The sequence below is a fragment of the Electrophorus electricus genome, chromosome 1 (genome assembly GCF_041902795.1).
Source record: "Electrophorus electricus isolate QZ-2024a chromosome 1, ASM4190279v1, whole genome shotgun sequence".
NCBI lineage: Eukaryota > Metazoa > Chordata > Actinopteri > Gymnotiformes > Gymnotidae > Electrophorus > Electrophorus electricus.
Window position 1 is genome coordinate 28,519,623 of NC_137497.1, and position 144,179 is coordinate 28,663,801.

General features: G+C 36.9%; 4 protein-coding genes across 14 annotated transcripts in view; 1 reads left to right on the plus strand and 3 right to left on the minus strand.

Moving 5' to 3' along the window:
* Positions 1-8,113: 8,113 nt before the first annotated feature.
* ajm1 (apical junction component 1 homolog) lies at positions 8,114-34,470 on the minus strand. Its single transcript, XM_027007954.3, has 2 exons — positions 34,338-34,470; positions 8,114-17,395 (listed from the first exon to the last, which is right to left on the minus strand). Exon 2 carries the CDS (start codon positions 17,339-17,341, stop codon positions 14,066-14,068), a length of 3,276 nt encoding a protein of 1,091 aa, XP_026863755.2. The 5' UTR covers positions 17,342-17,395; positions 34,338-34,470; the 3' UTR covers positions 8,114-14,065.
* A 9,418-nt stretch (positions 34,471-43,888) lies between these two features.
* On the minus strand, positions 43,889-75,848 carry rabl6a (RAB, member RAS oncogene family-like 6a). Of its 5 annotated transcripts, none has more exons than XM_027007963.3 (17): positions 75,711-75,848; positions 74,724-75,077; positions 74,086-74,220; positions 68,186-68,233; positions 67,473-67,502; positions 66,353-66,408; positions 65,684-65,775; positions 65,092-65,232; positions 62,224-62,329; positions 59,430-59,533; positions 55,135-55,505; positions 51,240-51,402; positions 47,894-48,094; positions 47,160-47,391; positions 46,766-46,949; positions 46,618-46,676; positions 43,889-46,386 (listed from the first exon to the last, which is right to left on the minus strand). In XM_027007963.3, exons 2-17 carry the CDS (start codon positions 74,845-74,847, stop codon positions 46,189-46,191), a joined length of 2,244 nt encoding a protein of 747 aa, XP_026863764.2. In that variant the 5' UTR covers positions 74,848-75,077; positions 75,711-75,848; the 3' UTR covers positions 43,889-46,188. The 5 variants fall into 5 exon arrangements, with proteins under 5 accessions (XP_026863764.2, XP_026863762.2, XP_026863765.2 ...); XM_027007961.3 differs by having other exon boundaries at positions 46,766-46,952; XM_027007964.3 differs by lacking the exon at positions 67,473-67,502 and having other exon boundaries at positions 43,890-46,386; positions 46,766-46,952.
* Positions 75,849-76,795: 947 nt separating this feature from the next.
* On the minus strand, positions 76,796-116,628 carry tnca (tenascin Ca). Of its 6 annotated transcripts, XM_081714077.1 has the most exons (31): positions 116,381-116,628; positions 114,781-114,868; positions 107,357-107,468; positions 106,584-107,135; positions 104,687-106,000; positions 104,096-104,359; positions 103,200-103,315; positions 102,610-102,763; positions 98,568-98,837; positions 97,527-97,712; positions 97,271-97,360; positions 96,875-97,138; positions 96,143-96,535; positions 92,290-92,697; positions 90,451-90,729; positions 87,526-87,798; positions 87,060-87,332; positions 86,557-86,829; positions 85,302-85,580; positions 83,709-83,978; positions 82,891-83,013; positions 82,379-82,525; positions 82,090-82,209; positions 81,806-81,949; positions 81,227-81,357; positions 80,127-80,271; positions 79,522-79,673; positions 79,258-79,354; positions 78,787-78,948; positions 78,166-78,329; positions 76,796-78,025 (listed from the first exon to the last, which is right to left on the minus strand). In XM_081714077.1, exons 4-31 carry the CDS (start codon positions 107,056-107,058, stop codon positions 77,927-77,929), a joined length of 7,065 nt encoding a protein of 2,354 aa, XP_081570203.1. In that variant the 5' UTR covers positions 107,059-107,135; positions 107,357-107,468; positions 114,781-114,868; positions 116,381-116,628; the 3' UTR covers positions 76,796-77,926. The 6 variants fall into 6 exon arrangements, with proteins under 6 accessions (XP_081570203.1, XP_026863761.2, XP_081570210.1 ...); XM_027007960.3 differs by lacking the exon at positions 107,357-107,468; XM_081714084.1 differs by lacking the exons at positions 107,357-107,468; positions 114,781-114,868.
* A 27,543-nt stretch (positions 116,629-144,171) lies between these two features.
* LOC113576047 (procathepsin L-like) overlaps positions 144,172-144,179 on the plus strand; it is a 2,448-nt gene continuing 2,440 nt past the window's right edge. For both annotated transcript variants that reach the window (XM_027007943.2, XM_027007942.2), the window contains exon 1: positions 144,172-144,179. This exon is cut by the window's right edge. In XM_027007943.2, coding sequence (XP_026863744.2) covers positions 144,172-144,179 — 8 coding nt within the window.

The following is a 144,179-nucleotide window of genomic DNA, read 5'->3' on the forward strand; positions in this document are numbered from 1 at the left end:
TGCACATACCCTTTGGCCAAAGACAAAATTATGTTGCTATGTTAATTTTCACCACTGCTAGGTTTATTCTCCCTCTTATTATTATTGTGGATGTTGGATTCTGCAGTTATAGCCAAGTATTTTAAGGTAATGCAGTGGAAAGTGTAATATTGCAGTGCGGGCTATAGCACATTTATGGATATTGCTTACATTTAAAAGTGAATTGGAGTTAGCAGAAACTAGGTCCTCATGTTAGGCTTGACCTGTATAGTTTGCTAGGTGTTGCATGATTCAAATTAAAATTACATTCACTTTATCATGTAATTAATACATTAAAAAAAACAAAAAACATTGCTCTAAAACGTATCCTTGCTATAAATAAAATGCAATTCTGGCAAAGGAATCTGTTTGTGACTGTGACCATCCATGGATGATCTATTTGGTAAGTATTCCAGGTTAATAGGCAAAAACCAGCAATTTACCATGGCATTTACACACTTGCCAATATTTATGTGTTTTGTATAGGAGCTCTGCATTTTGACATTGGACTATGTTAGCATGTCTTAGCATTCAAAGATACAGCAAAAGACCAGACTTTTTTCTCCTCTGATAAAATGGCAGATAAGCAATTGAATCTCTCTGAATCTGAAATGACTGACATTAGCTTATTAGTTTTGAATATCTAAAGTGATCTGACAAAGTCTGAATGCCCTCCCCTGTTCGGGATGGCATTTTGCTTCAAGTGTCCTGCCTGATTTGTGCACTGGCCTCCCTCAGTTGTCCAGATAAATAGAGATGTGTTGAGTATAAATATTAAATAAAATGAGGAAACACAAGTAAATGATTAACACTCAATACTATATTAAAATTTTGTCTTAATATTAACATAGCTAAAACACAAGTTGTGAGCATCAACTTAGCACGCAAGTTATCTGTATCTGAAAACGCCATCGTAAAATTAAGGAAGGCATTCTTTGCTTTATTTGCCCTGTAACCTGCTCTCTGCCTTGCTTCCTTGCCCTTTAGATTAGCTGTTTTTTTTTTCATTTTTCTTTTTCTTTTCACAAGCTTGCTTTTCAAGCTACATTGTCTGAGCTTGTTAAATACAAGCTAGAAACAAAACAAAGCCAAAAGAGGACTTTTTTCTTCTGGATTTTTGTACTTTTAAGATGAATGCTACACACACAGGAAAAGGAACATTAGAAATGGCTTCTCAAGTTTCAGAACACATGTTGTCAAAATTGTTAGTCTTCTTCAGAAAACAGCGTTGAGTATAACTTTTTGAAGCTAATTATCGGCATTCAAGAGCTGGCATTTCTTTGCTGTGTGAGGAGTATCAGACTGTGAGCGTTGCCAGCAGACCACTAACTGGGCGGTGTAACAAAGCAGCGGAGACTGAGTTGGGCACGGAAATGTGTGGATGCAGCTGCTATGATGAGTCCAACTGACAGAAATGAGCAATAGGTCTAGGTTGGAGCCATACCCAAAGGCCTATGTACAGCTCTGTAATCTTGTTTTCCACCCCTGCTAGCATCATCTACTGCAAATGCTAAACTGTTGCTCAGAAACTGCTGCACAAAATGAGATCAATTCATTTGCAGAACAAATTTAAACCATTGCAAAGCATCGGTGTGGAACTTAATGAAGATGATGAAAATAACAGAAAGAACAATAAGTGCCAAATGGCCAGAACTCCACAGCAGAGCTACAGGACCCCAGTACAGCAACCCTCATCTTTGGGGATGGCTCTATCAATTAAGTTAATGTCCAGAAACGCATAGTTCAATGTTAGCTCAACATCACAAGCTGAATGAAAATTCCACCAATATTGGCTGAATACACAACAGTGAAGTGGATTGTTGTGCATGTCGACAGGAATAACATTAGAAAGCAGGAGTCTGAGTTATTAAAAAAATTATTAATGTTCACTTTTAACAAGTTAGCAAGTTCAACATGCAATCAGTTATCAGTGGTCCTCTACCTGTATGAAGAACATTTTCTCAAGGATACTTGTGTTAATGTCAAGTAGCCTGGATTTTACTGTCAACCATAACCTATTGTTTTGAAGTGTGAATTTTTTTAGGCAGAGAATGTCTAGGCATAAACAATAGGGGTGTCAAAACTCTGACAGATAACTTAATTATCTCAGTGTGCAACTTATGTACCCCAACTGGTGAAGGCACATCGGTACAAACCTCAAAGGACACACTTCCATCAGTGGATTTTGTCACTTCAGAGCCACATCTTCCCACCAGTTGATCAGCTAAAACACCAGACAACACAACCCCATGAGGACTCTACTCTTCTCCATCTCCTCCTCAGCCCCCCTGAACCTCTCAACAACAATAGAGAAGCTAGTACTGGCTAGGATGAGGCTGTCTCTTTCCCTGTCAACCAGACTTCAGGTAGAGTGTAAAACCAGCTGAGCAATTCCTCTACCTTCATCTACTGCCTTATCCCCACTTTCTTCCCGAAGACCTTCCCCCAAGAAGAGACAAGCTCCTCATCCACCAGAAAGACTTCACCCTCCATCAGCAGAAGTTCTACCCACCAGCATCTGCTCTAATGGAAGAAAATACCCCAGTTTCAATAGTCTGCCACATTGATATTCTTTTGGTACCTGCTGCTAGAATGATGGTCGGCAGTGCATGTTTTCAGAAGAATCTTGGACCAGCGTACCTGTAATCTCTCCCATTCCAGTGCTCATCAGAAACAGAAAAAACAAGGCATTAACAAGGCATTAATGCATTAACCTGTAAATGCATCAAACCTTCAGTATGTACAAAATTAATCACAGCTTTTCAGAAAAGTATACAAGTTAATAATTAGCTTTTCTCAATATTATATCACTAGCTCAAACAAGTTTTGGTTAATTATTTTAATGTTTTTCTAACCAATGGGCTTGATGTTATACAGTTAAATGAAACATGGTTAAGTAAATGTAGTGGCACAACCACATTCATTGAGTCTGCTTTCACCAATCTTCAGCTTCATAAATATCCCTCATGTAGCATGGAGGTACAGCTGCTCTGGTTAACTGTTCTTTCCAACGTAAGCAGTTGTCATTTAGTGAGTTTATATCCTTTGAGTATCAAAGTGCAGTTCGAAGAGGAGTGCCAAGAATATGTAGTGGAAATAGCTTGCCCCTTCTCTCTGGAAAAAAAAAAGTTTAGATCTTCCCCCTCCCTTAGAGGAAACAGTGACCAGAGCCTCCTTGGTGTCAAGATTTGTAACCTCTACATCATAAATAAGGATTAAAGCTCTAGAACAAGCATCTTACTATTTGCAATTGAGTAACAAGTTCAAGTAAAGTAGTTAGCTTAATGTAAACTTTAAACTACTTTATTCTGTTCAAATGTGGTTGAAAACCTATTGCTTCTCCTCTTCCCTTTTCTTTCCATTTATTGGTAACAGCATAATAACAATGTTAACAATTTCTAATTGTGTTTACTAATGGTCCTATATGAACCAGATAGACAAAAATACATTTCATTTTATTCGTTGGTAGATTTCAAATTAAGGTAGGAAATATGTACTTAATTGATGATCAAATGTTCATGTTATAATCTTATAATGCTTCATTTATTGTGTTATATGAACAAGCTTTGAAGACTGGTAGAGAATACTTTTTTCACTCTTTTTTAACTTCCTTTCTTCTTCATGGTGATTTCTCAAATAATGCCTTAATAAGAAACCTGTCCCCTTTGGTTTAAAATAAAAGAAATCCAAATGCGCATGTAGGCCCATGCCTCTGCCCTTGAGACTTACTTATTAAACCCAAGAGCAGTTTAGAAAAGGTTCATAAGAACAATGAGTGATTAGAAAAGATGTTAAGTTTCCAGTGAGAAGTGAAAACCAAAGTCAAGAGCCTCTCGCAAGGAAGGAATCTTTTGAGTTTCCTGTAGTTTCTTTTTCCTTTCCTTTTGTTTATTTGTTGTTAAGTTTGTTGTTTTCTTCTTGCATAATTCACTCACAATATGTGTGCCCGGTAATCTGTTTTCTTCTTTAAGATAATAGAGATGGACATTTTTGTCAGATTAAAGTAAGGCAGAATAACACCAAACATAATGCAAAGTTGATGTTGTTGATTACCTATAATTCTTTTCAGCAGAGGTAGGTTAGGGAATTTCCTAATACCTAAATTTTACTTAGAAATCAGTTTCCATTAATTTGCTCTCATCTTTGTGTCTTGTGTGCCTTGCTCACTGGTTGGTTTAATAAATTGGTTTGTTGTAGCCCCATCTCAAGAGATCACCATCATTCTTGTTTTGTTTTCCCCTTTCTCTCAAATAGTTTAGCGAATTCAAAATATATGGCTCACCTATCCCTATAACTTAACCCATTTACTCAATTATTGTTGTAATAAATACACATTCCATTAAAGTTTGTGGTTCCCTGGTGGTGTCATGCTCACCTGTCCACATGAGGGGCTGGCTATGTGGAGTTTGTTTATTTATTTATTTTTTAGTGCTTCTGTTGTGTCTTTGTGTTGTGTCCCCATTTCCCATGTTACCATGCCACCTTGTTGTTTTCCCTTATCACTTTCACCTGTGCCTAGTTAACCCCGTTATACAGTGTATAAATGCCTCCCCTTAGCCAGCAGTACTTGTTGATTATTGACCTCTTGTTCAAGTGTTCATATCTACTGTGGTTGTCAGTCTTTGTATGTAAATGTCATTTATTTTCTGTTTGTGCTCTTCATGTTTTATTTTACTTTGATTAAACATCTTTTTTGTTTGAACTTGACTCACACTCGCATGCTGCCTTGCCCGTTACAGAATAACAGACCTACAAAGAAGATGCAGGCCCTGCCATGTGAATGCACAGATGTAGGCCCTGCCATGTGAATGCACAGACGTAGGCCCTGTTGTGTGAATGCACAGACTCAGGCCCTACTGCCCTACACACTCAGCTTTCCTGCGGGCACTCCTCCAGATGCAGACCCTGCTACATCCTGTGTGCCCTCCACTCTAGCAGGTGCTCCTCTGGACGCAGTCCCTGCTGTGTCTTGTGCGCATGCTCACAGGAGGATGGTAACCTAGAGATGCTATGTTCACGGGAGGCCTCTCCTCCACTGTGCCCTGCACCTAGGACTCCTCTTCACCCATCTCCCAGGACTCTGCCTTACCCAGCTCCCCGGATGGCTCTGCCCTCACCTAAACCTGAAATAGCATACTTGACTGGTGCCACCTTTCAGCATACCACTGGACCTGTGCCCCTCTTCCCAACATGCCTCTGGCCCCATTCCCCGCAGAGCCCATCACGCTGTCCTGCCCAGTCCAGTCCCTGACCTGTCCCTCAGGAGGAACCATGATTCCTATCCGGTCCTGTCCAGCCCACTGTTCTTTTCATGATGGCGGCACTGGTCCAGCTCCTCCTCCCAACTCCGTAGGGAGTCTCCTCCCCCATCTTTCCCTGGCCAGGCCCCAGATCCTGCCATGTAGCACTGGCCTAGAATCTGTGGCCTATAATGGGTGGGGGGAGGCACTGGCATGCTCCCTGACATTTTAGCTTTCCTGAGTTTAATTTTCCCAGAATAAGGGTGATGCCCCTAATTATTTTTAACTAGTGCAAAAAAATTTTTATATGTAATCCTGCTACAAATATTGCTAACTGTAGTTAGTAACTGTCTACTGGGCTCAAAAGTACAATGCAGATTTTTTTTATTGTGACCACTTGTAATTGCTGGTGGTTTTAAAATACATATCAACAGTCCCATGGAAAATTGTGCCAAGGATCTCTGTGCCACATTTGACTCTGTTGGTCTTTCTCTCTCTACTTAGAGCACACGCACTGTCATGGTCACTACATTTGGTTATCTCAAAAGGTCTCAACATATCAGCCTCTGTTAAGGATGTATCTTTGTTGCAAAGTATTGTGTGTTCTTTGAGGGACTCACTAGAACTCAAGAACAGATGCATCCGTTTTCAGAAGAGGGTTATGAATGACAACACAGATACACTTTTCATGGGAAAAAATGTGCACAGCACCAAGCAAACCATCCAAGTGTCCTGGTGCACTGCTAGATAGCTTCAACTCCAAAATTGCTCCAGTAAAAGTTAAAACCATTTTATGCCTACAGAAAGCACCTGGAGAAATGCTACCGAAGTTCAATACTCACTGTATCTGCGAGTCCTGATGATGCATATGCACTGAACAAAACCGATGACTGTTTAATGTAAATAAAAAACTCAATGGCAACTAACTTTCTCCTTTTGAATTAAGATAAAACTGCTATCGCTTGGACCCAAGGCTGCAAGAGGCAAATTGTCCAATAATCTACTAATAATCAATAATTAATAATCATGATGGCTTTTCAGTAACACCAAAAACATTTGTAAAAGATGTATGCACTATTATTGACTCTGATCAATCATTTGACACTCACATATGTAATGTTACAAAAACATTTTCTTCCATTAACATAATATTGCTAAACTAAGATATATACTTTCCTCATCAGTCGCAGAGAAATTGGTCCACTTTTATTTAATCAAGATTGTTGTTTTTTTTGTAATGGTTTCTTGAGTCTTGGTCCTCCTAAGGTTTCTTCCTCAATTCTACCAAAGGAGTTTTTCCTTACCACTCTCGCCACTGGTTTGCTCATTAGGCATCTGGAGCCAAACATTTGTAGTGCTGCTTTGTGTGTTGCAAAATGTATGGTAAAAAGTACTATATAAATACATTTGACTTTCTAGTGCATAGCACAATGTATAATACTTTTTCAGTATATTTTCTTGGAGTGCCTTTTACAATACAAATAAAAATGGTAGCTAATTCCATACTTTTTCTGGATGATAAACATTTATATTGTGTTAATTCACTTACATTAGTTTGCACTGGCCATTCCTTAATGGCATAGTGGCCATGTTTTGTTTGCTTTAAATCTCATGGCGTACCTTGAAGATTTATGGAGTTTTCTTATTTCAAGTTACACAACAAACAATGAACGCAGAATTTCCCAAACCAAAAGTAATCAATGTGCCAGTACCTGCACACAAAAGTGCCTAGTGCTCTGTGTCCATGGCAAAATGTTTTGAATGAGGAAAAAATTACAATATGGAATGAGTATGTTGTAATATTTTACATGGAAGACTACCTACCCTTACATAACATCTGATTTTTCTAGTCCCCTTTTTTTCATCAGAATATCATTCTATATATTTTTAATGTGAAATATCATTTTGTATTGATTTAAATGCCCATCACAAAAATTACATGGTGATGGCCTTTCAGTGTCACAGGGTTGAGAATAAACAGTAAAAAATGCCTTGGGATGACATGAGTAATCAGAAGTCAGAAGTATGTCATACAGGTTTCAGGAAAAATACTTGAATCTTTAATTTAATCATAGCCAGTCAAATATGAAATTGCACTTGCTCCCAAATTCCCAAATGATACAATGTCATTCTGGCAGTCTTCCTTGCAACCCATCTTATCGTATAGAATCACTCACAGGATTTTGTTGAGTAATTTCATTAACAAAGATTGTCTGAAAATGTTATATTGGCATAACCAATGATTTTCTGGAAAGTGTAAAGTATGAGGTGCATTTTGCCTGACTCTAAGTCTAGTAGTAGAACCATCAACACCACAAAGCAGCCATCTACTGCCAAAAAAATAATAAATCTACTAAAGAGAGCCACCTAATGGTTGTTGTCTTGCATGGTTTGGCAGTACTGACAAATAGTGACAGTTGTGTGTGCACATTAGTAGCATTTTGTGTAGCTCACACATTAAACAGTGGAGGAGAAGTTCCATCACTGTTGATCTATACTTTATGTATGAATTCATAAATATGCATCTATTTGTACAAATTGTACATATATTTACACAGTAATTTATAAGGAAAAACTTTTGTGAGGTATGTGGTGGCAAAACATTTGTGATGCCTCTTATTGTCAAATCATGATTCATATATCATGCTGAAACTAATATCTAAGCTAATATTTTTTTATTAGGGTCCCAAGTATAATTTTTATTGTTTTCACATGAAGATATGTAGAAACACATATTTGTGGGTAAATGTTATTAACAGCATGCTATGTGATTAAATGTTATTAACAGCATGCTATGTGATCTCATTCTTGATCAGTTTACTATGGTTAAGAAATCACACAAGTCTGAAAAGAAATTGCTGTAAATGTATCTTCATTTCACTCTTCTTGATCAGTTTATTATGTTTAACAAATCACAGTTTGAAAAAAAAATACAGTTTTTATGTTTTAACATGTGGCATACACTCATTTGTTCTGACTACTTCTTGATGCATGACTTTAAAATCTTTCTCTCATACATATGTATTTATAATTGCATGTGTATATCATATCTTTATATCATACACATCACTCAAAAAGTATTCAGTTACATGTTCAATCTCTTTATATTAAAAATATGAATAGGAGGCACAGAATATCACACTTTATTTCTGGGTATTTTGGGCATATGCTTTATTGTTTTAGAGCTGTGTTTCAATTTCAGGTGAACATATGTAGGTTATTGAAATAGCATATGTCTTAAAACAGCATTTTATTTGGTTAGATGCTTCAATTGTGGGCACATAATAGAGCACTGGAGATGTGGGTTTTTTTAGCCTTTCCTCTGGTCTTTGGCATCTGGCTTTGAAGTCAGTAAACAGGGAGATTCCATAACTGTGATCTGTAAATAGTAATCATCATCCATAAACAAAGATGAGATTCTGTATTTTTGCCTCATTCATATTTTTGCTTTTAATCCAAAACTCTTTGATTTTGCTATTCCAGTGTTTTTGGTGAGTGGTTTTGTATTACCAGTATATTTTCAAATATCAAATAATCAAACAAGTTACCATAATCATTTTTGAATAAAAAACAAAACAAAATCACATGCAGTCATTTCTGTCTTCATATCCTTTTTCTCCATTTAGACCATGTACTTTAATAGTTTAACAGTGATTTTCATTGAGATGTTAAAGGAGTAGTACAACCAAAAATTTAAATCGCAAACTTTCCCCATTGTTCCAGGTGTGGTTAATAAACTAAGATAGAAATTTGGTTCTGTTTTGGTGCACAGATACCTGGATTAATGATACAATGTTATAGGAGCTGATACTCAATAGTATTAAATATCCATAACTGGACTTAAAAATGTCCAATACCCATAACTGGACTAAAAATAAACCATATTTGTTGTATTTAAATAGTAGTTTAACTTACAGTCTCTCCCTACCCACTGTATGCTCCCAATAAGCACAATCACAACAAACAGTATAACTGAAACCAACAAGCAGGTATATACCACTGTATGATATGCTTGAAAGGAGGATGGGCCCCATTTTGAGCCTTTGTTCCTCTCAAGGTTCCTTTTTCATGCTCTAGGGAGTTTTACCTTACCATTATTGCCCTTGGCCTGCTCACTGAGGGCTTGGACATGGACATTTGTAAAGTTGCTTTGTGACAACTGTTGTAAAAAGTACTTTATAAATAAATTTGACTTGACTTGACTTAAGCATGGCCTGGATTGACTGTAAGAAAGCATTTAACACAATGCTACACACATGCATACTTGAATGCCTAGCCCTGTATAAAGTCAATAAGGGCCTTCATCCAGAGCTCAGTAGGACACTGGAGGACTACACTTCAGGCCAGAAAAATTTGGTCAGCTGATAGTAAAAATAGGTACTCTGATTAGGACAGAGGGTATTGATCCACCACAAGGCCATTTAACAGAACTGGAGGACAGCTACAAATACTTGTGGATTCTCTTCTCACGCAGGAACCATGAGGCAGAAATGGACATGTGGACAGCAGCATATTGTAAGGCAGGTCCTCAAGAGCCAGTTGAATGAGAATAATAAAATCAAAGCCATAAACACATATTCCCTGCCAATCATCAGAGATCCAGCATGCACAATAAGCTGGCATGACCAGAAAACTCAAAATGCATGTGGCACGCCACCCAAGATCCAACATCTAAGACTCTATACCTGTCATAAGGAGCTTGGATGGGACCTACAAAGTGTAAGAGCCACTGTCCTGAGTGAGATTCAAAATATCCATGAATAGATCCAAGAAATGGCGGTTCAATTATGAGCTCACGTGGAAAATCTTCAAACAGATGGGGGACATGATCACCACTGAAACAGAGGAGGTCACATGGCAAGATGAAACCATCCATGGAATGTACCATCAGGAGATAGCAGAGGTGGCTGAGACGACAAATCTACCAATGGCTGGAAAAAGGACAGCACAGAGATACTAATTGCAGAAAAAAGATCAAGCACTATGCACTAGATCAATCCAAATCGGATGCCTCACACAAAACAAGATGCAAATTGTAAAAAGGAACCTCTGAGACAATTCAGCACCTAATATCCAGGTGAAAGATGTTGGCAGGGAAAGCATACACTGAGTGAGTGAACCACCTATCTGGGATCATAATAATAGTAAAAATTCCTGAGTCTATGTAAAGTAAAGAGTTCTGTGATGTTTTTTGACATGCAGTTTCAACATGCTAAAAGTTAAATTTATTGGCCATAACTTGCAATATACACTTCTAGTGAACACAAAACCTAGATTTGCTTAGCCACGCTCTGTGATTAAAAATCCACAGTAATTTTAATGACATTCATGCATGCACAAAAGTTGTTTTAAGATACCCAAATATTTTTCTCTATAATTGTTTTGACACAATCTATTAAAGTAGTTCTTTACCACATTTTTAAAGCATGTCAGTGGTGTTCCTGGCATGCAAGTTCATCATGCTAATTTGGGTTTAATTGTCATCACAAATTGTTTGAAATCTATACCTCTAGTGAACTCAAAAAACTCTGATAGTTTATTGACCACACACTTGGTAAAATTGTGTTAATTTTCAGATGAAATATTCATTTATGTGCAGGAGTTGTACTAAGACATTGTTTCAAACTGGCAATATATGCATACATACACTACTCAACAACAAAACTGTTAGACAACTTTACAAAGCAATAAATTATCAAAATTGAATTGGTGATTAATGCAAATATTCCATATTCCAAACCTAAAAAGGTAACACAAAGTAATTTAAAACAGTTAAAGAGACATATTCACCTAAAGGCTATACACTAAACGTAAATTTAGTATCAATGATGAAGGGGCTATTAGTGAATTATCTTAATACATATGAAATGTTTCTAAATTGGGAAGAATATTTGAATATACTTCCTATTTTTGGTTTTGTGCCATATATCACTATCCAGCTATCCCGAGCCATTTCGAAAATTAAGGCTGTACTTATGGAAATGTGGGCATTTTGAAGTTGATCAGGTGCATACCTATGCATAAGACCTACCCTACAAAGAGTTATAGTTTAAAAGAAAGGCTTTTTGAATGGAAGTAGGTACATACTGATGAAAACAGAGTTCAGAGATTACTTAATAAAAATGTTGTTCTAGGAACAAGTGGATGTTTATCCAGTGTGTATATTGTATCTGTTCGATGTTTATCCAGTGTGTATATCCTGTTCACTATATAGCAAGTGATGCAAAGAAAAATGTAGTCATCATGTATCTTTAAAGGTGCATTAGTTGATTTCCCCCCTTTTCTTAATAATTTCAATAAACTGTGAAATATGTAGAACATAATAATATACTTGGCTAAATCTGGAAAGCACCCTGCATTCCCAGGTCCTCGAACTGTTGACAAAAAACACACTGTGCTGCAAAAAAATTCATGACAAGAAATAATATTGGAAGTGCTTTTCAGAATATTACATTTGAAAGGGATGAAATTGGACCCAGAATTAGTGATGTTCCTTTTGGAGAGGTATGTAAACAAGATCTGTATAATGCATTGAACTATTTGAGTGCCACACTTTGCATGAATAACCAAGTAGATAAAGCTTTATCACTTATAGAGCTAAATAAAGTAATACCTTGGGTGAACCACCTTCAGAGATATGCAATGAAGGTCAACTGCATTAAAGTCCCTTGCAGCTAAAGAGGCTAACAAACTAACACATGTAGTGAGTGATAAACTCACTAGTGGTACTCTCACACCACAAAATCATTATGAGCCAAATTCTATGGCCAAATTCTAATAATTTAAAAAGCTAAATTTCATAGTGGGCAACACAACATTTCAGTAATTGAACTCCGTTGGCCACTGTAGATCTTAGACGTGTGCTTTGTGTTAAAGGCAGGAATAGAAGACAGATACAAAGAGTGAAAAAAAAAAAATCATCCCCGAGTTGATATCTAGTGTCTAGTGGTGGCATTTCTTGAATGTTGACTAATGCACCTTTAACTGCAGAGTAGCTACAAAACCAGTGTGAAGTTGTATTCCTAATCTTATGGCTATAACTTGGACTAATCTTGAAAATGACATTTCAAATGACAGTTAACAGGATCCAGGACATAAACTGCAAGTCTGAGTGGTTTAAATGTTGCCTTAAGCCAGCCGTACATCTCAAGATTTTAAAAAGTCAGAAGTCAGAGCTCCTTTTACATTTTATGAGTCTTTATGACAGGATCACCTTTATATCATAGAGGTATACACACCAGATAGTTTAGTAAGGATGTTAGATTGCATATTTTGTCCATTACACAAACCCTTTTAGTTTACATCATTATGAATCTTAATCTCTTATAAATCTTTCAAGCAACTAAGCATCACATTATACAAGTTTCACTCACTGATTAAGCTAAAGAGGTGAAGATTCTTTTTGATATAGACCAAATAATATATCTTTAGATCCCAAAATAAAAAAGTGGTGTAGTGCTAGGTTATCAATAAACTATGAAAAAAGATTTCATTTTAGATTATAACAGTGTCAACAATAGAAGACCATATTTCTTTTGAAGTTGGGCTCACACTAATCTGTTAATGTGTAAGGGTAGAAAATATATAAAAACATTGTTTTCCGAGTGAAAATAATATATAGCTACCAAGATGCACTTGGATCACATAACTCTACTAACAAAATTACAGCAGCTGTTCAAAACATGCCCATCATAATCATAATATATTTCTATTTCTAGTGGTTGATTACAAGGGCATTATATTAAAGCAGAAGAGATTCTGTTCACAGTGTTTTAAATGTAATAGCACAGGTCAATCCCTAATGACCTAATAACACCTGTAATACCATGTCAAATGTTTCCAATTTAAATATGTCTAAGTTCATTATTGCTTAAGGTATTCATAGTTATTCTACCAAGCATATATAAAACCACCAATGACTGAATTTGATGGCAACATGCATTATGTAAACCATTACTTGTAATCAGTCCGAGTCTTGTGTACTTAATGTACCTTTTTAGTGTCTTTGTTTGTGTGTGTGTGTTTCATGGTTACATGTGGCTCATCTTAGGAAACGTTTTATTTTACCCTTTTTTGTTTAATCAGGTGTGTTACAGAAGGATGAACTGCCCAAATTTTTTTTTGCAGGAGTGGGACTGAATTGATCCTTAATAAAATTAACTGAAGTTACTGCATTAAATTTAGAATTTCCCATTCACCTCAAAGCAGATGAAAATAGTACATTCTTCACTTTCTGATAATAGCTTTTTCATACAGCACTTTTTGTTATGCATTAAAATTCTAAGGTTGTTTGTGTATTTTGTCATTAAGTTGCATCATGATTTTTTCTACACTCATAAATATCCATATTCTCAATATAATATAATATAATATAATATAATATAATATAATATAATATATAATATACATTGTTTTTTTACACAAAACATTTTTAGTGGGAGGATGTTGGTAGTGCTTGCATAGAACAAAATATTCTTTGAAGTAAATGAAATATTTATAATTTATCATTACATTTTTTTCTGAGAATAATAAAATAAAGTGATGTCAACGAGGAGAGCTGGCAGAACTTGGCAAATGCAATAAAAGCAAAACAAACCCATTCAGTTATTACCAAAATGTTAATAAATACATTTTGTGGTTTCTAACAATACTGAACTTAGAGACATGATTTTTTTTTTCAATAACAAAATACATACCTATAAATGTTTATCATAAATAAGCTTGGTATAGAGATATGTACTGTATAACAATATATATGTATATTTATATATCTATACATATATATGTACATCAAAAGGTGCACTTATCTAAATAATATCATCTAGAAGATGCGGTGTAGCTACCCAGTCTAAAGTCCTTGGCTCAGAGGCTGCCATTATCATGCACATGAACTGCTTGCCAGTTCTCTTGTCAATAGGATAAATTGTGGTGGGGGTGAACCTCCTGTTGCTCTCCACAAATTCGCAGAGTTTCTGGTACACTTGAGGGTACTCATGACGAAGAAACACCCCACGAATCCTTAGCTCCCGTTGAATGTTAATGAAACAAATCTCCCTGGCTTTTCTCCCTTCCTCACCATCTTTGTCAATGTCAGCTGTACCTGGTGGTGGAGTGAGGATTAGTGTCTCCATGTCACTTTCTTTACTGTGAACTTTCCTCTCTGGGCTGTACGAAGCTAAAGCAACCTTGGCGTACTTCCTGACGGTTGGGGCTTGGACCCTTGGAGATGGTCCGTCAGGCACTTGTTCACCAACAGCAATTGATACATTCAAGAGAAAACATTCATTAGGGTCATACTCCTTACCTGCCTCTTGAAGCTCTTTACAGTATTCCCCAAGATTATCTCTAAAGCCATCTAGTTCACGTAGAGACAGGTATGTTGGAGACATGAGGAGGCTTTCTAAACCAAACTGAAGGAAATTTGTTGATGATCCTGGGTTTGGAAATCCCAAAAATAGAACACCTCTTCCTCGAGACAGGTATCCCACTTTTGCTATACGTGAAAAAGCTTTGTGGACCTCACCAGTTTCTCGACAGTACTTGATAATGTGGCGACACACACTGCCCATTCGTCCATAGAGACAGCTCTCCTTGTGAACATCCCAGTCTTCTCTTCGGCAGTTGCGAGAACAGTAGTATGTGTAGCAGCTGTGGCAGGATTTAAAATAGAGGCAAGCATTAAACAATGTCTCTGTCCGACGGCATTTATTGTTAGAGCAAATCATCGTGTCATCCTCATCTGGGCTTTGGTCCGGGGAGCACTCGTCAGTACTGCGAAGTCCATCAAAACTCCCCTCTGTCTCAGGATCTATTTTTATAGAGGTGGGTTGTTTATCAAGAGGCATACTACTCTCAGAATCTGCCTTTGAATCCTTTCTTCTTGAAGATGCTGCCTCTTCTTCATCGATAAGCTTTCTGAGTTGATCTAGCAGGTCTTCACTGGGCTTTCGGCTAGCAGGAGGCTTGTAATCAATAACTAGGTCAGCTAAGAGCTCATCAAGTTGTTCCAAGCTTTGTTTGAGGGAAACACTTTGATGTGTCTTTTCTTTAACTGATCCCCAGGCCATTGTCTCTTGGTGAGAGCAATCTTCATCTCGGGAGCTTTTAGAATCCAGCACATCCCAACTCGCAGACCGTGCCTCTGTTTTACTACCCTTGCTAGATTTTATATCATTGTCTGTAATGGTGATCTCAGGGGTGATAAACCATTGTTTGCTTGAGGTGCTCCTAGCATCAGTTGGGCTTTTATCAGTGAGGGAATTTTCAGACAAGGATAATGCTGCGTAGCGTCTAGGTGAACTTGAAAGGTTAACAACAACTGGTTTTGGTCTATCTTTTGCTGAAAAAGCTTGTTTTCCCTGACAGAGAATATTCTCATCACTTTTCCCACGAGAAACAGGCTGTTCCCTCTCTACATGGGTATTGAGAATGTTATCCCAAGACCTTGAGTAAGGTCTTGGGTCAGTTACTGCTTTTGTTGACTCCATACATGGGTTGGTGTACCAAGGTGTAAGCACTGGCTCTTCTTTAACTCTTGTTGGTGTGACCTGAGAGGTGTATGAAGAAGGATAGTGTGTGGAATAGCCAGACACATCTGAGCTATAACAGTCATCTGATGGTGGTTGAACCACATGAGCACGGTGTCTACCTTCTGTGTAGTTTGCCCGTGCTGGAATGTGATGTTCTAGTGGTGGCACATAGGGATCACCCATGTAGAAAATTGTAGGAGGAACTGCTTGAATCTGATATGTCCTGGGGTCATCACTATAGAAAGTCCGTGCTGGGGGTGTCTGTATTATGTATGGCCCCGGTTCATTTGCAGCATATGATTTTGGATATACAGGTGCAGGATATTTGTAAGTGTCTATTTCTGTTAAATATTGCCTAGCAGGAATTGTATGGACCACAGAAGTCCTTGGATCTTCAAAATAGTGTACATTGGGAGAGTAAGTTTGGCTAGGAATACTGAAGCATTCATCCTGATAGTAGGTTCTTGCTGGAGCTGAAGATCCATGCTTTCCCAAATCTTCTGCATAGAAGAATTTAGTGGGCACATTGGGGCTTGAGTGAGCCCTTCGTTCCCTTCCATAGTGCTCCCTTGATTCTCGTGTAGAAGGCATCCTTTGTACTGGGGTCTCTACTGGCAACATGTAACTGTTTGGCATACTTTGGGAATACTGGTATGCAGGCCTGTACTCATCTGTGAAGAATTCAGTGGATGGTGTTGTTTTAGACATGCAGGAATGGCGAGGTACAGTAAGACTCCTACTGCTACTACTATGATACCTCTGCCAAGGTATGTCCACTTTTGGAGTGGAAGGCTTCTGTACATGCTGCTGCAAAGCTGTCTCATCAGGTTTAATATCCATGCGACACCGAACATGAGGACTAATGGCAAGTTTATCAGGCCCTCCCTCATCCAAACTTTCAGTCACATACACAGGAGAGTACCTGCTGGTATCAGTCTTCTGTGGTTGCAGTTTAATTGGATGTACCTCATTTACTAGTGCCCGAGTAATTGCATGGGAGGACGCTCTTCTTGGAGACCCCTCTGGCCTCCACTGAGGATGCCTTGATCTATGAACTTCCCTTCCTCTTCTTGCCACTGGAGGAGAACTATCAGTTCTTACAGGCGTGAGGTTCGTCTGGACCCGTGGAGCACTTCTTGATCTCGCTCTTCTCTTAAGTTCGGTCACAGCAACTTCACCAGCTATTTCAGCAGTCAAATGCTGAGGGGTCAGTTGGAAGTTATATAGGTCTGGGGAAGAAAAGCGGTGGAATCCTTGCCCATGTTGGTGGGCTAAGGCATTCCAGACAACTTCTGGATTGGCTGTATATCTGTCACACCTTCTATTTGAGTAGTCCATTTTGATTGTATTATATTTGGGCTTGTCTGGAATTTCCGTATTAAAGATATGGCAGTGCCTTTTTTTGTTGTTCTGGGTATCCTTTGGTGTTTGGATGTAAGCAGAATAACATTGTTTAGAAGAATAGCATGACTTTGTGTGGGTTGAGAAAGAACTCACTTTAACAGCTTGATACACAGTAGATTCCAGTATGTTGGGTGGATCTGTGCGTGTCATCTTAATAGAACTCCTTTAGATTCCTCCATGAAATCATTTTTAAGTTTCCATACCCTGCATAAGGAAAACAAAAGACAAAAAATAGAACTGTTTTAAACTTGTGATGAGTGCATCTTCTAAGGTAATAATAATAATAATAATACAAATAAAAGCACAGCAAATTCAGTCTTTATCACATACTGAACACCAACATAAAGAAGACGAAGAAAAATAAGCATATCAGTGTTTTCTATTCATAAGATAGCTTTCTATTTTCAGAACTTAATCTCCAGAGATACAATACCTGTTATAAAAACAGTTGTCATCTAGAGCTGCTTGGGGCAATGCTAGCCTCTGAAACAGCAATATTTACTTCTAGGAGCAAGGTATTCAAATCCCTTGATGTACTCACTGTAATCACTGTACTCACCACATCAAAGCCCTTGATGTACACAGTGTAATTCTGTTCTGGATTTTGTTGGATTAGGAGTATTTATGATCTCATACCCTTTTCTGTTGTTTAAGGAGTCTGTGTTGCATTATTTATCCAAATGTCCTTTCAAAACAGGAAGCAATAGTGTTTTGAGATAGCAAGACAGCAAAGTACTATAGTCAGGTACTATTTACTCGTACCGTGGTGTACTGTGACTTTTTTTTTTTATACAGCACTTCGTACAAGCTTCCATACTCTTCTCTTCTCTCTCCATATCAGGTTCCTAGTTGGAATTCATTAGGGTTAGAACTGTATGAGTGTTTTGAGGAGTTTAAAGAAATCAAATATTTGACTCAGACATATAAAATGTCTCACAACTTTAAATCACACTACATCCAAGCTTGTTTTTTTAAACTGAGGTTCTAACTATTTCTGAATATTTCCTACTTCTAGACCTCATCACTGCATTTGATCACTAAGTATGTACTTATGCTGAGTTGCATCTCATTTATAAATTTCAATTCAATTCAGTATTACTATCATTCACAATATGCAAACACGTGTAAATGAAAACATGGTATGGCTTCACTAAGACACAAGTGGAATAAAAATTACACAGGCAGCATAAAATGAAAGAAATATAAAGAATATATAAAATACACATTCAATATACAATGAAATATTGACTTGTGCAGACTGTGCAAACTGCAATTGGATTGTAAGATGTGCAAATGACAAATGTAAACATCAATATTTGGATGTGCAAAAAGAGTTATGCATTTTACAAGGATAAGATACTGTCAAAATGAGAGATGTCAGTAGTTTATAGTTAGGTTTGTAGTCAGGACAGTTAGTGGTGAGTAGCCAGGTTTAGATGTATATGAGCTTGGGTGGGGTGGGGGCTGTTTTTGATCCTGGGTGTCCAGGATTGGAGATTCCTATAGTTTCTCCCATGGGGCAGGAGGGAGGACAAGCCGTGGTTGGGATGAGTGGGATCTCTGCTGAAACCGAGACCTTTGCATAGACACTGTTTATGATAAATGTCTTTAATGGCAGGTACCAATGATATTCTGGGCTTCCATGAAGATCCTCAATAGGGCTTTCTGATTTGAGATGCATCTGGTTAGGATGCTCTCAATGATACAGTGGTAGGAACTAGTGAGTAGTTTCTGTGATAGGTGTGCATTTCTCAGCCTCCTCAGGAAATGCACGTGCTGTTGGGTTTTCTTTACTAGGTAGTGGATGTGTGGGGGCCATGAAAAGGTCCAAGACATTTTAAAACAAGAAACACACTCCACTTCAGCCCCATTGATAAAGCTGGGTGAGTGATTAATTTTACATTTCATGAAATACATAATATGTAGCTGCAATTAATTGATCAAATTGGTACCAGTATCACTTTCAGAGTCATATCACTGAAACGCTATCATAGTTTGTCTGATCTTGACAAAAATGGAAACATTTATTCACAATACCAATCTGAGGAAAACTGCAAAGTTTGAGGAAAATCAGTTGTCGGGAGGCTCTACAGTGCAGAATTACCTATTTTATAATCGTAAGCCTTGTGTTTTTCAGATGTAAATGGGCAGAATTAAGGAAATGTAGTTCCCCTCAACAGAAATTTACAGACATACATGTAATGACAGAATGATGTTGACTGCTAAGTTAGAGTATGATCTGCTATCAGAAGGCAATACATTGTACAGCTAACTACTTTGCATACTTTGTTGTTATTGAGGTGTGCAAAGTGTACATGCAATAATAGATGTTGTCTGTTTATAAAAATAAAGCATATGTTTAATCGTGCCCCTTCTCTGCATCCTGAGTGCCTCATCACATCACAGTGCCCAACTTCTACCAAGAAAATGCCAGTAATTTATGTATATTACTGCATACCATCCCCCATGTTCCTACTGAGTGTTTGCAAGAATTTTCAGACTTCTTATCATGCATAGTACTATCAATTGATAAGGTAGTCATCATTGGTGATGTCAATATTCATTGAAAATACACACGATTCTTTTACAAAGAACTTTCAATCAATTATGATTCTGTGGGTATCACTTAGAATGTGGTGGGGCCTATGCAGAATCATAACCATACTTTAGACCTAATCCTATCTCTTGGTATTGGCAGAGAGAGTTTAACAGTACTCCCTCAAAGTGAGGCAGTATCTGACCATTTCCCAGTAACGTATGAAGTGTGTTTGAATTGATATTCGTCATATTCGCTGCATTTATTAATACTTTAACAGATTTAACAAACATTGATCTACGTGTGGGTGTGAACCACTGTCACTCAAAGAAAATAGTTCTTTATGGCCCAACAGCCATGACAGAATCTAAATGTGCTGGGTGTTAGGGGTCTATTCAGGAACATTCACTATGTGAGCAACATGCATTTTGTGGTAACTAAAGGCTTGTGTATTTTGTGTTAGGTTACGAAGCACAGGAACACGTGTTTTTGTACAAAGACGTGAGCAAGCAAATAAAGAACTTTACTAGCATTCTATATACTTTAATGACGTCACGCAGTTGCTTTGATGGTAATTGAATTTTCTGTAACAAAATCTGAAGTAAGGTGCAGTAATCAGTTAATTTTTACCCTCTTTCTTTATTAGTTTACTAATTTCTTATTGTTAGTCTGTAGTCAGGTAGGAATTTGCTAATCATGCCTTATATTGAGGAAACGTTTCTGGATGGGCTAATTAACAATGGAGTTCCATTGTACTGACAGTAACGAATCCAAACTCCTGCTTCAGCAAGACCTGTTCACAAAGGCCTATTGCTCTCCATCTGACCCAGCTCCATTACCTTGGTCCAAGTACCCTGTTCTTTTTACCATCATTTTCACCAAAAATGGACTGTTTGGACGCTCTCTTTTTCCAGACTGCTTTGTGGGCATGCACGCTCCCCGCCATGGTCTACATGATTGAGCACCAGCAAGTCATAAGAACCAGCATTTCCCTTTACATTAACAGTTGATAACTGTACAGGGCATAATGGGTGGTTAAATTCTTTTGACTACTCATTCTTCCTGAGATTAAATTATTCAGTAAAATAGCACTTTAAATGTTGATTTTCTAAAGGGAGGAAACCATTGGAAGAATAACAAAAACATGAATGATGTAATCCAAATTTTCACTAGAAAGATGGATAAATCTGCAAAGAAAAAAATATGTTCTTCTGCTAGCCAGCTAAATATTACCTGGCAGTTATGTTAAACAGAAGATTATCTATAGAGGAAGGTAAGTATACTCGAAGCAGCACCCAGCAAAAATAATTGCCAAATGAAAACAATATGTCAGGATTTTGAACAGAGATGGAGTTGAATGCAGTAAAAATATACAGTTTAATAGGAGCAATCCAAAGAGAAGTCAAATACTGGCAATGATCAATAAAATTACAGGCACAGAGCAAATAGATCCAAAGGGAATAGGCAAAAGAGTATCCAAAAACAGGCAGGTAATCCAATAGTACAAAACAGCAAGCAAGATAAACTATAGCTCAGTAACTTAATGCTGGCAAACAAGACTTTGCAACAACAAGTAGTGACAAGAGGGTATATATAGTGAACACATTAAGGAGAACGAGACAGAGGTGAGGTTAGAACTCAGATGACTGGGAACCTACAGGAGGTTAATGGGATGTGTAGTCCACAGTAGACCGAGTTGCAGCAGAGAGTATTTTTAATGACAACATTTATCAAATTATCTATCAGTTTTATAACTTAATGTCTTGTCCAAAGTACCTAGGAACAATGAGATAATACATTGAACCAGAAGGACTGCTTTGTTCAAGTACACCTAGAGGGTAAGACAGTGTTCAAGAGCTAATCATGGTGGCACAAGAACAAACCATTGGTAAAAATGAGTATCATATCAGAGAAGACCTAAGGAGCCACAGAGTCCACAAAATAATCCAGCACCTAGTAGTAGGGAACAGGTGGAAGGAATAGATCTACAGAAACATGTGTAGCATATGAGCTAGACACCCACACCAGACAGACATAAGGGGCTCCCTGGGATATCAGCACCCCAATAGGTGGTAAATATAGTGACTTGTTTTGAGAAGAACATATGCTACTCTTTTTAAGATGTTATTTGAATGATGTCATATGCTTGTTTATGGTTTTTAGCATGTAGATTTGCCACAACTGCACACACCTCCTGTTTATAATTATGATTGCTTTTTTAGTTCACCTAGTGACTGCTGTGACTAGGGCAGGTGACAAAACAGGGGTAGGGCCTTGTGGAGCTTGAAAAGAGAGCTGATAAGGGGGAACAGACCCTAGTGGGGATGTTATGGGTTAGAAACTTATATTCAACCCTTCAAAGCAAGGAGGCAGATAAATGTGATACTCCAGGAGTCTGCGAGAGCAGGGGTGGAGGATGACTCACAGGATTACATGGCTATGGACTTTGGAATGGTTTTTACTACAAGAAAGGAGATAAACATAGGAGTAACCAAGATGGTATTATTTCTATTATTTAAATTTATATAGTGCCTTTCTCATACTCAAGGACACTTTACAGATTTATATTAGCTTTTTACAATCACTCACACACCGATGAGAAGCGGCAGCCAATTTGTGCACATTGTCTAATCCAGAAACCACAGCCCCCTAGGGGACTGCATAAGGTGCAGGGGAAAGGGAGGAGGTTAAGACCAGGATAGAGCCTCAACCATCACTGGACATAAAGTTGTGGCCAAAGGTTTTGAGACTAGCACAAATTTTGGTTTTCATAAAGTTGCTGCTTCAGTTTTTATGCGGCAGTTTGCAATAACTCGAGATTGTGAAGAGTGATCAGATGAGTTGCAATTAATTGCAAAGTCATTCCTTCCCATGAAAATTAACTTAATCCCAAAAATTACTACATTCCAGCCACTGCATTTCAGCCCTGCCACAAAATGGCCTGCTAACATAATTTCAGTGATTGTCTCAATAGCTCAGGAGTGTTAACGAGGGCAAGGCAGCTGACAGTTCACTCTGTCATGCTGATAAGAAGAGCAGACTGGTTGCTTTCAAAGGGTGGTGGTGCTTGAAGTTGTCTTCTGTTAACCATGGTTACCTCCAAGGGAACATGTGCAGTCATCATTGCATTGCATCAAAAGGACTTCAGAGGCAAGGACATTGCTGCTTGTAAGATAGCACCTAAATCAACCATTTATCAAATCAAGAACTTCAAGGACAGGGGTTCAATTGCAGTGAAGAAGGCTTCAGGGCTCCCAAGAAAGTCAAGCAAGCACCAGGAATGTCTCCTAAAGAGGATGCAGCTACAGGATCTGCACCACCAGTGCAGAGCTTGCTCAGGAATGGCAGAAGGCAGGTGTGAGTGCTTTTGCATGCACAATGAGGCAAAGGCTTTTGGAGGATGGCTTGGGAAAGATGGGCAGCAAAGAAGCCACTTCTCTCCAAGAAAAACATCAAGGACAGATTAACATTCTTCAGGAAGTATAGGGATTGGATTTGAGTAAAATTATTTTCTCTGATGAAGCCCCCTTCAGACTGTTTTGGACATCTGGTCAAATGATTGCCCAGAGAAGAAAAGGTGAGCACTACCATGAGTCCTGTGTTATGCAGTGAGGCATCCTGAGACCATTCATGTGTCGATCCAGAAGCAATTTGGTGATGACCAATGCTTTTTCCAGCATGATGGAGCACCATGTCCCAAGGCAAAAGTGATGACCAAGTGGCTCAGTGATCAAAACATTGAAATTTTGGGTCCATGGCCAGGAAACTCCCCAGATAGCAGTTCCATTGAGAACCTGTGGTCAAATCCCCAAAAAGTGGTTGGACCAAAAAAAAAAAAAAACAAAAAAAAAAAACACCATCACACAGAAACTGTGATCAACTCTGAGTGAAGAAAACCCCCCATTAGGCAAGAATGGGTTGTCATCAGTCAAGAAGCTAATATCCAGCATGCCAAGGCAAATTGCAGAAGTCTTAAAATAGAATGATAAACACTGTAAATATCAAGTCTTTGCTTAAACTAGATGTGTCAATAAAAGGTTAAACTTATGAAATGCTTATAATTGTACTTCACTATACTGTATAAACATCTGACAAAAGGCTCTAAAAAAAAAAGAAAGAGGCAGTAAACTTTGTGAAAACCAAAATTTGTGTCTGTCTTGTACATGTGCACTGTGGGAGGAAACCAGAGACCCTGCAGGAAACCCACAAAAGCACAGGGAGAACATGGAAACTCCATGGTAGGAAAAAGATTATAGGTGTGTGTGTAAAAATGTGACATTAATGAGAGGACTGAGGATTCATCAAGGAAACAGGAGTTTCCTTGATGTTTATCCCACCTTGCTAGTAGAAGGGGTGGTGCTAATATTGGGAAATAATTTGGCAGTTGGAGACATGAGTCGGGATGTTCCTCCTCCTTCTTTGGTTCGCGTGTCACCAGTGTGTTCTTAGTCTGATGGTAGTACTCACGAATTTCCAAAAGTTTTTACAGCTTGCGCAATAAGTTGAGTTATGAGTTCCGAAACTGAATGTTAATTCTGCATTTCTTAATTTAACTGAAGTCAAGTCTGCATTTTGGTCACTTGAACTTCATTGGTCTTTATATCGTAGTGACCTAATTTCAGCACAATTGGAATGTGGGCCTGGGTGGCATCCACCATGGTATGGTCAGGGAAAGAAGTGGATAGAGTGGCATATTGTTACTTTATACAGGATGATGTGTTGGTTTATAAGAGGGCCTCATCATGATTGTTCTGGAGGGGACCCTCTGTTTCAGGTTGTTGCAGCTGTTAAGTTTTGGCATCTGGTTTTGCAGACAGCAAGCAGGGAGATGGCAAGTAACTTGGGGGTTAGGAAGACGTATGAGAGTCAGGCATAATTTTTATTGCCCTTGCTTGAAGGATATATTTCATATTGTCATACATGTCAGTTAACTGGTAAACCAAATAAGACTATTCAGCCTGTTCCTTTGTATCCTGTTAATGCAGCAAGTAACCTATTTGAACCTTTCATTATAGTCTGTGTTGTTCATCTCCTGTAATCAAAATCAGGATCTGTTTATTTATTAACAGTGATGTCAGGTCACTTGTTATTTTGCTGCTTATCCTTAGCATTCTCTAATGACCAAATCCATGGTTAAAGTATTGTATGTATAGTTTATTTGTATGAATTAAATTGACTTCACATGTATTCAGATATGTTGCATCAGCACAAAGTCAGTGGGCACTAGAACATTGGAGGATGAGAAGCTTCCTGATGTTGTATTGCAGCCTTGATTTAGAAATACTTAGGAAACTTTTTGGGTTCATTTGTTAGAGGAAAGGGGTATATAGTTATAATATAGGGATATTATTTTACTTATTGTTTTGTTACATGATGTACAAATCATGTTATATCATGCGCTCATTAAATTGAGCATGATATTGACATGAGGGATGCATCAGTGTTTTTACTGGTTTTTCCTCAGATTGACATTTAGAGGATATTTGTGTTATTATACAATAAAGGATTGGTTAAAACAATATTTTTCTAGTAGGGCATCACCATGCTTTCACATTATGTCTGTGATGTGAATAATGTAGCAACAGTTTCTTTTCCACTTCTCAGTAGGAAAGGCTTCCAACTTTGTTGGTTCTGTAAATTTGTCCTAATAAAGGATTATCAGCATAACATGGGCTTGAACCCTGGTCAGATAGGTGATAATACCAACAGCTTACTGGGTGAGCAACCACACTCTATAGAGCTGGTAAAACAAGAAACAAATACCAAAGGTGGGGAGTGAACCCCAGCCACATTTTCACAAGAGGAACAAATACCCACTAGACTGTGGCAGCTATAAAACTACCTGTGCGTATATCGCCCTTCAAAGGAATGGAGGATGACAAAACTAGAGGGAAAAAACTAAAACACCACACTGAGCATGGGAAAAGGGAGAACCAAGGATGCAACAGGAAGAATGGAAGCCCCGATGCCCTGGGGAAAACAAGACTAAAACTTCCCAAACAAAACCAGAAAACAGGGAGGAACTGTAATGGCTAAGGAGAGCCTTGGGAGAGAGACAGATTTGAGGGGGAAATCTGGAGAGAGGAGGGGACGTGTAAAAACACAAACAACCTCGCAGCGCAGAAGTAAGGTGTAGCACAAGGAGGAAAACTGGAGAGGGAAGGAGACATGTAAAAACACAAACAACCTCGCAGTGCAGAAGTGAGGTGTAGCACAAGGGCCTACAGACCTCAATACCCAAAGTTACCAGCTAAGCGCTTTGCTCAGAACTTTGGCAAAGACCCAGCACTGAGTGACTGGGTTACTGGGCTTATATAGGTCCAGCCCAGCTGTTGGGCATTAAGCCTGATTAGTAGCGTGCCTGACTCGAGGTCTCCCTCTGGTGGCCGAAGGGGGCCTCGGCCTGGCACCAACCCTTACAATCGGTGCCATAGTCAGCTCACACTCAAAACATTTCTGCATTTATTACAACGTCTGGTTTATTCTCAACCTTCCAACAATCAATGACTATGTTATTTCTAGGTCAGTGGTCTGCACAGTGTATATGGATGATGTGGTAAATTTTAGTGACACTTGAACATGGGCATTGACTATGAGCTTTATTCCCATGTTCCCAAGAGCCTAAATTCTCTCTTACCTTGGCAAAATGTGAGTTTGCTAAAGCCATAGTAGTTTTTGGGGGGAAATCAGTAGGGCAGGGTAAAGTATAACTCATACATACTAAGGTGCATGCTATTGGTGATTTTTCTTTTCCTACAACAGAGTTGATGCATTTCTTGGGAGTAACTTTTCTTCTAAGTTTCTAATTTTTCTGCAGTGGTTTGTTCATTAATACATCTTCTAAAAGCTAAAACCAAATTTTATTGGTCTCCTAAGTGCCAACCTACTTTTGAAGATCCAGAGTTACTATTGTGTACCAGTGTTAAGTGCTCCGTGTTGGTTGCTCTGTATTTGGATCAACCCTTTTTGTTGCAGGTGGATGCTAGCTAATTGGGCACAGGAGCAAACCTTTTGCAAAAGGATGAGGAAGAGCTAGATCATGCTGTGAGTTCCTAAGTTCAATAAACATATGTTGACCTATTCAACAACTGAGAAGGAAGTGCTCACATTTAGGTGTTATAGCATTTTGATTTGTATGTGGGTTGTGGTGCATCTCCTGTAATTGTATATTCTGATCATATGTTTTTTTTTTTGCTTGTTTGTTTATTTTTTATCCCTTTCCAAATGCTTTCCAAATGCTATCTCTTGCCCATTGTGAGTAACATCGGTAAAAGAGTGAGCCTATGCTTTGCTTATGGTGTTTTATTTTCTCTCTCTCTCTCTCTCTCTCTCTCTCTCTCTCTCTTTGCCTTGCAGGTGTGAGAACTAAGTGAAAAGTGTACTTTATACTGAGCATATGGTGGGTTATATTGATTTTTTTAAATATTGAGAACTGTGTTTACTGTAATTGATCATGTTATAGGGAACAGAAGCCAGGTAGTAGTAGGGATTCTATCTGTTAGGAGGGAGTTGTTGAAGCCCTGCCTGGGTCTGGTCTGTGTATGTTCTCTGTCTCCAGAATGCTGGATTCAGAATAGATGCTGCTGATTTCTCAGATCTTCCAGTATTGTAGAGACATGATTTTAAAGCTAAAGAATGCTCTATTTGTTTAATCTTTAAACATGTGCAGTCTCTCTGTTAGCTCATCAAGAGCCAGGTGGGTGTAACACTTCTAAACAGTCGAATTGAACTCACTTTATTTAAGGACTAGAGAAAATAGACAATCCTGTCATTACTTAATGGCCAAATAAAATACACTGAAATATGTCATCTGTCATACAGGGTAAAAACGGTCACTTCAGTAAAATCTGTTACACATCAGTTTTTCATGCCAATGTTTTAAGAGTACAGGAAATACTACAGCATCTTTTTTAAAGTTCTTAATTTTGTTAAATAGTGGGAAATGACAACTTTGTGTTCATGCTTGTTCACAAATGTTTCTACTATAAAAGGCTCATTTGTATATTCACTATAAAATATTTATTATTGAATATTGTACATATATTAGAATTAGAATCAATGTCCTGCTGGAGGACTCCTACCAGGCAAACCTAAAATCTAATTTTTGGAGTTATGAACCAACATATTATAGATCCACATTGGGAATCTGGAAGAAAAACAGCCTCTTTAAACAGTCACAGTGGGGGTTAGGCTATTCTACATTATCTTGACTTTTTATCTCAAACCTACCTCATCAAGAAAAATTATTGAGTAGACTTTTGACTCCAGAACACAATGTTCTCTCCATCCAAAGTACATGTGTTCTAGCCCACCCCCCCAAAAAAACAAACATTTTAGCTCCACTGTGAAATCCAGGAGGATTCCTGAAAAAAGAAAATCACATAGGAACTAATGGTTAGCAATTAGCATTCTATACCAGTTTCAACCATGAGGGGCCAATTCAGTTCAATGGTGTCAACAAGCAGAAGCAATGAAAAACAAAAGCTGGCCATTGTTAAAGGTGAGTCAAATTATTATTATTTTTTTTAATTAAAAAATTTATAACAGGTGATGTTATGCACGAAGTAGTTAGCTTGTTAAATTTAGAGAACTGTGGAGAACCCTGACCACAGAGCAGAGTTTTACCTTTCAGGGCTTCTATATAAATGTGATGGTCATCCCATGGACCTATCCACTAATTTTGGTTCTCCATAATTTTTGTCTAATTCCACTATTTTGTCGAATATGACAATGGTGATCTTGAGAAAGCCACTGGATAAAGCCACTGGATAAATTGAGTATATAAAACTCCTGTGAGTTCTCTTGAAGGACCATCTGCTCAGGCTGATCTGGCAGTACCCCCCTTCCTACACCTGTCTGCAAATGCAGTAATGTTTATCCAGCCATTTTCAATTTTTTAACTGATTTGTAAAATAGAACAGAGACAGACAGAGTAATCACCCATCACAACCTTGATATAATATAAATTGTTTTGCATATACATAAGCTTAGTGTATCTCACATTATCATGGAACATGCATCTTACTTTACATTTATGGCATTTAGCTGATGCTTTTATCCAAAGCAACTTACAAATTATGACTGAGTACAACTTGAGCAATTGAGGGTTAAGGGTCTTGCTCAGCAGTCCAACAATGGCAACTTGGCAGTGGTGGAACCAACAACCTTCCAATTACAAGTCAAGTACCTTAACCACTGAGCTACCACTGCTAGTTTACCAAAACTAACTGCCCAAGAGGTGCAGCGGAAAGCATGTGACATGCATGCTTTCAATTTTGAACTTTTGATGCTTTTTGCTTATTGGATGGCTTACTTGAATACATTCAGTGGTATACAAAGCTTTGCTGGAGTTATGAGGATTTCTTTATTCCTTACACAATTTTGGATTGTTGTTTTAGATTTACAGATACAATAAATTCTTTCAAATGATCTAAATGCCTATATAGTTCCAATTTGCTACGTGACCAGACATACATAGAAAACAGGTAGTGTTTTTGGACAATTATTTTAAAAGTATACTGAAATGTAATAAATGGAATTAAAAGAGTAATTAAATTACCAACACTCAACATTTAACAAACCAATAGGCTACTAAATAATTAGTAGGATTGGTATTAGATGCTGTAGAATTTAACTTGAAGTCTATGGGACTGCTGTGTGCATCAGAACTGATGCAAAATGACACCTTTGGTGTGGGTGTATACTGACACCAAAGAGTTCTGCCTGAGTGTCAACAATGGGTGTCAGCAAAAAAATGTAAGCATCTTATAAAATTGTGGTACACATTTAATTGATACTGCTACAACTATACACAGAGCAAGCCCAATGCATAAGCAAACTGAGCCAATATGGTTATACTGTGGCCCATGGACTGCTTTAAAATGCTCCTTTACTTTGCCATGCAATGCCCCTTTTGCTCTAAAATGCCTCTTTACTTTGCCATGCCATGGAATACCCCCTTTACATCAACATGTCCTTTTCTCTGTGGTAAAGCATAGCTACTCACTTTCAAGCACATTTAAACATTACCTTTTGTACTTTGTAACAATAAAGACATTGTTACAATAACAATGTAACAATATTTGTAACAATATTTCATATTATCCCTATTTGTAATTGTACTAGATAAACTATTAACTCTAATTGGGCCAAGCAGAATTAATGTTCATGTTCATGTGCACACTGTAAAAGATGTTAACTGGATTCGCTAGCACAGTCAGTCAGATTAATGTAAGGTTACAGTGTTCTCTTCTGTGTTGATGGAAAAAGCAACAAAAAAGTAATGCCACAAAGAAGGACATATACTTCTGGAGCAGAGCATACAATGAACAAGAAAACAAGATAAGAAAAACAGCAAGATATTTTGCATGATTAAAGGCTGGTCATGCAAAATAGATGCATCAAATGAACATTCAGTTCAGTCAAGGTACATTCAGCTAATGTTTGCTATCATTTTAATTTAACATTAGGTCACAAAATATTACCTGTTATACTCGAAATGTCTCTAGCTAGCTAGTTGAAATAAATTGTTTCTGAGTACTGTCACGGTAGGCCGGTCATCTAGCAGGAGGGACACACCCACTCCTGCTCAGAATTGCACCGCACACCTGCCACGATCCCAAATACAGGCCTATTAACCCTAATCACCTGTTCTTTATTTTCCCTCTTATTATTTAAGAGCACAGGTTCCTGAAATCAGCGTTGCACATTAGCAGACCGAAGAGGACCACACTTCACCCCAGCTCTGCGCTAATCAAAGCCAAATGCCTCTTTTCTTTTCCTTTGCCACTACCAGCCTTGTTTCATTATGATGGATATTAAAGAAGCCTTTATTTCAGCCTCGCCTCTCGCTCCCTCTGTGCTGCCACCGTCACAAATGTTATTCGGCCTTATATTTTATTCTTGAATCATTATTTTGATTTTGTTACAGGTTCTTCTTATGATTTTTCTCATTATTTAAGTATTTAATTGATTTAATATTCCCTGTTTTTTATATTTGCATTTTTTTTTAAATATAAGATGGAAACTGAGGGAGGTAATGTTTATTTGATTTTACTTGTAGTTGAGTATAGTTCTTCACTTTTGCACATTACAAATTGTTTTAAAATAAAAGCAAGTAAACTTGTTTACCATGAATAGAACAAAAGCAGAATTATGTAGCATTTGCAGCATGTTTAAGCAATGTAAGATATTTTTGTCTCTAAAACTTATCCAGAGCATGTTGTGTTTTGGGGCATTTTGGAGCCAGATAAAGGCAGAAATTACAACTGAGAAAAAATATTTGTGCTTGAAACTTGTTCTTGAGGCAGTAGACAAAAGAAGGCTAAATGTGCAAAGTAAATGCCTTGGGTGACTGACAGCCATTACAATGAAAATGATGCATTTAGTTAAACATATCAGATTGATACTTTGCTCATTTTCCTATGTTCTTTGAGTTTATTAATTTGTAACATTTATAATTATCTAGTCACATTTAAATTCATAACACCTTTCCTAGGCGCATTGATGGTGATCCAGATGCATGTCGTATTAAAGTGGTATTAAATGGTCTCTGAACATCTTCATTGCCTCTGAACCTCTTCAAAAAAAAAAAAAAGAGTAAACCTTTACTCATTGTGCCTAACAGTATGATTACATAATTAATCTGTGAGGTAAAACCGTAATTTTATAATATAACTGAATTGATACCACAACTTTGGGGGTATGCATTACATTTCCAATTCAAAAACCACAAGCAGAGCTTTTCTGCCAGCTGACAGTTATAAACTCTAATTTCTTTCTAACAGCCACTTTCTTAGTCTTCTGTCATTCTTTGTCCTCTCTGGTCTTCTATTCTAATTTTACAGGCTTAAAATGTCCAGTGTGTTCTTCACACTTTATACACTTGCCAGTGTCTGTTCTGGCATTCATATGCTGCAAACTCCATCTCTAATTTCTATAATACCTAAACATGATGGGAGATCATCTAAAACAGAAGGAATCATGCCAGACCAAAAGCATACTGAATACTAGCATACTAAATACTAAAAGTGGTGTTTGTATGAATCTTTTAGCTTTCAAGTGTTGAGAAAACATCGTATAATAAGTAGTGAAGGCTACACAGACAAAAATGCATTTATAGTGCAACTACAACCACTAATTTCTGCTTGACTTCAAGTAAAAAACTACACTGTGTGCACAATTAGGCAAGAGAGTATTTTGACCATCTCATAATTTGTATGCATATTTTCCAACTCCACGTGTTGAAAAAAAGACACAAATTAACTGCCAAAGATCTGAGAGAAATCAAACGTGAAGTGACCAGGAACCCGTTATCCTCCATTGCTGTCACATTCCAGACCTGGAACCTACCTGGAGTGACCATAAGTACAAGGTGTTCAGTACTCAGAGACATGGCCAAGGTAAGGAAAGCTGAAACCCGACCACCACCGAACAAGACACATAAGGTGAAAAGTCAAGACTGGGCCACAAAATATCTAAAGATAGATTTTTCAAAGGTTTTATGGACTGATGAGATGAGAGTGCCTCTTGACAGACCATATGGATAGGACCATGGCTGGATCAATCACAGAGCTCCACTTCGACTTGGACGCCAGCAAGGTGGAGGTGGGGTACTTCTATGGGCTGGTATTATTAAAGATGAACCAGTTGGTACCTTTTCAAGTTGAAGATTGACTCAAAATCAACTCCCAAACCTACCGCCAGTTTTTAGAAGACACTTTTTTCAAACAGTGGTCCAAGAAAAAGTCTGCATATTTAAAAAAGACCATGATTTTTATGCAGGACAATGCTCTATCACATGCATTGAAGTACTCCACTGCGTGGCTAGCCAGTAAAGGCCCCCTGCCTCACCTGACATAAACCCTATTGAGAACTTGTGGGCCCTTCTTAAATGGGAGATTTACAGTGAAGGAAAACAGTACCTTTCTCTGAACAGCGCTGAGAGACTATGGTTGGTGCTACACAAAATGTTGATCATCAACAGATTAAGAATCTGACACACTCCATGAAGGGAAGGCTTATGACTGTTATTGAAAAGGGTGGCTATATTGATCACTGATTTTTTTTTTAAATGTCAGAAATGTTTATTTGTAAATTTTGAGTTGTTAAATATTATTATTTATTATTCACTTTCACAGAGGGAAATTTTCCAATCTCATTTATTTTCATTTTTCATTTAGTTGTGTAATAATTCTGCTCACTAATAGTTTAATAATAATAATTGCGCACACATACATATTCTCCTAAGAAAGCCAAATCCTCACTTTTACTTGCTTAAATATTCAGGTTTGAGGTTTATTAACATTTTGGATGGACCGAGAGTTTTTCAATAATAAAATAATTCCTCAAAAATACAACTCGGCCTAATAATTGTGCACACAGTGTACAACAGCATGCTTGGCAAAACCCATAACCACAAGACCCTTCCAATTAAACAATGTGATTGAATTATGCTTTGTTGGAGCTCCCTCACCCATATCAATGCCAAGAGGAAAACAGCAGTGTCAGATTCGTGTGGGCTCAACTCTGCCACCAGAAAAAGTGCATACAGTATACAAATAACCAATATTGTAATTTTTACAGTGACACACAGGCCTAATTCTCTAAACGTTTTGTAACCCCTGAAAAGTGTTGTACATGACCATCTGCATAATGGGTACCTCTGCATGGGAGGTGAGGCAAAGTAGTGAAGTGAAAATGAGACAGAGGAAGACAGACCTGAGCTGAACTAAGTATACTGTGTGTGTGTATGCACGTGAGAGAGAGAGCGAGAGAGAGAGAGAGAGAGAGAGAGAGAAAGTGAGAGTACGTCAATATTATTTCCTATATTCATTTCAGACAAACACTGCAAGCCACTAAATTGTAAACAACCACAGTAATGAAACTACAGGATTTTCTACTACAGTGTATTCTTCGATGTGCTTTGCAAACGACTGCAGCATGTAAAATCTGTACATTACAGGCGCTCGTCAGGCACTACAGTCGTGTTCTCTTATCATATGACGACAGCGCCACAGCATCCTATACCACGTGACACAAGTGAACAGTTTCATCACGCATCATTAAAGGTTAGTCCAGTTTCACTAGTAGGATGTCCCTGCCTTTGGGCAGCCTCGAAATTTCTATGAATTCCAACATAATTAAAAAAAACAACACCCCCCCCCCCCCCCAAACCTTTAAAATAAATTCTGTGTATGTTAATAGTTATTAATCGAGAACCTACATACGTTATGATTTATAAATACGGTAAAGGTAACCAATGTAAACATAATCTAAATTAAACACAATTTTTTGAGTGGCAGGCATATGTAAGATCATATAAGCAACGAACATGCACACAGGCACCTTTTCGCGAGGATAGGTATGCAGCTACATGCATTATTTCATTAAAAAAATATATATCTATATATATATAGATATATATATCTCACGTCTTATGTTAACTTGAACTGATATAAAATGATTCTCCCAGAATGCTTATGTCTAAAACTGAAACATGTTAGAGGACAGTACAGCGGAAGTAAAATCGTTATTCCCTCGTCATATTAAGGATCTGTACTGATGAAGCGACCGACAGCGCAACACAGCGATGTAGGACGATGCTCTTACCGTTTTAATCCCACCACCAACAGCATAATTATCCATTTCCCCCCCAAAATATGTAGATAGGCTACAATGCTGAGTAATTTGACGATAGCCGGATTTTAATGTAAGTAAAAATGACATTTATCCGTCTTATCGGTCAATCATGTCGTCCTCCACGCCTTGGCGTACTGCTGTGCGTATGGTTAGCACTGCATACGTCGCGTTACTACTAGCTCTTCTCTCAGTAGGATACCCGGCGTTTCCAATGCGTCTAATACGCTTTTTAAAGGGGCGTGCCAAATGCCAGTTTGTGTAAGCCTATTTGAGCGCGGGTTTATGTAGGCTATAGTCATTCGTTTCAGATGTGAAGTGAGAACTGTTACCCGAAAATGGATTTTGAATTTAAGTAAGTTTGTTTTGATATGACGTCACGGTGCTTGTGAATACACTGAAAACAAATACCATGACGGTGCTTAAGTTTCCATTAAAATGTTCCACTGGAAATTACAATTGTTTTTAGTGTACAATTGCTCTGTGATAGATCTTATGTTTCCTAATACATTTAATTGCAGGACGTCTCTATATAAAATGTTGCGTGAACGTTTTTTTTAACTTTTGCATAATTGTCAGCAGGGAGAAACAAGCATTACAATCAAATTTATCCTCGCATCTGGTAAAACTTGGCTTTAACATATCATGTGCAAGAATATGTAAAGAAATGGAGGAACACATATGATTTGCTCAACACTGAGTGATGAAACAATGGTCAGCAGCCTCATTGAAAACAAATAATCGCGTAATCAGTAAATAGCCACTCAGGTTTCAAATATGAGGCAAGTCAATTCTGTCTGGCCAGAGCGAATATAGAATGTAATATGTTTGTACTTAAATAAAATATAAATAAGTAAAAATGTGTCTGGTTGACTTTTTTTAAAGAAAGAAAATAAAACATGGAGTGTATTTAGTCTGAATATCAAGTGTTGTTCCCAACTTGCCAAAAGAGAATAAAAGTCCTTGACAAACTTTCAGACTCAAGAGGTTTTGACTGAAAACAGTGTGCGAGTACTTTGATAGGAGATTCCCTTATATAGGGAAATAAACAAGCGAAAACTCGACACAGGCGTTACTAATGAATGAACAAGAGGTTTATGGGTAATGTAGTCCATAGAGTGTGTTTTTGTGGAAGACATGACAAGGATGAAGCACTGGCCAACATGATATAACTAGTCAACATAACTAACTGAACTAACTGAATAAACATCACTAAGGTACATTTTTTTTCTGATTGACTTTTGTCATGATGTATTGGCTACAGAGCTCAGGTTTTTGTGGCCTTTGTGGGGAAAAGAAGATAGCTAGTTATTTAATTGGTCTGCATTTGCTACCATTACAGCCTACACCTAATGAGTAAGCTGATCTAATATACTAGTGATAGCTTGCTAGCTAGCTAGAGAACAACCAGTTAATGAAAGAAAGAACTGTGCTAATTGTCACATAAATGAAGACTTTTCAGCATACAGCAATGTTAACTATAGTGTTCCACAAGGATCTGTTCTAGGGCATCTGCTTTTTTCTTTATATATAACAGCACTAGGTAACATTGTATGTAAACAATATACTAGTTTCCAATGCTATTCCACTGTTATATGGCTCATCCAAACCAGACATATATTATCTTAATATTATTGAGGAATGCGTAAAGGATGTCAGACACTGGATGTTGAGAAACTTTCACTTAATCCTGACAAAACAGAAATGCTTCTATTAGGCCCACAGCTAGGACATTGCTCTCTAATTACATATTGAACCTCAATGTTCTCCCAATTACATCTTCTTCAACAGTTAAATATCTCTGAGTTATTATGGATCCAAGTCTCTCATTCGAAGCTCATGTAAATAATATTTCTAGGACTGCCTTTCTCCACCTCAGGAACATTGCAAAGATTAGGAACATACTCTCTTCACATGATGCAGGAAAGATAGTCCATGCATTTATCAATCCAGATTGGACTACTGTAATACTTTACTATCTGGCTGTACCACTAAGTGCTTAAAACAAGCTCCAGCTAAAATTCAAAATGCAGCAGCCAGAGTTCATACTAGAACTAGAAAGTTTGATCACATTACTCCTATCTTAGATACCTTACACTGGCTCTCAGTAAAATTTTTGTTTTGATTATAAAATACTTCTAAGGACCTACAAAGCATTGAATGGTCTTGCCCTACAGTACCTCAGTGAACTCCTAGTGCATTACGACCCTCCACATCTGCTTAGATCAAAAGGTGCTCTTTACTAGTACCAAGAATAAGAAAATCGTCCACAGGGGCAAAGCCTTTCCCTATAAACCTCCCATACTATGGAATAACCTTCCTGTAAATGTTCGAGACTTAGACAGTCTCAATACTTAAGTCTAGGTTGAAAATCTATCTGTTACAGTCAAGCAATTTATTAAGCAGATAGATAAAGTCGTAGATCTCGGGGTCCATGGGCATTGAGAGTTATGGTAAACTGGGATGTTATGATGCTGCACCTTCACCTCTTTTTTTGTCACTCAAGTTTGTTGACTGAAAGCAGCAGAGTGCTGATGTTCCTGGGAGCACTCATACCTGTTTACTTCTGGCTCTATCCTTTTATCTGCCGGAGTTCATCTTTGCGCTTTACAGTTCTGTCATTTACACACTTTTATACCTGGACATGCCTAATAATCTATTCTCTCCAAGCTACATCTACTCCTGATGTCATGTTGTTACTGAGCCTCAACCTGTCTCAGCTGCCATGGCTCCTCCCACTACCCTCTGATGCCCCCCTGCTGTATTCCACCATACCTCCAGATGTTGTCATACAGACGTTCTCATGCAAGATGGGTTTCTGACACACAGAGACCACTGAAACCAGACTAGGACTTCTAGAAAACCAGAATAGAAATTCATTGCTTGTTTCTTTATTTTTATTTTTTTTCTCTCATAACATATTCTGCTCATTATTTTGTATATTGTTGCTATTGTAGTGTCTGTCGGTCAGAGGAGAATGGGCCCCCACTTTTGAGTCTTGGTTCCTTTCAAGGTTTCTTCCTCATGCTCTAGGGAGTTTTTCTTTTCCATTATCACCCTTGGCTTGCTCAGTGGGGGCTTGGACTCAGACCTGCTTTATGACAATGGCTGTTGTAAAAAGTGGTATATAAATACATTTTGACTAAATATAGACTCTATGATGTAAATCATCTTATCCAAAAATTTATGCTTTTATTTGGTAAAAATAGAGCATAGAGCATTAAAATGTGCCCATGTTATGTATGCCCAGGAGTAGAATTAGAAAAGGCTAAAGTAGTGGGTGTATCACCTGATTCAACTATAGAAAGCTGCTATGGAACATAATGATAATTGGTCAATTTCAGAGGTGTTGCACAGCTGTTAGTGGAAAGGCTGTGGTCACCCTTTTGATGCAAGATTGGCCATCTCTGGGGTGAGTATGAGGGTATTGATTTTATTCTATGTAATGGCACATTTATGCATGCAGACAGAATGTATCAAATTAAGAATCCTTAAAATGTCAATTACATAGACTAAAACTGACAGCTCACAAACAAAAATATAAGTTGTTTAAGCTGTATCACTACAGATGGCCAAGTGCTTACGGGTTCACTCAGATAATTTACACACTACAATTGCTAAATTTAAAAATGTGACATACACCACATTCTCAATTTGTCACATTAAATATTCTATAATAAATATTAAACCAATACAATATTCATTGATTACACAGTTTACTCACCAAGCCAGCTGCACTGGCTCTATTAACAGCAGCTCATCTACAATGCTCCACATGTCCTTTTCCTGCTAACTCAAAATGTTAACAAAATTACATCTACAGTTGTGGCCAAAAGTTTAGAGACCGACTAAAATTTTGGCTTTCACAAAGTTTACTGCCTCAGTTTTTCAGTTTTTTAGATCCTTTTGTCATATATATATATATATATATATATATATATATGTTATAGTGAAATACAATAATAAGCATTTCATAAGTTTTTATTGACAAATACATCCAGTTTAAGCACTGTAATATTTACATTGTTGACCCTTCTTTTTTAAGACTTCTGAAATTCACCTTGGTATGCTGGATATCAGCTTCTGGGCAAAATCTTGACTGATGGCAACCCATTCTTGCCTAATCAATGCTTGGAGTTGATCACAGTTTCTGTGTTTTTGTTTGTCCGTGTGTTTTTGTTTCCTGGCCATGGAACCAAAATTTCAATGTTTTTTCACTGATGAGAAGCAACCCCACACATGAATGGTCTCAAGATGCCTCACTGTTGGCATGACACAGGACTCATGTTAGCACTCATCTTTTCTTCTCTGGACAATCATTTGACCAGATGTCCCAAACAGTCTGAAGGTGACTTCATCAGAGAAAATAGCTTTACTTCAGTCCTCTGCAATCCAGTCCCTATACTTTCTGCAGAATATCAGTCTGTCCTTGATGTGTTTCTTGGAGAGAAGTGGCTTCTTTGCTGCCCTTCTTGACACCAAGTCATCCTCCAAAAGCCTTCGTCTCACTGTGCATGCAGATGCACTAACACCTGCCTTCTACCAGTCCTGAGCAAGCTCTCATCCAAGGGAGTGGCATTCCTAAAAATTCTGCCTAAGAACACTGCCATGAATAAGGAAGGGTCAACACTGTAAATACTAAGTCTTTGCTTAAACTGGATGTATTTGTCAATAAGAAGTTACACAACCTATGAAATGCTTATAATTGTACTTCACTATTCCACATAAACATCTGACAAAAAACAGAGGCAGTAAACTTTAAACCAAAATTTGTGTCAGTCTGAAAACCTTTGGCTATGACTGTACATTAATGTTCCGGAGCTAAATATAAATATAAATAAATATTAAATATAAAATACTTAAATATTAATTTCATTTCATGACTGCTGATCAGTTTTTACAATTGAGTAAAATGGAATGTTTGAGTAATGTATACAAAATGTGTAAATGGTGACTCTTATACTAAGAAACATAATATTGCCTACTAGTGCCTATTGGTTTAAAGCCAAATATTACAAAAATACTATCACAGTGATAATTTTCTCTATTTAATAATGCTCCCTTTGTTTGAAATACATGGGTAAAATCCAATTAATCAATTATAATTGTTCACCATCATGTTCACAATCCATAAGGTCACAAGATTCAGCACATCAGTAAAAAACAAAACAACAATTAGGAAATCTCAATGAGCTATGTGATTGCATTAATCTACTTCATTAATAATTATTAGCATCCTTAGCCCGGACCTGACCTTACCAACACCTGGCTGCTATTAAGGACAACAGTCCTTGTTATTCTTTTTAATTGTCCACTTGGGTTTATTTTCTTTGAATAGTATTTTAATATTTCCCTGATTCTTGGCCATATGGCTGTGATTTCTTGCAAAATGGATAGGCTTTGTAGGGGACAATTTATTTTGGCACTGCACCCCAGACACACCTTTTTGGTACTTCCTGGCATTTCTGAGCAGAAGGAAATTACTTCAACATAATAGTGAAAATAAGTAATTTGACTGTTACAGTTGTCCAAAATGAAATCTCATTAACAAGACAGTGAAAATACCATTTGTCTTGCCAGCAGAGGAACCTTGATGATTGTACATGCCAGCAGAGGAACCTTGATGATTTATGAGCAGATGCTTATGTAACCTTACTTAAAAAGCAAACTAAAAATGACTTCTGAATTATACAATGCAACATTTAGGGCAGGTGTTAAGTTTTAAGTTCTGCAATTAGCCCACCTATTCTTAAATCTATAGTGATGTCAGTATCGTGACTAAAGAGTATTGTTCTTAATTCAACTCATTTGCCAGGCTGCAGCTCTCCTTTTTTGACACAGGAACACACATATGCACTAAAAATGTCACATGCATGTAAGCATTAAGTAGAACGGAATTTTACTATTAGACAAAGGAGTCAGACTTGGACATGTATTCATCAGCTCTTATTCAGGATCTCATATTATCTCCATTATTTTACATAAAAAGTGGTTGCTCCAACATACTTTCCAATGCACATAACAAGTAATAAAGGTTATAATTATGGTTATAATTTGTAGGTAATGTACATTATACTGCATTTATATATATATATATATATATATATATATATATATATATATATATATATATATATATATATATATATATATATTATAATACAGTGTGAAAATGTAATAGTTATGTAGTGGTTCAAGGAGTCTAATTTCATGGTTGCCACGTTTTACAAATTTCTAAATTAGGGTGCACGTACCTTTATTGCCGTTTAAAAATTTGGTGAACCAAAATAATTTCACCTGTGACAAGGTGGGTGGACTGCTGCCACAGGGGCTGTGGCATTTAAAATTTGCTGGTAAAACTATATTTTCCGACCCATTTTGGCTTAAAAAGCTCTACAGCCAGACATGCAGCACAGTATTTTGCTCACTTCATGTGAAAGGTGTCCAGTTTCTCACAATGGGATATTGTGGACACCATAGAAAATATATTTAGTTTACTAACTAAATACAGCTAATTAAATTATTTTTTTCATAAGAAAAAAAAATTCTATTGTGACTATTAAATGTGAATCAGACATTTGGCATTTCATTACATAATTATATAATTAAAAATATTTGTCACATCGCAATTAGTTTAAATTATTCTCATAATATATGCATCATATTTTTTTATACATAACACTGATGCATATGTATAAATTTGTAGAAGATAGAAAGTAAAATAAAAAGACAAAAAATGTCCGTTTTTCTCAGCTAACATTGCACATCAGAATGTATCCTTCTGTGGCATAAAAATGCATTTAGTGTAACTTATTTTCATCCCTGTTATGTTTGGACTCCAATCAGTAATGGGCTCTACTGTCATTGAGACAGAGTGAGTCATCAGGTACATGTAATCATTGTGGTCATTACATATGGTGGGTACACTGGCAAGCCAGCCAGCTATGACATCATAAAGACCCAGACTGACACTACCATCTGCTCCCAGCTCATTCTACAGCACCCCCCCCCCCCCCCCCACCCACAAAAACACACACAAACACCCTTGTGACCTAAAAAAATAGTAGGATTTTCAATAATGAGTGAGCTGCAATCAATATTCTTGGTAGTCAAATTTTCAGTACTATTTTCTGCACACCTCCTTTTCGTGTAAAGTTTCAGCAGAAAAGAATAATAAAGTATTTAGGCATTATCTTACATTTAGTCATTGCATATTGCATTATGCAGATGGGCTTTGCATCAATACAGCTGGGCATTATGGACTGAGCACTCAAAGATGATTTATACAATATATAAGTATATATAAGTTTCCAGAAGTAGATAAATCCCCACATAAATATACACAGTGATTCAAGATCCAGGCTCTGCCCATGCTCTGAATAATGTTGGCAGCAGCCCTGACATTCCAAACTCCTCAGAAAAGAAGATCCTTTTGTTGCCAATCTTTATACTATACACCAATTGTGTACATTGAATTAATGTCATATGTTTTACTCCTTTCCAGTAATTTGTAGAATAGGCCATTGTGCTAAACTGTCACAACAGCTTTTTTGAAGTCTATGAGACATGCAAATATTTTGTTTTTGTTAACATGTAAGTCAATTAGAGAGTGTAGGGTAAATATAATCAGATGTGTGTTGATTTGGTATGAATCCAATCTTACATTTACATTTACGGCAGATGCTCTTATCCAGAGAGACTTACAAAAGTGCTTTGTCATTTACTCCTGGCCAGTACAGTAGGAGGGAGTCCAAGATACCATTGAACTAGAATGCTGTTGAAATATGGATCAGTGCTGATGCCTAGAAGTACAAAACAGATTAGCTCTAAAACAGACAATAAGTGCGTTAAATAATACCCTACAACAAGTAATAGTCTAGCTTTGAAATTAGAAGAGACTGCACAAACACCTGGGCATCTTCCTGTGAGAGAAAGACTTACTACAGACTTGATGTCAGAGAAGTAACTTACACTCAGAGTTAGGCTGAATAGTTTGAGGATGACCTATTGGAATTTTATACTTATGTGCTTAATCATTTCCTTTAAAATGCCATCAGGCCCACTTATTTTTTTAGGTTTTAGAGTGGATATTTTATTATCTGTTCATTAATGGGCAAGTCCAGAAGGTTCTGGAAGACTTTTATTGTCAGTTCTAATATATTATATTTTTCAGTTATATTCTTTTGTCCAGGTATTGTACTGGTGGATAATTGATTATAGAATTATTTAAAAGGTGTACATTTAAAATCAATGTCTCTACTTTGAAAAGCCAATTCTTCTCTATGTTTTTTGATTTAATAACTCTTTTAATTATTTCCTAATTTTTTGTCATTTTTTGTCATTCTATGTCAAAGCACTTATCTCTTATCTCTTAAGGTTTGTTCCTTAATTGCTTTAGTTTACATATTTTGCAGATGTAGTAAATGCGGCATGACATATTCTTGACTGAAAGATTGATGCCTTCATTACTGCTCTCCAGTAAGGTCTCTAAAAGTATTTTATTTCGTGAGTGCCATTTTGGCCAATCTGTATGAATACCTTTTTACACTCTCAGAGGTCCACCTAGTGCTCAGTAAGGTGCAATTCCAAATCATTAGTGTATAACAGAATGATATTCTTTAATACACTTCCTTAAATTAGCCAAAGAAGATAGTAAACTAATTGCAATTAAAAATAAGTAAGTAGGGGAATCTTGAATAATAAATATTTAATATTTTACATATTTGTGTGTCAAACACTACCTGACAAAAAAAAAAAAAACCCCAAAAAACAAAACACCCTGCTGTTACAGTCAACCCTGAGGCTTCTGCAGAAGTGTGTGAGGATTTTATAAGTTTTTTTTTATTGCTCTGGTAAAAGATCTGCTGGGAAAACTTGCATTCACATGGTCCTGGCATTCACATGGATGTCTTTGATGTACTAACCACCTAAATATTGTTGCAGACCAAATACACTCCTTCATGGAGATGGTAATCCCTAATGGCAATTCTCTCTTTCATCATCCTAACTCTTGTATCATCCTGACACTACAAAGGTTGTTCAGGATTGGTTTGAGAAACATGACAGAGTTCAAGTTATTTATTTGGCCTCCCTTCCCCAAATCTCAATCTGAGGATCTGTGGAATGTTCTGGAAAAACAAGCCTGATCCATGGAGACCCCAACTTGTAACTTTAAAGGCTCTGATGCTAATGTCTTGGTGCCAGATACCACAGGACACTTTCAGAGGTCATGAGGAGTCCATGCCTCAACAGGTCCGAGCACAAGGTGGACCTACACAATATTAGTCAGGTGGTTTTATTGTTTTGGTTGATCGGTGTACACGCTCAATGTCTACATATAATTATACCATAATCAGATTTTTGGTCTTGATTCATGTTTTTCTATCAAAGAGACTAATTTAAAGTGTAAGGGTACAATCCTATACAGAATTTATTATTTGATTAAAAGTCACATTCTATGAGGAGTGAAATGCATATTGATGAGAAAAAAAATGTATACACTAATTTTAAGCAAATAAATGTAGACTATTCTCCAACAAAAACTTTGCAATATATAACCAATATCGAAAGATATGAAATTAATATCCTTTGCATACAAAAAACTAAGCGCTATGAAGCGTGTAGAGTGATAATTATAGAGATAGGCATACAGACATAAAAGTCATGACTCAATCTACCAAATCCTTTTCTGCTAGTGGGTGAACTTAATACTGGTTAAACTATTATGCTAATCTTTGGTGAAAAGAGGAAAACAAAAGGGGGCAGGTAGGTGATTAGTGTTTCTTTGTGTGTCCAAATTAAAATCACAGATGTTCTGTTACTACATTATGTCCTTTTGCAACGCCTTTATTTGGACCCCACTGTCTGAGTTCCAACATGAAATAAATATCTTTGCATGAGTTAAAAAGATTCTGCTTTATGGTGTCTTTAGTATTCAAGGATTATCGGTACATGGATATCTTGGACATGCCAAAATCACCACAACCAAAAAGTGACTCAAATTCACTCAGGGGATGGACAAAGTTAACATACGTGGTAAAAATGACTGAGCAAGCCACAAATAGCTGAGCAAACAATTTGTTTCATGAATATATTAATGTATACTGTGTACAATGTACAAAAACTAATTTCTGACTAATTTGATTCAATATATGAAAAAGTATAAAGATATTAAAAATAATTTACACAGCAGTATTGGAGAGCAAGTTCAACAATATTCCTTATGACCAGATAATTTAGAGACCAATCTTTCTACAAAGTTGCACTTGAGCATGAAATGATCTACCAATGAGTACATTTTTGATTCACACCTTTAATTTAGTAGAAATAAAGGGATGACACGCATAACAAATAAAAAAGAAAGACACAAGCATATACTGAACAATACACAATTAAAAGATGGTAATCAAATATCCTTTTACAATTTATATTGATTTGAAGGACTCAAACAAGAATTATGTAAACCACAAACACTAACTCAATGGTTTGATGGCATGTTTCCTTCCTAATGTTAATGAATAGTGAATGGATTCAACAAGGATTGAAATGAAAAACTTTGCTTTGTTTATACTGTTCCTAAAACAATGGGGCAAAAGCCAGCACCCTCATGCTATTTTGGTTTACGATAGGGGTAAGACCTTTGTAATGAATGGGGAGTATCAGTTCATACCTCAAATGTTATGTAAACAGCAATGAGTTTATAAAGGGGTTTTCATTTGTCCGATTCTGACTTTCATCTTTTCTCGGAAACTGGGTCCAGAACAAAAAGGAAATACATACATTATATAGGCTCTTTCTTGGTGAGCTCCATTCTAATTATTTTGATACTTTACAATGTAAAGTGAGACTTACCACAGAATTGTTTTGCATACATTTGTACATTACATTTTCAGCTCGTCAAACCCTCCTGAAATACCGTAACCCTTCTGTCAAACCCTCCTTAAATACTGTATCCACACATGCAACACATACTTCCAATATAATAGGGATAATTTCAATCATATTACACTTGTGCCATTATTTTTATTTCCTTGCTGCATTTATGCTGGGTTATATAATATGCATGGTGCATCTCTGACAGTTTTGTGGTGAGTAGGCAGCATTAATGATCGAGTAAACATGGAAATGCTATTTGATACTTTATCTTCCATATTTAATGTAAATATGCACTACCAATTAAGGCGTTAATATAAAAATATTAAGTAGCACACAATTTTTCAGAGTAAATGTAATTATGTGGCAATTGGGGCGCTTTTGTCTGGTTTGTCTGGACACACAAATTCACACATTTACAATTTGAAACCGGAAGACACTGAATGTAAGCATGGAAAATAAATTATAGTGTTGACAATTTTATCTGTGTGGAATGTTCTACACAGTCATGAAACACATACAAATATATACTCACGCAAAAAGACAAGCTAATGCGAGTAGTATCAAACTGTACTGAGTTCTTGGGTAATATCTTGATATTTGTTTCAACATTACTTAATTGTGAAATTTGTTGGTAAATAAAATAGAAATAAAACCAGCAGAACATCTTCACTCTCCAAAACCATGGAAAACCACTGGTAATTCATTCAGAAGTAAACAGAAATTCATAAATTTAATTAAAATAAATTCATAAATTAAATAAATAGCTGACACAGAATATGCACTGGAAATAAAGTCAGATAAAAGAAAACAAACAAAAAAAGTAAATAAGCAAAAACACATGCACAGCAAAATTGGGTAAGGTGGAATGACAGTCAACAACCCAGCCATGAATGGATCTGACTGTGACAATCAGAAATCAGGAAAGTGGCCTGGTAGGACTGTTCAAGTGTTATTGTTCTTTATAGTATTTTTTCTCACTCCTCCCTATCCCCTCCTCTCCTGCAAGGAAGGCCTCCAGATCATCCAAAGTTCCAGATTTCTTGCTCTTTGATGATGACTTCTTTTTTTTGTCCTCATCTCCTGTTCCTGATTCCTCTTTCTCTTTTTTCTTATGTTTGTGTCGTTTCTTAGTGCTCTTCTCATCCTCCTATGTGAAACATTTGTTGGATCTTCAGATTTGACATCTAAGTTTCTATGTTTTCCAAACTGACAATTTTAACATTTACTCCAGTACATAATTCATCCATGATTAATTCATTTTCAAGAAGACACATCAAGTTTAAATACATTAATTGCAACAATAAATATTACCATAATGGTTACAATACCTGTACATTTATACATACTGGCATGCTAAGCTTTTAGCCCTCAATTTTACCTCTTTATTTTTCTTTTTCTTTTTCTTCTTGTCCTTTGTTAATTGCCTGCTTTCAGTGTCTGCAAGGCACAATACTGCCTCAGAACTATGAAATCCCAAAATGTACAAATGCTATTTCACTACAGAGAATGAAACAGGAGTGCTCTACCTTCCTGATCCTCACTGCTGTCTTTGTCCTGAGGAATACTCTCTTCAAATGCCAGATTAAACAGGTCAATGTCACGTATCAGGCTCTTGGAAGAGGGGGTAGTAATTTTTGTGGGCTCTGTGAGGCTAGCTAACACAAACCCGTCATCTGACTTGTCAGATATGTCATCTGTTGCTGTAAAAGACTGCTTTACAAAGCAGTATCCAAGTGATGACAATATAGAGTGAAATGTTAAAAAGGACAATTACCTTATCAGTGAAAAAAATAAAGCCATATTGTGGAAAAAATACTCCAAAGAAAGGTAGAAAGACAACAGCATGATACAGTAATACACTTGTCATATATATACACAAATTGGTCTAATGATTACAATGGAATAAAAAATGTGTATTACCTTCTTTTTAGCAAGTCCAGGTTTTTTGCTCTCAAAATCTGGGTAATCCATGACAAAAGAAAGCACATGCTGAACCATAGGACCCTCATGATCAGAATCAGATGATTTTGCTTCCACCGTGCTCCTTGACTTGTTCTTTTGCATAGGAATGGTGAATGCAGTTTTCAAGCCCTGAGGTCTTTCAACTGGTTTGGACTTAAGTGACTGTTGCTTGATTGAACTGAACATGAGTCTGAAAATGTACAGGTTATGTACTGGTTAGTTTAGATTAAAAATAAATAAATAAATAAAACAACCTACTGGTGTTTTACTTTGCACAGTATGACAATGGTAAAGTAAAGTGATGCTAGAGAGCATTCTCCATTAGAAGGCATTAATGCTAATACAAATTAATTTTTGAAGATAATTGTGGACACATTGAAAATTACTGCAGTTTGGTTAAGCCTACTAATTTAATTGAGAAGGTGCTTTGTTCATAAGAACATATTTTAATCTGTTTCACATATACACATATTTATACCATTAAAATTGGAGAAACCTCCTTACAAAATGTTGAAATATCAATTATAGACTTTCAGTTTGGAAAGTCATCAGTGTCAAGGCCAGAGCACATCAAGCCAAAGTTCTACACCATTGTCAACATAACACCATTGTCAACAAAAGACTGTTGGCATTTCTTTGAGAATGCTGGCTCAGTGTGCTCTGGGCTTTGCTTACTGTCATACAAAAGTTACCCTTTTGTGTTGAAGCTAGTGCTGAGCTTCTTGTTCTGAATCCCAGGAGGCATAGGTTGGCTCTCATCTTCTTCATCGCTGGTTAGGGTGATGCCTAAGCTTGGGGCTGCTGCTTTAGGCTGGGCTGGCTCTTGGTCATCTGGGTCCAAATCATCCTGGAAACCAGACACTAGTGGATTCCCTCCTCTTCCCTCACCATCACTACATTTCACAGAAGTAGGAAAGAAATTACCCACATTATTTGTGAAAATGTGTGCAAAACACCTAACTAGTCATAAACCTGTAAAGTATAAGAGGTTACTGCTCATGGCAACATCTAGTATTTTGTGCTGCATATGTTTTCTGACCTTCATGTGTTTTTATATTAGTTTGAGTCTTTGCTTATTGCTGTTTATATTTGTATATAAAGTGCTAAATTGTCAGGCCCCACTTGGATGCTATAACCTGCCTTGCCTACTGTGTTCTCAAAATGCAGGGTTCCTATAGTCAGGGGAAGAGCGTTCTCTATGAAGGCCCTGAGATATAGAACAGACTTCCAGCTTTAATCCAGGACAAAGACACACTCCAATTTTTTAAAATCTACGTTAAAGATTTACTTATTCTTATTTATTGTGTCAGAACGTAATATAATTCACCTTCAAACATGTACAGTGATCAGTCATAACATGAAATCCGCCTGCCTAACATTGTGTAGATACATATATACATATATTTTAGACCAGGCTAGGTCTAACAATAAGGTTTTCAGAGACACAGGGTGGCACTATGGGTCCATGGAAGAAAACATGGACCTTGAAATGGTAGGGTCTATCTGGAAAAGAACAGCACTAGAGGTAGTGCAGTGGTCTCTATCTATACTGCTGCAGCTTGAGCCATCATGGCTAGATCTGTTTTCTTGCACATTTGAAGCATTCATTAACTTCTTGTGCGCACCCATAATGGTTCATCTCAACCTTGAGATGCCCTTTGTGGTTGAATACCTCTGATGTGGGAGAAGGGATGTGTTATCCCAACAGAAGAACCCAAGAAACTGTCCAGCTGAGTTCTCTAACAAGAGTCCTGCAGAGTGCAACTATAATTGTACTTCTATTTCAGGTATTCTGGCACCATGGGATACTTCACTGACAAATAGCTGGTCCCATGGTGAATACACTGTGTGTATTTGATTTATTTCCAAAATGATTACGTCTGTCCTTTTAAATGCTTCCAAGATAACTTCAGATTTTGTCATAGAAAATTCAATTACCAAGAAAGCAACTGCGTGACATGTTGAAATAGTACATAGAATGTAAGGTTCTTTATTTGGTTGCTCACATCTTTATACAAAAGCATGTGTTTATTTCCTTCACAACCTTACACAAAAAATGCAAGCCTTTAGTTACCACAAAATGCATGTTAGTCATTTAGGAGTGTTTTTGAATAAAAAGCTAAAACCCTGTTCTCGTAGATTCTGTGGTTGCTGTTAGGCCATAAAGAGCTGTTTTCTTTGGTATGAAGGAGCGATACTCGTTCACACCTAGAACTACCAAGGTACTGGCAGAGGGAATATCAAATTACTTCACAAGTGTTGACCAGATGCAACTGGCATGAGTAGCAGCTGTTTCAGCAAATGCTGCATTCTGAAAACGTAGACACCTCATTTGCCTACTGAATGAGGGAGGGCAATGCACACAGCAAAAGTTGAAGTTTATGTGGAGCTGTTTGGGTGCAGATATAAGCTGGAAGCTGAGAGTGACGGTTCAATGGCTTCTAGCATGAACTACGAAAGAAAGTATTTGTGCTTTTGTGATGGGAACAAGGTAAGAAAGTTTACAAAATTAATGTTTTGTAAGACTAAATGAATGTTTGTGCATATGAGAATGCATACTATTTATTTAAAGTATTACAGTAATACTGTACTTTAGCCTGTTAGCAATTAAGTTAATATCATTTAGCCGTATTCAACGAAACCATTAACAATTAAGCTAATATTGTCTTTTAGTAAGTTGTGGAACACTGATGTTTTAGCAAAAAAAATCTTGCACACTCGATGTTTTCTGACTGACAACTTTTTATGCATTTGACAGGTTTTTGGGCACTATGGAGATGTCCTGGACACCTAGTGGAAAATGCTGTGTAGCTACGGAGTAAACATGTATATACTCAAAATTGTTCACTATACCTGACAAGACCCTGATGAGTCAGGAAATGTAGAGCATGACTAAAAATTGATATCCACCATCCAAATACACATTATAAACCCCAAAAATAAAAGGCCCTTGTTTTTTTCAACATTTTCTCTTGTATTAGATGAGCTCAAACTGAACCTAAATGACAGAAAAAAGCCTGGATGTGAATTAATATCTTGGCCCAAGTGTCTACTTCAACTTGAATCCTGAATAATCACTTTGTTACATGTACAATTTCAGATATCTAGTGTTAAAGTGTAGAAGTACAAATCATTTTTTTTTTAAAAAGCTTAAAATTGTACTTAGGGGAGGTGTACTTAGGGGTAAACATCATGTGCACACCCATAATGGTTAATCTTGACCTTGAGAGGCTTTTTGTGGTTGGATGCCTCTGATGTGGGAGCAGGGGCTGTGTTATCCCAATGGCATGGATGGATAACCCCATCTTCCATTTAATACAGTATACTTGTGCTGCAAAGTTGTTTTTGTTGTACTATGAGCTAAAGCCTAATAGCAACATTATGTTGACTGCCTTGTTCTGCAGTAACAAAAAGCAGCAAAGATATACTGACAATGTTCTAAATAAGGTTTGGCCTAATGTTAAAATAATAATGGATACCTCATTAACAAACACTGTTAAAGATAAGAATTACCAGCGCATCCATACATCAAGTACACAAAAATACAAATAAAAGGACACTGCATTACTGCAGAAAGTATTCATATATAATTATTTTTATGCAACAAATCAAATGTCAATATATGCACAGAAACATTCAGAAAGTCTAAGAAATGAACAATTTCTTCATTTAAATATAAGGTTTTTGCTTGGCAAACAGCAACAACTTTAAATATGTAAAGTATGACCAGTAAAAAAAAAAAATTGTGATATTTGTGTTTTTGACTAATCATTAGCTATTAAGATTTCATCTTATTAATTTATTTATTACACTTTTCTTTGGTGTGTTTTGTTTGGTGTATAGTGTGCAGCCATAGAACCATACATCCCTCAGTACCACGGCTGTTATAAATTTTACAATCAATATAAGATAAAAGAAATGTACAATATTAGATAAAAAAGATCCTTGTTTCAATCTTACAGTAAGCTTGTGTCTTTCAAAGGTGAACAGTTGTTTAGGCAAATAGGACTATAAAAATTATATAAGTATATAGCTTGCCTGTCACTTCCCTGCGCAGAAGCCACTGCTTGAGTTTTGTTCTTGGGTTTGGTTGTTGCTCCACTGTCCTCCAGACATTTCTGGTCCTGCTCCACTTCTGGCCCAGAGTAATTCACATTCTGTGCCATCCCAGAGGACTTAGAAGCCTCATAAGATGCTACTTCTATAGAACAGGGGAGATAGACATAGTCTACAAATACTTTCATAAAATGTCTATTGCAGACTAATTCATTAACAAAAAAAACAAAAAACAAAATACAAATATTAATGTAAATTACATGAATATATCTTGCCTGGTAAAATAAAACCACATGCTGAAAATCGTTTAAGCACCAAGAAGGAATTGTGTGCACCAGTTATTGTTGCTATGGGAGTTTATTAAATTGTCAGCAAAAATGCTTACATGTGTTGACTTACTCAAAAAAAAAAAAAAAAAAAAAAAAACCTGGTCAGTCTTCATTAGTGATTGAGCATATAATGTGTGATAGTTAAGGTAGGTAGAGACTGCACAGGAATGCTTCAGTTTCTTCCGGTTAGGCTATCTGAAGTATAGAGATTGAAATAAAAAGTCCTAAAAATGGACCTGATTGATCTTATCTGAGGTGTCTGAGAGTGCGGTTATTATTGACTTCTCTGTTTGCAGTTTCAACTGATTTACAAAAAATATTCCAGTTTTGTTTCCAAATTGCTGTTATCTAAGTCTAAGCATGGTATATTCAGTCTTCTTATGCAATATCATTAGGTTTGAATTTTGTTTTAAGTTTTTGAAAACTGAAAAATTGAGCCAGTAGGTGTCTGAGAGGCCAGTAGGTACAATCTCTTCACCTCGTCTTGCATCTTTTATTCTTTTGATATCTTCCTTTTTAAAAAAATTAATTTTTTTAGAAAAGTATAAAATAATTTTCCCTCTCATCACCATTTTGCTGTTTCCCCAAGTGTGCATGCTGTAATGTTCATGTTCAATGTGGGATGGCAGGTTGATGTACTAGATGTACTAGAAAGGTAATGGTTATTGGTACATGATCTCATATAACAATACTATTGATATCTGAATTTGTGGTACTGTGGTACCTCATGACCTTTATATCTGTAGGACCATATACAAACAATGAATTGCATAACATTACTAATGAAAAGGGAAAAATACAATAAAATATAAAAGTTAGTGTCTCTATAAGGGGGTGGCAAGGAATAATTGCATGGGCATTAAAAAAAATACATACCCACACACTAACTATGTATTGGAATGGTTAGCTACCCTTGGAACTCCATGGCAACACCAAAGCAACCACTAAACAATAGTATAGCCACCACAGGAGAACTGCTTAAGATGTGCAAATCACTCTGCATTTTGTTTAGGAAATGCATTTCTAGTTCTTATTTTTCTGACATATTTTTGATGGATATCAACACAGAACCAACTCCAAAATGTTCACTTTTATCTTTCTTATCACTCATCCCAGCAGAGCCTCTACTTACTAAGAAGGCTGAGAAATTTTGGCATACCAACCTAACTTCTCAACACCTTCTACAGAAGTACTATTGAAAGTGTTCTTACCAGTGCCATTGCAGTCTGGTATGGAAACTGTACTGCTCAAGACAGAAAGGTGAGTGATTAAAACTGCACAGCTTATTTCCCTGCACTATAGGACATTTACCACACCAGAGTCATCGGGAGAGCTAAGATCATCATCAGGGACAGCACAAATAATTAGGCTGGTGAACAAGTCAACAACTCACTCATACATGCTGGCCCTTCTCACCACTCTGAACTGTTGAACTCATTTTGAGGCTCATACACTATTCAGTGTACTCTTAACTACTCATATACATACTCATTGAACTCTCAACTCTTCACACACCACAACATTCATGGTTTCTAGAGATGTGTTAAAATATTTGTATTGATGGGTTGATTGGTTGATGGTTAATAGTCTGCAATCAAATTGCGAAGCTCAGCGCTCAAACGAACAACTCAACTATCATCCCGGGCTATCAATATTTCAACAACACATCTCCAGAAACTATGAATGCTGTGGTGTGTGAAGAGTTAGGAGTTCAACGAGTATGTATATGTGCAATGCTCAATGGCGCTCATCGCTGGGAGAAATGCGCCTGCAGAGAAATCTCCACGCATGAGCAACTATTATTTCTGCATAAATGTTTGTGATGAAACATACTCCATCGAAGCATCAGTTACATACCACCACTCAACCACCCATCTGCATGGGCAATAGCAAGATCAGATGCCCATAATCGCTTGAAAAAGTACAATAACTGCCTAATGGAACTGATACATGATTTGAATTTAGCAATCGAGCGTAGAGTAGCTAACACACAAGAGAAGAAAAACACTGCGCTGCAGAATAAGTCGTCATGATTAGTAGTTAACAACTGCCGCATCAATGAACAAGCATAGATCCACCGAATCAGCCAAACAACTCCAAATTAGACCTCCACACAAGAAATTTGAACAAACAACATTAATGCTGGATTACATCACCCAAACTCTAAAGGCGGACACTCGGAATGACCAACACAATTCAATCCGCACCGATGATGTCTTCTATTTCACTCTGTACAGGTGCCTTAATTTTTACATTTATTAATAGGTTGTTGTCTATATAGTTTGTTAGTTCTATATAGTTAGCAGGATACAGTCAATTCTTTTTTAAATTAAAAATATTAGAAAATAGTTTCATTTTATTCATGTATTTGCACTACTTACAAATAACTCAAATCAACTCAAACTGGTTTCTTGAACATGACAATGGTTTCAGTGTACTCAAAATTTTGTATTTTGGAGCATGTTTTTAATTTTTCTTTTTTTTTTAATGAAAAATAACTAATGGTCAAAATAACAAAACAGTTACAACAACTTCAGACCACAAATAATGCAAAGAAAACAAGTTCAAATTAATTTATAAACAACACAGTACTAATATATTAACTTAGGATAAGTCAAAAAATCAATATTTGTGTCTGTGAAGGAATTCAATAAACACTTGAATGGAATGGCTGCTGTGCATGTGGACATGCTGATTTAAGAAAAAATCGGAGTGGTTTCTTATTTTTTACGGAGCTGTATATACATATATACAGATACATATACAGCCATCAGACACCAAAGATAGCGTTGAAAGCATTCACAGGAGTGCACCAGGCTCAGTAGTGTTGAATTTTGTTACACACATCAATACCCCTTATCTATCAAATTTGGGTAGAAATGAGTGCAGATTCAGGTAACCAGAATGATGTACACAAATCCATGTCTGATAACTAATGCTCCATATCTGATAACTTGGACTTTTCCTGGTGTTATACACTTTAATGTTATTGCCTAAAACCACATTTAGTAACTTTAAAGTCAAATTAATGCTGATGAGTAGGAACTGCCTGCAGAAGAGCTCTGGCCATTGAGAGAATGAGCCAGCAGCACTCATCTTAAAATGTGGCTTAAATATTTGGCATTGTGTTTAGGTATGGACAAGAAGTCTTCTGACTCATCCTCACCAATCCTGACCTTTCCTGACACAAACCAGGTTTTGCTATGTATTATAATTCCCCCAATAACATATCCACAACAGTTTTAATGACATTCAGCATTCATATAACACCCTCAAATCCTTAACTTACAGTGCAATCAGAAAGTGTTTTTGTGCTTTTTCCCTAAATTCTGCTGTTATATGTTTGTTTCTCAGACATCAATGGCAAGGCTCCCAATGTCTCAAAACACATATGCTCTCTGCTATTAATGTACCACTACATAAAATTATCCTAACATTAACATGCATCCCAGGTATTAATTTTCTACATGAGTATGTTTAAGAATTATGGGACCAAATGTGAGCAACATAAAGTTCTTTCAAAGCATTACAAAAAGACTGAAACTTGCCTGGTTTTTCTGGAGACATCTCTGATGTTGAGGAACCAAACAGACGGGATATAAAGCCTCGTTTCTGAGCAGATGGAGCTATATTGGCTGGGGCGGACACAAGGGTATATGGGGCAACAACAGGTGATTTCAACATTTGTGAGGGAGGCTGAGGCATTATAGGTGCTGAGGACTGAAGTGAGGAATTTATGGGATGCATGCCTGGAACAAGGTGGGGCTGGGGTGGAACAGGGACCTGAGGAGTGCTGGGGTTGGAATTACTCGGGGAGGCAGCACCAGGAAAAATGAGAGGGAAATGGGACCCTGAGGAAGGGCTCTGGCCATTAGATGGTGAGCCATAGGCTTTGTGTGATTCCATCATTTCCATGAATCTGAAACAGAACAGTGCATAATACAGATGTTAAAACTGTGTATGGGGTTGTGCAAATCTATTACTTGTTCCAAGTGCATTTTAAAGTCTAAAATTTCCCATACATGACCCTTATTTATCCAAGTTGCCTAGAGGTGCAAATCCAAGCAACCATATTGAAGTATAAAGTACTGTGATTTAAGGACTGTGATGAAAGCAGTTTTAGTCCAGTGGAAACAAGCCTGCACATACAACATTAAATATATGCATTTAGGGTCTTATTGATATATAAAGCACTGATAGCGTCTTTTTAAATGCTGCACAAGAACACCACAATTAGCATGTCATGCTTTTCTTGCTATCTGACAACTGTTTTAAAAAGTGCTATATAAATAAATTTGACTTTAAAATAAATTTGACTCTTTTGAACAAAATTATCCAATACTTTGAAACACTGGGGGGCGGGGTGTGTGTGTGTGTGTTTCAGGCTAACTTGCTCAGAATATATTCATAGCTCAAACTTAACAGTGATATGTGATGCTCAATTTGTAAAATATATAGCGTTGCACCTTTATCAACTGATGTTACTCAATGCTAACTTTAAATCATGACTCAGATACCTCTTCTCATACAGTAGCCTTGGAAAGGAAGTGCAAGGCAGAATCAGCAAAGAATGTCATGGCTAATGCTACTGAAGTTATGCAGTCACAGTATGACCAACAAATGATGGGGCTTCTCAAATTCACCTGCTTTACAACAAAAACTGCGATGGCCAATTCAAAATTTGGTCATCTTGTTAAAGTCATGAAAGAGATGGTGTCCTTCTTTCAAAAAGCTATGAAAGTTACTTTAAATGTGAAATGTGGATCAGAAATGCACCAAGCTTTTGTAAGGACACCTGCGGGAGGCTGTGGTAAAAAGTCCTGTATTTTCTTTTCTTAGTAGAGAGGATGAGTGCACTGACATAACAGGAAGTGACATATTACATATGCAAGATACACAGATCACAACAAGATTAAAACAAAACTGTTCAGGAACTCTAAAAACTTCAGATGGAAGAGCATACACCATTTTGAGGATATGAAGCAACTGGTGAAAGAGAAGAATTAAACTCAGAGAAATTAAACTCAGAATAGGTAGGGATGTATTGCACAGGTTACTGTCTTACTGCTAGTTAAAGCCAGTCTGTGCAACAGGTGATAAAGTTTCAGCAGGATTTGAGGTCAATCTTTGTATTTTCAGTAATTCTGATTTCAGAGTAATATGCTACATGAATTGCAGAAACAGTCTGATAAGCCCCAACTGAAGTTTCCCTAGCTACAAACAGTGAGTTTGTTGTCAATTCATAGTGCTGCATCAGTGGTGTGTAGATCGATGAACGGCCTGAGAGACGTGCTAGAGCACATGGCTGCCTCCAACACTCAGGACTCTGGCAAAGCCAAGGGTCTAGTGACAGCGGTCAGACATTTCAACTTTGTTGCCCTCTGTCACATGGTGAAGTAAGTACATAGGCATGTGGTCCATCTCTCAAAACATTTTCAGAGAGACTATCTGGACTTCTCCACAGTCCAACCAGTGGCTAAAGGTACCAAAGAGGCCCTGTGAGAAAAAAAATAGTCCACCCTGTTTCTGCAGAAAAGGAATTTTTCAGCTCTCTTCATGGTAGCATAGTTAAAGGAAACATGATTTTTTAACTTTAATACTCAACAATGATTATTCTTTTTGACTTCAAAATTCACAAAAACTGAATTTATTGCTGGATGTCACACTATTTTAGCTTTCATGTTAACATTACCATTTGTGCTAATGCTAGGTTTCATGCTAGTGATTCATGTACATTTGTAAAGCCTGATATTCTCATTCAGTTACATGTTTGATACAACACAGTCTGTCAGATGTCTCCGAAATGCATCATACATCCCATCGGTTCCATTACATGCAAACAAAAACAGAAATACAACATGTGTCTAACTAATCTGTTGTCTTGATTAACAAAGAGAGTTCATTGTTTGTATTCTATTATTTCTATCTCACACATATCAAATTTTTCTATTTATAGGTGACTGGAAAAAAACATGATCTAGGGTTGGTTTCAAAAGACAATATTGGCTTTTCAGATTGTATCGTCTTTCAGCAGACTGTGAGCCATGGCTCAATTATACTAAAACATGCAAACGCATCCAACTTATGTGCCCACTTGAGGAAGCAATTATGAAGAGTCTATGGCCAATACTCAGGGAAAGCAAGCCAATGCAGCAACTTACTCTGCAGCAAATGTTTAACAAGACAACCAAGTGGTCACCAAATGATCCAAAAGCTCAGGGGTAGTGGTAACTCTGTAATAAAATCACATCACTGCCAAGTTGCCACTGAGTAAAGTCCATATTCCTCAACTGCTTGAATTGTATTTAGTCATAACTGAAAGTTGACCTGGATAAAAGCATTTGCTAAATGCTGTAAATGTACAATGTGACAAAACAATCAAGGAAATGACAGCTATATATATATTCTGCCATACTGTTAAAAATGATGGATTATTGAGAAAAGCAAAACACAGAAATAAGGTGAAGACAGACAGGTTGTCTTGTCTTGTTTTGCTAGACTCGATTTACATAAAAGTGAGAGGAAAAGTCTATAACCTTTTGGCCACTAAAAACTTTGGAAGTATTTCCGTCACTACAGACTGCTGGTCAGAATCCACAGAAGCACTCATGATCTTAACAGCTCATTTAGTTGATAAAAACTAAGAGGACACAGTTGATGATGAATGTGAAAGCCATGTCCAAGCACATACTGCAGGTTCTTCAAGACAATCATTCTAATGTTAAAGGGAATGCGGCTGGTTGATGTGCCAGATCTGAGCTGCTTTGCATAGCTTATGTAGATGGTGATTCGTGATGGAACTGAATCAAATAGTAGTCAAGTACATACTGGTTAAACTTTAAAAAAAATTGTTGTCCCACACCACCTTGCAGCACTAACACAATGAGCCCATTTGAGCAGATTAGTTAAGAAGTCAGCAAGGCAGATACATCTCTGTCATGCATCCTACCCAAGTTGTATTACTGACATCTCCTTCAATCAGATGGGTCACACACCAGGAGGATCCAAACAATGAGAAGATTATACACATTGAGAGTTTATACATTTCTATACTACTTTACTTATACACTACTTTTGTGAACCAAACACTTTGGTAAACTAATTTCAAACACCAAAAAGAGTTGACTTGCATGACTAAAGGTATGATTTCACATTAGATATGATAACCTAAATTTCTAAATATGTACATCATATTTTCTGATTTAGGGCCATATTATTTCTTCTTCCTCTTCAGCAAGAAAACCAAGATTGTCCTGAACATTTTGATATGAAATATATGATTATCATGCTATAAAGTAAGAACCTTTAAAGTGAATTTTAAATAAATATGTAAATACAGAGAAAATTTACATTGCACATTGTACATTATTAATCAATATTTCAAAGACATCGATGAAAAGGTAAACAGCCAGTAAAATTTACTTTTCTTTTACAACCACATTTGAGAATATGCAAATCTGATAAATAAAAGCTGCAGTTTAATATTTTGAATATGTATTAACATTATCATTGCTATTCTTAGTTTGGTCCTACATTTGTATTAAAGACATTTAAAACAAAACAAAAAAAATCAGATTACTTGATCCTCTAGAACATTCTGTGACAATATATAAAAATTTGAATGTCAGTTAAAAAGAGCATACATCAGATTCTGACCCTTAGGGCTCCAGTTTCATGGCTGTGATGGGGTGTTAAAGTCACCTGCATATCACCAAATTTGTAGGGTGCACATGCATTTATCATTATTTGATAATTTGATGGACAGCAATAAATGCACCTGTGACAAAGTGGGTGGAATGGCACAAGAATATTATAATCTGTGATGTGTGTTTATGTATCTTACATGTCATAGTTCTGTTCTTCTGTCTCCTGTTGAACATTAAGCTCCTCAAATGTTGCATCAATGTCAAGTTCATTCGTCTCCAGCTGCCGTAACAGTGTCTCCCTCTGAATAAACAAATACACAAACACTCAGACATTTTGACACTAGGGCTACCAACCCCCACTATTCATCATGAATATCTCCACTGGATTTTATAATTACTAGTGACTAAAATGCTTTTGCCAAATGTATCCTGTACAACCTTTTTTCATGTTACACTGCTCATGCTTTTATGCTTTTTTTTTAATGATTTTTATCTGTTTATATTTTTATCCTGTGTAAGCCCAATATTACAACCTTTTTCATTTTACATCGTTTACCGCTTAATATGATTTTGACATGGGTTTACATGGTTTTGATGAATTAATAAATCTTTTTTTCTGGGTTTCTGTTAAGTCTCAATTTTGATTGAATGAATGATCTTAACCAGAACTACCCTCAATTTAGTTTCACTTTCATTCTCTAAATTGTTTTGTACCACCAATCTTTGTAAAACCTTTTTCATAGTTCAAAGGCATCATCCATAGTGTTAAATAAACCAAGAATAGGTTAGAGGGAGTGGAGGCCAAGAGAGATGTACTTGAATTGAGTCATGCAAGAGCAGCAGTTCAGTTTATGCTGAAAACTGACAAGAAGTGCATATGACATACAGGATGACTGTAGGCCAGGGGATCCTCCAATGCAGAGTTTAGCAGATTAAAGCAGAAATGAGAGTTGGAATGAAGCATCTCAATCTCAGAACAGATGTGTTCAGGGGTCTATTCACATGGTTACATTTCTTATTACTTGAATTTATTCTATCCTTTACATTTAGTGTTTCTAGGGACCTCAACCCTTGGCCTCTGATTAACAGCACTTTAACATTTTACCTTTGGAGTTTCTAGTCAAGTTGGTTAAGCATGTTGATGTGCACAGGCTTTTGATCATGTCTTGCCCACTTACTTTAGCAAGGGTCATTTCAGACAAGGAAAAAGGTGAATCTGTTGATCAAAGAAACTCTTTGCTGGATGTTTTGATGATGACATTAACTGAGAGAAAATTAGAGGTTACAAAACCAGAGTTTACACATGTAGATCCCAGAGTCAAAATCAGCCCTTACTGGCCAAAGTGAGATTCACTGGCAATGCACTGGCAATGCGTGCAACACATTTGTCTGTTTATAAGATACCCATCAAAATTACTCAGTTTTACAGCAGTAATGCTTATTGCAAGAAGCCTACTTCTGCAGCAATCAATGTCCTATCACAATGTTGTCAAGAAAAGTGTTTCCTGGAAGAATAAGGGTAAGACAGCAAAAGAAAATGGGAAGGCCACCACCTTACACTATCGATGGGGTCACTGTGTTTTTCGTGTAACCATGAGGGACACATTCTAGACAGCATAAATCTATTTTGAAACAGGCACCTATAAAATCATCCTTGTATTCAGAATTGTACAAAACATTTAGTGATATGCAGGCTGTTGGAAGCATGCCAATAAAGATAACACACTTTTACTCCTATCCAAGAGCCTGAACTAACAATGAACAAGAGTTAGTACTCTAGTGGGTGCCGGCTTGGTGGGCCTTGGAAGCTGGCTCTGGTCAGAGAGCAGGGCTCGGAGAGATATTTAGCCGACTGTAGGTTTATTGGTCGATTCAGCATTTAACTGCTGCCCACACACTGAAGTAACTGAACCGTTAGTAAATTTAATAAACTCAGCCTTGGCAACATACCTAAACATTCAAATTAGTAGTAATCAGACCACTCTCTCTCCATATCTGCTCTCAACCCGTATCTCAACCCAAGATCCTAGAGTTAAGCTCGTACAGGAATCAGAACCAGATACATTAAGTCTTTCAGTCAGGGTTTAGGCCTCATCATAGTATGGAGACAGTGCTAACTAAAGTAGTTAATGACCTGTTGTTTGCTTCCAACCAAGGTTATGTCTCTTTGCTTATATTGTTTGATCTCAATGCAGTATTTGACACCACAGATCTCAAACTTATACTATATCGACTCAAAAATGCTTTTGGTGTAAGTGGAATAGCCCCACTTATTTAGCCAATCATTACCAGTTTATCAACATAAATCAAGACTTTTCAGCATACACCAAGGTTAATTACGGTATCCCACAACAATCTGTTCCAGGAACCGTTTTTTCTTTATATATGCTACCTCTAGGTGGATATCAGGATATCAGGAAGGACCATAAGAGCTATTGCTGTGGGGCCAGAACATGTAATCAACTTAAAGGAATTTTGAGAGTGAGTGATCAACAACCATCATAGCCAAAGGGAGCTGGCCTAGACATGAAGGCGTCAGAACTGCATTTCCATTGAGCCAACATAGATACAACTGGTATTGTCATTGTGACTGCACTAACATTGGTCACACACAGTTGATACCATCATTAACAGGAGGAGCTTAGTCATGTGGGATGTGGCATTTTAAAATGTATGTTTTTTTTTATTTCTATTTGCTCAGTCCAGCTTTGCTGATGCCATAGTACATTTGTGTATTTCACTACTGCTTTCAATGAAAAATATTAAATCTATATTACATCAAATTTAGAGACCATCCAAAATGACCACAATAAAGTGTTAGGGGACTGTACGAACAATGTTAAAGAGGATTATTCCAGTGGTTTCTGGGTAGTTCCTAATATATAATTTTTAAAATGTTTTATAATTTTGCTCTTTTCACTATTTACACACACACACACACACTACATTACTGTGTACATTATAGAAAGTATCAAATGAGTCTTCTCTGACCTGCAACTGTAGGAATGGAATATTGAAGAAGCGGTGCAAGTATTTCAGACCAAAGCCATTCTTCATAGAGGACTCTGCATAATGGATGTAGGAGGAGCCTGGAGGTCTGCAAGTTGAGAGGATGATAGATTCAGCAAGGGGGTAAAGATTCTGCATATTTATCTGTGCTGATGAAAACAGAAAAGGTCAAAAATGGGCAATGTGAAAAATGTCAATGCATCAGGTGTTGCTGTTAACTATAACTATAAACCATAAATCCTCAACAGCGCCTTATTAACTCATTAAAAAAGGAAATAGCTGGATATTATGTCTGTTTAAAAGAGATTATTAAAAAGCAAATTGGCAGGAAGAATGACCAAGAATATCAAACAAAATCTTTTTAAAGATATACAATTAAAAAAAATTACTTTAAATGTCAAGCAAAAGGAAGCAAACCTAGATTTATCAATTTGTACAGTTTGTCAAGCTACTGTAATTGCTCTTATTTTGCTTTTCCAGACCAGGTGAAACTGAAAAGGGATGAGATCAGACAACTAGATTTGTTTTATTTTTTCACTACTTTCTTATCTTTTAATTGATGCAAAGTTGTCATGATAAAGTAGTTCTTCTTATGGAAACTGTTGGACATTCCAGCACATGTTAAAGAAAGCATGTTTATTACAAGATATTTAGGGTGTTTGTGTGTACCAGAAATAGAATGTTTTATTTCAAAAGATTGGCTTGAATGTCTAATCAATACAATCTTTTTTTAAATACAAGTAATAGTTAATACCATTAACTTGTATTAACAAGTTAATAATACAAGTATAGCTCCAGAAGGCAGCTCTCTAATTCAAATCACTTTTATTTTCTTTGTATATGCTACCATTTGGTCAAATCATCGTGAGAAGATATAAAGGGTAAAATTTATATCTATAGAACTATACATATTTGCAGTGCCTGAAGACACCAGGGCTTTGAAACAACTGGTAAACTATGTACTATTGTCAAAGTGATGATCAGTTTTTTAAGTGTGTTTTCACACTTGTCCTGAATACTTGAGTCCGCACCAGGACAAATTCTGGGCTCATTTGAGAAAGGGGCTCATTACCACTGGTTTGCTTTCACACACATTATCCGATCCGTGGTTCGATTACGCAATTCCTTATTTCCTTATATTGTCTATGTGTAGGTTCACAAAATGGTAAGGAGAAGCTTCATCCATTTGCTGTTTATTATTTTGCATGTATACAAATACTCAGGCAGCGAGGAACAGTGCTTTGGGGATACATGGAATTTCACCATGCAGGAGCACCTGAAAACAATGAGCCGTTCTTGTATGAGATTGTGAAGGTGTTGGGTGGGGGGTGGGGGGGTTTAGGGATGGGGGAGGTAACAAATTACTTCACAAGTATTTTCCAGGCACCAGCGGCATATGACTGGCAGCTGTTTCAACAAACAGAGGATGCTTAGATGAAAACATAGGTGCCTCATTTGCCTTATTTGTTTACCTAGTACGTGAACTATAGCCATGAGCACAGCAAAACATTGTTTGTGCATTGTAATCAGATAAACTGTAGCACATGCGTATGACACAAGTGAAAATGATTCAGTCATGGATATTGTGAGTAATTTGATCGCCGATACTTTTCGACATCAAGGAAAGGTAGAGGCTTATTTTAGCTGAAGTTTATGTGGAGTTGTTTGGGTGCAATTGTGAGCTGGAAGCTGAGAGACTTCTAGAATGGACTATGATGTTTTGCAAATCACTGGATGTTTCCATTCAATGCTGGAAAAATTTGTAATCCTTCTACAAATTGCAAGTACAAATGAGAACGCATATTATTTCTTTACAGTATTACAGCATTTTCCCCAGCATACCATTTTAGCCTAATAGCAATGAAGCTAATATTGTTTAGCTATAATGAAGGCAATATTGTCTTTATTTATTAAGTTGTTAAACATTGTTGTGACGTTTTAGCCAAAAAATCTTGCAAACTCAATAAATGGAGACTGATGATTTTGTATGCATTTGGAGGCGTTTACCTGCACTTTTGAGGACACCTAGTGAATACTGTCTAGCTCCTAAATAATTTAATGTGTATACTCAAAATTGTTCACTTTTATTTCTGAAGACCCTGGTGAATCAGGAAATGTAGCGCATGACTGAAAATGAATCTGCAGCATCCAAATTTCCCTTTATAAACCCCAAAAATAAAACTTTTTTTTTTTTTTTTTTTTTTCTTCTGTATTAGATGAGCTCAAATGGAACCTAAATAATGGAAAAAATAAGCCTGGATGTGAATTATGTCTTGGCCCAAGTGTCTACTTCAATTTGAATCCAGAATGAGCATTGTGCTATGTGTACAATTTCAGATAACTGTTAAAAGTACAAATCATTAAAAAATTAGCTTAAAACTGGAGGTGCACATAGGGTTACTAAGACTGTGATCGCACGTGTGTGTGTGTGTGTGTGTGTGTGTGTATATGTTCACTACTATTTTCTTTCTTTTGGAGCTGTAGGGGTGGGTGTGCCATTTTCTTTCACCCTTTTTCCCTGTTTTGATGTTAAGGAGTTAGGGAAGTTATGTTATACTTTTCTTTTGTTTTTCTTTTTAGTGTTTCTTTTGTTATGTTGGCTTCCGCCCATACTGACATTATGCTCCTGATTTTTCTGAGTGTGTGACTAAAAATCTACTGATAATAAAGTGGTTAAATTGCACATCTTGCATCTCTGTGTTTTCCTTTATGTTGCATCCTTTTTGGCCTTAGACCATCGAGCCAGTACATAAGGCTCACAACAGCAGCATGTAGATTGTAGGAAAATTACATGTTTTTATGAAAATTGTAGAAACCACCTGTTCAGAAGAATTTTTTAGCAGTGCTTACCTATTGAGGGAGTTAACAAAGTCACTGATGTCATCAGGTAAAATGACCCGGTGTTCACCCATGTCCCGCTGGTTACCCAGAACACACACAGGCACATGGATGGGCACTTTGGGCAACTCCTTCATGATGTAGTTGAATGTCCTTCAATCAAAGGAGAAGCAAAGACTTCAACAAGAGAATACAGTGAAGTCAGATACAGGACATAAACAATAGTCTAAGAATTTTTTGTATTGCCTCGCTTCCAGCAAATTTTCAAATTTAATTCTACTCCCTTTTTCCCCCCACCAATAACAGTCTGCAGCTTTACTGAGATAGTAAGATGAAGTGTTCCAGTGACACTTGCTGCAACCAAATACCTAAATTTGGTATTTGATCCTTACCACAAACAAGTAAGCACAAAGACATGGACAGAAAAGAGAGATAAATAAAAGAGAGAGGGGACAGAGCATGTGATAAAAGATCTGGGAAGAAACATGTATAAAAATAGTTATAGAAAATAGTCTTGGCAAAGAGAGCAAGAGGAGTGACAGATGATAGGAGTCAAATAGGTAAGTGGAGAAATACAAGAGTAAGCGGACCAAAGTATACTTACCACTGCTTGGTAATGTCAAACATCATGACCACTCCATTGCAGTTCTTATAAACATCTAGAAATTCAGCATCTAGAGCCATCTCCGTTTCTGACTGCATACAGAATTTATAACATAATTTTGTCTTTTTTTCCCCACACAGTCAACCACTAAAAAAACTTATCAATTAAGTCTGTTCAAGAAGCAGCTGTAAGGCACATAAGTAACATAAGTAGTTCTGTGCCTTCTGTTTTCTCTTCCTACTTTGTCTTCATTTTACTGCAGAGATCATGCCAACACTGGATTAAACTTGCTCATCAATGACAAAGAATCTAAGATGATGCCAGAAAATGTCCCAGTACTACCAACAGATTTCTATATTCATCCATCCACTCCATTTACTCAAATGGAACATCTGCAGAAACAGCTCACCCACCCTTTTCCCACTGGAAAAGCTGACACCTATACGTAACTACCTACATGGCCTATATAAGCATGGACTGGAAATAAAATGGACTGCCAAGGAGTACATTTGTAAAGTTGGTTTATGACAACATGTTGCAAAAAGTGCTATATAAGTAAATGTGACTATTTGATCCTTTTGAAATTTTATTAAGACATTTTTTACTCTCATGAGACTACATTTGACATGTAAAGATAATGACCAATAAATGAAACATAAAAAAAATTACCTCTTGCAATTCGTCGTTTTCCAGTTTCAAGTTCTCTCCATGTCTTTTACCTTTCCCTGCAGTATGTTGAAAAAGCAGATTACACAGCAATGTTAAAACTTTCACTGTGTTTCTGTATTGAGAAATAAAATGAGAAATAATACTCATGTATTGTATAATGCAGTTCATGTTCAATGAACTACTGCTCTAAACATTTAATGCAATATATATATATATATATATATATATATATATATATATATATATATATATATATATATATATATATATATATATAAAAAATTTTTTTGCATTGTAATTAGCTGTAAAAACACAAATTAACAAACTGGGCAACGACTAATTTTACAACATATCTTAGAAAAATAAATATATCCTTTATGTTAAAATATGACAGCATTCTGAATGATTAGAAGGGTGTTCACACGTTTCATTAATATCAAAGCCATACACATTAAGCGTTTGCTGCAGGAGAACAATTGAGAAATTAAGTAAACACTTAAGTCCTGATTGATTATTAAATAATATTTGCCTGCACATCATTTGCTTAACTGGCAACAGGGAAAATCTCTTTATATAGCAAGCATCAAATAAGTCATGTGAATAGCACCATTTATGGCTTCACTGGACACTTTGCACACTCTGTCACACACCAGTTAACTCCTGTCAGTATGAAGCCATTTGAAGATTTGCTGTATGACAGAAAACTAAAGAAAATTGTTCAACAATTTTGGAATGATTCTCATATTTAAATGGAAATTACAAAGTGAAATCTGCATGAATAGTAAATATATAGAAAACAACAAAATTCCAATATCAAATATTTTTAGGGTAGGAATGTGTTGAATAAGGACATTTTTAATAAGGAATTTTAATATTTTTTGAATAGTTTTTTCTTTGAATAATCAAATTGTTAAAGTAAATACATAGAACATTTATTCAAACACTTCACGGTGTGTATTTCACACTGCAAACTTTCACTTTCTTTGCTTATGGAAATGCAAAGCAGTCAAAGAACAGCATTGTTTACTAAAGTTAATATTGAGCCTCATCGCAGCTCAATGAGACAAAGGAGAAGGAGGCACTGCAAACACCAGATAGCTACTGGTCAACCTTTGCTCACCTATACTTTCTGGCAGTGGAATCTTTTGGCCTAAGATTATTGCAGAATAGGGATAAGACAGAAAAAGCATTTTACCCCAAAGTAAACAGAAGATTAAATTACTATTCTACTATATAAAAATATAGCTAAGAAACCACAGATTTATCTAGTAGCCTTGGGTGATAATTATACTGAAAAATGATATTATTGTGCTGCAAATTGAAGTAGCACCCCATGTGAGCATTACTCAGCCTTTCAACCCTTCAGCCACTTGACCCTTTTTTTTAATAGCCAATACGTAAATGAACTGCTGCATTTCAGTTTGAGAGTGATGGAGAATTAAAAGATAAATATTGGGGAGGGGGCCAATGTTACACTAATATTAATATATTTTGCAGCCAAAAATTAATGATTTCTTTCTATTGTATACATTTGTAATATGTAACCATAGATTGTTTGTACAACTTGAATGATTAGAAAAAGGGTAAACCATTAAAAAACTGATGTAGTTTTGGTATGGTATATGACAAGAAGCAACAGAAGAATTAATTGCTTAACATTGTAAAGTTGCAAATTATTGCAATACTCAGTGTTGTCTAATCAGCCCAAGGCTATTATGTATGATTTATAAATGTGGAGATTTACACAAATTATTTAATTTATAAACTACAGTAACACAGTTAATGATGCTATTTATAAAGGCATTAGACTCAAAAGATTCACTTAAAGCTTACCTTTATCCACAACATCCCAGACTTCCACTTTCACCACATCATCTGTCACTAGGGATAAAGTAGAAAATAATGTCATGGTAGTCATGAGTCACAGTCCAGACAGAAACTGGACTATGCAGCATTCGAGGTCGAAGCATTCCAGGTAGAATTCACTTGTACATACTAGGAACAAATTGTTGGTCAATAATTAACATATAACATAATATCATGACAAGCCTGCTTTCAAAATTTGGATTTTGGCCAATTTAAAGGAAAACTGAAATGGAGAGTCTAATATATATAGTGCATTAACTTCACCACCCTGTCAGGATTCTGTCAGTTGCATTCCAGTTAGCTATCCGCACTTCCAGAAGTATGAAAAGCTGCTTGGATATGCATATACGCAGAAGTCCCAATTCCCTCTGTCTTAATCTCTTGTCCTCTTTTTACCATCAGCAAACCACACTTCTCATTCATTCCTGTGTCCTAGTCAGATGGATCAGTGAGTCAATGTCCATTTCCACCTTGGTATACAGCTTGATGTCATTCATGTACAGGAGGTAGCTGATGGTAGTCCCACTCATAAAACCCATATGTGCCATGGCTTTGGGACTATTATAATAGTTCATTCGATTTTTTAGCCGTAGCTTCATACAATTCTGAAATGAATTACACTATTTACAAAACATCAGATTTTTGGAACACTTTCTGTGGATATACTCCAATCAGCTGACAGCAATCCGCTATGCAGAAGAGACATTAAACCGACATCAGGTCACGACAAAACCTTCAAAAAACTACTTAAAAATGTAACATTTAAACACGGCTGCTTCTGTTGTTCTTTGGTGTGAAGAATGCAATGTTTACCTATTCTTCATTCATCGTTAGCAATAGTTTTATCTGTGAGAAGTGTAGTTACTGAAGGAGAAGATTCTTGCACTAGAGGTGCACATAGAGATGTTAGAATGGGTGAATTGGTGATGTCACTGTGAAATAGCTAAGCTTCAGTTTGTCCACGATAGCACCATGACCGTTCCCATTCATGCTTGGATCTAAAATAAGGATTACCAAATATTAGACTCCTAACATCTTATGCCCTTATATGATCTGATCATAGATTTAATGCACTCTTTCAAACAGAAACTTGGACCAAGCCAAATGAGTTGTTACGGAAAGATGGATGTGTGTATGTGTTTCAGGTTCACTGTCAGGATTTCCCCCATTTGAAACTCCGCCAGGTTTTCAAGCCAACTGCTCCTGCTATTTAGTGGCCCCTCCCACAAGAGAGAAAGAGGAACAGAAGAGAGAAGGGAGACAGTTTTGTGGGATTGCATTTGTTGGTTTGTTTGGCTTGTGGTTGAAATTTTGTATGACTTTTGTGCATGACCTTGTTTTCCCCATTTTTGGACTTCGTTCTTTGGCTTCACCCCTCCTGCTTTGGTAGCTGTTGTATATATATTGTATAGTACAGAGTGTGTAAATATTGTTTTGTTTGGTACTTTGGTGTTGGATACTGGTGGTAGGGAGTGACTGCCATTTTTGTTGGGTGTGGGTTTTGCCTCTGTTTGTGTCAGGTAGTTGGGAATGTATGTTTCTTTTGTTGTTAGAATTATTTAGTGTGTATTTTTCTTTCATTAGTATGAGTTTTGTTTATTGCTTTGGCCTGGGTTACTCCTGAAGACATTGCACCAGTAAGATTGTATGTCAATAATATCCTTTGTAAAATACACCAAAAAAAGAAACTTCCTTTTTTGTGCTTCTCCTTGTTTTGTTACTGTTAATTTTTTACAACTTACATTCTCTTAGCTATCTACATTTCTTTTTCCTTGTTACGGCCTCACAGCCTAGACGGCATCTTAACAGAGTACTTAATCTTCCAAATGAGTGTTTAAGAGTCCTTCTGCGAACAGCCATGTACACTGCTTTCATAGCTGGCGTTGGAGGAAGCGTTGCAGTTATTTACAATGACATATTAGGCATAAACCAGAAAGGTAGTTATGATTTCAAATCCTTTAAAATTATTTTTATTAACATTATATCCAGAGAAAAGAAGACTACTCAGCCTTTTTCAATAACTTGTATCTACAGGCCACCAGGACCTTAGTCAGAATTTATTAACGAGTTCGCAGATTTCATCTCTTCTCAACTAGTCGCTTTGGGAGTAGTCTTTGGGAGAAAGAGCTATTATTGCTGGTGATACCAATATTCACTTCATCTGGTTCTAAACTAGAATCTACCGGTTTAATTCAAAGTATATCTGACTGGGATACCCTCAAGCTCTACAGAACTAATGTTACACCACTTAAGAACAACAAAAAAAAAAAATAGAGAAAACATGAGTACCATGGTATAATGACCATGTTAGCAGTTTAAAATGGAATACTGAATAAAAGGCAAATAGTGCCATACTAAACTTGTAGTCTTTCAGCTCATGTGGACCGAGAGACTTGTTAACTACAGATACGCACTTATAACCACTCAAACAGCTTCTCTCTCTAATAAAAATGTCACATTTTTAATTTAGTAAAATTACATGACCAACTAGGATTAAAACTGACATCAAAACTCAGATTACACTGCATAGTAATAACGACTTCATGCATTTTTTTAATGAGACAATTAATCACATTAGATATAACATTCAAAGTATTAATGTGGCATCTGGAAGTTATATAGAGATCAAGACAACCATGTCAATAAAGGCATTAGAGTCCTTTACTCCTAACCATGACCCTGAACTAACATCAATGATCTCATATTCAAAATCTTCCATCTGCTCTCTAGATTCTGTGACCACACATTTTCTTAAAGTAATTCTACCTGAAGTATTCAAACCTCTAATAAATATATTTAACTCTGCCATGAACATTTTCTAACATTGGCTACACATCACTGATGATGGTAATGAACTCAATCCTGCAATAGGCATTCCATGAATGCAATATTATGGTAATAGCCTTACTACAAACATGGGAAGCAAAAGGCAGAAAGACAGCCATAGGTATCTCAACAGAGTAAGACAAGCATTATAGAGGTAACTAAAAGAAGATAAGATTAAACCCATAAAAATGTACACCTTGCCAGTCACTACTCAGCAAGCACAATAAGATGGAAGCTGCCCATTATCAACAGCAGAAAACTCCTAACAATGCACCTAGCCCTCCAAACAAAACCCAACTTCCATCTACAAGCATGAGAGAGAAAGCTAAAAAGATAGACTGAGACACACCACCAAATGAAATGAATCATATACATAAACATATGCAAGGGATATGAACAAGAAACCCCCACATCAAAATGGGAAGAAGCACCTGTCAAAATATAGTCAGAAGCATTATTCAGTTTCCATGCAGCCCTCACCAATAAATCATACCATCATAGCAATCACAATATCAATATGTGCGATAAACACATCACAAAAGACGAATTAAAAAAAATAATTGATTTGCATGTGCCATGCATTTCGGTGCATCAGATGGACAGGACCTAGATGTACCTGAATCAGCAAACCTGGCATTACAGCCTTTGCAAGAATTTATTGGTGGTCTTGCCAGGGAAAGCTATCCAAGTGTTTTATAGGTAAAACCAGTAAAATCCTGGATTACAAAATACAAAAGTATGACAACTCAGCAACTCAAGAACTTCTGGATGCTGCGTCCATTATTGACTCTAGGTTAGATACATCAGCAGGGGAAAAGGTCAAGACAACAAAACCAGGGTGAGGTCAGAAATGAAAGTAATAGCACCAAAGGTAATAATATTATACATTTAAATAACAGAAGCACTAGGGGGACACAAGATGTAGATGTACTGTAGTCAAATGCATTATCTGCATGTCTATGGAACAGGTCTTTTTCTATGTATTCTTAACTGTCTCTTTGTTTTAGAAAGGAACACTTTCTGATAACCTTCTGATAGAGGCCCAAAGCATGGATCCAACCAGCAACAAGAAGGAAAAGAGATCAATGGGCAGTTTGCATGTTTGAAACCTAGCAAAGTTAACATGCTGGTTTTCTTGGCCAAGAACATTATATTTTTTTCTGATTTTATCCAATTTTCTCCCTTTCAATTTCCCCCTTATTCTCTAGATCTTTACACCTTTGTTGGGGCAGACCCAAGGTCCTTCATTCTAACAGTAACCATAAAAATTCTAAAGTACCATGTTTAATTTACATTCATTTAAGTTGTTCTTGAATCCTCCAGATTTTCTTTCCCATTTTTTATTTTTTTTTGCTGACTTTAGAAGAAATAATTTTAAAGGGAGCAGAGGATAATAAACTTTAATTTCTTATAGTTATTTCTTATTGAAATTCATGTTGGTTTTTAAATATTTGGGTATTCATGTACAATTTGAAATGGTTTGGAATTAAGTTTATGTCACAAGCACACATTTCTCACATGTGCACTGTGAAAGATGCAAAGTACATCTTTGTCTGAATAAAGATCTGAATTGCTTTTATGCTTACCACCAGGCTAAATAAGTAGGGAAACATGGTTGTGCAGATCAGCATAAAGATACTGCTTTTTTTGTATATGAAATGTGAAAAGATCTGAGAGAAAAACTAAATATTCATGGTTCATAAATAGGTAAAGGTTTACTAGAGCAGTCATTCTCCTCAGCTCCATGTCATGTTCCCTGATTTATTCTGAAGGACAGAGGCACTCATTTGACATTCAGTGCTCATTTGAAATCAGTCATAATTTAATAAAATTCGTGAAATCATCTGATTTTATTAAGAACAGCTACGTTTTATCTGATGTCATGAACTAAATGAAAGAAATGACAAATAGATTTTTAGAATGTGCTACTGTAATCTGTACATAAACACAAATACCTATTGTATCAAATTTCATACATTCAGGAAATATACAAAAATAAAAATTCAACAAAATTGTGATTTTTTTTAAGTTAAAGGTCCAATAAAATGTGTGATTTTTAAAAAAAATAATTGTTAATTGTTAATTGTATTATTTCATGTTCCAGAATTTAAAACCCCATATTGGTCAACCTCTACCTCAGAATCAGCAAACAAGTGATGGTGAAACAATGATTACAAAGTACAATTACAAAGTAATCATTGTTAAGAAACATTAATTAGTAGTGGTAACAGATTTGACAATCCCAAGGAAATAATATGAGAAGTTAAATCGACACTAAGGACTGAAAGAGGAAACAGAGAATGTAGAAGGTTAACGCCAATCAATTCAATACAATAACATCAGTTAGTTTATAAGTCATGCCAATAATAGTGTTTTTGAGAAAAGCAATTATCTTTCTACACAAAGATATTTTATTTTTTGAATAATTGTCTTCACAAATTACATTAGTTTTTTCCAATGTAATACCATGCATGGCTTTTTTTGTCTGAAGGCAGAGGGCAGCAACCACACCTGGGCTTGAAACTGTCTTCTATGTGGTTCTCTGACAGCCTAGCAGCCAGAACACACCTTTTCCCTCCTGAGCAACAAGCTTTCTTTGCACTCCCTCGCTTATAGAAGTGATGGTGTCTGGCACACTGCCCTCTGGCACACTGTTTTAGATATTCCATGCGTACCTTGTACATCCACCCCTCATTCAGAGTCTCACCAACAGCCTATTATCACACTATCACATTATTCACACTGGTTTTCACAACATCCCCCTCACAGCAAGGGTGTATACTCTGATGATGGGAATGTCCTCAATGGTCTTACTCTACCTTTTCACTTCTAGCAAATGCAGATGGCAGTGATGACACCTGACCTTGAATCTGGGTCTTCAAGTGGCAAACGTGCTCTGACCACCAGACCAAAGAACACCTCTCCATTACACTGCACTACACTTTAGAGGGTGATGGTCTCTGTCAGCACAATATTAATCTAATTCCCTACACTGTGGCTCCTTAACCAGTACGTTTTTTAATTTAAAGATCCTTACTAACTTTTGTAGTTCCACTGAATGCTGGTGACCTGGATCTCCTGTGTCGGGATGTACTCCTCTGTAAACTTCTTCCCCTGTAGACGATGCCACAGAGCACTCTTACCAGTGTTCCTGTCACCGCGGATGACTATTTTCACTGTTTGGGCAAAACAAAGCAGTGATATTTAGACCAAATATTAATCTTGTATTATTAAACACAGAAGCATAATGCGAAGGCAAAAGCATCATAATTTAAATCTTACATGCAAAACCTTAAGGATCATTATATAATGCTATTCTGACAAGTAAAACACACCGCATATTAGATTTGGACTAGTGAAATAAAGAATGCTGCAAGAATGCGTTATCTATCTGGGAGCGTTTAGGTTGTTGAAAGCACAAAAAGGTAGAAACCACAATGGGTGGAAAAACAGGCCAGTAGGCCTGATCATGTGTCATTCATGCATTTTTCATATAACCACACAGAACCAACAGCACTGTGCATGCCCATTTCAAACAATCCATGAAACAATGCTGACTGACCTATAGATCTGCAGAAGCATGACACAATACTCAACACTTTGAGCCAATTTGTGAGAAAATAATTTTTTAAAAATTAAATCAGAACTAAATTGAATACAGAATTATTGTAATACTTACTGTTATATTGCACACCCTTGGCAAAACGTCTCTGTAGACTCTGGTTCATGGATTGCAGGCCAGCAGGTATGTTTCTATCTTGTCCTGCTTCAGAGCCTACAAGCTTCTTTAGTGCAGTGAACATCTTGGCCAAAAGTCACCCAACAATATCTTTGGGGAGCTTAAAGTATTCTCCTTTTATACAATTGCTGCAACCACACTGACAAAGTTTTAGGTTCTTATCTCATAGTGACAGCCAGTATGTTTTTTTAGGGTTATTCATAAAGTCAGCAAAGTTGTTGAGCCAGATGTATTTTAGCCAATCATATCAGCCATTTTTTTTCCTATTGAAAACAGGGAAACTGCTGGTTTCATCTGGAAGGACAAAGTACAAAACGAGGACATTTAGACAACTTACAGTCTTACCTAGTGAATGTGCACCAAGATACTGTAAATATATTAAATATAAGATACGGTGCCTTGTAGACATTAAAAAAAAGTACAGGTGAAACACAGCGTTAAAGCCAGTTGTGCCAGGTTTTTTTAAAAATGGATACAACGCGCAGCAAGTTAGTAACTGCGTTAGTAACTTAACCTGCTGCATCCACACCTTTGTTCTATTTCAACATGCAAACGGTAATTAGCTATTATTTCTTGCAAGCTATTCGTTTATAAAACCATTACAAGTTAATAAACTACATCCCCATCAATGATAGTTATATCCCAAATAGTTATCTAGTAATATATACATCCATTTAACTTTACCTCTTTAATTTATTATATAGCTGCAGTATAGCTAGCTACGTAGGTTAATCTATTTTGGACATCAGCTAGTAAATGATCTGAAGGTAAGATTTGCTAACCTAACTTAGCTGCGATTAGCTGGTTCAAACTGTTTGGCTTTAGGCTAGTGAGTTAGCTAACTACGTGTGAAGGTTTTAAGACCAAATGGACAATTCTGACAACCCGAACAATCCTTCAGTACATGTGCACCTTTTCGAAATTTACCTTACAGCTCGTCTTCATATCATCCATTACATTCGCTCTTAACCCGAACGTTTATAACATTCATTACTCTCCACTTGACAAACATTTCTATAATGCAAGCACTCCGAGTCCCAAGCGGTAGGTTAGCTAAAATACAACGATGAGAGAACACTTCGTCCCATGTTTAGGGAATCCACGTGCTATGGTGCCTCTAGTGCCAAGGGGATGAAATTACTGTACCGTTAAATCACCATAATATGGCTTAACGGAGACTCGCAGCCAAGGACTGCATTTGGATAAAAAAAATCTAGTCTTCCATGCAAGCTGTCTTTTAACTTTGACTGTCTTTTTACTTTCACTTTAAACCATCGAAGGAGTCAAGGAAAAGCCCAAAGAAGCACAACTGACATTAAATCTTGCATCTTGCATATTAAAGCAAAAAGTGATTGAAACAGAATCAGTGGATTCAGTCTGAAGGAGTCCTCCCAACTAAACAAGGTAATAAAGTCCAGGAAGACCAGTGTGCAACACGCTCAATGCAAGTGCTCCTCAAGATACAGTGGGAAAAGCTTCTCCTCTTCAAGGATATTCTGAATGAGCAAGCAGAGGACCACCAAATTTGTTTACTCCTGTCATCTAAAAAGATTTGGATTGTTTTTCACTAATTTATTTTTCTGGATTTACCTTGGGAATACTTATTGTGACAATGGCTGTCATAATTGATAACCCCTAGTTATTGTCTAATCTTCTAACCTTATGGCTTATGACACATTTAGATAGATAGAAAATTAGTAGTGAAACCTTAATGTCTACTTACATTTGTGTAATAATCAAACAAAATGCAAATGCTCCTCAATAAACAACAAAAATGATAATAAACACAAACATGCATTGTCCAAAATAGGTTCAGATTTATTTAAATGTTGATCTGCCTTTGAATAATTTTCTTTATAACAGTATGCTTATGAACATCACCTAACATACTGTCAGTCAATTTGAGACTTACCATTTTGAATTTCCTTATGCATTAAAGTGCTGTTTAGACAAATGTAAGGTGCTAAACAGGATGCCCACAAATGACACCTCAAATGATACACACTGTGCAATAGTACAGAAATTGAAATTTAATGGTGTTACAGACAGTTTATGTAGTCTGCCCAAATTGCTCATACATATGAATGAGTCTCCAGTAGGTTCTGACAATTAATTTACTGACATTGCAAAGGGGATGAACATCTAAAATCAGACTTTTATATTTATATACACAAGATCATTGGATACAAGTACTTAATACTGTGGATCATGAGACAAATATGACAGTGTGCCAAATTTATTTACTCACTCAAACTTTTATTTTACTTTCATGCTTTTGCAAGGGCATCTGGATTATTTTCTTTTTTTAATGGATCCTGATTTTTCACTGATTTTTGATTTCATCATTATTTCAATAGAAGCTTTGATTATTATGTAAAGATGTTAGATTCAAAGAGTTGTAGTTAATACCATGGCCTCAATCTTTTATAAACTAAACAAATACATTGTTTTACATGTTCAGTCTTTCAAATTTCAAAAGTCATAAAACATTTAAGAAATATAAGAGGATACCATACATTTCGTTCTATTCAAAGGAATTATAGGACCTCTTTTTAAATTTTCAAAACAGTAATAAAAAAGCAGTACAGATTTCTGATTTCATTGGACCATGTCATTATAATAGAAAAATTACAAACATTTTTATTATTTAATTCAAAAACAGAGTGGTGATAGTGATAGATATTTTTCTTTTGTGCTGGATGCATGGTGGGCATGCAATAAAAAAAATTAAAACATGGATCCTCAAGGCTCCAGATTTTATGTATTACTAGTATTGACAACATTTTCATCAGTCAATTATGTTTCTTTGATTTAATAGCAAAACAATCACAAAAATAACATTGTCTTTGTAATAGTATAGAAGACATTTGTAACAAGAAAAACAAAACAAATTCTTGAATATTCATTTGTAAAATAAAACTGCAAATAAAAGAATCTGCTAGGCCAAGATAAGTTTTATTTCAAATAATTTTGACAGACAAAGCCATATAAGAAGTTAAAGGGCAGCACTCCTATAGAGCTAGAATGATCTAGAATAATCTGTGTTGGCCAAATACTTTTTATAGTATTGGTATTAATTATATCTGTTTAAATATGGTCTGACTTTCATGACACCCGACTTTCATGACAAAGTATGACAATTTTCATCTATCTTCCAAGTTTCTAAAGTTGACTGGTCGAATCTTCATTTCAACAAACGGAATTGAATGTTCATGGCCTTTCCAGTGGAACCAGTTTATGCCCTGTATAATTTAAAACAGACAAAATTAAACATTTTCAACAAACCAAACCAACACTGCTTTTCTGCAACATTTTATCTAATAGAAAACTATTTTGCCAAGAGAACAGAATAATATGTAATATGCAATGAACAAGTTCCCACCTTGCTGTGGCTGTTATCTCCATATCGTCCCATAAGGTTCACATGATGGCAGTTTTTGTACCAGAATGCACCCTTATAGGATAGAGCGCAGTTTGTAATGGCAAGGTCATTGTCATTGTCATAGGTGGAGAAAGGTCTATTCTGATGATATATCAAAGAGTCACCTTGGAAAAGAGTGAATGGGGGAAAAGAGGAAATAAATAGTTAAAATGCTTGAATATCAAAAGTGAATATCAAAACCACTTTGTTTGTTGGTTTATGCAATGTTTTTGTATGTTTTTATTGCAAGACTAAAGAGGGAATACTATGGCAAATATAAGAATATTTAGAGGTATTGCTAAATATTTCTGGAATGGAATTATGAAGCCTGGGTAGTCTGAGATTTTCTTTGGTCAGGGTCATCAAGAACTATGGCCATGTTTGTTAAATGTGGTTTAATATAAGCTTTCAATATTCATACCCTTTAAGGGTAGCCTTTATGTCCACTGTGGACATTTTATTGATGTCTCTCAGAATGTTTTAATTTAATCTAAATATTAAATATTAGAATAAATTATAATAAATAGAATAAATTATTATTATTATTGTGTTTTTGCAAGCATACATTTTTTTATGTTTTACCTGCAGTGCCACTGTAGGCACCAGTCTGCAGTTTGTATCGACTGCGAGGTTCCCCAACATATAATCTGTCATACTGAGCATAGGCTGACTCCTGGCCATCCCTCAGGTCCACTCGGAGCTCATACTGGCTGGATGCTGTGATTGTGTGAAGGTTGCTAAGACCTAGCAGAGGCAAATGGATGAGTGACTTTCTGAGTGAATCTTTTTATTAACAAGCTATAACAAATGCCGCAAAGCTTTCATTGTTTATGTGTTTAATCCCAATATTTTTCTGTTCTTTTTTAAATACAGGGAAACATGAAAATAATTCACTGTGGTAATTATTAAAATTATTGACTGTAATCAACCATATGTTACAAATGGTGTTAAAAGAGATTAGGTTGAAAATTGGAAAAAAATCTAGTTCAACGTAAGAGTTATCTTGAGACTGTAACATTTTGAAAGACTTCTCTTTAATAATATGAACTTTACCTAGCCAGAACTCATTATTCACATCACCAAATCCACTGGTGTAATTCTTCCAGTTCCTGTAGAAATCAAGATTTCCATTCTGACGCCTCAAGACTACCTACCGGTGTTCAAGTAGGACATAAATAAAATGTTATCAAAATCTTATCAAAATAATTTGCACATTTTATTTTAGTTAAATTAGACTTATTTCATGCATAAATGACTCAGCCAGTGAACATTACATAAACATTTCCTCTTTTAGACCATCCACCATAACAGACTCACCAGCCAGCCACCTCCATCAGTGGTCATGTCACAGTACACCAGCACTGGTAGTTTATCATATCCACCAGGGTAAATGGTGTATAGTCCTGAGGTAGTCTCTCCATTTAGTAGCGTTTGTGAGCAGTCCTTGGGATTCTTGTAGAGCAGTCCAACTATTGACATAATTTGGGGTAAAAGTGTATAGCATTTTTTCAGAATCCATTCTTGAATTCCATGTACCCACATACTACCAAGAATACACACTTGCATACTCTCATGAGCAAGTAGAATAAGGATACATGCTAAGGCAACTGCAAGTATGCATTCATATTAGACTGCAAGTATGCAATTTGATCAATGGCTTATAATCATTTGTGTGATGGTGCCCACATACCCCCCCACCCCCCAGTAACCTCCATCAGATGGCAGGTGGCTTTGCCCATGTTTATGTTCGGTCTTTTGTTACACTTCTCTGTTTTGGTTTGCTGCCACACCCCATTCAGATGGTACATGCTCACCTCATTCACCACACCACCTGTGTTCCATTATGTCATTATGTTTGATAGGTAGGATATATAAGTTTAGGTCCACGCAATGATTGTACAAGAAGTGATGCATGAACTCACCAGTGGTAAATTTTGTGCTGACTATCTGGCTCTGGTGCAGATTGCTATCAGGTCCAAAAACAGCATTTAGCTTGACAGTATACTGAGTGGATTCATTTAGCTTCAGCAGCCTGTGTGAAGTCGCTGAAGGGTCCAGAATCAGTTCCTGATTTGATAGACACAATTTCCCAAAGCTTCAAATCATACAGCAGTTTTGTAGTCTTTTCATATTGTATTTTCTTGGATCTACTGGTACTATACAGGCATAATTAAATACAGTACACACTGACAGCATTGGTTTAAACTGAGTGACACATCTCTATGTTTTTAAATGCTTGAAAATATTGAAACTCCACATTAAATATTATGTTTGTGTTGATATATATATATATAATTTATTTATTTTCCTTACACCTTTAGTTATTCAGCCAATTCCCACCCAACTAGCTAGTTCTACCCTATTAGACATCAAATGCCAAATGAGGTGCAGTGATCATGTGCTTCCTCTGAGACATGTGAAGCTAAGCACCACATCTTTTTGAGCTACTGCTCTTGGGCAGTTCAACTTGGAGGAAAGCACTAATTCCTCACATCAGCAAACATGAGCAAACAGACATCCACAAATGGCTATTGATTGACAGGGTACAGAGTAATGCATCACTCCCACCCCAATAGCAGTGCTTATTTTACTGTAATTTGTTCAGCTGGGGGTCTTGGTCCCCGATGATGAATGGCTATGGAATCATCATGGCTTGAACCAGAAAACCCATGATGACAGGGTGAGCACTTATGATTATATTAATAAATAAAAGTATGCGTAACAAGTTAAAAACAGCTCTTAAGTGGTCAGTGCTCTTAAACAACTTACTAAAATGCAGGCAGCAGAAATTTCATGTATTAATCTCTGCTAATAAAATTTAGCCTTTCGAAAGACTAAGGTGATGCCCACTGACATGTAAAAAGTGAAATGACAAATTTATTTACTTATAGCAGAGGGAATGGCAGAAATATTATGTCATATCTTTTCTGGCATTCACGCACAAATTAGCCCAAACTAAAATATACCGTAATACATACTATAAAATGTTAGATACTTGGCTAAGACAGCAAAAGCCATTTACCCTGATAATGCCATCAGATGATTCAAAGGATAGCACATAGCTTTCGATGGGTGTGCGAGGTGGTTTCCAGGTGAGAACAGCACTATCAGTTTGAATATTACTGGCCACAAGATCCCAGGGAGCATCCACATCTATAGAATACAGATATTCATTGATTTGTGAGTGCTTGTGTCAGATTGAATAAATAATTGATTAAGTATGGTGCCTGCTCATCTGGCATGCAACACATTGAGGACAGCATGCCTAAATTACTCACACCATGGAATCTGGGTGCAACAGTGAAATTGCTATACATTATGCCAAAACAGTCACTTTTCATCCACAGTTGAAAACTGATAATTTCATAGGATATTCATAGCCTAGCATTTATAATGATAATACATTTGAACGAATGTTTAATCTCATTACTTTTATGAAATTATTTAGAATTAAAATCTGATAAAATATGATAAAATATAATATTTTCATATAACTTATTATCTCAATTTACTTAGAGCCTCCTGTATTTTCCTACAATATTGCAGTGAGTTGTAATACACTAGTAGTGGATGGACAGTATGGACAGTGTGCTTGACTTACCTGTAGTAAAGTTAGTGTTGGCAGGGGCACTTTTCTGGCTATCTGTTGTGGCATATATGCTTACTGTGTATTGAGTGGCTGGATGCAAAGAATTAATCTCAAACTCTACAGTGTTGCCAGATACCCATTTCATCACTGGTTCCACTATAAAGAAAACATATTTTCTTAACAATGATTTGAGAAAGCTTAAAAAAGTGTGGTGTATTGGACAAAACATATTTAGAACTCTATAAGGTACTCAGAAGAGATCAGTGAGGATATTAAATATGAAGGACAGACTTTACCTGTGTCTGCAAGGTATGTAATTACATATCCGTCCACTTTGGCAACAGGTGGTTGCCACTGCAGCAGAGCTTCTATATCTGTAATACTGACAGCTGTCAGATTCTGTGGCATGTCCACATCTAAAAATATAGACCAAACAAAATATGTGAAAAGCACAAATTAATGATTTATGTAGTATGTAGAGTACTCATACCTCTGATGTTCTAGTTCTTGGTTTTACAAAAACAGACAAAAAGCATAGGTGTTATCTAAATGTATATATGTATTACAATCAGTTGCAGAACCTACTTGTAGTGAGAATGTCTGACACTGGGTCACTCTCTTCCAGGCCCTTCATTGCAATGGCTGTTACTTGATATGTCTCACCAGGGATCAGGTTTGTAAGCTGAGTCTGTGACTGTGAACCATCCACTTCTGTCACTATTGCAGGGTCCCCTGTAGCAAAGCATTGTATAAAAGTTAAACACTAGACTCAATCATACAACTTTTATTTTTATACCTTGTCAAAACATGAGCCCATGAATATGTGACATGCCTTTTTACATACAGTGTTTAATGTTCATTTTCTAAAGAACATTCTAGATTTAACATTCATTTTCTAAGCCTAACCATAACAAAGTCCTAACTTTAAACTCACTAACATGTAGCATGTGAAACATGAAATATGTACCTTTTTCTGGTATTAAAACCTCTATTTTCTTCTGATTGTCCAGGATAATCGCATACATGTGTGCATGCAAAGCATACCAAGTACACACAGTCTGTAATACTAGGGTTATAGACTAGGCAAGAGCACTTACCTCCTTGTAGTGGTACATAAGTGATGCGGAAAGTATCAGTCATCTCACGAGGCATATTCCAGTGAACAATGGCAGAGGTGTCTGTGACCTCAGAGAAGTGAATGCCCTGTGGAGCCCCAAGGCCTGGTACAAAGGAACAGTTTTGTTAGGAATAGTGAGAACAACAAAGAGGAATAGGTAAATCCACATTGAAGCCATGTGCATGGACGTAGATTGAATGAAATCGTAATTTCCAGGGGAAAAAGTCAAACCTGCACCATAGAAAAGAAAACCTAGAAAGAACAATCATTAGGCACAAAATAACTTTATGAAGAAAGCCAGTGGAGAGTTTGAATCTACCATGACAGACATGGTCATGCAAGTCTATTTGTGGCATTAAAGAAAACAACCTGCAATACTATAACTAAAAGTGTTTTGAAAGTTAGTGTATAGATAGACTTATGAACAACCATTAGTTTGCATGCTGAAAAAAGGCTCAAAAAGGATCCTTATATGCTTTTTTATGGTTTAGTAGTCAAAGGGATACAAATAAAGCTATCCCTGTTTTCATCAACATTCTCCAACATAGACAATTCCTTGATGAGCATACTAGCATGCAATGTTAAACCCCAGGCTGAAATGCAATTTAAGAGATACATTTCCAGTCATCAAAGTAAGTATCAACTTTCACATCCACAAACCTGTTTAGGACAAAAATAAAGCATACTGCTTAGAAACATTCCAGACAAAATGCTCTGTTCAAATCCAGAAAGGGTGCAGATGATAAGTACATTCTAGTTTTGAATGGACTTACAGCAGAGGATAATTTAAAAGAATACCTGTTCTGGCCACAGCTGTAAGGGGCTGAGAGCGATGTTCCAAAGTGACACCATATATCTCAATTTCATACTCAGTCCCCCCAGTAAGCTTTGTTAGAACTTTGGTTCTCTCATCCCCAGGGACATTGAACTCTTGTGGATGGATGAGCTTTTTGGAATCCCTAACTTTAATCACAAATCGATCAAAGATGTCTTCTGCTGTCCAGGCCAGACGGAAGCTCTCCGGAGTGACATCCGACACGAAAAGGTGCTCAATCTCAGGTTCAGCTTCTGGTTTGACAAGGGAAAATGTATCTTTTTTCTTTCCCTCTTAATTCACATCTCATGGCCTTTTCTTCAGTTGACCATGTCTTAAAATGTAAGCACCACTGCCCATGTTGTCAACTCACAAAGGAGCAACTTGGCATTCCTTCATTTGGAGATACATGCAATCATTAGTTTTCAAAATTTGTCCATAGATACATAAAATGAATCTGTGTGTCTGTGCAAAGTGTGTCCGAAATTGAAAGAACTCAGACCATGACATTTACTGATGCATTTTCTAGGGGTTAGTGTGTATTTTAGGTTTCACAGATTCATAGTCTCCTAATTTATCATCCACTGAACCTAACAGAGTATGTGATAAAATATACTAGAGTAGTATAATATGATAGACATAATATCATATAATATTATAGATATAATAGAGCATGTGTTTTCAGACCCTGATATCATGTGAATCTGAAAGCTTCTTTGAAGTCACTGATTTTCACTGTTTTCTAGAATCTCATTCTAGGAAATTTTTTAAGATGCCTGATTTGTTGCAGACAATGGTCTTTTTTACCTTAACACCTATTTGATCTGGATTAGTGTTGCCCTTTGGGATGGATTATAATTAAAGTAATTACTAAAAAGAAGTGTGTTTTGATTTGATTCCTTCTGTTTTACCCAACTGAGATGACTCAGTAAAAGCAGTCCTTTATAAATTTACAACCATACAACAAGGATCAACTGCCACCAAAATGTAATGCGCTTATGCAGAGACCCTATTTTATCCTGTACCTTTAATTTTATTTGTCAGAAATGCTGCAGTGAATAAAACTTGATGAATTATTAATTTTTAAATTCATTTTGTATTTTATCTATTTCTGTGTGGTTTTTCTCTAAAACATTTTGTTCTCAAGAACCATATGGATATTGGTTCTTATTAAGAATATCATTACAGAATACCATTAGTAATTCAGAAATAAATTTCCCATAACTTCCTTAGTTAAGATAAAATGTTAGTCATCTTAATATTTTATGTTTTCTTTATAAATAGCTTTTGATATGGTATGCAAATGTAGCAAATACAAATGTTAGCATTCAAGCAAACTGGGGAGCCCACATAAATATGCAGAGCTGCCCACAAGGGTAGGTAGGATGAGTTCTAAATTGTTTTGCATTGAGGACTATTACGAGCCGTGTAAACCATTAACACAGAAAATGATTTCTAAGCACTGTCTCTTAACCAATGGCTCTGCTTTAAAAGACCTAGATTTATTTGTCAGAAACCTTTGAGTAAAAAGCCCCTGCATCCCCTCCAGAGCAAATAAGTAAAGCAGAGATTAGTACCTGTCACAGCTTCTGTGGTCACTGACCGGGATTGCAGCCCTGACTGCGAAACCCCAGTCAGATTGATCTCATAGCCAATGCCAGTAATCAAGCCCCAGATTTCCAGTGAGTTCTGGTTGCCTGGGATCAGGAACTCCTGTGGTTCCAGCAGTTGACCAAAATCTGACACCTTTAGTTGAAAATGGCTGAAACCCTCACTTGATTGTGCTGTCCAGGACACTCGGAAACCAAATGGAGTAATATCTGAAACTGTGACGTTTTCCACTTTGGGCAACGAGGCTGAGGTGATTCAAAACAGTTTCATTTGGTTTCCAAATATGAAAAAGTATCAGAGTGGAAGGAAAAGTAGTCAGATGCAATGTTGATTCTGTAATTACTGAAAAGTTTAAAATAGTTTGTCCTATAAATCATGACACTGCACTAAATACATTGTATTATTATATTATATTATAATAATATTAACTATATTTTACAAGAAGTAATACATAATACATGTATAATACTTTAACTCCTGCTCTACATTTCTAGTACATTAACAACATAGTGCAGATGAGTGTGTCAGTTTAAAAACTTACTGTACTATTTTATCACAAAAATCATACCAGTGCCTTAACTGTAGCTGAAAAGATGTTCTGTGTTATGTATTATGGCATCAAGAAAAGAAATATAGAAAGTTTTATAGAAAGTTTTAGCCCAGCAAGAAGCTGCAAAGGAGCAGTAGGATTTTCCAGTGCTAATGTTAAGGGCAGGATTGTGCTATAGCTTGATAAATACTAAATAAATATTGGATAACAGCAATGTAGCTATCCTATCTTGCAATCAGCCTTTCAGATTGCTGTGGTGAATGCCTCGGGTTTTTTTTTTAAAAAAGATTTTTTTTTTCATTCAATTTTTTCCCATGTCCATTCACTTTAATTTTCTGTGCTGAAATGTAACTTTACTCTTTTCACTTAATTACAACTTTAAATAAATGTAACTTAATTTCTTTCCCCTAATTTCAATATAGCATAGATTCTGGAGTGCTTCTTTTAGGTTATTTAATTAAGCTACTTAAAATACCTGATGCAGTGTTAAGATAACATGCACGTAAAAAAAAGAAAAGGAAAATTTACTTTTTCACCAAAGGCTGAGCATAATTATTTAATTAGTTACAAATGTAAATAAGTTTGAAAAAAACAAACAAACAAAAAAAACACTGTTGATAAAGACTATATTATTACTTGTGAAAGCATGATCAAGTAATAAAAAGCTGTACCTGTAGTGGTATGAAGGGAAACTGTAGGGGTTCTGCCACCATGAGAAATGCCATAAAGCAGTACATCATAGACTGTGGAGTCCACAAGACCAGATACAGTAACATTTCTGGCTACACCTGAAGGTTTCAACTCGACTATATCATGCAATTGCTCTTGGTCACTGACACGAATAACAAAGCCATCGAAGTGGCCTTTCATTGTACTCCAGGACAGGGTGAAGTTATTTGGGTATATATCAGACACCATTATAGCGCCCAGCTGGGCCTTGGGTTCTGAATGAAAGAGAAGATGTGGATACTAAGTCAGTATATAAATTGACTGCCATTTTAGGTTTGCATTTAGGTTAACTCATCAGAATTATGACCTTCAATATGAGAAATAACAGCTACATAATTTCTTTATAAAGATGTGTATACTTATTATGGCAACTCTAAATATACCCTTTACTTAGATATTTCTTCATAACATACTACTGTTTAATATAAACCATGCAATGTAGTACCTGTGGTGACCACAGTAGTCAGAGGAGCTGAATTGTGGTTGCCAGAGGTAGCATACAGCTTGATGTGGTATTGTGTGTCTCCTTTAAGCCCACTCAGCACTGTGGAGCGTGCCCCAATGGGCAGAGAACGCCCCATAGCCTGCGAGGGCAAAGCAGACTCTCTCACCTCGACTATAAAGTTATCATACATCTTTTCTCCCATCCGCCAGGAGAGTGACAGTCTGTCTGAGGTAATGTTAGAAACAACTAGCCCAGACAAATCTGGCTCTGCCGCTATAGAGGGAAGAAAAGCCAGCAGTAACATTTCATTGAAACTTTTTTTACACCACTGTGTTTTTCTTTAGTGACCCATGATACCAAAGTTGGTATTGAGATCAACAAAAGTACTTGAGGCTTGCTAGGCCTCCTTAGTTCCAGCACATGTAAATTGGGAAAAATTAGAAGGAAAGAAATGATTTCCAATTACCTGTGGAAGCAAAAGCACTGACGGTGTGTATTCTTGTTCCCTTCACAACTCCACTGAGGTAGGCTATATAGTCAGTGCTTGGCATCAAGCCAGTGATATTATAGGATACTGCATTGCATGATAGGTTATATTCATCTGGCTCTCTCAATGAACTTGAGTCTATTATCTCCAGGATAAAACCATCAAAACTTCCTTTTGTGCCATTCCAGGCAATGGAGAAGCTTTCTGAGGTCACATTAGACACATACAGATTTCCAACCGCTGGCATACTCACTAAAGGAAGAAACAGTTATTGGAATTATAGGTTCAAAAGCTAAATGACATACATATTTGAAAATATTTACATAATATTATATGAACAGCTTAAAATAGTTCTCCGTTTGGGGCTTAAGTATATATATTGACTCTTCCACAGATGGAATATCATAAAAGGAAAGGGCTGGTGGACAGAAAACAAACAAACAAACAAACAAAAAGCCATACTAGCAAAGCAAACTCATGTATTGTAAATGAGTAGTCCTAAAGGTGATATTTCATCTTTTCAAAAAATTCATTCATCATTGCATGTGAGCCCTTGCTGACTGGAAGATTTCCTGATATTTTATGCATGTAAGCATTCTAGAACATTTCTAAGACATTTCTGCTAAAACCACACAAACAGTTCAGAGAATCTGTCTCATTGTGTTTCAGTCCATTTTACAATAAACAGCAAGAAAACCCACTGAAAGAGTGAAAGAAATGCATCTCACTGCTAAGTAAAACTGGAATAGCTTACTGTTTTGCTTTACAATGACATTTATCTAAGAGAAGGTAAAATATTTATATACTTATATTGGTTATAAATTAAATATTTATATTAACTACCATTTACAGTATCTTGTAAAGGTATTTATACTAAAAACAGGGCTGTGCATGTTAGCATATCTCTGTTTTACATTGTAGTGTAAAGGCAGGAAAGGATGTCAGTAGTAAAACAGCCCAAATAAAATAAGCATTGAATTATGATTTAATCTAAAACATTCGTGCCATGGAGGCATAGAGCAGGTGAGTAGAGCATTTTGCTAGTAGAAATGATAAAGAGTACAAACAAAACATGGTTAAAGATACTAAATAATTAAATAACTTAAAATAAATAATAAAACCAACAGCAATTCAACATTCCTTATTGTCAGACTGCCACTACGCACTGGCTAGAAGAGGTGGCTCACAACACAAGTTAGCAGCCACCAGAGGGAGGCCACAAACCACCCTGACAGCCTTGCCCCTTCACACTAGCTAATCACCATTAAACATCACCTGTTTCTCATCAGACAATGATTAGCTTCTGTCTAGCCTAGTCTATAATTAGGTCCCATTGTATGATTTGTTATTATTTTCATGTATGGATGTGGATGACCTAGTCCTATTTCTGCAGGACACAAATCAATCCTCTGATGCACACACTGAGGCTAGGTCTTCTGGGATAGTACAATGAAATTTCTTTTTCATACCATCTAAAGGAGACCATTCGTTTGCTCTTTAGGGATATAGACTACAAATCTAGAAATCTCGGAAGTTCTGCAAAACTGCTTTGTGACACTAACTACATCTCATATACAGCTCTTATAAATGTCTTAATGCAGTCCAGTCAGTTTCCTAGCCTGACTAAGAGGTAAGTAGAACTGTTGAGTTTGAAAAAATGCAGCGCTTCAGGCCCTACTTTTACAAAGCAAAAATACATTTACAGCTTTTACAACAGTTTCAATGTAAATACGCATAAATAATCCTGTGATTATGCACAGATGGAAATAATGGGTTACCCTAACTGTCCCTGTCTGGTACTCACAGCAGCAGATGAGACACCCATTAACTGACTGACTCTGAGGACAATCTGACCATGTCCTGTTTCACTCTTCACTATGAATCTGCAGCCAACCTGTTTTTCCCTTCACTCAGGAGCATTTTTTTGTGTGTGATTTTGAGTGTTTCTGGAATACTATCCTAGAAGTAGTGTTACTCTCTGTATTGTACCTGAACCTGCATGTTTCTGTTATAGAGAACATTTTAAGGTTATTACCAAATCAAGTACGCTCATGATGGTTCACACTATTGTGTCATAGTTTCCATGTCTACCTCGCCTGGTCAGTCGTTCCTGATCTACTGCAGCACATGAACCATGCCCATCTTAACCCCAATAAGATTCTGCTCCAGTGCTTGACTGGCTTACATGGTATGCTCCATACTCAGCTCTTGATGACAGTTCACAATAAGTACATTGTTGAGTGTGGTGTGGTGTCTTGGACAGTGAAATCCTGTATCCTATGCTTAAGAGGGACTTTCATCAACACTTGCCAGCTCATCTTGCTCCTGAGCCTGGGGCCAGCCTCATGAAATGCAGTATCCAGCAGTTGGAGCACAGTGTCCTCTTACTCTGCATGGGCTTATGAGTGTTCATCATTGCTCAAGTTTTTAGTATAGACTTTTACTGTCGGTGGCCTGGAAAAGATTATTATGGAAAACTGGCAGTTGTATGACAATAAGGATAGCCGATGAGTGAATAAAATAAGTTAGAAAGGAAGTAAAAACTAGCAGATAAAACATAATGCAGCATATCAAGTATATCAACTCACAATGCAGGACATATGAGGAGAGGATGAGAGCCATGTAACATGGGCTATGGAATGAGAGTACTGGATGTAATGAGAGAGTGGTATAGTGGTTATGGTAAGATGGAAAAAAAGTATGAATTAACTTATTAAACAAGTTGATGAAAAGACAGGAATGCATTTAAAATTTGCTCTGTTAAAAGATGTCTGTTCTGTCAACAATCAAGAAACTGTTAGTGCTCATTTTAGTCCATGTTGAAAAAAACAAAAAAAACAAACAGTGACACAAATGAACCAAACAGATGAAAAATGACACTCATATTAAATGAGATGCGAGTACCTGTGATAGCTTCAGTGTGGAGAGGTTCAAAAAGGTACCCCTGATATACTCCATACAAAGCAATTGTGTATGAGGTGTTGGGGCTAAGGCCAGTAATGCGCAGACTCTGAGAATCTCCAGACAATGAGAAGTTCTGCCTTTTTTGGCCACCCTCTGATTCTGCCACCTCAATCACAAAGTTTTCAAAGGCAGAACCCTTTTCAGTGCTCCAGGATACATTGAAACTGCCCCATGACACATCAGACACAGTGACACTTTCAATCAAGGGCTTCTTTTGCTCTGATGAACAAAAAGACCAAACTGGAGTTAAACCTTATATGTACTACATTGCTTATCAATATTAAAACGTAATAAACTGAATCTGTATATTCAGTAATAATACTTTTCTGTAAAGTAGCTGATGAATGAGATGGAATGACTGAGGGATGTGGAAAAATGCTCAGAATAGGCAGTATTGCCTATTGTAGATGCGATTACCTGACACCTGAATAATAGGAATACTACAAATATGCAAAATACATGTAGCATGCATCTTTTCCTATTTTACATAGATTAGGTTAGAACTGATTAGTATAGGTTGCAAATATATGCCTTTCTACTGTTGTCTTCAAGAAAGACTTCAAAATGGCAAAATGGTGGGTCTACAACCACCAGTGCACCAGAGACCTTATTTATTTTTAGTTTTTAATCCATTTTGTTATTCTTTTTTTTTTAAAAAAAGGGACATTTATCTTATTAGGTATTTGATTATTTTGTGGGGGTATTTAAAGCTTGAGGCACTGCCTTGTATTATATATAAAAAGTTATTATTGTTTTTTGTACAGGTGATGATTGTATTTTGTATATACGATGGGTCCTTTTATAAATTTGGCCCATTTTATATTTAAGGGTTATCGTTATGGTTGAACCACTTTAGATGAGACCAATTCCAGACCAAGCCTTGACCAATCGAATATGATTCAAGACCAAGACTAGTGGTGGTCAAGTCTGAGATGACAACTTTTACACATCTGCTCAAGTTGTTCATGAGTTTGCAGAGATAAAATACAGCAGCCTGTGGGGCCTAGTTGGTGTCAGTACTAATTGGTACTGTAGGGGAACAGTGATTTGCTAGTTGGGTGAAAAAGTAACAAAAAGTAACAAAGTAATCAGATTGTTGCTGTAATATAGTAATCCTTTGGATTAGATACATTTAACTAAGCAATATGTAATATGTAACAGAATGCAATTTATTTTTTGGGGGGGCTATATTTTGACTCATTTTGGCTACTACTTTGTAAGTATTCTAGGTCCTCCTTCTAGTAGATCATCTTCCCTCACAGCAATACTATTGGATATGCACTACTTTTCTAGTTATATCAGTTTATATACTTGAAAATCTATTTTATTTACCTAATGCCAGTTTACAGTTGAAAGTAAAAGTAATCTTATCTAAAACTGAATATATGTAAAAACCTATAACTGTGTCTATAGTCAACATAGGTTTGCTATATTTGCATTTTTATCACATGATTATCCTTTTCAGTATTTTCTGCAGTTTCATAACTGTTGGGTTAATAAAGGCTGCCTTATTTTGAAGGATTTTGAATATTATCACTTCATTCAAGGATGGACCTGGGGGTCTTTTTCATAGAAATATATTTCCATACCTTCAATCATCCACAAATATTTGTGCTTTTGAAACATTTGAAAAATATGGTGCTATAGCCTTTTTTTGTGTAACTACTGCTGATTCGTAATTGTTAGTATGGATTATGAGAGAATGTTATCATGAATATACTTTGTAGGATGCGCTACAAGTGCCAGTGATGGATCAGAGAACAAGGCAATTCCATGTACCTGTCTTGGCATGAGCATTGACTAGTTGAATCTTCTTTCCTTCCCAAAGACCATAGAAATTAATATTGTACAGCATTCCAGGGACCAAGTGAAGTATTTGGACATCCCTGGCTCCACCAGATATGTTTGTTACATTAACTTTTGACATATCTGACACTGATACCAGCTCAACCAGGAAGCTATCAAAGGCCTCTTCTGGCTCTGACCAAGACAGCTTCAGACTTGTTTGGGTTACATCAGAAACCTTTAAATTAGGTAGAGTTGAACCTTCAGGTTTTACAACTGAGCCTATAACATTTGCCTCTTCAGTTACCGGAGTATAGACAGGATCTGTTTGAGAAGTTGGCTGCTTTGTTGGGGAACTTATGAGGTTCAAAGCAACAACATCTGGAGAGGTAGACTGTGGTGCTAAACAAAAAACATATTCAAAAAATGTTAGAGCACATAGTAAATAGACATTTCAGCTTGTATGCAAAATATGACAGATCTATTAATTGGAATATGAATAGTGAAACCTAAGTATAATATATTTTTACATTTATTTTGGGCTTGTCTTGCTGACATTTTCAACACTTATTATACCTATAAATAAACCTGTATATTTTAGAAAGCCAATAATGAAGAGGTTCCACAAGACTGCATTGCTTCTCCTTGTGAAACAGAACTCGATTATGATATTTTGGCTGTTTTTTGTTTGTTTGTTTGTTTGTAAGCAGCTAGGGTTATGTAAAATGTCACCCTTGTTTAAAAAAAAATGTTTTCCCAGTTGGAGCAGTGTTGTTTCAGTCATGCACATCTAGGCAGAAGAAAATACACCTACCCAAGTGCTGATGTGACATGCTTTTGATTGTGAGACTGCTGGGAGTTAAAAACGCAAGTAATTATACGATTCGCTAATATAAAAATGTGCCTCATTACTTAAATGTTATGTGGAGCTGGAAGGTGGTAAGCTTTTGTAGAAAAGCTAATATAGGAGCACTGTACATGATTATTAAAATTTTTTACCTCATTGTAAAGACTGGGTGAAATGAATGTCAGTAAATTACTTCTTTTTATGGTTCTTCATCTGTCTGCTGCAGTATAGGCTTACGTTTATTGAGCCATCTTAATCAATTAATAAAATTTAAAAAGGCTATTTTTATACAAAGAATAATGTGAATTATAACAAGAACTATATTATTTTTGTACTTCTTATAAGAATATGCCTTTTAATAGTGCCAGTATCTGCTAGGTGCAAATGCTGTTGTGTATTCAACCGATACCAATGTAAGCCAGTAAGTATTAGCATACTTTTAAGAGATACATTTAGAGATAGATGTTCCTAGATATTTTCCACAGCAAAAGATTCCTGGGGCATGTGATTGTTTGGGATTCTGAGGTCTGAGAATACTCAGGCATTAATGGACAAATATGACAGGCCATTAATCATTGAAGTTTCCAAGTACTCAGCCAGAAGGGGAAGAAGAAAATGCACTTCAGACTGATAAAGCCAAGCTATGATAACGTTACAGCACATGCAATAGGGAATTGGCTATAGAGTAATTGTAGTGTTCTTAATTTATCATTGACAGTTATGCAGGGTTTTTAACTACTCTTAAATTGTAATACAGATTATGCAAAGTATCCTAAATATGATTCTGACCGTAAATGACACTAAATATCTTACTTTACAAGTATGAATAATGTTAAAATAGATTCATCAGCACAATTTCACATTAATAGCTTTATAGTTGCGAGACTGGTATAATTTCTTCCTGACTGTCATTTGCATAATTCTTGTACTCATCTGTAAGATATGCTGCAGTAGAGGTCGACTGCAAATTCACATGTGATGTGTATTATTGTCATGGTATGCCCCCCCCCGAAAAAATGTCTCCTTGTGTGTGTGTGTGTGTGTGTGTGTGTGGTGTGTGTGTTTGTCAATGTGGCCATGCCCTCCTTGTGTCTCACACCTGCTCCTTATTGTGTCGTTATCATATGTGTAAAGGTCTGTCATTTACGTGTTTGTGTTGTCATTTTTTGACTCTGTTAGTGTGGGTGTCTGAGTGTTAAGTAAACGTATGTTGGTGTTTCATGCTACTCGTCTCCGCATCCTGCCTAAAACCTCCAATGTTACAGAAAAACTGACCGATGAAGGATGCCTGCGAGGGGAAGCAAGAAAAGGAAGGGGAAGAAAGGAGGTAAACACCCTTCCACAGCCCACGCAGTGAGACCCTCCATCATCCTGGCCTCACTCCACACTTCTACCATGAGGGAGGAGGCCACTGAACAATTTTGGGGGGGGGCCCCCCGAGTATGGTCCGGGGTCAGACTCTGCAGAGTCCTACAGTCCTCAGCCAGACTATGAGGATCGGCACACGGAGGTGGACTCCGCTGGGTCCTATGACCACTACACGGACTTCCACGAGGGTCTCGCAGATTATGGGGAATACGGGGAGTGCAGCAACGTTAGTATGCGCTCGGACTTGGGGCTCGACTATGGGGAGGACCCATCTATGGAGGTGGAGGAAGTCATCTATGGGGATCCCCCCTCAACGGCAGCAATGAGGTCCCGGCATTTCAGATACTGCCCAAGGCTCCGCCTAGGAGGTGGCGCTCGGGAGCAAGCAAACCATCCCGAGCGGCACACAAAGAGGTGACCGCGCTCAAGGACACTCTTCCCACTGGGGCGTACAGCCCTGGAACTCGTGCCCCAGTACCTAAGCCTCGTAGGGGCAAGGGGGAGACGTCACCAGTGCTCACCCCAGAGACAGGCAAAGCAACTTGTGTGCCTCCTGTAATGGGTGTGCGGATGTCACCGCCCACCGAATCGGTGAGAGGCGATCCCCCACAGATGGGTGGGACTCCAGCCCAGGCGACAACTGGGGGACAGGCCAGGGTTCCTGCCGCCCCCCCGTACTCTTCACTAATACTTTGTGTAATTTTGTACCCACCCCTGTCATTGTATCTGTTCCCATCACGTTGTCTGTGCCAGTCGCTTTGTCCCCCCTTGTATCTGTGCTGTTGCCTGTCTTGGTGTCCGTCACTGTGTCTGTCGTTGTCCTGATCCCTCTCCTTCCCCCGCTGTCCTGCTCGCGCTGGCCTGTGTCAGGTCGTTTGGTCCCCTGGCCTCATCGTTTGGCGTTGGTTTCGGGGCCGCATCCCTTGGGGGGGGGGGGGGGGGGGCTGTCACAGTACCCCCCCCCCCCCAAACGTCTCCTCATATGTGTGTGTGTGTGTGTGTGTGTGTGTTTGTCAATGTGGCCACGCCCTCCTTGTGTCTCACACCTACTTCTTATTGTGTCATTATCATATGTATAAAGGTCTGTCATTTATGCGTTTGTGTTGTTGGTTTTTGACTCTGTTAGTGTGGGTGTTTGAGTGTTAAATAAACGTATGTTGGTTTCATGCTACCCGTCTCCGCATCCTGCCTAAAACCACCAATGTTACAGTTATTAAAAGAAATGGTTTCACCTTTAGTGCCAAATTGGATGCCTCCTTAGACAAAGGGTACCCTGGGTAATCTGACAAATCACATGAAACTTGGTCAGCTTGGTGAGCTCCCTGGCATGCATTGCAATGCAAGTCTTGCTCATGGCATCAGCTTTGAAAGATATTTGTTTAATTTCCTAAGCGAAGTAAGATATTGGACAAAATGGGATGAAGCTATTGACAGCAATGATTTTCTGCAATTATGCAATCATGCAATTGTTTGTGCTCCACCCTAACACCCATTTTGTTATGCAGCATCTGTTATTCCACTTTTAGAACTCCTAAACAGTCATACTTCCAGACATATACTGATTTTATGTCAGTGTAATTGGAGGGAATAGACAGGTCTGACAGTCGTGCAATTCAAAAGAAAATTTTGTACCTGTAATTGCCACTGCTTCTAATGGTGAAGATCTCTGGCTATTCGATATTCCATAAAGCCTTATTTGGTACTTTGTGGAAGCATGTAAGTCATGGATTCTACTGCTTGCTGCTTGCCCGTGAAGATGAACCTCATGGTTGAATTTCCCTGAGAAATCTTGGATTTCTACAATGTAACTGTCAAATAAAATGTGGGGCTTTGGCACCCATGAAATATCAAATCCATCTGATGTGATGTTGGACACAGTCAAGGTGCCTGGTAAGTCCTCATGTCCAGTCCCAGTTCTCTGGGACTCAGATATCTCTAGAGATGTAAAGCTAATGAAATTGTCATCTGAATCCTTGGTAGTATTGAGCTCAGGGAATGAGTTGGCTAAATAAAAAGTGAAAGATGCTACAAAAAGACATACACATTAATATGAAAGAATGCTATATTGAACACAGTTTCATTAAATATGGCTGGTTTAATATGTTAATGCTGAAATTCTGGAAATATTCTTTCATCTAGGCTCAGGTTTAATCTGGGTCTGAGCGACCGCCCCATATTGACCAGACATGTCTATATTTCACATGCATATATGTTGTAGCCATATTTTGTTTAGGAAATCAGGTGTTTTGCTGTGTAGTGTGGATCTTTTTTTTTTTTAAATCACACACACTCATTAAAAAAAAAACAACATTCATTAAAAAACAACTTTCTGAAGATATAATGTAATTCACATTCCGTGCTTACCTGTGGATGCAGTAAGGGTAGCGGGGGCACTCTTCCTCTGACCATGTTCTGCCACCAAGGTGATGTTATAGTGCTTCCCAGGCACCAGGTGTTTTTGGGTATAGGTGGTAGCATCAGCAGGAAGACTCAGCTCCTCCCACTGGCCATCAGTGAAAACAAATACCAGCCTGTAGTTTGTGATATTGGCTCTGGGCTTTTTCCAGAGCAAGACCATTGTGGTTTCTGTGACTTCAATTGCCTCCAGATCTCGTGGAGCATCAAGACCTTTTTTGGAGTTTACAAACAGTTACAAACAAAATCATTCAGTTCTAGCATGAAATAACATATGAAATTCTGTCTTAGAAAATAAGCAGGTAATTATAAACAGACATATCCACACATTCATAATGATCTCACCTGTCACTGCACTGGCAGTGGCTGGCTGGCTCTCCTTTTCATTTTTAACTGCTGTAACTCCAATAACATATTCTGTCCCAGGCTTCAGGTCTATAGCATACATCAGCATTTAGTAAAGTCAGCATAATTATTCTCTTTAATAAGTTTTGTTATTCAATGTATTGTTTTCAAGTAAAATACATAGAAAAACTGATAAAAACTGTATACAACTATAGACTATGCACTGGATTTCATCTAACTGAAGCCTGATAGTCACCAGTAAAGGTAGCGTGTGTTGTGTCTCCTAGTCCTTTGGGGACCATATCTTCCCTAAGGGTGTCTCCAGTAACAGGACCGTATTTGACATGATAGCCATCCACAAATGCACGACTATTTTTCCATTTTACAGTGATGCTGTCATCAGTCTGACCCACAATCTGGAGGTCTTGAGGAGCATCCAGGCCTGCAGCAGAATGAGAAGGTTGCATCTGGATTGGAATATGTGCCTAAACATTTTGAAATCCACATTAAAATAATTATTTGCCAGCAGTTGCCTACCTGTAAATTAAAATATTATTTTCAACCTTTATACTGTAGCAAGCAAGGTTTTTGAGCGTGGTATATCACCAGTAGACCTGCTTTCCACCAACAGACTCTGTCTTATATGCTCATTGGTTCTTGGGTTTGATACTGCCAAGCAGTTGCCAGCCTTTCACTTGCCACTGCCCTGTACTAGAAGCATCAGCATTCAAGCTGAGATGTTAGCACACAAAGCAAATGCTTTAAAATAGGCTATTCATTAGTCAAAACGTTTTACCTTAAGTCAGACTGTTCAGTTTGTTAATGATCTGCTGTCATTGGTTGCATATTCTAAACATTAACGAAGGTAACTAGAGATAAGGTAACTAGAGAGTGTTCATGCCTCAAGATTGTGTAGCAAAACTGTCAGAGGAAAGATACATCTAATGTTTTGTGTAAGAGATTAAACAGTATTTACAAAAAAAGGAGGCAAGCAAAATAAATTTCAACAACACTATTTGATCAGCAATCACCCAGCCATCATTGTTTCTTGATGGACGAAAACGACTTCATATGCAGTGAGTAAACCAACCCTAAAAAATGATAGCTGGCAGACTGGCAAATCACCATGGTGTATTGGATATGAACTACTAGAAGTTGGCAACATTTTTTTAAATCATTGGGGGGTTTAGCTCAAATTGAGGTCAAACCTTGAAGTGACTTTCTGAGCCAAACATTATATATATTTAAATACATGTGGCCAAATTATTTTACATCTTCAGTTTTAGAGATATGTTACCTGTGGTGAAGCTCTCATAAATGGGTTCACTAGCGATGTCTCCCTTCTTTGAACTGATAGAGACCTGATAGTCAGTGTCTGGCTCTAGTCCCTCCAGAATATGTTGCATGATTGTGGCATGTACATCCATGTCATGCCAGGCTGATGAGACTTTGGCCGGGCCATAAGATACAATAAATTTGTCCACCTCTGCCACGGGCCTGGACCAAGAGACCATGGCTGATGTGTCTGTCACGTCTCGGACTTCAACCTCATCTGGAGCATCAATTCCTGTAGAAAGCAAAAGCACAACAGAAAGAAAAAAAGATAATAGTGCTTACTTTCAGGTGAATATGAATAATCCTCTTAATTTTGTATACAGTACATACACTGATGAGCCATTTCTGACAACTGCAAAATAAAGACTGAAATCAAAATGTACTTTTTACCTTATGGTCTTTTTTTTTAGCAATGCTCTTCCATTTTTATTCACTGTTATAAAATCAAACTAATATTCTTCATGTATGTATTGATCATCTAATACTGCATAATGGTAAAGAGCATAACCATGGATTCACTATCCTCCAAGATAGTGCAGGTGTTGTGCCAGATTCCGACTCCCAGGCACAATATTATTATTGCTCTTATGACACCTTGCAAAATTCTATTCCCCCTATTATTATCCCTCATGATAAACTTGTAGAAAAATGCTTACTATGGTATAACTGAAACTCCAAGATTACCAAAATACATATGAATAAATCTTTGCAATTCCAGAGATACTAGAGGGAGTATAATGTTGGCAGGTGTCAAAACAGCACTGACAAAATTATACTGCACCTAATATCCCTCCTGATGAACTAAGAGAAAAAACATCTTTCTATGGTATAACCTACACACCATGCTAAGTCACCAGAACACATCAGATTTGAATCAAAACGTTTAGAATCTTTGCAGTTTAGAGATATGAGGCATGGGGTGTAATTTGGGCCAGTGGCAGCTAGTGAAAAATATTCTAAATGTTGGTGACCTAGTCAGTTTTAGCAACCAACTTAACACAAACTATTAGTGCTCTGTGAAATAGCCAGTAATTATTTATTTGACATTAAAAATAAACAGTATCATATGTTAATAAGCATTTGTCTCCATCGAGCAAGTCTGTACGTCCTGCTCCTTGCCCAGCGGAACTTGGGCCATTACAGTAATTTGCATGGGATTAGCTCTACATGGTTAGGTGGAGTAATGTAATTTTACTACAGGACTTCTATAAAAAACGATTTGTACAAGATAAGATTTCTCTGTATAAATGACTGGGATGGGAGTGGCTACTTGACTTTGCACAACCATGACCTCCAAAAAATGTACATAACAAGTGTCTTCTGCTGTTCACAAACCAGTGTGCTTTGGTTTGTCTCGTTGGATTATCATCTGGTTGGTTAAGGTAGGCTCTGAGTTCACTTATTTCTGCCTTAGATTTTGTGAAATTCAAGACTTGTTGTCTAAACCTAGTTGCTTGTTAGCTGTAATTACTCCCTACCATTGTAGTTTCGCTACATAGTTAAATTAGGACGACTCTGCTACAGATGTAATCAATATCTGGAGAAGGTTTGGTGGTGCTCTCAATTGGTTCATCTACATCTCACCTACAGGACTTCACAAACTCACCTAAGTATCTTCTCATATTATCTCAATCTTTTATCTCACACATCCACAAATCAAGCATCTGAAATGTGTTTCACAATTCCTGTCCACATATCCCACAAATCTCCTCGACGCTATCATAGATGTCACAATCTCAGCAACCTCACTTACTCACAATGCTCGGCACCATCACATGGTCGTGGTGGCAGGAGGGCTCTGGAACTGCCAATCTGCTGTCCAGAAGGCTGACTTCATCTTAGCCTTAGCATTAGCATCCCTCCACTTCCTACATTTCCTGGCTCTAACAGAAACATGGATCACTCCTGAGAACTCGGCGACTACGGGTGCCCTGTGCTCTGCCTTTTCATTTATCCATTTGCCGAGGCGTCTTGGCAGGGGCAGTGCCACAGGTTTACTATTGTCTCAAGAGTGGCATTTCACTCCACTTTCCTTCTCTACTCTTTCCATCTCCTCTTTTGAATTTCATGCCATTACAGTGTCTTTCCCCAGCAAACGTCTTATCATTGTCATCTATCGCCCTCCAGGTTCCCTAGATCACTTCATTGATGAGTTCAACATCCTCCTGAGTCAATTCCCCATTGAAGGAAATCCACACAACTAGTTGTCATTCTCAACTCATGTTTCTAATCTAACCCAGTCTTGGAGAGCCCTCCTTTGTAACATATGAAGGATTTGAACCTTTCTCTCCCTGGAAGCTACCCAGGTGCTTGTGCAGTCTCTTGTGATTTCAAAGCTAGACTACTGCAACTCGCTACTTGCTGGTGTTCCTCTAAGAGCCTGTAGCTGCCCGCATCAGATTAAAAACCTTGATGCTTGCCTACAAAGCCAAAAATGGACCAGCCCCTTCATACATGAGGTCAATGGTCAAAGCCCAATCCATACGTTGAGTACTTCGAACCTCAAGTATGGCTCAGCTTGAAATACCGTGCTTCAGGTTTCATGGAAGACAAGCATCGAGACTATTCTGTCCTGGTTCCAAGATGGTGGAACGAACTCCCACTTGCTGTTTGGACAGCAGAGTCCAAGGCAGTCTTCAAACGCAGACTGAAGACCCATCTATTTGCAATATAATTAAAGGACAACTAACAATGCTCCCATATTGACTGACTAAATGAATACTTCTTGTAGGGTTTTGTTTATTGTTTGTTTCGCAAACTCTAACATTTATTGTTTATAGCACTTATCATTGTTTAAGATAGACCTTATGTATTTTGTACTTCTAGGTATAGTACCAGTATGTTTGATTCTAACCTACTGTACTGTACTAGGATATATTCTATGAGTAAATGACAAGGCACTCTTGTAAGTCACTCTGGATAAGACCGTCTGCTAAATGTCGTAAATGTAAATGTTCACAAGTATAAAACGCTGCATATGGCATCCTACAATTCAGGTTCCAGCCATAGACATTAAAATTGTCTTCCAGAAAAAATACTGCAGTATACAATACTCGACATGCCCATGTAAAACTAATCTAAATAGGGCAGTTTGTCAGTTTTCGGATTGTTATTTTCCCGGTTTTACTGTGAGCTGGAATATAATTACAGTTACACTAGATAACACCACTATTCATTCCATAATTTCAAAGTAATGTATAAAAGCACAATTTGATCGATTTGTTGCCTTTTTGTGAAGATATAGCAGTGTATGGTAAATCTAAGTTACAGGATCTACTGGAATCATACAACAGAAAAAAAACTTCCGGTAAGATTGGAGCCAGAGTGGAGAGTGGAGCCAGAGGACCAGGAAGGAGCCCACACGGCCACACATTCCACTCCCCAAGGGCAATGCCAACAGTGCAGACAGAGAGGTGGGGGTGAAACAAGGTCAGATAGAGGTCAGGCATGCCAAGAATAGCACAATAGACGACAGGCAGTAACCAGACATGAGTTAAAGGGCCACACTGGCAGCAGACAGGGATCCAAGCAGAGGAAATAGCAGCACCAGAGATTTGAGGGTCTGGTAAAGTTCACTGGGGCCAAGTCAGAGAGAAAAAAAACTAGGGAGAGAGTTGATCTAGAGAGCTGAGGAACATATGTAACTAAAGCAGCAGAGGACAAGGTTGGATGCACCAAAAGTTTAGTCTTAGCTTTTCAATTGTCTCAGAGACCCCATAGGCAAATCCAATGCAAAGAACAACATGGAAATAATACTAGGTCTTATCAAGAAGAACAGCAGACAAATTCAGAGTGTGCCAGATCCTCCATAACATTTTGATCAGTCATTTACAGGTCTGTAAACTGTGGGTTGTATTCATATAGAATTTCAACTAATTCATATACATTAAACTTCTATACCATCAGAAATGTTTTTTTTTTTTTTTTTTTGACTAGCTCGTTCTGTTTATTATAATGACATTATGTGTTACGTGTGAAGATGGAATGCTGGAATGATATATTACTTGTCACTATAGTTCTACTCAGTGGGATCCCTTTGATGTTGTTCTTGATGATGCTGACAGAGACTTCATATTGCTGTCCTGGCCCAAGCCCTGACTGCTCAAAATGCGTTTGGGAAGGAGGTAAAGTGTTCACTATTTTCCCATTCTCTTCTTTCTGGAAATAAAAACACACAGAAAGAAAAACAACCACCTCTCACTCATTGTTGTGCATGTACAGGTCTTAAAATAATCAAGATTGTTCAAGACTTTATTTTAAAGATGATTGAATTGAGGAACTTTTAAGGCACACCTGAGGAATTAATAAATACAGCTTTGTGAGTGCTGGGTGCAGAGATTAGATTTTATTTAATGCTTGAGGATGAGAAAAATGTTATAATTAAATAGTCCAGAGACATTGGACTTAAACATGTGACTTTCTAGTGAAGATGGGTAGCAGTTTTGGTAGAAAAAAATATGTACAGTGTTGATTTTTTTGGTTTGTTTTATATGACTTAGGGGCTCCTAACCAGACAAAATCCCTAAGAGCTTCTCTCCACTTTATAAATCTTTGGGTTCGTTTCCATAGTGACTGAGTAAATAGAGAGACTAACCGTGTTGCGGAAGGTGAGCACCCAGCCATCTAATGGAATGTCCAGCTGTTCCCAAAACACCTCTACAGATGTTTCTCCAATGGATTTAAACTTCAGGCCCTCAGGCTGTGGCAGATCTAATGGCAAATGGCCAAGAGGATTGTGAGCTATTTTAAATTTTCCATTCATACACCGCCATTTTCCCAAGGTTTTCCCTTCTTTCATTTACTACTACAGTAAATTTAGCACCTTAAGTATCATACAGGTTATGGTTACAGTATCATACAGGTTATGCCATTCTCTCTCTCTCTCTCTCTCTCTCTCTCTATATATATATATATATATATATATATATATATATATATATATATATATATATATATATATATATATAAAAAACAGTGCTGTGGAGTTTCCCAAAGCTGTACAGTTTTAAATATTTTTGTCTCTGTAGTGAATGATTTTAAAAGCCCTACTCACACAAAGGGTTTAAACTGGTGTCACTCAAAAATAAAATATAAGCCAAAATGCTGGAGCACTGCAAACTCACTCACACTATTTACAATACACAGGTTAATAATGATCACATAAGTAATGCTTTACTGTATACTCAAAATTCAGGAACGGGTGGTAAAAGTAGAGGATATAATTTTATATGGTTCTCAGTTTTGCAGTTTCTACTGATAAGATCATAGTTTGATTGAGGGACCTACGTCTATGATCAGGTCATCTACTGTATGTGACATTTACACTTAATTTTGAACTAAACACTCAGAACATGTCACATAAAACATCCATAGACCTACCATTTCATAACAGTTAATACCGATATGCTTCTTAATAATTAAGAAATATCCATTTATTTGATAGTAATAGATGTGTAATAATGTCATTCATTATCATGATGATGGGCTTACTTGTGGCCACTCTGGTACCAACTGGAATACTTTTCTTATTATCGAGGATGGCATAAACGTGGATGGAGTATTCAATGCCAGGCTCAATTTCAGTTATGGTTGCAGTTGTGAGGTCCCCAGGCACACGAACATCCAGCTGCAAGCCATCTGATGATGTGGGAATGTAGGTGATCAAGTATTCTTTCACCAGCATCTCATTGGTCCAGGTCAGGTTCACAGTCTTTGGGGTTATCTCACTGATACTCAGGTCTTTTGGTGGAGATACTAGGAAAGAGAAGATTGTAGGAAAGAAGAAAGAGCATGTATATAGTACATTTTTAGAGCACATTTTAGTGAACGTTTATTGTTAATTTTCCACTGTTCACTATTCATAGCTACTGATTGTATACATGTACAAAAACAATCTTGTTTTATGGACGTATTTCCTATTAGTAAAATAATAAGATTCCTTACTGCAAATATCATTGAGTATTCTGTTTAACATGCAATGTGCAACGTGAACATAATTTTTGGATATTTAGCATATACCTAGCATTTTAGAAATGTTATTTTAAACATTGTTATGGATATTTATATAGAACTTTGCCATACCTTCTGAACAGTCCTCACCAATGTAGCCTTCATTACAGACACATTGTCCATCCACGCACTGGCCCAGTCCATGGCAGTGCTTTGGACATTTTCTTTCACTACAGTCATTGCCCCCAAAATCTTCATCACAGAGACATACACCTTTGATGCAATGCCCATGGTTGTTGCAGTTTGCAGGGCAGGTTGTAATAGAGCAATCCTCACCTGTGTAGCCCTCCATACATATACAGTGGCCATCCACACAGTGTCCATGTCCTAGGCAGTCATTCACACATTTTAACTGACTACAATCCTCCCCAGTGAAGCCTTCATCACAGATGCACTGGCCTCCTACACAGTGGCCATGGTGCAGACAATTGTTTGGACAGCTCAGCTCACTGCAGTCCTCACCCCAAAAACCTGCAAAGCACACACACGTCCCATCCACACACTGACCCTGGCCACTGCAGTCAGATGAGCAGGTTTTAACACTACAATCCTCAGCTCCAACTCCTTCCACACACACACACTGTCCTTTAACACAGCGACCCTGGTTGTTACAGTTGTTGGGGCAGGAGAGTTCTGAACAGTCGTCTCCCTGAAAACCAGCATTGCATTCACACTTGCCATTGACACATTGTCCTCTGTTAAAGCAATTGTTCAGGCAGGAAAGAACACCGCAGTCTTCACCCTGGTAGCCATTGTTGCAAATGCAAATCCCATTAAAACAGTGACCTCTTTCATTACAGTTGTTTGGGCAGGTCAGTGTTGCACAGTCTTCACCTGTATACCCGGGATTACAAATACACTTGCCATCCACACAGCGGCCATGCCCCGTGCAGTTTTTGGTGCAAACTCGTTCTCCACAATCTTCGCCTCTGAAGCCTTTGTCACAAAGGCAGGTACCATTGACACAAAGTCCACGGTCATAGCAGTCATTGGGGCATATAAGCTCTGAACAGTCAAAACCAGTCCAGGGGTCATAACACACACAATCTCCATCCACACAGTGGCCACGGCCTAGGCAATTGTTGAGGCAAGCTGTCTTTGAGCAGTCGTCCCCAGAGAAAGACTCAGCACAGACACAGATTCCATTGATGCACTGCCCATTGCTACCACAGTCAACAATGCAGATTTGCATACTGCAATCCTTGCCCGAATAGCCATCAAAGCATTTACATTTCCCATCAACACAATGGCCCTGGTTGCTGCAGTCATTTGGACAATCAGACAGCGTGCAGTTGGGGCCCTTCCAGCCCTTGTCACAGATGCATGCACATATTTCAGTGCTGTAGTTTCCATGACCACTGCAGTAAGGCTTGGTTCCTACCTCTCCTAAACAAAAATGATAAACATTTGAACATTATAATTAGTATTTAGTCTTTACAGTAACTTTTCCCATAGGTTTTTCCAATAACCTTCAAAACAGCCTTAGATAACGCAAAACAGGTGTTCAGAAGAGATCATCTTATTTCACTTAGAAAAATAGCAGTATTCAGACAGTTCCCCAACACTACAGTTGATTCACCAAGTTCACTACTCATGTAGAGCTACAATTAATCACCAAGTTCACTACTCATGCAGAGCTACAATTAATACGTGCATAGCTACAATTAATACTACACCAAGTGACATTTCTTTGCTGGAAATTATGGTGGCTGTACTACCAGTTACAAAAGGCATGTTCCACTTTTTAAAATACAAATTAGCAATGTCTTCCCAAAGACATACAATTACTTTGCTAAACAGCTTTAGCACTGTTTTCACATTACACAGTGAGGAATACAAAAAGCAGCTTTATGCCTGTTTTCTGTTTACTGTTTTAAATCTGCATGAGTTAGGTCACGCTCTGATACACAGGTTATACAATGTCTTCATTTTAAACAGATTACTAAGTGCTTGGTAATTTGAATAATACCTGTGACCTGTGCTCCACAGCAGGTAGAATGCCCTCCGCATCGCTCTCTAAGAGTAGATACTTCATCCTCTAACATTTCCAGCCGGTTCAGAAGCTCTCTCAGTTCAGGATGGCCATCTGTACAGCCACATGCCTGCTTGGGAATGTTAATGCGGTGGGTGAAGACAATCTCATTCTGTCTATTAAAGGCGTAGTCCGTGGCCTGTGATTCTACTGTTGCATCTCTTGGCTCAAGCTCTGTAAGACCTGGAGAATCTAGGTCCACAGAGCAGAAGGAGCTGGCTGGAACATTAATATTATAGACATGGCTGTAGATGAATGACTTTTCAGGGCTGGGCTGGGTGACATTTTGTGTACTTGGGACTGTCATCTCTTGCCTTTGGTGCTGTAGAACCTTCTTTACCAAGCCAGATTGATTCAAAGTCATTAGAGTGGCAAAGAGCAAACATCTCAGAAGCAGGTCTTGTGTTCCCATGTTACCGGAGGTTCAGAATTGCCTCAAGTGAAGCCTTTTTGTGGATAAAATTGGTAAACTGGATAAACTGGAACTGTCTGTTATAAACCAAATAAACATGAGTATAATAAGATGAAGAAAACTAATATTCTTCTGAGGTTCTATGGAATAATATTAAATATAGACATTTGCAGCTTCAAGAGGCATTATTGCAGATCATTGCATTATGACAATAGATAAATACAAGTATAATTTGAATACGCTAATTTACATTTACATTTACAGAAATTGGCAGATGCTCTTATTCAGAGTGACTTACAAAAGTGCTTTGTCATTTACTCATAGAATACATCCTAGCCAGTACAGTACATTAGAGTCCAAGATACCAATGAACTTGAGTGGTGTTGAAATACAGGGATCAATGCTGATGCCTAGAAGTGCAAAATACATAAGCTCTATCTCAGACAGCAATCAGTGCAAAAAACAATAAGTACTAAAGTTTCTGTTATTCAACAAAGGACCAGTCAACATCAGTGCAATAAGTAATAATAATTTTAATGAAGTTTCAGTTAGTCAATATAGGACTAACTGAAGCTCTAGTACTTATTGTAGGGTATTGTTTATTGCACTGATGGTTAGTGCTCCTTTCTTGATTTTGGCACACTGTCGACTTGAGTGCTCTGTTGTACTATGACAGCGCATAAGTGAATAAACATCTGTGTGTCTTAGAGAGCAAGAGAAGAGAGAGAAAGAGAGAGAAACTGAACAAATGTTAGGCAATACACACAGGCAACATAAAATGAGGCTAACATAAAAATCGAAAGTGTTCCTTTTTGGCCAAAGGAAAAAAAAATTAGAGTCTTTAATCTTTTCATTTTTCCATTTTTCCTTTCTTTTTAACATTAGAATGAAGCTAAAGTAAAACAGGTTAACATCATCAACACCTTTCAAACTGCCAGGTATATAGTGTGTGTGTGTGTCTATATATATACCTTATGAATGGTCACTTACATTTAGAAGTACATTTAGTGCACCTAGTGTATCTTTTATGTTTGTTTCTCCAGTAATCATAGAATAAAACTAACCTACCCATTATTTCACCCCTCATTTGATGCTGATGCTAACTCATCAAGTGACAGATAACAACTGGATGATTACTTTACATCATATCACATTACAATGGGTGTCACGTTGCTGCTGGCCCGAGTGCCGATGTGCGTGGATCAGGACACACAGACTCCCTCGACAGTGACGTACATTTATTAATATAGAACACATACTATAATGATGGCACTCACACACAACATTAATGACGGACATGACTATACATTTAACTGAGCACAGGCTACACAACATTTAACAATGACTACACAAACGTTTTAACAGACTTCAGCAAACAATGACCAACACAATGCACACACTAGCAGAGGTTTAAATAGACACATGACGGTAACCCTGTGCAGATGTTTGCAATCACGGAGGGCCTGGCTACAAATGACGGTGAACTGCCCTGCACATGGCAGGCCATACCACATGACTCATGGGGGGAGAGCGACCCATGACAAGGGGACTTTTACATTTTTCTGTAATTTGTCAAATACAAACTCTTGCTAAGTTAATTACTGATGTGTCATTAGTATTTTCAGGGGAAAAAAATAAAATTTCAGAAAAATCATTAAAAAAAATGCCTATGATCATTTTTTTAAAAATGTGTCACACCTGCATTCTCTAGTGAGGTCTGCCAGTCTGCCTCACTGGTTTATTAACCACTGGCCATTTTCCCTCTTCACCTAATAGAGATTACCTGGGCTCTTTAAAAGGCTTCCTAGTTTTTGGGCTCTTTGTCAAGTCTCTGAGTCACTAAGCTATTTTCCTCCTGTTAGTAGTCTCTGTTTTTTCCTTTTTCCCTCAGACTGTTTTAGACTCTACCTTTTGGCCACCTCTTATATATCTGACTGCCCCTGATTGAATATCAAACTGGTTTTGATGTAGTTTTTGCTTGCCTCTGAAAGCCTTGAATAAAAATTCAATTTATAGTACCATTTTGCTACATGAATGGACTGGCTGAACTACAATGCCCATCTGTGTGCCGAAGAAGACGTTGCCACAGAGGAGCCTGCTGCGGCGGTAGTGGGCTTTAGCAGGGACAAGACTCGATGAAACAGATGTTTTTTATTTAACATGCAACACTTATGCAACACTTAACACATATGACATAGCTCGTAGGCTATATTCTCATCAAACACCAACAAACTTACTATGACACATGAGACATATATACACTCAAGACGATTACACATAATACGGAACAGGTGGACGACACGAGAGGGCATGGCAACACAGACAAACACACACACACACACACACACGAGACGTTTGAGGAGGGGGAGGGGCTGTAACGTGACTCCTGCTCACTCACATAGCTGCGCTATGAGCCTAGCAGCAAACCTCAGAAGTGGGACTGATTTGAATCAAATTAAGGTCATGCCAAAAAAAAAAAAAATGACGCTTGGGTTAAGTACAGAAGTACAGATCCTAAATCCTATGGGTACACCAAATGCATCATCAGTGATATGACCTGGGGTCACTAGGTTTCAGGTCTTTCAACATCAGACACCCTCACCCAGGCGACCCAAACAAGGCTGATCAGATCTCAGCTTATGTCCCAGCACCAGTCACCCACAGATCTAAAGCCACTTTTACTGCAGCTTCAGTTGCAATTTTAAGGCCTTCCTCTTCACCTCCCTTCAAAAACAAGGAGGGTTAGAGCTTTGCGCAGTGAAGACCCGGCAAAGCCTCTATATTCTATATTCTGTAACAATAAAGAAACTGTAGTTTGCTAATATGCAGCTCTCGGTTTAAACTTCTGTTTGCTACTCATCCATCAAACAGTTTCATGATCAGGGCATGATCAGGGTTTGGTTTCTCTTATCATAAATTATTTTGATCATGACAAATGTGTTGTGAAAATCTGACATCATGAAAACCCTAAATGAAAGTACTTGCACAGTATGGGCTTATCGAGACAAATATGTTCAATCCCGTTGACACAGAAATGAAAATTCAAGATGGTGTACAGGATGAAAGGATGTGTTGTAGCATGTTATGATTTAGCAGATTTTTCCAAATCTAGCTGGTCCTTCATCCACTGAACAGTCTTCCTCAGCTGGGAAGGGAATGGAAGTGGACAAAATAAATATGAGGAAACCTTTCAAGAAGTGAAAAAGATGGAGATATCACACCCTGTTGATCATATATTATGACCAACAACTACTATTTAAACTTGCATGCAATGCCCCACAATACAGAACTGATGCATTAAATTCAGGCAGAGCTGGGTTTCTAGCAAGGGACAGAAACTTTTGAATTCATAAGTCCATATCACCTTGCAAACACAGATTGTCTAATTTATCATTAGAAAATGACATGCCTAGGAAACTGCACTTTTTGCATTGCAGAATATTTGAAAATAATACTGGTATATTGACATCAACTGGGAAAAAGAACATTGCTGAAAAGCATAGAGTCCAATGAAACATACATAAAACTCCAAATGCTACGTTCACCTACCCATGAGCATGACAGAATGATAAATCTCTTATTGCTGGCAAAAGTTGCATTCTCTATATTAAGCCACATTCTAATTACTTTTGTGAATAAACTCAGATTTAAAATATAGATGATTAAATTTATTGGTAACATTTTAAGTTATTAGTTGAATCAGTTTGTATGTTTAGGTATCAGTGATATGAAAAGATATAGCTAAGAAGATAAGTGTTTTAACTTTTAAACCTAAAGTTTGATATTTTAAAAAATTTTGATTTTGCTCACAGTGTACAGAGTATCCTGAAACACATGAGAACAATAAATCAGAAACTGGCTGCAAAAACTGTAAACAAAGACTGGATTGGGGGTAGATTACCCACAATCATTCAGTTTCCAAAATCTTATCTTTTAATCTATAGAAAATGGTCATAGAACGTCAGGAAATCAACTTGCATTTAAGCTTTTGCAGTGACAACTCCAGTCTCCTGACTTTGTATGGAAAACATTTTTATAGGAACTGTAGCAAGTAAAGTGGCTGCAAATGGGAGGATGTGCATGATAGGATGCAGAGATGTGGCAGAGATTCAGTGGTGAAAGGCACTAAACTGGATTCTAGCCACCAGATTGCTTAGGACTAGCATACTCTAAACTAGAATATTAAAATTCTGCTTCCTCATATTTTTCACTGAACACCCCCATTCTATCAAGGGGAAGAAAAAAAAACCCTAAATTCCTATGTTTTAGAGAAGGATAATTAGACAGTCATAATATTCCTGGCCTTTTCTGGGCTAGAGCACATCAGTATTCTGTCCTTAGTACCATAACAACATGCACAGAGGCAGCGACTTTTCACTCTCTGAGTCAATGCTATTTATTTATTTATTTATTTATGCTCAATTTCACATATTTTACTCAAATACTCCCATGAACTATTTAAAAACAGGTACAGTGTGTATTTAGCTGAATCTTAAACCAACTGAGAATGTGCGTTGACCAGATCCTGCTTGGTTTAGATCTCCAGTGTGAAGACAGTGTAGATGGCACAGAAAAAAAAAAGTAGGGCAAGACAGCTGGCATGCAGGCCAGCATACGAAGTGTCCTTCACAAGCTCTGTCTGCCAAATATCTCTCTAGCAAACACCCAGTCACTGGAAAATTAATTAGACAAAAGTCTCTTCAGACAAAATGGGAAGCTGTGTTATGATTGTCACAGCGAAGGGGCTGGACAGTAGCACTTAAGAAACTGCAAACCTCATTACAGCACATTATTTTAATAAGATAAATACAGTTCTACAGTGTTGTCTACAACTTAAGTGCTACAAATGAACAATGTAGTAGTGAGGCTATAGTGTCCCTATGCCATAAATCAGCAACCACTGTCCCTGTACTGAAGAAATACTTTCACTTCAGGATTAGAGTAACACAAGACTACATAGTAAGCATTCTTACCTTATAACAGCAGAATGTTCACATCACTGCAGACCTCTCATAATCTAGCACCACCTCCTCTCAAGTGTTGAAGGCACAATATCTATAGTTTCTATAATATCCTTGAAGCGTTTCTGTGAAATTCTGCTCCATAATCTATAAAAATCATCCTGATATACCTACTTTAATGTCATTCCATCATTTACCTGCAAGCCGATACCAGCAAGAACACTCTCATGCTTCAAATGTAGTATTAGGAAGCTTGCCCAAGTGATGGTGTCATGGACTAGACATATAATCTAGCTCTAGCTTCCATTGTGTGGGTCAGTATACTATATAATATCCTAGTGTATGTGACTATAATTATAGAATGTATAACAAAAATATAGACCATGGATATTTTACAGTGAGGGCAAAACTGCCTGCTATAGAATAAAAATATGCATCTATTGCAATTTCTTTAGATTTGCAACATTTTTACATCTGCAATAGACTTGTGCTCTTTACTTTTAATGTGCAATACATTGTTGGTATTGGGACTACACAAAGTACATACATTACATCTCTCACTCTGGTGCTTTTGCACAGAGTTGTACTTTATTTATGTACTCAGAAAACATTAGATAATGTTTGTGTGACAATACCCTTGGCAAAAATGAGCCCAAAATATTCCTTTAAAACCAGTTTGTTTAGCTTTCAAGTGGTTAACATGTTACCTTAAAATTAAAACATGATCTGTGATAGACACATTCAGTCATTTCCTGTACCCAGTTACATTTCTGAAGTCTTGCTGCTATGTTGAACAAATGAACAAATTGAACTTTAACATTACTGGTCACCCCTTAATGAGCCCATAAATATGTCATGTAATATATCATTTCATGTAAACAGACCCATTGTCATTTACAGTTGTGTTATTCAAGATGTCACTTGAATAAGTGGGGTTGAAAAAAAGGTGCTTCCTCCAAAAGTAAAAAGTATATATAAAAAGTAAATGTTTTCTAATCTTAATTTACATAAACTCTCAAAAAAGGTTACTGTGTACTGCTAGAATTGATTATTTATACATTGAGAATCAGCTCTAGATATAGACTGGGCTTATCTCAGAATTGTTTAAAGAGGCCCTTAAAAGTCATAACATGGTATCAAGAAATCTTCAGAATACTGAATCTGAAGAATAATGAGCTATAGAATATGACACTGGCAATCACATTCACATGCATTTATCTACTAATAGCCACTAACTCTGGACCAAGAGTTATAGGTTCTTTTACAATATGTCATCGCAGTCTGGATCTTTTGTACTTAAACAGCATTATTTTCTTGACCACAGGAATTATAATACAGCATGCTATCTTTTCTAAATACTGTGAATTAGATGTAAGGAGGTTTTATTCTAGGTGGCACTAACTGAAATAGATATCTGCTTTATGATCCACAATTATGGTATCTTTATTACTTTTCTTGGTCCTAGTAATATAGAGGGAAATTTCCCACATGGAAAAGAGGGATGAGGAATCTTGGCTTCCATTTCAGGCCATCTGTTTTCCCTGGTCCACAGCAGCACAGGCCTAATGTGTGTGTGCGTGTCGCAAGGTTAGACTGGAAGAATCCAGACCTCCAGACATTCTTACTATTAGTTATATTTCCCCTGGGTAAACACATGCTTCTGTGGAACTACAGACTGCTTATGATTATTCTCAGACAGAGAATATACAAGTGTTGTTGATCTAATCTTTAAAGTGCAGCCGAACGGCTTTTGACTGTCATATTGTGTATAAAGCTTTTTTTTTTTCAGACATTTTAAGAGTCAAATTTTTTTTCATATAAAAATAGGTCTAAAAATGCTATAGAATTAATAGGGGTATTTAAGACATGTTCTTTAAAAGTATTTTCCTGAGAAATTAAATAAAGCAGTGAAAAGAAAAAGGTGTTAAAGTTAGCATCATAAAGTTGTCATCTGAATATCATTACATACATACCTGAAAGGACCTGCACTTCTGCTCAATAAATATTTCCCTCATAACATCGCCACACTATATTTCTCTCAGTCCAATTAAATAAGGATGGTTTACATTTACTTTGAGACATATGTCACTCACTCACTTTCCTTTGTCACTTTCAGCAAGTGTCAGCTTTCAAACAAAAATATTTCACATATACACTGTTCTTCAATCAGTATGCCCCACTGGACAACAAGCAAAATTCACTGAATGAAAGAAAACGTAACTGACCAATTTGCATTAGGTCATTCTTCTACTAGTCCTTCTCTACATGTAATAAATGATATAGCCCTGATTGGAATCCTGTCAATATGATACATTCCAAGTAATTACAGTGGAGATTGTTTCATTAAATAATTATCTGACAAACAAATGGGGAAAATGATTGATTGTAGAGACTATTGTAGATCAGAGTCTAAATTATTTTTCTTTATTTTAATTTTTCTTTTATTTATCTTTTAGTTTGATGCTCTCTTGCCTATTCAACAAACTATGTATGTATGTGTAAAACCACGCAACCATAGTTTGCCCACATGTAATTTAGTCACTTGGAGACTAACACTTGTACTGAACCACTATTCTTTCACTAGGAGATAAATTCTTTTCTCACAATATGACAACCCAGAAATTAGATGCTGGCATTAAATGATTGGTAGAGAATGTCGAACCTGAACATGACTGAAAAAACAGCATTCACACTGAATAAATCTAGAAACATACAATATGGGCATATTTGGAGATATTTGAAATGCATTTACAGTACTCACTTTGAATTGCTTTGATTATTGGTCTGATAAGATGATGCAAGTATAAAATGGGTAAGCTCTTTTGTTGTCCTTTCCTGTTTTGGGGGCTCTGGATTCAACAAAGAAACAATGAGTAAGGGTCAGACATACCAATGATTTGCCACTGTTGGGAACAGAAAGAACTCCCTCTCTCCCTAGTCAATCCTACAGAGGAGGTGCATGTAAACTTTCCTTCCTCCTGCAGTCTAGCACAACAGACAATTTACATACTGTCTATTCATTTGAATGTATAGAACAGGTTAGATTTGTCCTTTTGATTTTAAATCTTACTTTGTCATAAGTCAGACTTATTTCAGTCTTGTAAAAATGCTTGGGAATACTTGGAGTGGTGTTAAATATATATATTAATGTTTGGATTTTATGATAAAGAAAGGTTAAACAATAGGTTTAAAGCAGGGATAATTGCGTTTTTCTTTCTATTTTAGAGCACATCTGAGTGTGGTCATATACTGCAGATCAATGAATGAATTGTGGTGTATCAAGCCCTCCATGAACACTATTTTGCCTTTCAGCTTTTAAGGGACATTATGGGAGATTCACATACAGCTGAGCTTGGCAAGTTCATGTCTAAGAACAAATATATGATAGATAATAAAAAAAACAGCCAATATATATTGTTTTATTTTCATATATGAAAATAAAACAATCTGAAGCAAAGCCTGAAAAGGAACATTTCATATGATAAATTGCAGTAATAAATGTAGCAGTAGAAACAATTATGGTCTTAAGTTTTCTGAGGAACAGACGGAGAAGACCAGAGTAAATGTGCCTATTAAGCATGCAAAGGGCATCAACATTTAATCAGTTGAATATATAATATAATTCACTCTATTTGAAATATAAACATAAAAGTAAGTATTTCCTGCTTCTGCCACATTGTATATTTGCAAAAAGAATAATAAGAATATAAAAATCATAAAGCTATAGCACAGTATATAGAAGGCCTCTTTCTTGATGAATTGTCTCTGGTACCATAGGGCATGAAGTAATGGAAAGCATATTACTGTGAATCTGAGGGGATGGAATCTGATTGGTAGCATGCTGTTTGCATGATGGAAAAAGTCATGAGTCACAGCACTAAATTCTGCCTCATTATGTTTCAGTGGTTATTTGACTGCTAAGCAAAATGACTGGTATTGAAATGCATCTTTTCCCCTAAAACAGAAAGTCTGATTCAAGTACAAGATTAAGATTAAAATGCTGTGAATAAGTAGTTTATTTAAACACATTTCAATTATTTTAATTTCCTAATTTCATACAAGCACACATATACAGACTGTTTCTTATTCATTCTACAGACAGACAACTCTACACCATTAAAGTGCAGAAGGGAGCACCCAAGCAGCAGAATGAAGAAAAATAATATCTCTATAGGAAACCCTAGCTGAAAATGTTTTAATTAATGTCATTTGATTGACATTAATGTCTATTATACCTGGGCATATGGGCCTGAGAAGTATTTCATCATATTCAAACACCTTCTATTAAAAAAAAACAAATGAATCAACAAAGAAATTAGAAAAACCTTGCAGTGTATATATAAACAATTAGTGAAACTTACCTGCACCAAGCACTGCTATACAGTTGAGCATTCAGGTGAATAACCCATAATTTAAAAATGATTAAAGGAATAATGAAAAACAAAGGAAAAAAAGAAACAACCAGCTGTTTGTATTTCGTACTGTCTACCTCTCCACATGCCCACTGGATTTAAAACCTCTCTTGACTGAGTTAAACCTCTGTCTGTATTCCACACAGCACAGTATGCCTTGCCTCTGGATTTATGTGTGTGAGAGAGTAAAACGTGAAAGAAAGGATGAATGAGCTCCGTCTCTTTAACAGGGAAGAGTTTTGTCAGACCCTTGTGTATAACAAGGACTGCCCTTAAAAAGCCCCCTTTTTTCTTATTCTCTCTCACTCCCTCTTTCTCTCGCTGCCTCTCCATCATATAGTTTTGTAGATGCTGGTGTTCTATAGCTCTGAGCAATGACAATTGCTTAGCCATGCTGTGCGTGTCCGTGCATTTGCATATGTGCATGTGGGGGTGGGTGTATGCGTCTGTCTTTCTAAATGTGTCTTTCTCTGTGGTTGATGTACAATAATGAATAAATCTGGGCTTGATTTAGCAAAAGCACAGCTGAGTCAAAATTTGTTTCAGTATTTTTTTAGGATTTTAGGATTTAATGCAGAAATTTAAGAAATCTGAAACCTATTTAACTTACTTCAACAACAGTGATGCAAATAAACATTATTACAATAAAAATATTATTTTGTTTGTTGTTCAAAGGAAAGTATAGGTAGATAGTATATGTTGATAGTCTTTTCTGTCTTCTATTCCACCACTCGTGTATCAGCATGACAACAACTTCAAACACTTGAGACCTATAACTGTCCACTTATAGAATTATCAGAACAGAGCCCTACCTTCAGCATACTTGGACAAGGGACTAAAAGGGCAGCCAAAGCTGAAAAAAGAAGACTGGATGAATTTACCATTACACATCATTCTGCTTTAACAGTCTGTTGTGTTTAAAGTGGGACTGACACATGTAATATAAACAGTTCCGCTGATCTCACACTTTTGCCACACACTTGAACACATCATCAGTGATGTTGCCTTTCTGTGGCACTTGTGTACTTGGCTCTCTTTCATTGCCCTCTTCAAACTTCTCCTCCCAGGGCACAGAGAGCTTAATCATGACTACCTGCTTTAATGTTTCCAAAAGCCAGCACAATGTCTGGTCTCAGACTGCTCTCTATAAAATTCTCTGGAGATCTGAGTTACTTCCGCAGATCAAATCTTATCTGCCAGTCATGTGTTAGTCCAAAGAGCCCTAGTGCTGCCTTCAGCTGGGGCTGGGGCTTCTACCCAACTCTGACAAATGCCTTTGCCTGACTTGATGGTTGAAGGTGTTTTGGCACTGCTGATGGTGTCAGTAGCTTTCAGCACCTGGCCATGCTGCCAGTGCCTCATCATCTGAAGAAGTTAGATGGTCTTGGAAGGATATGATAAAAGGACTGTAGTAGGAACTCATTCTGCCAGAGCTTGGACCATGAGATGTTCTGAGTCAGTATTTTCCATGCTCCCTGATGGTACACAGTTACACCTGGGTTACCTTCTGTGTTCACACTTACAATCTGGATTATTTACTCCCTGGTGCTTCACACTTACCATCTGGGTCCAGCCACAGCAGTGCCAAGTCACTCTGATCAGTTGAGTAACAACTCCTGTATGTTCAAGACATCTTGGCACATTTGGGATCACACCTTTCAAAACAGAGTTGTCAATGTATGAAATCTTCAGGAGATACTCAGTTAGGCATCAAGTTTCAAGTTTCAAGTTTCAAGTTTGGTTTATTTGTCACATACATAGTCATACACAGTATAACTCACAGGGAAATGGTTGAGAGTGCTCTGTCCAAACTGAGGAAAAAGAAAACAGGGGTGCATAGAGAAATATATATATTCTATATATGTACAAAAATATATTAACAATGTATGTACAATATATGTATATTATGTTTATATACACAATGTACAATGTATATGGTTGAGAATATATATGTACACAATGTACAGAATGTACAGATCCATTTTGTAAAATGACATATTTACAGTTTTTACAGGTTTTATGTTACATGGTGGTAATTGAATATTATATATATATATATATATATATATATATATATATATATATATATATATATATATATATATATATATATATATATATATATATATTTACACAGTTATGTTACATGGTGGTGGTGGTCCCCACAGTTTATCAGTTTCCCTGATTTAGGGCCCGAATGGCCTGTGGGAAGAAGCTTCTCTTCAGTCTCTCAGTCTTGGTCTTCAGGGAGCGAAAGCACCTCACTGACCTCAACAGAGAGAAGAGCCCATTGTTAGGATGGGTGGGGTCCTTCACAATCCTCCTGGCCTTGGTCTGGCACCGCTTGTGGTAGATGGTCTGTAGGTCAGGAAGTTCCGTGTGAGTGATGCGCTCTGCTGAACGCACTACCCTTTGGAGTGCTTGTCTGTCCTGCTTGTTGCTATTCCCAAATCAGACTGTGATGTTCCCCATGAGGATGCACAGGTGTAGAAGTTCCGCAGTACCTTGGAGGGCAGTCTGAAGTCTCTTAGGCGTCTGAGGTGGTAAAGACGCTGACGAGCATTCTTTGCCAGGGAGTTGGTATGGCAGGACCAGGACAGGTCCTGCGAGATGTGAACACCAAGGTACTTGAAACTATCTACTCTCTCCACTGTGGTTCCACTGATCCTCACTGGTTGGTAGTTCCGCTCCTGCTTCTTGCTGCAATCCACGATCAGCTCCTTTGTCTTACTGACGTTTAGGAGGAGATTATTTTCCTGGCACCAGTTTTCCAGGTGTTTAATCTCCTCCAGGTAGGCCCTCTCATCGTTGTCCGAGATCAGGCCCATGACAACGGTGTCGTCAGCAAACTTGACAATGATGGTGGAGCTGGAAGTGGCTGTGCAGTCGTAGGTGTACAGTGAGTAGAGCAGGGGGCTTAGGACACAACCCTGAGGAGCTCCAGTGCTGAGGGTGAGGGTGGATGAGGGACAGTTGCCCACCCGTACTGATTGTGGTCTGTCTGTTAGGAAGTTGGAGATCCAGTCGCACAGGGATGTATGCAGTCCTAGATCCTCCAACTTAGTAGTGAGTAAGGAGGGGATGATAGTGTTAAATGCTGAACTGTAGTCAACAAACAGCATTTTAACATAATTTCCCCTCCTTTCGTCCAGGTGGGTCAGTGTGGTGTGGAGCAGGTCTGCAATTGCATCATCAGTGGAGCGGTTGTGGCGGTATGCAAACTGCAGTGGGTCCATGGGGGCTGGCAGTGAAGATGTGATGAAGTCTCTGACTAGCTTTTCAAAGTACTTCATCATGACTGATGTGAGGGCAACAGGGCGGTAGTCACTGAGGTCGGAGGGTCCAGGTTTCTTCAGGACGGGGACGATGGTGGATCGCTTGAAGCTGGATGGGATGATACCGAGCATCAGGGAGAGATTGAAGATGTCGGTGAATACTGGGGCTAGCTGATCTGCGCAGGCTCTGAGGACCCTCCTGCAGATACCGTCTGGTCCCACCGCCTTCCTGGTATTTACTCTTTTAAACACTCTCCTCATGTCACTCTCCGTGATGATGAGAGGGTGCTGTTCTAAGGTGGGCTCTGCGCATGCATCAGGCCATCACAATGAAAATATCTGAGTAGTGAGATGGTCCTGAAATACTCTCTTGCTTATATACTTAATAGTAATCTTGCTTGAGTTCTTCTTGAGTATTGCTTGAGTATGAATTATACACCTTCTGCATATCTACACTGTTGGGCTACACCCTCCTCCAGATTTACCTCAGGATCTTCCATATTTGGACCAGGAGCCTAGAACACTTCTTGTTCATTTTGTAGGGCACTTCACAGGGTCCAGGAGCTTAAGTTGCACTTATGTCTGGACTATCTCCTGTATTTATCCTCACTTGGGCTTCTTGTTGCTTAAATCAAAGATTGAATTAGGTGGATTAATCAAAGTACTGCAATCTCCTCAGACGTCCTCCTTACTTACATCACTTTAGGCGTTATGGAGATGGTCTATCTCTTCTTTGGAGCAGGTGAGCTGGCCACTGCCCTTGTGTTCTAGCAACTGTCTTGTGTGTTTGAAATGAAGTCTGCACATCTCCTGGCCCATCTTGTGTGTAGAGGGACATGAGCTTATAATTGAGCATCATCTGCATAGCAGTGGAAACTACAAAATGTTTACAAGTAATTTCACCTAGAGGAAACATATATAAAGAAAAAAGCAGGGGCCCAGAACCCAACCTGGTGGGGCACCAAAACTAACCTCGGTTTATGCTGAAAGTTTCCATTTATGTGGGCAGAATGTTGGAACTATGCATGCTTATGTTGCCTCCAAGATGTCTGTAGTCAGTAACAGGACTGTGTAGGACATGTGGGCTGAGGATTTAATGTGTCCTTTTGTTAAATAAATAATTTCTGAATGAGAAGTAATTTGTATTTATTTTTTACATTTGCAAAAGTAGCTCTAAATAGTGTGTAGGTTCACGTAATAGAGTAAAAGTAATTTTACACTTGATAGTGTAGTTTTTGAGAGTAATAGAGAATACAAGTAACAATGTGTTAAATGTTCACAGTGCTGATTATGAGCAACATTTATTATAGTAACGTTTTAACTGCAAGCATTCTTTTTAACGCTGCATACAGATGCATTACTGTCTAGTATGGAAACTAATCTACCCCACACAGGAAAGCACTGCAGCAAGTACTGAAGACTTCACAGATTATGACATTTACGACATTTGGCAGAAACTCCTTTCCAGAGTGACTTACATATTTATCAGGATGACAGTACATGTGCTACATGTCTGCCATCAAGGGCATTTACAGCCATCAGTGTATAAAGAAGACCTGCAGCAGGGTGTTTACAACACCCTTGTCTGGACACAGGTACAGGGTAGCTGGTCAAGTCCTCTAGACTCATGAGCAGGGAGTTAAACTATGACTGCTCTTATTTGTGATGGTGGCAGCAAAGATGGAGCAAGACGCTTGGGTGAGATAACAGAGTCTTTATTGTCCATAGATTAACACAGATGCAATGCAGCGACACAGAAGACTAGAGTAAATGATGCATCTGTGTAGCATTGTGCCGATGAGCAGTACACTGCGCCAAAGTCTGCTAATGTACAGCGCTGACGTCAGGAACCTGTGGGTTTAAATAAGACAGAGGAAACAAGGAACAGGTGAATTGCAAAGTCCTATTGCAAAGATGTTAATAAAAACATCCCAAAACATTGAAGCCAATGTGCTGGCATGTGCGTCGATGACCATGGGTTAAAGAAATAGGTAGTCCATTAGAGATAGGTTTGTGGATCTTGATACTGAACAAATGTTGGATGATCTAATGTAATTTTCAAGTGCTGTAGGTAAGCCCCTAATGCTAAACCTTCTACAATATCTTTAGAATGCTTGATAGAGGCATGGTATGCATAAGAGACCTTACAAGAGTGATGAAATGGAAAATAACACTGCAACTATGGGCTGTTGCCAATATTTACATTTACAGCATTTGGCAGACACGCTTATCCAGAACAACTTCCAAAGGTGCTTTGTCATTTACTCATAGAATGTATCCTAGCCAGTACAGTAGGTTAGTGTCCAAGATACCACTGAACTAGAATACTGTTCAAATACAGGGATCAATGCCGATGCCTAGAAGTGCAACGCACATAAATAAACAATACCCTGCAATACGTACTAGAGTTTCAGTTAGTCAACATCAGAGTAGGATCAGTGGTCATTTCAGATTAGTAAGCATGTCAACTGTATACACAGGCAGGAAGAGGCTGTATACCATACATACTGGCATGAATGTTTTGTTTGGATTTAGATGTCTGCTTTGCTACCATGGAGAGTGGTGCTCTAAGCAAAACATTTAATGCCTAGAAATGTAGGCAGAAATAGACAGAAATGTTTATTTTCACAAAAGAGTACCTAGAAATTGTGAAAGCAAAGTATTAAAGTGTATGTGAATATTGGGGAATTATTAGTTGTTTTCTAATGTTGCTGGTTTTTATTTTTAGCAACAACCTGAATACATGTCTTGCAAATTTTCAGTGGATCCTGTCAGCTTCATTCAGCAATGTCTTCTTTGTGGTATCTTACAAACAATATGCTACCTTGCAAGAGTTACCTAGGCAACCATTTTATATCAGTGTTCACTGACATGAAATCTCTGCACTACAAACAAATAGTTCATTTCCAGTGTTCATTTCCTATACTGAAAGAGAGCTTGTAAAGGGTCTTAATGGCATATGTCCTTTTACCAAGGTTTATGTACTTCACAGGTAAAGGGAATAGAGTACAGACTTGGCCATATAGTTAGAGTGCACAAAATATGCAGCATTTCACTATGGTTTGATAAAAGCCAACTTAACAAATGACATAAATGTTGCTGTGGAATTGGCTGTATGAAAAGGGTTTGACGGTCATTAGTATACTTTTAATGATACCCCCCACCCCACGGTCTTGCTGTTGTTCATCTGTACTGTCAGGCATTTTATTAACTACTTCCCATCTTATGTAAAGGTGGGGGTCCATGGGCATTGAGAGTTATGGTAAACTAGAAAGTTGTGATGCTGTTACTTCACCTCTTATTTGTCACTTTTTATGTTTTATGGAAGCGCTGATGTTCCAGGGAGCCCTGTTTCCTTCTGGTTCTATCCTTTTAGCTGGACTACCATACCTAGGCACAGGGCAGAACACAAGTGCAAGATGAGATAATCAGTGGGGTTTATTAAAATAACAGAAAATCACAAAAGAAACCTTAAACAGGGATTACTGGATGAAATTGAACAACAACAGACAACAATAAACATTAGAAAGCCAAATGGGATTAATGAAAGAAACCAATCTAATAAACATCACAGGCAATACATGACATGTAATACATTTCAAAGACAAAAGAAGAACTGACAGCCAAAGGCATGAAAACACAAAGCTAAATACAAGAGTTAACAAAACAAAACAAAGAACAGCTGTGAACAAAGAAGGTAAAGAGGGCAAACACAGGTAACAGTATAAACAGAGTCATACTGGGGGGAAAAAATGAAAACATGAGGAACACATGAAGAGGAAAATTTTGACTGTGTTGCTTTGTTTCTTGCACAGACCAAAGGTAGGTCTTAACACATTTATCTTAACACATTTATCTTAACACATTTATCTTAACATATTTATCTTAACACATTTATCTTAACACATTTATCTTAACATATTTATCTTAACATATTTATCTTAACACATTTATCTTAACATATTTATCTTAACACATTTATCTTAACACATTTATCTTAACACATTTATCTTAACACATTTTATTTTGTTGTTAAACAAACTTTGGACACAAGGGACAAGGCCTTTTATCTGTACAAAAAATACCATCATGTCCAAAGATTTAGATCCTCATGATCACCCAGCTGTAAACAACTTTGGATCCCCATGATCACCCAGCTGTAAACAACTTTGGATCCCCATGATCACCCAGCTGTAAACAACTTGCAAGCTCAGTTTTTTTATTTTAGTTATTTTTTATTTATTTATTTATTTATTTTTTACTACAGAGTCAAAAGAAGTGACATACATCTGCAGAATTTATTTAGGGTTTTTTTAGTACTCTCTTCCCCATTTTCTTTCTAGCCATTTTAAGTATAGAGCTTTTTAAAAACATTTTTAAATGTACCTTCTAATAATTTATTTTCATCAATTCATCTGAATGTGAAATGCAAATGCTTTGAAACTGGAATTACAAACTAAAATGATTTTTTGTTCATTACTGACCCTTTGATAATAATTGTGATTGGACAGAAACTTCTACAGCAACCCTTACAATTCTGGAAAATCCAAAATGATTTGTACATATTTTTTTATCACTCTTTTTATCACTCATACAGACACTATGACATACAGACACATCACTATGTATGATATCATAGTTTTTGTCTCAGTGCCACTTTTACCTTATCTGCCACTCTCTGAGAGGAGCTCTTTAACCTTTAATACTAAAAAGCAAGTCATACTTTAAAGCATCTAATTTTTCCAGTGATTCTTCTTCACATTATGAAACAGCCATTATACTGACACCTAGTGGCCTGGATGTTTGAGAGATTTTGTATTAAAACTATAGTCAATTCCATATGGGAGACCTGCTCTATGGAGAATAAACTGGTTCCTTTGAGGACTGAAAGGCAGGTTGAGTTTTCATCTCATATGAGCTAATGAATAAATACTTTCATAAATATTGTTTGCTTCTTTTTGGTGGCAAAATGGTATTGCTTATTTAAAACCTTTGACACCAACTACACTTTATCTGTAGAAGACCAACAAAAAGGTCTGTATCTTAGTCTCATTTAATAGATTTGAAGAATGGTAACTAGGGTTGTCCTTTCGTTGTTTCTCTTATAATTCACATGTTCCAATACTGTTCACTCAAACAAGGAAGTGAGTGTGTGTGTGTGTGTGTGTGTGTGTGTGTGTGTGTGTGTGTGTGCGTGCGCGCGCATGTGTGTGCGTGTATGTGTGTGCGTCATCTTTGTTCTCTAAGTACCTTAAGTACAACATCAAACATAAATATTTCTTCAGTTCTGGTCACACAATCCCCCAAAGAGGGTTAGGTTTTTTGAATATTTATTTGTTTTGGTTTGTTTACTTGTTTTAGGAAAAGCACTATAGTAAAAATTGCAAAGCTGATGTGTAAAGAAACCTTAAAATTCTACACTCTTAAAACACACAAAAGAGACATGGTCACACACTTACAGTACACTATGTTTTGAGGCCAAGATTTAATGCTGTGGTCTGCCCAGTCAAAATAGAAATATCTTGTGTGATATTATATTCTCTATTAACCAACTAAAACTTATTTAGGAAGATCATGATACCATGAATCAATGCATCAACAAATAAATTGGGGCCACTGGGGGACAAAACAATAATATTTTACATGTGACACACAGCTGAATCAAGTTGAAGCAAGCTGATCACTTTAGTTACTATTATTGTACAAAAATGTTGTTATTTATACATTAATACAGCATGCAAATATGCATACTAGCAGTCATTAGGTAACCACATTGGTGGTCGCACTCTAGGTTTCCTGGGAAACACTAACACTGAGAACATGTACACCACTGAGACTTTCAGTTTAGATTAATTCAGAAGTTGTTGAAACTACAGGAGGGAGGAAAAACCACATCATGTAATGGCTGTTTCCAGTACCTTCTGTTCCTTCTTTTCCATGTATCCTCATGAAAACAAAGTAAATCATTATTTTCCTTCCAGAGCCCACAGCTTTTGATTATACTGACAACTAGACCATTTTTCCATATGGTCATTTGGTCATCCAGAACACAGCTAATAATTCTCTGAAAATGTTTGTAATTTTTCTTACAATTTCTTTCAAATTTTTTGATGGCACAAAAAGGGGGTGGGGGTCCTTGTATGATAGCAAAGAGTGAAGATAGTAAGAGCAAAGTGTAAAACCCTATGTTGTGCAAAAAAGTAAGTTGGTATAAAGAGACAATGTATTGTTAAGGGCCCTGATAAGGTATATAGATAGACATATGTACTGGTTGGATTCTTCTGAAGGGAGGATAATGAATTCCAGATGTTGAAAAAAAGGGTGTAGAGTAAAAATATAGAGAAAACATTCCTGTAATTGGAGTGAGGCAAATAAAGTGTTATGTTCATCCAGGAATATTTATGTTGTATATGTAACTACTTACATTACTTATATGTAACTTATTTACTGCAAATAAATGCATGTTTAGTTTTTATATGTTTGAAGAACCATTTTTTCAGTGCATGAAATTCTCCAAAAATACCACTGTTTTAACCCTCTCATCAATAAATTGATCCCAAGCTGATCCCCAGGATTTGTTCAATAACAGACGATTTCTAGATTTCCATATTATGTTCATTATCTGACTGATCAAAACAATGAACCCACTAAATGGTTAAACTGGGAGAGGTTCTGTAGGAATTTAGTTGAGCACTGTGGTAGAATACAATTTACTGTCCTTAACATTTAAAGGAATATTTCAGAGCTAAACCTAAATAATAACAGACTTTTCCACATTCAGTGTAATTTTAAATTGGCTTTACAGTTTTTATGTCAGGCTTGGTGAACAGGGACAGAGGAAAACAGATACAGGTTAATAATAAAAGGGGCAATCCAGAAGTAGGTGAAAAACAGGCAGAGATAATATCCAGATAGCAGGAGGCAATTCAAAATTTGCCGAAAAAGCAAAAATCCAAATAGCAGACAATCAACAGGATAACAAACAAACAACAATAACAATGGCTCAGAAATGGCTAGGCAAACAAGACTTCACACTGCCTGACAGAACAAATTGGGCTTAAATAGGGAAACACATTAGGAAAAACAAGACACAGGTGAAATAATAATCTGGGGATTGGGAACACACAGGATGTTTATGGGTAGTGTAGTCCATAGTAGGTTGTGTCCATGTGGAAGGCATTTTATTTGTCAAATACATGGTTTAGATGTAAAAATAACCTTTCATAGACATCTACATGGCACAAGTAATTTACAACTGCAAGCATACAAGTTTAGTAATATCACATCCGTTATTTAATTTTTTTTAAAGTTATTGGTATGTTAATTTAACTAAACAAAAATTGCACAATAACTATTAGTTTTTTGTACCTTTCACTGCTTGGTAAGAGAGGGAGGGAGTATCAAGGGCCCAGCTAAGACATGATGTAGTTTTATTACTCTATTGTGTGTTTATTTAGTGTGTGTTCTCTTGGTCTCTTCTGGGTATGCTAGTTTCCTCCAATATTCCAAAGGCATGCATGTTAGGTGGATCAATGTCTCTAAATTGTCCTGTTGTGTATTTGTGTGTATGCCCTGTGATGGACTAGCACTAGGATTGAAGTTTGCTGTTTTTCAGAGTTGATGGTGCTGCATTAAAGAACTAGTTACAAAAATAAAGAGGCTTATCAATACCTTTTTAGTAGTAAAGTGGATCAAGTCAAGTCAAATTTATTTATAGATGTAAATGTATTTTTAAATGTATTATTTATAGATTTTAATGTTTAGGTCCAGATGCCTAATGAGCAAGGTGGAATTAAGGAGAAAACCTTAAGAGAACCAAGACATAAGAGGGAACCCATTCTCCTTGGGTGACCCAGTTAATAAACAGTCCATGCTTTATTACATTATATATAGTCCATGTTGCATTTATGTGTTTGGTTGTTTTTGCAAGCCCGTAAGTTTGTACTCTGTGCCTTTGTGTTATCTTCCTGTTTGCCTTTGTGTACTTTTGCTTTGTGTCTCCTAGCTTTCGTGTATCCTAGCCCTTGTCTTGTTAATCATGTATTCCCATACACGTGTTGTTAGGAGTCTTCTCTGTCACTCAGGAATGTGTCAGATGCCACACACAATATTATCAATTTTTTTTCCTGTTGTTCTCTGTTGTTATTCTGGACTGATTTATATGCATTCCATTTAGACTTTAATCAGAAGCACTGACTTGATGCTGTATGCTCTCGATACAGAATGTAAATTAAATGTAAATGTAATTTATTAAGTGTAAATTAAGATGTAATTAAGACCTGAATCAGCTTCCTCCCTTTCATGCTGACTCAGCCACCAGTGATTTGCAATTAGTTGGATGGTAGTGTTAGTTGCTTTAAAGCAATTCGGTATGCCATTCTCAGTGTGAGGGAGTATGCCTGGCCATAGCTGTGACACCAACATGTCTATGTTGATGAGGGAGTTAAGCTGTGCCCTATCTATGCTAGACTTAAAGGTGCCATAGTATGGAAAACTTTATTTACTATGGAATGTGGTGTCCAGTGTCAACCAGAGGACGATGCTTATTTGTATTCATCAGGATCATAGACAAGTTAGTTAGTTTGCCCTGCATATTTCACTCTGTAGAGTTTCTCAAACCTCAAACAATATCGAGAATGCTTCACTCAGCATTTAACACTGAAAAGAGGGGCAGTTCCAGCTTTATTGTCATCACAAGCCCAACTGCAACCTATAAGTATCTAGCATCTGGCATAGTGGTACAGCATGTAAAACGACTCACCTCAAAATATCTCCCAAATGGATTGGTGCTGAGTTTCAGTAAACTGAACAGTCTATGCAATCAACTGACCTTCTTTTAAGCACCCATTTCTTCATGTTTTCTGGATTGAACTGGTCCAAAAGTGGCCCAACCAAAGAAATTACATCAGTGTTGAGACCTAGTTGATTTGTACTTGTGTCTTTAGAGGCATTATCATATTCAAATACCAAACATTGGCAGTGACAATGAAAGCATCAAGACGAGGGTTACCTCCATTTTTGTAGACCCAGTCAGTGAATCCTTATATCTTTAAGCCATACCACCCAAATGGTTCTGCATCTCTGAAAACAATTAGGTAACCATGCTGAGCATGGCTTGTAAGCATTCCATTCTGAACTGTATTCATGTGGAAATGCAGCTGGTTACTGTCTATACTCAGAAGCATTTGGCCCTACAGTGGAATAGAGGCTAACTTCTTCCAACTCAGAGGATATATCCCACTTCTGAAACCAAGATGGCATTTACATAGAAGAAAAGCCAGAGAACGCTGTTTTTGGAGGCAACAGTCATTTTATTTATTGAATCGTAACAGCAACAGAAAAGATTAGTGGGGATAGGTTACTAAAAAGACAATTGAAGGGTGACACTAAAAATGCCAATTAAGCAAGAAGAGACAAGCTAAACTAAATGTGTTTACACTCAAATAATCTTTAATCTCTGATGGATTCGCAGCTCTATTTCATGAACCAGGGGAGATGCTATTTCTGAGTTAGTTATAAATGAGATATATATATATATATATATTTAATTTATAACTAACTCAGAAATAGCATCTCCCCTGGTTCATGAAATAGAGCTGTGAATCCATCAGAGAGTGTGATAAACATTAACATGGTAAACTAGATTCACTAGGAGCAAACAAGCCCACACATACATTTTTAGCTTTTAATGTTTTCCTCACTTCATATAACCTAATAATGGAACCACATGTCTTCCATAATCAAACAGCCATGTTGAAGGCTCAGTTGCAGGATAAACAATTCTTCAAAATGAAGCTTAATTTACATAGTACTTTTCTAAAAAGAAGTTTATAATGTTTACATTGTAATGTAATGTAAATGTAGTGTAATAAAGGTCCAGAGACGAATTTGTGGAATCCAGGATTTATCTCACAATCAGCAATCGAGAAGCAGTGATTCACCAATGGGCCCAGATCTTTGTATGTCTTATGATGGGTATACCATAGCAGCACTTGGAGCCCTGCCTCGGCCACTGAGCTACATTTGTGCCACCTTTCATCTGTCCTGGTGTATAGTTTTCATCTCTCAGGCTGAAACAAGAAGGGGAGCAAAATCACTGGGAGTTTGTAGACAGTTGAAATTTCTTGTTTTGATGCTGTATGACACAGCTGCATGAAATATTTATCATATGGGCTTTGCCTAGTCAAGTCAAGCCGTTTAGACAAATTAGTCCACAATGCTTTTTTGTGACATAGAATGTCCTTTTACGTTTGTCAGCACTAAGGATAGCAGATACCAATACATGAATAAACAGATGGAAGGAATCGAATTTAATGCAGTTATACTAACAGCATCTTTAAAATAATGGATCAAGTCATCCCCATGGCCCAAGAGAATGAAGCTCTGGCTATCTGACTGATGGAGAGCCTCTTTACAGTTATTTCCATCTGAAGCCTCTCTACAGTCACTTCCATCTTCCACTTCCATAACTCGGTTTTGGTTTTGTATGTTTCCTTAAAAAATAAAATGTAATTGTGGTTCTGAGGTTCTAATGCCAAAATAGGCATCACAATTTTTTACTGACCACAAATAGGAAGGATGCTTAATAAATAATTGTACATCTGTCTTTGATAATAATAACGTATAATATAACATGTTGACAGAAGCTGTTTTAGCCTTCAGCCTTATTCTCCAGATCCTTATTCTCTAAACACAGCAGATCTGCCCCGTCACTTTGGACATAAACATTAACAAATATGGGATTGTAGTCACTGGTACCTTCTGTAGGGTGCTGTAGCCTGCCAACTTAGAGTTTGTAGTAAGCTCTAAGCTTGGCAACGTTGCAGTCTCTAAAAAGTTTTAAAACACATTCAGAAGAGAAATACTTGCATACCATCAAAATATATGACTAAGAAATCCTGGACAGGACATTTTAAGCAAATAGATTCAATGTAAATTTATGTATATATACTTGCTTTGGCTTAGTTTTTCTTAATGTGAACTAATGTGTGTAAATTGACCTTCTGTTTCACTTTTGTGAAAGAAAGGTAAATTAGTGCTAATAATCTTCAGTAATCAATAATATATAAACTAAACAATATAAAAATTTCAATATCCACTTTTAATTACATAATTTATAATATAGCATTGATGAGTGGTCAGATTGCCATTGAAGAGAGCACAAACCCCTCTTGATATGTACATAAAGATGCATGTTGCAAGTTTTAAAAAATCATTACAGAGATTTAGAAGAGGGATGCACAAACAATCTAAAAACTTTATAAAATATGGTGCGAACTAAATACAATAGTTAAATCTCAAGAGTTGGGGAGCCAGTCAACCTTGGCCAGTCAATCTGACATTATGCAACTTTAAATGAAACAATGAACTAGCATAAAAAGTCAACACCTTCTTATTCACAAACACTTCCATACTCAGCCAATTAATAGAACAATTAAATACCATTACTCTCTGCCTTCAGTATTTTACATAATAAAACAGCAACTCAACAAATGCTGACTGTCTAGAGTGAGATATTCCTGTAACTTTTTGTGTCAAATAGTTCAGTGGTTAAAGTACATAACTAATAATCAGAAGGTTGTTGGTTCAAGCCTCACCACTCTTTGGCCCCTGAGCAAGGCCTTAAACTCACAATTGCTTAAGTTGTACTCAGTTATAATTGTAAGTTGCTTTGGATAAAATTGTTGCCTAAATGCTATAAATATCTAAAAGCACTTTAAAGGGTATGCAGAACAGTGTACAAATCTGTCAGGAGCTATGAAGTCACAAGTCTTATTCAATAAAAATTCATTATGCTAAGTTATTCTGACATGTAGTGAGTTTGTCAATAAGCATTTGTTGGTCGGGTCTTTCTTTTCTCCACGGCTGATGAAATTGGGCTAATTACTGCTTATGAGTTAACATTAGCCATGTTTGTTTCTTTTCCACTTCACTGGGGCAATACAGTTATATAGCTGTAGCTGTAACAGTCTGTTGCTGGCTCACAGTTGAAACAACAAAACCTTAAAGGCATTTTTTGTCTTTGTAGTCTAGTCAATAGCTGCAGATGTTGAATAAAGTCAATTTGTTTATATTGGGTTGTCATGTGCATATCACTTCAGTAAGGACAAAGCTAAAAGATATTTTTGTTGTTTTAAACATAAATACTTATGCCCTGAGATGTTATACTATGTTTTGCTAACAGCAGGCATAATGTGTCATTCATTCATTATAGCAGAGAGTACTCATATTTTCATAAAACCAAAAAGTTTTAATTAGTTAGTTAATTTATTTATTCACAAAGGTGTATGTTTTGTAAAAAGTCCAGTTGCATAGTTCTTGTATTTGTCATGTTAAGTATTCCACAGATTTTTATTTTGGGGTTATCCTCTATAAGAAGCAGTGCTTCACTACAATATTTGTGTAAACAATTTAATGATTTAAAATATTTAAACATCATATTAGCAAATATAATAATTAGTAAGTATAACAATTATTTAAACAGCTGATTTGTTGAACTGCAAAAAGACTTTGCAAACATTTCTGATGCAAGTGAAAATTAGGCTTCTTGTGAAGAATGAAGAGGCTGACATTCTTCATGGTTCACAGCTGCTTCATAGTGTAAACAAAATATTCAGATGTCAAACACTTAAGTTCTTCAGCTCGTCATTTTGGCACAAATAAATGTTGTGCAAATGTAAGATATTTGGTCATGTTTACAAGTTATATATACCGGGTGAAAATAGATAAAAAGAGAGTTAACAAATTTTAAATCACAAAAAAGTGGATATATTTTACTTGCTGCCAAAGCCAAATGTGTTCCTACTGAAGGGTTTGTTCTCTGCTATGCTGTACTCCTCTGTTCTGCCGTCACAAGCCATCTTAAACATACACTACTTTACACACCATGACATTCATTTATGTCTCTCTTATTCACAATGTATCTCTATCTCTAGTTTTTCATAATGTATGTCATTAGAGCTCTAAACTCCTAAAACATGAAAGACATTCCGTTAAAATATATCGATATATAAGAGGTCACAGACCCTGCAGAAAAATTTAAAAATTGAATTAAAAAAAAGGTAACATACTTTAGGAGTGGGGAGTGAAACTGCTGATTTAATTTATTTAACCCTAAGCAACTTTATTATCTTGGGCCATTTTTGAATACGTCTCATTTTGCCTTTATATACCACCTTAAATAATGTTTACAATACCAATCATTGGAATATGTGTTTTCAGCACAATGTCACCTATATAACCTGATGTAAATTTATATTTTTTTCACTTTAACATACTTTATCAACATATAAGACAAAAATACACAAAGCACAAAGCTGAATTAGAAAAGGTATGGTTTTATAGTATAAAAAACACAAATATACTCACTGGAGTATTTTAAAGACTCAGACTGAAAATTAAAACACAGGTCGCAAATATGAATATGTAAATGTTAAATTGAGATTAAATTAAACTATATACAACTATTTAATTGTATGTAGTTTCTGTTTGGTCTATCGACAGCAAACAAAAACTACAATGGTCTTTCCAGTGAGCACTTTTGATGCAATTTTACAGCATTATTCAACTAGACTATTTTTTCTTGCTGTGACGTCTTGAACCAATCATGTGGTTTGATCACACTGGCGTGATCAGTGACTCCAGAGGGCTATGTCTGTTTGGTGTTTCATAGCAATTTCTAGATTACCCAGACACTTAGCACCCTGTGAGATTTTGTGTGTATCTATAATGCATGAAAGGCAGGATGGGCAGGCTTCTATATTAGGCTTAATCCAGAACTGTATAAAAGGAGTAGAGGTCAACAAATGTGAAGTTATAACACATGCATATCCATAATCAAAGTCAAATGTAAAGGCAAACAGATATGATAAAAATAAGCATTGATGCTTAGAAATTTATATAGAAATGGTCAAACTGAAAGCAAGAGAGGTGTACTGTAAAGGTACTGTGCAAAAGCCTTAGGCCACACAAGAAATTGTAGTAATTATCTGAGCAGGAAGTGTTTATTTGAATGTAAAATTATTATGTAACAAAACAATAAGCACTAATACTATAAAACATCATCATAATATCTATAATATACATAATGATGATGAACATAAATATGATCATGTTTCAAAAAAGATTGATATTTTGAAAAATGTCTAGAAGGCCACACTTTTGGTTCTCAAACCTCTATTCAAGGTTTTAGAAACCTTTCTGTATGATAATGAATCAAGACTTAAGAATTAATCTGTTTGATCTCCCCCACCTGCACCACCAAATGGCAAAAGTGACGTAGTCTCTAAAATGGACATGTTGACCTACCCCAGGAAGCAACTCTGAAACGAATGTTTGACTTTGTCCATCTAAAGCCTGTGATAGATTGCTTCTATGGAGACACACATTTATCCACTTGCAGGGCTTATTTAAATATTTAGATGTCATGGTAGCATCTCTCGTGGCATCCTCTCCTGTGGTTAAAAGGTTGGAATAGGGCAGTTGAGACATTCTCCAAGAACGCATTCTTGGCTACTGAGGAAGCTCCACGGTCCACAGTAATGACTGTTCTGGACTGAAAAAAAAACAGCTTTTAAGATAGCAACTCTGATGACAAATTAAGAAGGGAATAAGTACTATAAAGTGTAGACATATTACAGAAACACAAACAACCAGGATGACTGTCCTTATCCTCTGGATTACTCACTTGAGAAGAGCAAAGTGTCTGCTAGCAAATAGACTATGTGAATTTTTACGAGTTCAAATGCAACAAATTGTTGAGCAAATAAAGGATCATTTGTTTACTTGAAAAGACGAGAAGCTAGAATGTAGACTCCAGAAGACTTTGACTTTATACTTCATTGTTCTTTCAACACAGAGAAAGCTATATAAGTAGATGAGACAGAAAAACATCTGCCTAGTTTGGGAAGGTCACAGTCTCACTGATGAGGTCACAGCCTCACTCTTGTGGTCACAGTTTCACTGACGTGGTCACAGCCTCACTGTTTAAATAAAAATGTAAATATTGGAAAAATATTGTTAGTTGACTGCAAGTCATCACAATACCATCATTTTATATACAACAATCACACCAGAATGTGATAGTGGAGACACCGGGGGAGCGAGAGACGAGGCTGCAAGGAAGTGCTCTTTATTTTCCATCATAAACAAACGAAGAGCAGAATAAAAACAAAGGAATCAAAATACGTCCTTAGAGTATCGTCAAGCTCTGTTGAACACACGATAGTTACGACCACTAATGTGCAGCGTTGTGTTCCGGGACCTGCAGGTTTAAGTAATGAGGGAATGAAATAAGGAACAGGTGAGCAGGATTAATTGGAAGGTGTGTGCTGTGATCCTGAGCCGGAATGGGTGTGTCCCTCCTGCTGGATGACTGGCCAACCGTGACACATACCCCTTGCATTCCACTTTTTTCATGTTTTCTAAACATGTTGAAAAGTTATAATAAATAAATAAATATGCATACAAATAATACAGAAAGATGTTGCATCTCACTAACATCCAAGTAAGACCTTTGGAGCTCACAAGCAAAATTATCTAGCCATAACTAACATTTTTTTTTTAGGCAATAGGTTTTAAAACTGGCAAGCAGCTGTTCTGTCTGTTTATATGGTAGAAGGACATAGTGTCCACCAACTATCAGCAGACTTTCAAATAATTATCAACTGTCAACCAACTTTCAGTACATCCCCCTGCCTTGGTCTGTTCACATTATACTGGGCTGTGCTGTACTGAATGTGGATTGTGCGTGTCCATTTTCTGGTAAATAATGCCACACCTGAACATTGACATTTACTGCATATTATGTCCACTCAGTAAAATACAAATGCTGTTTCAGAGTTTTCTCTGAGCCGCTTGAATGCGTGCTTCATGTGTGGGGCTGAATAATAATAATGTTTTTTAAATAATAATAATAATAATAATATTTTGCCATCTCAAATATGGAATTCTGTAACAGCTGAGATCAGTTCATTAAGAAGTACATTTCATATCCAAGATTACATTTTCACTTTTAGGAGATGCTCTACTCAAAAACAATTTACATATATTTATCAGTATGACAATATGTGTGGTTCCTGGATGTTGAACCCATGACCATAGCATTGCTAGAACGTATTTGATATTTGGTCATGTACAACACATGCAAAGCATATTTACAAGTTAGATATGGACTTATATTTATAAATATTTACATACCAGGGGTGCAAATCACAAAAAACTGGATATATTTTACTTGTTGCCAAAGCCAAATGTGTTCCTACTGAAGGGTTTGTTCTCTGCTATGCTGTACTCCTCTGTTCTGCCCTCACAAGCCATCTTAAACATATACTACTTTACACACCATGACATTCATTTATGTCTCTCTTATTCACAATGTATCTCTATCTCTAGTTTTTCATAATGTATGTCATTAGAGCTCTAAACTCCTAAAACATGAAAGACATTCCATTAAAATATATCAATATATAAGAGGTCACAGACCCTGCAGAAGAAAGAAAATTGAATTAAAAAATGGTAACATACTTTAGGAGTGGGGGGTGAAACTGCTGCTTTAATTTCTTAATTTATTTAACCCTAAGTAACTTTATTATCTTGGGCCATTTTTGAATATGTCCCATTTTGCCTTTAAAAAATGATTACTATACCAATAATTAGAATATTTGTCTTCAGCACAATATCACCTATATAACCTGATGTAAATAGATTATTTTTTCACTTTAACACACTTTATCAACATATATGACCCAAAAAAAACCCCCACAAAGCACATAAAGTTGAATTTGATGGTTTTATAGTAAAAAACTTTAAAGACTCAGACTGAAAATGAAAACACAGGTTGCAAATGTGAATATGTAAATGCAAAATTGAGATTAAATTAAACTATATACAACTATTTCCCTGTGTATAGTTTCTATTTGGTCTATCAGCAGCAAACAAAAACTACAATGGTCTTTCAAGCCAGCACTTTCGATGCAAGTTGACAATATTCAACTTGACTGTTATCTTGAACCAGTCGTGTGGTTTGATTACACTGGCATGATCAGTGACTCTAGAGGGTTACATATGTTTGGTGTTTCACAGAAATTTCTACATTAGCCAATAATAATAATATTTTTCCATCTCAAATACGAAATTCTGTAACAGCTGGGAACAGTTTTTAAGAAGTACATCTCATTCAAGATTACATTTTTATGAGATGCTCTATTCAAGAGCAATTTCCATTTATATTTATCATTATGACAGTATGTGTTGTCCCTGGGTGTTGAAGCTTGCTCTGGAAAGTGAGCTAGGAACACCCAGGTTTTTTTTTCCATGTATTGCAACAAGGCCCTTTAGCACAATGAAGATATTAAATATGATCTAAAATGTCTTTTTTTTATATGCCTTTAAATTTATTTATTTATTTATTTATTTTTATGTAATAGCTGTGCTGAGAAAGTGTGGTGCATATCCAATAAGGTCTCATGCTTATACTGTGCTTGTGTAGACAAATATGTCAGAGTTTTTTTTTTTAATTTCATCATTTGTTGTAAATCTTTTTAATATGTATTTTCTTTTGCTGTTATTTTATCTGCATTTATGCAAAATTCAGTTCTCTGCCTGTGTATAATTAATTGCATTGTCAGTTTACTTCAGTAGAGGCATCAGGTGTAATTGCATTATGTAGTGCACAAGTTATATTATTTGTTTTCTTTTGTAAGACTGACTTTATAATTTAGGAATAAGTTGCAATATTATAATTATTTTGTTACATAAGTAAAATGACTATTATCTTGAAGGTATGTGCAAGCCTTGTTGAGATGTTCTCGCTTGAGTTTTTTTACTTTGGTGTCCACCTGCAAGCTAGCAGCAAGCATGGCCTTTCAGTACACTTTACTAAAAAACTTTGATTTGATATGTATGAGGTAACATAAAGACACTTGAGGACAAAAGACAATTCCCCTCATCATAGCATGCAGCCAATGAGGTATTTTGTCTGTCTATTTTACTTTAGTAATTTCACATGCTGTGCATGTTATTGTTTTATGTAAATTATAAATGATATGTTTTATTTTATGTCTGTACTAGTCAACATTAGTTTCACAGTGTATTTGGAGAAGGACATCTTGAATAAACCAGTAGCAAGAAAGCTACTTGTGTTCGCCTGTGTTTCGAGGGAATCAGGTATTGTTGCACTACAGAATTTACTTATACAGGCCTTTCTGCCTAATGTTCAGAATACATTGTGAGCAGACAAAAAGCAGATATATGAGCATTTTCCAGTCAATTACACTTGCGTACATTGCTGTTACATTTGTACTATCTTCCAATCCCATCATTCATCCAAATCCCTTCTCTCCAAACTGATAACAAAAACCCCTCCTTAAAAGATATGCAGACTTAACATTTGGCTTTCTATATGGTGTCTGCACATGTAAAATAAATAACATACATGGAGAGCTGCCTCCTTGATGTTTACTGATTGGTTAGAACAAAATAGTGTTTACATTTTTTACTTACATTACATTTTTTACTTACAGGACAATCACAGAGACTTTTTTAATTCTCAGAACATCTTTTTAGTAATAGCTATCAGAATATAAAGACAACTTTAATGTTGATTCTATGTCAAATTATTGTTAACTCTGTACTGTTTGTCTTGAGGAACTTTGAAAGTCCATTGTGTTTATATTTGTTTCTTCCAATTACTACATTTAAGAACCACAGAATTATATGATCTCAATGAACATGATTAAAATAATTTTCTAAATGATTATTAGTTTTATACCTTTTAATTGATGTAATAGAAATTTAGTAGAAATTTGGAGATTTATTTTGCCTGCTATACTGTTTTGTAAGAACTTTGGAGTTTGTAATAATGTGCTGATCACAAATGAGTGAAAGCTCTCGCTGAATATTCATCAGCATTCAGCCAGAGGAGGATGAGTCCCCCTTTTGACTTTTACTTTGACATTCTGTAGGTCTATTGCTATTAATCACATGCAGAGCAGTATTATTCATAATGCATCTAGTGAAATGTCTTAACATCTCACTTGTTCAGTATAATCACCTGTCTTTAGGCTAATCCTAGTCTTTAGGCTAATCCTAGGCTTCTGACAAGCAAGATTACAGCAAGATAAAAAAGACAAGGTGCTGTATGCATCTAGCTAGGGATACAAGTTAAGAGCAAATGCATTTACAATTTAGTACACACAGAGCTCCTTAATGCTGAAGCAGGTAACAAGTTATTAAAATAACTTTTGTCATTGTTGCTAAATCTGTCATTATGTCCTGAGAGTAGTAAAAGAGACATATAATCTGTGAAAACATTAGGCTCTTCTGGCTCCACCTAGTGCTCTTCATGCCAATTTCAAGAATACACCATGCCTAAATCAAAACAACCAATCAGAGCCAGGAGGAGCATCTGACAGACTGTCAATGACTGCACATATGTGTATACTCTCAGTCAGTCAAGCTCAATAAATGAGCTTTGCAAACATACCCTTATCCAGAGCAACTTACATATGCGTTTATGTGAATCAAACCCATCACCTTGATGGTGTTAGTACCTTACTCTACCAGGAAAACTATCAGAGTCCCTACTAGGAACTACCAAATGATGCCAACTAATATGTAATGAAAAATTAAAGAGGACACATGGAGATTGTTTTAAACGCTTATTGCAGTGTATAGTTTACGGTTAAATTAATGCACTTCATTCTGGATGACTGTGTGGATTGTGTAGCTTGTAGTATTATTGAATTGAGATATTGGTAATTAAAATGGGTATTTTTAAATTCTCTGATTTCGTATTAATTAGTGTGATCTGTTGTAGCCCATTTTAAACACTTTTCTCTCTAAATAAGAATTAATAAAGTTCTAATAAATAAGTTTGAAAATTTCATTAGTTCATCTATATTTGGACCTGTTAGACATACAAATGAAGTGAGTCAATGTGAATAAAGGACAAGGAGTGTGTTCGAGTGGTAGAGTCTGGTTTCCTGAGCGTTTAGAAAGGTAAGAGTTTTGGCTATTTTTATAGCAAGAAGGTAAACAAATTACTAATAAATGTTTTGCTGATTTCATGGTTCAGTCTTCAGATATTCATGTGGAAAATGTTGAACTCTAGTGCCCATGAGCACCTCTGCTGGGAGAGACCACAAATGCTGCATTTTGGAAAGGGTTTACATTGTGGTTAATGCTGTTGTGCTGTGGCTCACTGTTATTGTGAGATATATTCATACTGTTAGTGTTTATGTGACATCAAAATTTATGTGCCGTGAGATTTTGGTTGTTTTCACAAATGCAATTTAAGTTGTTTAGTTTTTTTTGCAATGTGTTTTCCTGTAATATTGATTTATTTGTATTTTGCATTAATGTATTTGATGTCACTTAACAGTCATGTTCTTTATTTTCATTTGCTTCATTATTGCTGGGCCACCATAGAGAAATAGTGCAATAAACCCTTTACTGAATAAACAAAGAACATAAGAGAAGGTTTCCTGTCTAGAGACAGGGCATGATTTATAAACATGTAAGATTTAGATAGGCGTGGAAGCAAGTATGGGGACCAGAAAACAATTAGGACCAGAAAAAAAAGCAAAATCACATGTCAAGGCTTCTGTTTTGTCAAACAACATAATTCCATTAAAAGACATGCAAATATATATCATTCTCAAAACTTTTCCCAGCTTTAATTTGAAATTGGAACCTATAAAAAATGAATGACCACGCTTAGTCTCAATTATAAATAAGAAGTAACCTGTTGAATTGAAAGGATTTAAAGTGATAATAAAGTGACAGGACTGAAAGGATTTAAGTGATAATTTATGACAGCACAAGATTGATGTCTGCTTAAGACTGACTGAAGACTGCATAGTATGGAAAAGACAAGGTAACAGAACACTTAGGGTGAGGTGATCCAGCTAGGGTAGGGATGTATACAGTGTATACAGAGTGCAGTATAGAGTATGTAGTGGGCTATTTTGAGCATAGCATTAAACAGAAAGTAAGGTGTGATTTCATACATGCTGCAGGTGATTCAGTGAATTCAGTTCCCCCCATTTCCCCTAGAATTTCACGTGAGACATCTTCATGCCTTCATCCTATGCTGCATTGACAGGATTAATTGGTGCATGTGAGTTATAACATTAGCTTTTTGTTTCTATTCTTCTGACTAAGCTAAATTTACTTCGCGTGTAAAAAGTAAATTTAACTGTAAAAATAAATCTTGGTGTACATTTAGGCTTAAATGTACTTTGCAATTAAACCTGTACTTGTAACATTGAGTGGTAAGAAGGTGGACTTATGTGCAGAGAAGAGCGAGATTTACTCAGGGCAATTCCAAAATCAGAGTCATTTAGGCAGTCTAGGGTCAAAGAGCCAACATGGAGAGCACGGGGGTACATGACTAAACAAACACAAGAGTACACAAAAGCAAACCGGGAAATCAGGCTATAACAAAAGACTAGGGAACACTCGGGGCTAAGGCTACGAGAACAAACTTAAACAAAATGATTCAAATATACATACATGGAGTCAAGAAACAAGCACAGCCACATAAACACATTCAAATGAACAGCAAAAACACTGGGATCCAGACAAGGTTTAAATACATGAACTTAATACTAGAAACGAGGGACAGGTGTGGAAAATCAAATGAGGGGAGGAGAAAACAGAACCAAAAAACACAAGACAGGGAAAACATGGAACACAGAAGGGATTGCTCATGACAGTACTATAAAGCTTAGAAGGTGTTGTTAGGAGAGGTTTTATTGTTTAAACATTAGTCAGATAATCTTCCTGTCACGGTGCACCAGGCACTAAGCAGGAGGGACGCACTCACTCACACACACACACCACACCGACCTTTCGCTTGCCTTATGCTCCCTCCTTACTGCCAAAATCACTCTTGCTTTCACTTGTTTTTACTCAATTTTCAGCTTCTGAACAACAGCTACAATTAACGCATCAGTTTGATTTTAATTAGGTTATCTTTAAATAATTAGTGGAAATGCATTCCTCAGAGACATGTATTGTTCGTAAATGTATTGTTCACAAATGTGATTTCCAAATGTGGTGAGTTCAAGTACTGTTTTGAGATGTGTGCAAACAATCTCAAAATGTATGTAATGCAAAGTGCCTCTTTTCACATACTGAGGCAAAATGGCCAGGCTAGTGTATCATGCACATTCTAAGCATCCTCACTGACACAAAGATTTTGGTAAGGTAGGGATATTGTAAAACCCTAAAGCTAATCCACTGTACTCTGTAGACTTATAGGTCTTATAGGTTCTTATAGCTCTTATAAATTCATTTTTGGCATCGTACTAGGATATCAGGGATATGCATGTCAGCTTTTTCTCCTCACACCATATGCTGACCCTGGAATGGAGGTTCATAACAAGACATGAGCTTGCATTGGAATGGCCTTTGGGCAACTGAAGGCCAAATTTAACTGCCTGAGGCATGTGTGACACACCTCCCTGTGTATGTGACATACTAGATTGCACAGTCCTGCACAATTTGGCTATCCTAAATACCAAAAACCACAAGCAGAGCCATTTGATGACACTGTTGTACAGGACAGCAATGATGGCAAAGCTGTCAATGGTATGTATCCATGGCATTTAAGACAGATATTACAGCTGTTTTATTATTTTAGATTGCTGCATCAGTACCATTCACCTCATGACTTGCCGTGCAGTGACCACTAAATGAGGGCTGTGTGCCTTGTGACCTTTGGGCTCCCACTGCCTTTAAACAGCAGATAAAATACATAATATTACTTATTCCACAGGAGGATCCACAAGCGTCAGGATACTGCCCACCTCTACAAAGTATTAGACCTTCAAATGCAGTTGAAAAGAAGGGACCAGTTATCCAACAAAAAATAAAATGCCTGTCACACAAGAGTGACTTTCATGGGGGACAGTGACCTCTGACGATGTTCTCTCCTGAGAGAGAACCTCTAGTCCTGAGATAACGGGTCAGTTCTTATTCTGTTCGTAGGTCAAGTCCTCTGCAGGAGACAGACCCGTTTTGGGAGAGCCCTCACCAGGGGCAGTCACAGCAGCCTTCTTTCAGGTTGCTACAGACAGTAGTTTTAACTGTTGTTATTGTCACATAAGGTCATAAGAACAGTGAAATTCTTATGCCACAACTGCATTTAGGGGACATAGGGGCACGGGAGCTCTGCAAACAGATAACACAAAAAAACAAAGAAGATGCATAAGATGGTGTTGTAAATAGGCAAATTAATACAGTACAGGCTGAGCTGATAAAATGAAACAACTGCTTTGCATTTATTCATGCGTGCTTCTTCTGAAATTAAAGAATCATATCAGAAACTGAAACAACGCCAAGAAGTGCTGTATTTGCTGCACTGAGCACTGCTATAACAAGACCAATAATATGATTGTCAGTTTAACTGTTGAGAGTTTGTTTTCCATTGATATAAGATTACATTCTTGCATTCCTTAGCTCTTTAAAATAAATGTTATCTGTACAGTGTAAGGGCCAATTTAATTGTTGGAAACCTTAAGCTGCTGTATATGATCTTTCGGTGATGTGCGGTTATTAACTAAAATGATCCTTACGCTTAATATTTTGTCTGAAGTTGATAATTGTGTCAGGTTATGGAGAATAAAATGCTTGTAAACGTTTATCCAAGGGTGTGGCTTCAAAGAGATGACTCCCTAGCAGCCAATAAGAAACTGTCTTCCCTCTTAGAAAGCTAGATAAAGTTGGGGTGCTGTAAACACTACCGATGTTGGCTTCTTGGACCTGATCTAGAACGTAGGTATATTACTAAACCTGACAGCTCCTTTGTTCCTTTATTAACCTAGGTTTATAATGTTTGAAAGATGTCAATTTTCAGGAGGGCCTTTTATGATTTTTGTCAGAGTCTGCTATGTTACATCTGTTATGCTTTTGTTTGTTTGTTTTCATAAAAAATAAAAACATTGCTATGAGACTAGCTTATTTAATAGTTACCTGTATGTCTATATGACATTTAATTTTGATTTCAGGTTCAGTGTTCTGATTCACACATGTTAGAACCTTGAAGTTTTCAAGTGTAATAGGGTAGATCCCTGCGGAGTCCATATGCAAAACCTCTATTTCTATACTATGTGTTTCAGTTTACAGTTTTCTGCTTGTAATTAGATCACTACTCACTGATCAATCAGTTCTCTCCATGACCAATTCTCTCCGCTTTCTGTAATCAATTTATAAGCAAAGTCCACTAAAATGGTTTGCATAGACTTTAAAGTTTATATTAAGGTCAGCTTTTCATAGGTACTTGTATCACAATATATCTATCACCAAGTAAATTATAAATTCACATTTGAGCAGATTTGTTAGCATTGTTTACTGATCGTGTTTCTCTGAACCACCTTTAGCCTTTATCAGAATAGCCTATGCATTGACACTGAAAGTTTTTACTTTTTGTCTCTCTGTCACCCTATCAGAAACTGTGCAGTCATGTTGCT

What these genes read in the sequence shown, in the direction of transcription:
- ajm1 (XM_027007954.3), bottom strand. Translation starts at nt 17,341, where the DNA reads ATGACACGCACAGATCCACCCAACATACTGGAATCTACTGTGTATCAA.
- rabl6a (XM_027007961.3), bottom strand. Translation starts at nt 74,847, where the DNA reads ATGTTCACTGCACTAAAGAAGCTTGTAGGCTCTGAAGCAGGACAAGAT. An exon ending in TTTGTTAACTCCCTCAATAG is followed by an intron (nt 62,330 to 65,091) that starts GTAAGCACTGCT and finishes CTCAACTTGCAG; the next exon opens with ACCTCCAGGCTCCTCCTACA. An exon ending in ACTAGCTTCAACACAAAAGG is followed by an intron (nt 47,392 to 47,893) that starts GTAACTTTTGTA and finishes GTACATTTTCAG; the next exon opens with ACTCATGTTCAGTTCAATCA.
- tnca (XM_081714084.1), bottom strand. Translation starts at nt 107,058, where the DNA reads ATGGGAACACAAGACCTGCTTCTGAGATGTTTGCTCTTTGCCACTCTA. An exon ending in TTATGAGAGCTTCACCACAG is followed by an intron (nt 97,713 to 98,567) that starts GTAACATATCTC and finishes ATTCTGCTGCAG; the next exon opens with GCCTGGATGCTCCTCAAGAC. An exon ending in CCACACTGAAGCTATCACAG is followed by an intron (nt 87,799 to 90,450) that starts GTACTCGCATCT and finishes TTCTTCCTTTAG; the next exon opens with TGAGTATGCCAGCGGTTGGA.